Source organism: Vanacampus margaritifer, chromosome 3 (genome assembly GCF_051991255.1).
Source record: "Vanacampus margaritifer isolate UIUO_Vmar chromosome 3, RoL_Vmar_1.0, whole genome shotgun sequence".
Lineage (NCBI taxonomy): Eukaryota > Metazoa > Chordata > Actinopteri > Syngnathiformes > Syngnathidae > Vanacampus > Vanacampus margaritifer.
Window position 1 is genome coordinate 15,382,450 of NC_135434.1, and position 144,179 is coordinate 15,526,628.

Genomic DNA, 144,179 nt, shown 5'->3' on the forward strand with positions numbered 1-144,179 from the left:
TATGTACTCACTAGTGCTGTTGATACTTGGAGCGGTATCAACGACTTCTCAAGAGTTGAGTACTCGTGCTGGTACTGGCCTAATAAAAGGTTGTATCGAAAGTATTTAGCCTATTATTACTTTGATTTGTCAAAGTCACATGACTACGTTTAACTAATTAGTCACAGACTCATTTACATGAAACATGGCAGATTTACTTTACAATTACGTATAGGCACGCAACCCAGGTGTGGATGAGTGGTATAAAATTGATAGATGGACTATGAAATTAAACAAAAGCTATATGTATGCTGTCATCCGTGTCTGCCTAAAAAAGTTGGCATTTCAGCCTACAAGAATTCCACTTGAAACAAAGTAGAGGCTGTCTTGTTCTGTTTGCAAACTACAGAACTCTGTGAAATCAAAGCAGTCAGACCCGTTTGAGCTCAGTTTAGAAAGGATTATTCCCATACGATAACGATGCATGTTGGCAGAGCACTCACATTGTTTTTGAGTTATGTAACAGGTGTTAGAGTTGCTGATGAATGTGGGCGAATCCACCTGCCAAAGTTCAATATAATCAGAATATTGTATGTATAATTACATAATTAATCATCGCTGCCTGGCCAACCTACCGTATATGCTGGGATATGTGTGTAAACAAAGAAATAAATAATTTTTTTTATTATTTTCCCTCGATTATTGCTTCACTGTAGAGTGATATTGTTGGGCGATATTTGAATTAGCATATTCCTGTTCCTATATTTTTGTCTACTGACATACATGCACTATTTTAAATGATACATTTATCAGTCACTTATCAGTTTTTCACTCTTATTTTAATGGAATACTTACCCTTACGCAATTGGAGGACTACTTACTTTTACTTTACATATCTAATGTATCAGTAACCTGGCTTGAGTACAATTTAATTTGGCTGCTCTACCTCTGCTTAAAATACACACAACATTATATCCATTTTTATTAAAATAGCTGGAAATGAAATTTAAGACTTTGTACCATATTTTATGACTTGTTTATTTGAGCATATTTTCAAAGCCTATATAACAATCATGTATCAGTCATTCATCCATTTATAGAAAGAAACAAATGCCTCTAATGCACAATAAGACTTCAAAACAACTTTCAGCAAAGTTGGCCCAAGGCATAAGTAAACTATGTGTGAGGATTTTTGAAACACATTAAACATATAAAGTTGTAGGAAGAAGGGCCCCGGCTCAAATTCTGCTTAGGGCCCTAAGGCTTGGGCCGAGAGCAGTATGAAATACAGTTTTACACCACAGCAATCACAATAATGAACATTGTTTAATGAATATCAATGTAACAGTGCTGATTAATACGGAACGCTTGTTGTAAATGTGCAACTCTTGTATTGGATCTTATTTAATGTGATTGTTTATAAAGACATGATGTTCTAATGTTCTGTGTGCAAAGAGAGAGAGTGAGTTTTAAATAAGCTAATTTCACGTCTTACTGCATTGATTTTTATGATTGTGGCTGCATAGCAGTGCTTTATTTCTCAGTACTGGGTCAGACTTGAGTTCTCCCCAATAAGGAATGTCACAGTTAACCTTTAAGGATGCTGCGGAAAGATGGATGAAGTGCTGTGGAGGATAAAAGGGTGATTAAAGATCTCAATCTGCATTCTGCCACGGTAATTAATATTGGACGTACTTTTTTTTCTTCTTCTTTTGCTTTTTTACGCCAATAAACAACGTGGTTTCAGACGCTCGGACGCCATGCATTTCTATGGTAACAGCCGTCAATTATCGTTGATTGGCCGAGCCGTGGGAATGTTTGTGTTGGCCGACCTCGCTGATTGGTCGGTGGGCGGTCTGTACAGCCTGACGGGCTGCAGCGTTCCGGGTTATTGTCAGTCTCAGCAGCTCGGCACCAGGGCAGGACCGCCGCATCCCGGAGCTGCCAGCTCTTTCATCCAAATTCATCCTTTTTTTTCGCTCCCCCCTCCCCTTTTATTGATTTCTGCACCAAAGAGAGCAGCAAGGGGTGAGGTCAGTGCATACGAAAAGCCGGAGATCCACGCGGTGTATTTGGAGGCAAAAACATATTCGAGGGGAGAAAGTGAAGGACCGAGCGGTGCCGAATCACCGGGATTTCTTTTTTCCTTTCCACGCCAGCCTTTGAAGAGTCCCCTTTCTCGGTCTCAGTTTTGATTTGTGTCACTGCGCCATTCGCACAGGATTGCCTCGATTGTATCCTCACATTTGAATGATGATTTTTAGACCACTTTAAACCGACGCGTAACAGCTGGGATCTTTTCTCTTCCTCTCTTGGATTTGTGGAATACTGCGTAGCGCATAAATCAAGCACCCAGTCGCTGCACTAACTGCCTCATCGTTCGGAGATAACAGCGAGTGAAATTAAAAGCAACCCAGGACCTTTCAACTCGCTCCGCAGGCGAAAGGTCGACTGCTTGAAGCGCACTTTGCGGTGCGCATTTGTTCCTTCTGTTTCTGCACCGTTTGCCCTTCGCTTAAAATTTGGCAGTCGATCCGAGAAAATTTCAAAAAGCTTGTCAAGTGTGGGATTTAAATCGCTACGGGTGTAGGACGAAGAAGAGGATAAACTTCAACTCCGTTTGACATCAGCACTGCTGGATTGGAGCAAAATGAAGAATTTCTAATTGGGAGCACAAATGCTTGCTCGGCCGATGGTATAAATCTGCATGGAGCTCTAGTCTGCACTACGGAACAATTTATGGTAAATATATTTATATATTATTCTAAAGTCATGTCTTAAGTGTAATACCCCCCCCCCCCCCCCCGCACTGTCTGTCTGAACCTGTTGTCTGTCTTTGGGATGCTAACGAGATAGAAGGTTAGTAAAAGCTGTTGGCTCGCTTAATGATGTCCCGCATTGTTGGCGTGTGTGTGAACCATAATAAAAAAAAGAAGTGTCGTAAAACGGACACGTTCGAATGGCTCCGGGAGCCACTTTGAAGTGTGATTGAACGGCTCCGAGGCCGGTACCGCTCCTGCTGCGGGCTCTGATCCAAACGTGCGAACCTCTCAACTGCAAATGTCTGCTGCAATTAGTGCTTCTTCACCCCGGAGTGTTAATGACATCCACTGTGCTTTTATAGTCTTCCTGCATATTATTGGAAGGATTTTTTACTACAGAGCTCGTAAAATTCAGCCGAGATGTGAGCGTCCAACTGTAAAACTTTTCACTCCCAAGGATGATGTGAAGCTTCTGTGTGTGTGTGTGTGTGTGTGTGTGTGTGTGTGTGTGTGTGTGTGTCTTTTGACAAACACACGCGCGCACACGCAGCCTTTCGCGCAAACACTGGCTGATGATCTCCAATTGTGTTTATTTATCATTTGAATGCGAAGGCTCTTTCGGCTCCTGTGAACTTTAAGCTTCACACACACTTTAGGTACACCATATATAGCGAGTGTACCTAATAAAGTGTCCAGTAAATACATGAGCATGCGTGATATGATTTATGCTGACTGCAGGCGAAAAGGCTGCTCACATACTATGTTTTAACATTATCCTTGCAATATGGAGCCAGTCGGTCTCTCTCCCGTCGACAAGCAGCTTGCTGAATGTAATATGCCCAATCCCCCCCCCCCCCCCCCCCCCACCCTCCATCCCAGCTAGGGCACCTGCCACAGAGCCTTCCTGGCTGTATTGAATAAAACATCCAGTGATGTATGAGGCAGGGGGCTGCACCCGAGGGGGCACAACTGCCTCATTTACTTCCTCCACTCTGCGCCTCTGACCTGCTGAGCAAATTGTGCTCATATTAGCTCTGCGGCTGCTCCTCACCTAAACAAATAGTCTTGCCAGCATAATGCTTGTCTTAATTCAACGTGATGGTTGGACGAGGCACCGGGAAACAGCGTGACAGAGACGCTTTAATATCTAGGTCACTGAATTACCTTTCTGGAGTTTCTTAGGTTTTTTTTGTACCTTTTTATTTTCTGACTTGCTTTTGAAAGCGTTTGTTATTTTTCTCTCACTTTAGACCTTCAAATGTCCTACTGCAGGCTTTAGCTTTAACTTGTGCCAGTTTTTTTTTCTCATCTTGCTTCCTGTTGTTCAATCTTTAGAAATGCGGCGAAACCCCCGAGGTTAAACACAATTCCAGGAATGCTGGTCAACTTACGATTTGTTCCAATTGAAAATCAATTGCTTTCCATAGAAAATAATGGAAATGCAATTGATCTGTTCCAGGGTCAAACTGTTTCCATCAGAAAACCATCGTTAACTGTAAGGCAATGTAACAACAAGTAACATTGTTAATTTGTCATTCAAGTTTAAAAGAAATGAATGCAACATTTACAGTAGCGAAGGCATCGCCATTCTTAACAGTCACACAAGCGTGAAAAGCAGTTAACGAGATTCTGTTAATGCTTAGGAACAATAAATTGTGTCCTCGCCCTTAATCTAACCGTGATGGACATGCAGAGGAAGATGACTGCTTGCTTGAGGCAAGTTTGTTCACACACTCTAAAAACAGTTGGGTCAAAAGTAACCCAATTATGGATCAAAAATAGACCGATCCACTTTATGTGTCAAATTGATAGAACTTTCTGGATTGTTTTGTACAAATTGACCCAAGTAGAGGATCGATCCATTTTTTGACCCATAGTTGGGTTATTTTTGACCCAACAGTTTTTAGAGTGCAAGTTCCACTGTACTTGTATTGTTCCACACTTTGGAACCGTTTACATCGTACTGGACAGTTTTGATTAAAAGCTTGTTTAAAATGTTTTGGAGGCTAATAATGGCAAGTTGGCAACTTTGTAAAACCAATCACAAAGTGGAAGGTTTTTAGTATCACATTATCGTTTCTGTCTTAACACTGAGAAACTAATGTCCACATGAAAGTCACATTGAAAATGACCTAACATGTAAAGTAAACTAAACATGTCTAATTAGTCACACCACAGAGAAGAGTGTCGTTAACAAGCCCAGGAGATTTGAATGAGTAAAAAATATTTTCAAGTGTATGAAATCAGGCTTCAAAATGGTAAAAAAATTAGATGTTCTCTCAATTCTCAGATGCATTTGGCACGTATGCCAAATGCGCTGAAAAACGTGTCTCGCTATAAACAACTCACTTGTCAATCAAATGCATTTTCTCTCAGGGCCACATAAAGAAAAATCAAAGGATGAAAGGGCCACTGAATTTTCTTACTTTAATTTATCTAGCACACCAAAATCAGTCAATATAGCATATTGTTTATATATATATATATATATATATATATATATATACGAGTGTTTTTTGAAAAATGGCTACCTGAACAAATTTCTATAAGCCAAATTATTTTAGTATTTAAGATCTTGAAGTAGTTAGAGAACCTGAATAGCAGCTGAATCCCATCTCCAAAACAGGAGCAATCTGCCGTAAAATTATCTTTTTTTAAAAAAAAATTATGCTGCACAATAATCATTAATGTTATATGTTCACAATTTGGACCTTGACACACCCACAGCTAATAGTGGAGGAAACCATTTTTTTTGTGTGTGAACAATTATTGTTATTCACCACAGATAAATGTTACTAATTTAAGTTGTAATAGTTAATATGCATCATTGAAAAGGTCTACAGTATATAGAACAAATTTATTAGTAGCAAATGTCACTTTTTTGATAAGTCGCGGGCTGCTTAAAAATGGACAGCAGGCCACGAATGGCCCACGGGCCATAGTTTGGACACCACTGGACTGGCCTAGCATATATGCAGGAGATGAAGAATTTGAAAAGGCTAACTCGCGATGTCATGAGCTTCGATCGACACGTAATCGTACGACGGTTTCTCCCGTGACGTCACCCGAGCACGTCGAAAAACAGTAATGAGGAATACATTTATTAGGCTTTTTATTTCTTTTTGTGTACATGGTGATGGCTGGTTTGAGTGAGAGGATGCTAACAGTGAGTGGAAAGGAAATAGGTAAAGGATTATTAGGAGAAATCTTTTGGTGGAATAGACCTTAGCTGAAAATGCATATCGTTGACGCAATAGACGCAATGGTGAAGATAATTTATTTTCATTTTATACAGGCTGGCCTTGTAAATGCACACCGAAGTCTTTGCGATGGAAACGGGGCTATAGTGATCACGCATGAAACTCATTACACCACAACTGAAAACCGAACTCACATCTGTTACTCATTAAAGTTGTCCGTAGCCATTTGAGAACATTTGAGCACCACACCGACCAAATTAATACGCTAAAAAAAGGCCTTTTCTTAAATTACACATCAGTTTGATTGATTGATAGTTTGGGCGCCTTAACATATTCTGTGCTTATTAATGCAGCAGCCTGCAGTGAAAAGCGAGCAGCAGTCTTGAATATCGTTTAAGTTGCTGAAGTTTAATTTCCTGCTCTGTGTATTAATCTCTTCTTTAATCCTTGCATGGTTTGATTGTCTCAACACCTACCCGGAGGCAGCCAATCTCATTTTTAGCAATTAAGATGGCAAAAATAGTCGCAGCTTGTGTAAGAGTGTGTGTGCGCGCGCACTCTTTACGCTGATTAATAACATTTAGGGCAGATCTCAAGTCCATACATTCGCTAGATGTCAGACATCATGGAAAACATACGACGCATTTGAACCAGACAGGCAGAAATATATCTTTTAACTAGCAAACATCAGCTGACACTTGAAGCCACATTTCCTCTCTAAGCTGCTCATTAGACTCTTGATCAAAGTGTTTAATTTCCTGAAAAGTTTCACGCGCAGGCAAACAAATGAGACACGTCCTGTCTTTCTTGTGCTTTACACTGCTACATGATTTAATATCACCTCCACTGTCCTGATTATTGCTCTATCCACAATATATAGAGACATGAAAAGGCATACAACAAAAGCATTATACACTAATCATCACTGCGGCGGGACGAACACACCCTTCAAGCAGTCGTTGTAAATGAGGCGATGTGCAGAGAAAATGGGATGTGACATTACGTGGATGCTTGTGTGGGTGCGGGTGTGTGAAGGTCCTCTCTGCTCAGCTGCAGGGGCAGAGGCAGCCTGACATGACATCGTTGCCTTGTTGTATAGTTAGCAGCAATACCTCCACAACTCCATCTATTTTAGCACCGGATGCTTGACCCCGCGCTCTCGCTGCGGCTGCACCGAGCATGTCAGACGAGCGCCTCGTATTTTCTGCCCCATCTGCTGGTGTTTTCGCAATGTCAGGGTCAAATGGTGGTTCACGGCTGCTCCTAGTGAAGCATGTTTTTATCAAGAGTTGCGCGCTAATCAGACGGTTTGCTATTCCGCTTTGATGTATACTGTAGCTTTTGTGAGCAAATAGAAAAGCTGTATCAAAAGATGTATTTACATACAGTGGTGTAGAACTTTTGTTTTTGGTAATTTAGGTTCCTCAGCAATCTACATTAACAACTGAGACAAATTGTATTCAGCAATTTCCAACAGGTCCTTAGCAATTTACGTTTGCATGGCAACACACAAAAGCTGAAATCTGATTGGACCAAAAAAAAATCTACACTAAACTGCGTATAGCCAAGAAAAACGCTATGAAATGACTCTTGGAGAAAAACGCTATGAAATGAAGAGTCATTTCATAGCGTTTTTCTTGGCTATATGCAGTTTAATGTAGATTTTTTTTCACAATTCAGACTGATGGTGTTGAACATACTCACGCCAATGAAATAGCATTTTTTTTGTTCACCAATCAGATTTTAGATTCACCATTTTTTCTGTCCTCTGATTGGTTCGGCTAAATAGTCTGCAATGTTTACCCCTTTTGATTGGCTGAGCTAAATATCCGCACCAAAGATTGATTTACAGTGAACGATGACGTCTGACATGATTTTCAAGCCCCACTCTTCAAGATAAACAGGACTTTACGAGGCTAGGTCAGCCAACACTATTTCTGGCTTGCTTATTTCAACACGGAAAATGATTTTTTTGGCACTGTCAGAGCAGCGTGTATGAGCGCTAAAGCTAGCTTACACAGACAGGCAGGAGCAAGTAAAGAAGGTCTGCTTCAACATCTCTGGTGAGCAAGATAACTTTATTGAAAGTTTGTATGTTTTTGCCATGTTATTAGATAAAGAATGATTGTGAACTGCTATATAATAGTGAATGAGGTTTAGAGGTGAAGTACTGGAACTTTGGAAGATAAAGTTTTCTTTCGTAAAAATGGTATTCATCCTCAAATGGGTGAAATGCCTCTGTCTATTGTTTAAAGAGGAAGTCAAGTAAAAAATGTTCTTTACAATAGTATGATCTATGCGGGAATATCAATTAAGCAGAAAAATCTACCCGTCTTATTTGGGGCGGCCATTTTGCCACTTGTTGTCTACTAGAAAATGACATGACATTTGCTCAGGGTTCAGGTAACAACCAATCACCTGTTTTATGGGTTTGGTCATGTGACGTTTGGAAGCTGAGCCATGATTGGCAATTACCTCCCTGAGTCCTGAGCAACTGTGATGTCATTATCAGTCGGCAGAAAGTGGCAGTACAAGGCAAAATGGCCGCCACCTGAGATGTCTAAAAATGGATGGGTTTTGCTGCTTATTTTATGTTCTATAAATGCAATATCCATCAGAATACCATGTTTAGACTAATGAGGGCGCGAGAAAAACTTTGACTTGACTTCCCATTTAATGCCATGCATAGTTATATAGTGAGCTTGAACCTATCGCAGCTGAAAAAGCGGGTTTCCTCCCTGTTTTGAAGATGCTACTGTAACTTCTTTTCTTGTAGAATGCTAAGTTGTCACACGTGTCGCTCATGACATACAACACCTCCACCCTGACCTCTCATTCTGTCAGGCTGAATGGAAGTCACGTCCCATCAGACATCCAGGTTAATGTGTAGCCTTTAATATGGAAAGGTTAAGGTGAGCTGATGCATTTTTATTGTCTAAAAGAGCTCATGTGCTTTTCATATGCGGTTAATGAATACAACACAAGGCCATGTGTGTCCTTCATGGTACAATCTACCCCTTAGGGCTAATTATTAGACTCCAAAGTAAGTGCTTCTTTTTCATGCCCAAAAATCGGTAAAAGTCAAGTGTGAAGGGCTGTGAAAGCTGTACCTTTGAGAGTACCACCTCATCAACTCCTAAGGGAGCAATGATATACTTTCCTTTTTGCATCTTAGTCGGCTCTCCATCCCAGTGAGAGAGGCAAGGGCAGGCGTGCTCCTTCCAAAGTGTTCCTGGCTGAAGGATAAAAACAAATCTGACACGCTCCCCAACTGTGAATTTGCTCTCCTTAAAAACAATGCCTCTCCTGCCTTCCTCATGCTCACATTGATTTGTTCTGGGTGACAGTGCAGGCTGCTGTGAAATCACCCCGGCGTCATTGATCTCAGCGAGAGGAGGCGAGGCTCAAGGAGTCTGGCGACAGTGAGCAACATGGGAAAATCCTTCGCGTGCCCCCCCTCGACCCCAACCACTATACCGCAATGACGGTCTTGGCCGCTATCAGATGGGCCCCCGCTGTTGCTCCCCAGCTACTGTATCTCAGGCCTCGGCTACGCTTTGATGTGTTTTGTGGAGGCCCGTACACGCTGCTTGATTCACCATTGTGCCTCGCTGTGTTTCACATTATCTGGCAAACTCTTTATTGCCACTGTTTTCCATGCCAGAAGCAAGGCTGTTTTTTTTCTTCTTTTTATCTCATGCAGGACTCTGATTAATCTCCCCCCTCTATGCTGGTATACTTTAATCTTGAATGGGAGATATCTGATTCTCCTCGGCTATTGAGGAAGATCAAACTTTAATGGAACAAGGAACTGCACATCATCCTAATCTCCATCTCCCTGCATTTTGGCCAGCTGCCCCCCCCCCGGCTTTGTATCTTTCTGCAGAAGCAGGAAATACATCAGACAGATAAGATATTTTCTCCTCATGCTTTCGTAATTTATTCCCTGTTGACAAAAGCCACCAATTTACATCTATGCAGTTTGATTACCTGATTGGGGGAACAGCGCGAGAGAATGGCGAGTTTGTTGACATTAACAAATGGGCATCTTGTCCTGTATGTCATAAATAGGGATGTTCGATACCACTTTTTTTTTTCAGACCGTTACCAGTATTGGTCGACACAACTCTCGAATAGTCACCCAAACCGATACCAAGTACAGATACTACTTTTTGCTCCATAAAATTTCCCTAAAAACAATGAAAGATCATTTTAAAGAACAATCTAGGGCTGGGCTTTATGGTCATTCAGGACTGATTTTAATAGATTTTACATTTATGTAAAGGTTACGTTCATTCATTCAAAAATGATTCCTGTAAAAAAAATGTTCAGACAACAACAATGTATACTGATTCAAAATCTGTTTTAACATAAACTTAACATTCATAGTTTGTGCTTAAATGCCACAATTAAGTAGTTGGTAGCTATTAAAAACAACCTATCCAGCATTCTGCCAAAATTACAACTCACAATAACAATGCATGTAACAGAACATAAGAACAACAGCTTATAAACAGAAATTTTCTATTCTTCTAATTAAAAAAGAAAAAAAAGAAAGTGCTGATAGCTGATACCTTGAAATAAAATCGGATGATTCGATACCTGGTATCCCTATAAAATAAACAAATAAAAAACCTTTCCAGTTACTTTAAATGGGGTTTGTTCACTCTCTCTATTTATTGACATACAAAAAATTAGGTGATGTCTGACCCATGTCATCTGTCTATAACCGCCTGGAGGGAGATACATCAGCTGCATGGATGCATCAAGGTTCAATGCCTTTGATTATACTGCAGTCAGTCCAGGAATTAGCTATTGACTTGTATTTTCTCCTGTCACTTGCTCCGTATCACCGCATAACAGTGCAAATTATGCTGACCAGCGTCTGCACCGTTGCTGCTTGCATATTATATTGTTTCAAATGCGTAACACTTATTCGCTGTCACACCTCTTACAGGCCGTTTGTGCCCGTGACAAAAAGAGGCCATTACCCGATTGTAAGGCGCTCGCTGTAAAGTAATGAAATTTTCACCGACTGCAGAAAACAATGTTGTCTGGTCTGGAGTGTAATTGCACAAGCCACCTCACAATTTTCTCCCTAAAGTCGAGCGTGAATGCCGCACGATTTAATAAAACTCGGGAGATTTTTATCATTTATTGGCAGCGGAGACAGTAAGCCGAGGCTTGCGCAGATAAAACCCATATTCAGTCAACGTGGAGAATTCCAACCGAGCTGGATACGGTTGAAAAAACACAGCAGCTGACCCACAGGGGCGCATTTACGTATCTGAATAGGATTGGTGCAAGTCAGCTATATTGTTGGTATTAAGCTCCAGTTTCCTTAATCTAAATGATGGAGGAGCTCGGAATTCCCATCCTTTTCTCCCGCCATGTTATTTGTGTCAAGGAAAGGTTGGAAATCCAGACGATATTGGACCCTGAGGCCAAAGAGCTTGGGTGCCTGCTTCCACTCACATACAAAAACATAGGAACATTGACATGAGGACATGTATTGCACACACACACACACACACACACACACACGCACACACAAACACACACACTCCTAGCCCTGTTTTATTACCTCCTGCCTGCCGCTGGAATTGCTTTCCTCCCTCGAGTGAGCCAGGCAAAGCCGGCTTTATTGTGTTAACCTATTTGTGTGTCAAGAGCGATTGCGGCGTTCTTTATCTCTGTTTGTATTCGGACGGGGAGACAGCAGAGAGGGCGAGCGAGCGAGCGGGGAAGGCGGAGAGCGAGCAATGGGGATGTGGTTGCATGGAGTGAGTGGGGTAGTGGGCGGTGGGCGGTGGAGGTGCGGGGGGGGGGGGGTTGCACACAGGAGGTAGACGAGCCACCGGAGTTAGACGGATGGCCGGTCACCTCGCTCCACTCTGGAGGATAATGACTGGTTGCTTAGCAATGAACCACCTTATATCCACTTCCTGACTTGCAACCACAGTAATCACTTTTTTCCTGAAACAGCACATTGATATTTTATAATAATAAGGCAACTGACGTCCTTTAAAAACTGCCTAATAGCACTTAAATGTACCGCTTTTATGTGTGGTCTAATCTGGTCGGTTCACTTTCATCTCCAGTTTACATGATCTTTGCATGAATACATGTTTACATCCACATTAGCGAGCAGTTGGTGGAGTTTGACCAGGATTACTGCGGGTCATAGTAATATAGTATATCCCTCCAGATAGATCACGGCTCTTTTCCAACCTTTGATCTCTGCAAAACCTGACCGCTCACACATCCATGTTCACGCACCCGCAGTTTGATCGGCGACTACAGGCTACGAGGGCGTCCCTCTTGTGAGCTCTTAGTTTTATTAACATTTTTATTGACTCGAACAAATTGCTGACCTTTAGTGGCATAATGAACGGCCCAGGCTGCTCGGGAAAAGTGACTGCTCTGGCAGGACGAACTGGCGTCGTTCCAAAATGTTCAGTTCATGATCTTTAATGTTTGAGCAGCGGGTCACAACTTTTACTACTACGGAGGCAGAGTGTGGAGTAAACATTTTTTAACTTACTTCGTTGCAAATAAAGGTACTTATAAATACGTATATATTATAACGTAAAAAAAAAAAGTAATGCTATTTTATCTAAGGTTTTAGCATTTAGCCTACAAGTATATTCAAATGTACTTGCAAATACATTTGAACATACTTAAATATAGTTGAACAACATATTTGCCAGCATGTTGCAACAAATTTGCAAATATGTTTAAATGTATTTGCAAGTAGACTACATTCAAATGTATTTCGAAGTACGTTCGAATGTACTTTTAGGCTAAATGCTAAAAACGTAGCATTTTTCCCCTATAATGGCACAGGGGTATTGCACGACGGTGTATTAGGGCCACATAAATATGTATTTTTTAGAGGGTGGGGGCAATATTCAGAGAAAAAACTCACAAATTTAATATAAAATATAAAATTTAAATTAGAATATATTTAAATACTGTACGTTCAAACTGATTTATAAATAATGTTGAAGTATATTTGCGCCAGTTAAAATTGTTTACTCCACATTGGCAGTTCCATGCTTCCATATAATACCGCCGACTGTATTCAAACATTTGAATTTCGAGAACTGTATGGGGATAAAAGTTTATAGTTTCAAAAAAGCCTCAATTTAGGTTTACAGCTTGTTTCAGATCTGGCCAATTATCCTCTCTCCTTTTTACATTTTTTTCCGCTCTTCTTTCATGAAATTTTCTTTGAAGTTGGTATTAAAGTTGTTTATGGTGATAAACAGTCACAAGATTTCAATCAGACGTCATGGAGCGAATAAAATGTTTCAGCTGATGCCAAGTAGCTTCTTTGCTGTTTCTTTTTGGATTGACAAATGAAAAATCGCTTTCGAAATCTGTTCCATGGCTGGATCCTCTTTGAATAGTGTTAGTGCAGTCATACACCCATCACACTCATGCACCGTTGGCGAAAGTGACAGCTTTGCACGTCTTGGGAACTTCACACACAGAAACCAAATCTACACCATTATACCCCCTTCGTATTTCCACACCATGCTTCTGTGCCTACGTCTATAGGAACAGCTGTCCAGCTGTCACAGCAGCCAGCCAGGCAGGCAGGCTCTCTCCAAGGCAACATCTGTAGAGCGGGAATGCACAAGGGCAGCTTGTCGCTCTCAGCTTGTCCCCAAAGACCGTGGAAGTGTGTCATGCCTTTTGGCTGCACGTCGCCACTGGCCACATCAAGTGTGCCACTGCCATTATCAACTCATTTTTGCCACTTAAACAAGCTCTGTGAGATTTTTGCCACCATTTTACAGTCACAAGGAAGTCTTAAATGAGACATTCCAAGATGGCTTTAAAGCATGGCTCCATAAGGCGGAAAAAAAACCTAAAACATAACACATTATCTTAGACATTAATAGTCGTTTGCTTGTGCATGGATATGTGTGTGCGCACACCTGGCTGCGTCTCTTTACAAAATCCCAGCGAGCAAAGTGCAATGGCCTGGAACTGACGGGAACCCACTGGGAGAGTCTCTCCTTGATGTAGTTCCCCCCCTCCCCCTCCCTCTCCCCCTCCTCACCGCCGTTTCCTCCTGGCAGCGGAGCGCCGGCGAGGCAGGAGGCGGCGGTGCGGGGATAGAGTAGGAGGAGGGTTGCCATGCGAGATGAACAGAGCTCGGGTCCCCTCTGTCAGACACAAACTAGGATCAGGGAGCTCGCATGGGACTCTCTTGTGGGATGAGCAGAGGGAAAAAGGGAGACAGCAGCTGTTTTTCCTCTTATGCCTCCACCAGAACACTTTTTTTTTTAAATATATATATATATATATATATTCGGATTTATCTCTTGCGGGGCTGTCATTAGCGCCCGTCATGCTGTTTGGTGGTGATAAACATGAATGAGCTGAACATTTGCACTTTTGAGTGTCATAATCATCCTTGTGCCTCTTGGATTTTCATTTTTTTTGATGGTGCTAAGGGATGTGATTTCTTAATCAGACCTCTTCGTAACAAAGAGCCAATCAGGCAGTAGCAGATTCAAAAAGGTAAAATTAGTTGAACTCTTATAACCGCGCTAAGGGAAAGCGTGGGTATCTTAAATATATCATAGTGTCACTTGACAGTTTTTACCCTTATTATGCCATCTCCATACTGTTAGAAATAGTGGTACAGTGGGAGTCCATTTCTATCCTGTAGAATTTTCACTAATGTACCATAGGGCTAATTATTAGTGACTCAAGTTTACTGCCCAGGGGAGCATCTAACATTAAAGTGTACCTGTGGTCGTCAGAAGGAAAAGTATAGATAGTTGGTAGATGGTTTATGAAGAAAAACAGCATCCATACGCGTTTTGGTTACACTGGTTGTATTAATTAAAGCAAGCTTATAATAGCTCACGAGACCTTTTCAGTCCAAGACGTTATGGCAGATGAGCATTTGAAACCAAAACCCGGAATTGTGTTTGCGTGTGTCTGGGAATTAGCCGGCTATCAAGCATTAAATTCAACTGCTAAGCAGTCAATGAAGCCCAGTTCATACTTGCCACACTCAAAGAGACACAGATAAAGAGAATTTGAGGACACAAACATACACCAGTTAGCTTAGCCCAAGCTAGCAGCTTGTACGTCAAGCGCATGGATTTAAAAATTAGCCCAAAAGGATAAGTGCTTCAGAAAATGGATGAATGGATGGTTAGAAGATCACTCTGGGTACTGACGATCGCTAGTTAATGTCGGGGGTCCGGGTGGTTGAAAAAAGTAAGAGCTTTGATGCTTGTGTTTCCGTTAGCATGTCTAGTTAGCATGTCATATATACTCGATATATTTTCAAAAGACAGATATCACTGTCCCAGCCTCCCAAATTTTTGCCATGTGTATTGTTGGAATGGCGGATTCTTACCATTTGCGTGTTCATGCCGTTGGTTAATAAACATACATGAGATGAGTGAATTCAGGCATTTTCTTCACATTTATTCACAACATCGCCGACAGGAGACAGATAGTCGCTACCCGCGCCATCTTGTATCTCTCAACTGTCCAGTTCCTCCCCCCGCTTGCTGGCAATATCCCTTGTCCTCCAAAATGTTACCTCCCAAAGTCACATGACTACGCACCCACACCTCCCACCTCCCCCCCCCATTGGTCACTATGATGTCTCAATACATTTGCTAGTGGGAATTTAAAGTGAAAGAGAATTGTCATACAAAACTATACTGAGTAAATCAAAGCAATTTTGTCCAATTCTAAATAGTTATAACAAATCAAAACAGTTATAATTAAATTGAAAGAAATATTCTGTTTCAGTATCTCAATCACACAGTTGACGTAGCGAACTTGTAAGTAAGAACTTTTCTGTTGTGAACTTAGCCTAGCTTAGAGGAATCCATTTGTGACTACAGATTCAGTCATGATTGAAAGCCAAATAAAAAAATCCATATGGATGCAGTGAAGTCTCTCCGCCCATGGTGGGTCACAAGCAAACAGCTGATGACATGGAAATCGCCTGCTCATGACTTATGTTTTATCATTCAAATTCCCTCTTTTTGCTCGGGTCTGCCGTGATTGACAGCTCGGCATAAAAGCAGCGGCGGGGCCGACGGTAACTGTGACAATGGTCTCGCCTCTCTGCCTTGTTTTCACACTTTTTCTGCTGTCACAGACAACCTCACTGATTGCCTCTCTGCCAAGACCGCATACTATTAATCTTTTAAACAAGAGGCTGAGCGCAGCTGTATTATTTGTAGAAAACCAAGAGGACCTCATGAGGCTATGTCAAAAAGAAAAAAAGGGGCAACTGGGGCTAATAAATTGGTCTCATTGTGCCGTGCCTCCTTCAAGAAAGAACACTATTAGAACTTTTAATAGCTGCTGCTGGGATGGATGTGCTGAGGTCTGAATGCAGCCCCCACCTGGTAAGTCTGTGGGTTTTCTTGTGGCATCCAGGTGCAGTCTAGGTTTTTATCTGTGGCATAAAAAACTAGAAAAGCCTCTGGTTCTATGGACATGTTCCGTGACAGCATATCTAGAGATCTCTTTCAGGGTGCATGGAGATTTTTTTTTTTCTCTCTCTCTCTCTCTCTCTCTCTCTCTCTCTCTCTCTCTCTCTCTCTCTCTCTCTCTCTCTCTCGCAAATGGAAGCTTAAACAGCAGTTAGTTCCAAAATGGCAAAGCATTGATGTATTATGAAAGGGCTAGAAAAGGAAACAGCTCCATTTGGCCCTCTGTGCTTAACAGCAATTTGAAGTGTTTTAACAACTTGCAAAACCTTTCTAGACTTGAACTTTAATGGCTTTCTGTGCTCCAATTTAATGCATGGACTGGGCTTTTGTGTTTAATTAGGTGTGATTTGTGAACATTTCCCAAGTGGTTGGAAGTCTTTTTTTTGGGGCGGGGGGCGGAAGTTTCTGTACGTCCTTGACAATTCAGCGTTGCTGACACCTTGGGCTCTAATGGATGTCTTCCTGTGCAAAATAGCCTCATAAAGCAAACTTTAAAGGATGTGGATCACGTGGCAGCAGGATTGAGTCTCCCAGCCATGCGTTTCGGATGTTAGTGCCGTGTAAAGAACCTGAAATTGTGGCATCACTGTGCACCTTCTTTGTGTATTTGCTGTCCATGGAAACCCAGCGAGGCAGTGCAACCTAGATGACTATTTGACTCCCAGGTCAGAGCCACATGATAGCAACACTGCTGGTCAATGGAAAAGGATATACTTTCCTTTCCAGAGAGCTACGACCGCTTTTGTGATTGTGTGTGTTATCATGCGCATTATGTGCTATTCATAGTATCCTCTGTTGCACCCATTTCCATTTTGAAAACACAGGCAATTGGATGTTTAAGGATTCTGGGTTTAAATTTCCGCTCAGGTTTTGTCTGCGTCTCGTTTGCATGTTCTCCTCTAGCTTTTCGTATGAATTTTGTCTGTGTACTCTGGCTTCTCACATTCCAAAAACAGATTCTCTATTGTCAAGAGTAATAATGGCAAGAAAAGTGACGAGGATAAGAGCACATGACTGACAGGGGCCCCACCAAATAGTAGAACATTAGTCAATTGGCATTGAAGCGGTGGGGCCCAAAGTGACAGGCACTCCTGCTTGTGATTGACAGGCATCCAGGTCTGGTTGGAACATGCTTCAAAGTCAGCTGGGATATGCTCACGCTCACTCACGATAATTAAAATAACTTTATTGCAACCGACAGGACTGGAGTGGATTATTGTTTTTATTTAAATAAATAAATAAATGTACATTATTACACTAGTGATAAAGCTTAATAGATGCCTTGGTGGAGACCTGAGCTCTGTTGAGTCCCATCTTAATTTTAAATTGTGTGCCCCCCCCCCCCATTTTAAATAAATAAATAAATATATATATATATATATATATATATATATATATATAATTTTTGGGGGGGGTCTTTTTAGTGTAACGGTTCACTTAGGTAACTTTTGTGCAGTTGGCGTGGTAACAGTTCCAATTCAGTGAACATTCAAAATCATGAAAAGTGTTTGTGAATTTGACTCATGATTGATTGGCAACCAGTGCAGACTGCAGAGCCCGAGCCTTACTTATCGCGGTTAGGGAAAATAGGTAGTTATGAAAATAATGCTTACTTCTGTTGAAGTAGTTCATTATTATTAGAGATGCTCAATACCACTTTTTTTCAGACCTGATGCCAGGATGAGTATTAATTGTTTAAGTACTCACTGATATGGTACCTTTAGTACTTTTGATGTATATATTTTCACACAATGACAAACAATGAGAGCAAAGACCTTCCTTACTCTTTTTTACTTTTTCCTTATGTATCATTGCCTGCTATCGGCAGCATCCACGAGTACCCGATACCTTAAAATAAGCCTGATATCGGTGCTCACCCATCCCTAATTATTATCTTTATTTTCCTTGGCTAAATGACTGGAGGAAATTGCCTGGTTATACTTTCTCACAGAGAAGCCAGCAGTGTCCATTTTGAACACCCACTGCGTTGACCAAATATGGTTCCTTGCCCCTTAAAGGGCCTCGCTGTGCGTCTGTGTCTCTTCTGCACATGTATGTGTACAAGGGTGTCTGTTTGTAGGTTAAATACAGACATGGCTGTCCCACTTTGTCACACTAGCCCCCCATTGCCCCCCATTCTCCCCACTCCGCAGTATGATCAGCCAGAGAGCTGCGCATACTGCCACCAGCCTCTCCCTTGTGCCCGCCATCCAAGAAAGATCGTCTGTGGCCCCGCAGCCACGCCACACTCGCATAGCTCTGTGTGGAAGCATGACTGTGACCCCTGACCTCCTCCTCTCGGAGAAAGCACTCTTGACCTGCTGCCCCATTGTTTCCAGCGGGGATGGATGAGGAGGCGCCGCCTCTGCCGGCGCAATCCTTCACTCAATAGCCGCTCCATCTGTTGACTGCGTGACTCTGGGTTACAAGCAGGGATTTTGCGCCGTCTGTGCAAGGGTATGAAAGGGGCTATGTCAGGGGGCTTCCTGAAAGGGGGTTTAACACTGCATTTGCAGGGTGTCACCATGCGCTCTCTCCCTTAACCCCCTCCGCCCGCCCGCCATCACTCTGAACACAAGCGGCTGGGTGTGTGCGGGATGAGAGGCCTTCATTGTGCCTGTTCACAGGCCCCTCGGCAACAGGGTCACCTTGTCCCTAAACAAATGTTGCCCCCAGTGGGATTGTTGGCGATGTGTGTCGCTGTTTTTATATACGTGTATGTGGAAGGGGGTGGTCAGCATTTTGAGTATAAGAATGTGTCATCAGGAAGAGGGCAAAGGCCTTGACTGTGAAGACATTTATCTCAAATTTCTACCTTTCACATCAAGACCTTTTTCAGTGCTGTCCGTCTGCATCAGGCTTTCAAAGGGGATCTACAACCACAGGTCAAAGGGCTATTCAAGCTATGCCAAGCCATCCATTTTAAGCGGCCCGTGGTATAAAATGTATATGATTTTTTCTACTAATACATTTGTTTTATATACTGTGCTGCTATTCTGGATATACCAATTAACTATTTATAATTAATCAAACAATTAACAACATTTCTCTTCATAACACTGTGGCGAGTAAAGATAATTCAGTTTTACAAGCAAAAATGGTTTCCTCCACTTTCTGCTCTATGTCAAGTTCCAAATTATGAAAATATCACCTGAAGTAAGTAACTACTTTAAAAATGGTCATCTTACGATAGATTGCTCCTGTTTTGGTTCTGAATCTATCACAGCCAATTTTGCAAGTGTACCTCCGTTTCCATTTCGAGGTATTGATGGGGAACAGAGCAATATTGTAAAGTTTAGATAAATAGATGATGTTCCCATTTTTGTGTTGAGTCTTGTATTTGCCAAAATAATTTGTTCCGTTAATTTTAATACTCGTTGCCATGTTTGTGGATGTGGCATCACCTCATTGATCACTACCACTGAGTGAAATGCCAGATCGCATGCCTATGAATGTAAGTTTGTCATTCAGAATTATTTATTATTATTTATTTAAACTGAAAGGATATAACCTGATCTGGCTTCTGACTTCCATATGGTGGGAGAATACTTACATATGTCTCATCTCGTTGATCAGCAAACGGGCGTTGTCAGTCACGGACCTTCCGTGAGTAGTGACCGTGGAGAATTGCGAGAATGACTCAGATTAGTCAAAAAATGCCGCGTTTAATTAGGAGACTCGGTTGAGCTGAGACAGCTTTCAACGTTGTGACATCGCGACAGAGGTGCCAAATCCAGGTCCAGAAAGTAAAAATCCTGCCACAGTTTGGCTTTAGCCTCAGGTGCTAGTTAACTAGCTCTCTAGCTAGCTCCCATGGTGCTTGTTTACCTGCTAGGGAGCGAGCGATCAAGCTAGCTAGCACCCATGGTGCTCGTTTACCTGCTAGGGAGCTAGCTAGCTAGCACTAGGGGCTAACTGTGGCAGCGGGTTTTTACTTTCTGGACCTGGATTTGCCACCTCTGCATCACGGTTTTGCTCCTCGCCGGGGAATATGGCTGCGAGCAGTAGTTGTCATGGCCTCTCTTGACAAATACTAGCTATTATAAGCTTGGGCTAACAAAAAACGCATTTGGTAAACCATATATATTTCTCCTTCTGGCCACTGCAGGTACACTTTAAAGAGTAACATTTAACACTGTGTCCGGGTCTATTTGGTCCTTAGCATAATTGGTGCAAGTAACTCTTTCCACAGTGTTAAAATTTTAGTGTAAAATGACCTCAAAAGTGAGTAAAAAAAAAAAAAAGAAAGAACACTGGCTAACACTGCACAGTGTTACTAGAACTTAAGACTACATGTTAACTAACTTTGTAGAGAGTAAACATGACTCCCAGAAGTGATTATTTACTATACTCACTGTGTGCTAATATTTTCTGGTGGGTTACAGGGTCTCAACCACCCGAAAATCTTGTAAAATCCCCAAAATTTGCCTTATAGAAAAACACTAATATATACGTATACACTATGCAATTGCTTGATTGACTGATTTTGGTGAACTTGATACATTAAAGTAAAAAAATAATAATCAAAGTGGCCCTTGCGTCCTTCAATTTTTCTGTATGGCCTTTAGAGGAAAAAGTGTAGAAACCTTAAGCTACAAAACTGGTCATGTCGTAGCTGTCTTGTACTGTAGCTTTATGCTGCTTCTTAAACTAGTGGAGGAGGACTGCATCTGCCTGCCCGTTCCATGACACATCTACTGAATTTTGTTTGAATAAAAACAAAATATGTGGCTGCTGTGACAGCTGGTTCACCTTCAGTAATTAATGTTGAAGCCGCAGTCTGCCAGACAGTTGTGCTGAGGTCCACCGTCTGACTGCGTGTGGGAGTTTTTATTTGGCAGCATTGGGAAGCTTTACTTTGTGCTAAATCAAATTTCCAGCAACCAAAAGAACATCTCATGTGTGGGATGCATTTCTTACCACAATTTGATTCAATTATTCCAGCAAATTAATGCATGCTTGTCTTTTCAAGGCTTTCACAAGCTTTTTCCTTTGCTTTTGACAGTGCAAATACATCAACTAGTGTTTAGTTGGGTTCTTTGTTTAGTTTGCATCTAATGGGGTGGTCCTTCTGGCTTTTTTCCCCCCAGCACAAGCACAACTAAATACCCCCATCTTGTGTTTCCTGTTCTTTTATCGCGCAGCCGCAGTCATCCACCGTGTCGCCACAGGCTCGCCGAATCCCTCGGCTGTCACAGCATGTGCCCGCCACACCTTTCCTCCACTTAAGATGATTAAACTGCTCTGCTTATGTCTTTTTGCACATACGTTTCAGCTCCACCTTTCTTCCGCAGGCAGAAAAAAAAGACAAAGTGAGCTCTAGTATCAGGCGGAGATAAGTGGTTGGTTCAGGTGTGGAGCGCCTCACGAGACGAAGGAATGGAGTATGTACGGAGGGGGCGGGGGTGGGTGGGTGTTGTTTGAGGAGTGGAATGAGTGGAGGCAGAAAACTGCAGTGACAGCAGAATGAATAAATTGCAAACTTCTCTCATTGTAAATTGTCTATCGCTGGTGACAAACGATCTGATAGGCAAGCGGGCCCGCTTTCCGATGCATCCGTCCCAATAGAGCCGTGAATAACGGGTCTATCTCCACACTGCTTAGCACTGGCCCCGCACTTAATAATTCATGCAGTGTGAAATATTTTCCCCGCTACAGATATGCCAAAGCGCTGCCGCCAGCAGGCGGGGGCGGTGAGGAGGGCGTCCCTGCGGTGCTAATTTGGGGGATGGTGACGTGCGTGGATTTCTAAGGGCGCCGTAGTTTAGAGGCGATGCCACATTTGCCCTCATGTATGCGCTGTCTGTTACTGGAAAGCCCAATGAAAGATGACATTTAACTCACGGCTTATCTGCCTAGAGCTGCGAGGCAGAGAGGAGAAATATATTTCCATTTAGGTTGGATCAGTAAAGTGGCCTGCTAACTTGACATGTGGACTGCTTTCCGTCTCCTCTTTCTGGTGCAAGCAGTCCTCACCTTTATGTTGCTTTCATGCGCAGCGCCGAGCCCCTCATCAGTTTGTTCTCCAAGGAAGTCAACCTACTCCACCTTTCACTTTATGCGGCTACTTTCCTGTACAGTACAAACTGGCTATTTTCTGGCTCACATTTAGACCCTCATACCAATTATGCAAACTATTAAAACTTTAAACAGGACGGTCTTGTATAATTTAATCCTAAAGTAATAGATTCTATTAAAAATGCATGAGAAGAGCTTTATAGATGGAAAAGGAATTTGTGTCTATCAGAGATTCTCCAGTCAAGGATGCGGGCAGAATGAGCAAGTGATTGGTGGCATTTCCTCATTATTCTAATAGGATGTGATTAGCATAAAGCGGCTAACAGGCTGCTGTGATCATGAGCAGGAGAAGGCTCATGTATCAGAACTCTTCATGGGAAGCAAATGAAACCGGTTTCACTCTGTATTTCGTTCCACTTTTAACTTTCACAGATGGGATTCGTAGTGATGTCTGACTTGAGATCCCTTTTGTGTTTTCTGTTCTTTTGATTGGCTGCTTTTGTTGCTGTTCCAAAAAGCATGTAACGGTGTTGAAGCATGGAAAGTGGAAGTCATCAGTTTTGTGACTTAATTGCTCACAGGCAAAGAGTGCAACGGTGCTTTTTTACTCTTGTGCGTTAGCCCATAGTTCACTTCCTGGACACCTAGAAAGCAGAGTGCATGCATGCACCCTAACCACATAACCTCCATCAAGCCTGAATGTGCGAGGTATTATTTTAATCAGCATATGTTGCTTTGCTTCTTAGTAAGCAGGATGGTTAAAAAATATTTCCTTGAAATGTTATAGAGTTCTGAGCAACAATTTCAGCTGGCCCAAAATGCAATGCACAAAGTCCTGTCTGCCTTACCCTATCGTTGTATTTCATTCACCGTGAACAAATAAGAGAAATAATTCTAAATGGTATGTCATCTTGCAGATGAGACTAGTCTTGTAGTTCTCGAAAACGGTCTTGGTCTTGAGTAAAGATGACTTGACTTGAATTGAGACTGATCTCAAGACCACTTTTTAAGGGTCTTAGTCTCGCCTCGGAATCAAAGGCATTTTTACTCTTGTCTTGGTCTCGATAGGGCAGACTTGGGATTTTTGATCAAGACCGGTTGAGAGCAGGTTAGTACTACTGTGATTAGAAGTGAAACGACAAATTTGCTTAGATTTGAGATTTGTTTCATTGCACTTTCAGTTGTTTTCAAAAACAACATAGCGGAATTTGTTTTTGTTGCTAACAAAAATATATATTTTTTTACTGGTTCTTTTGTTCTTTTTTTGGGGGGGGGGGGTGATTTTATTTGATATACAATCTTGTAGTGATGGGAAAATGAAGCTTCATGAAGCTTCATGATGCACTTGCTATTTTTTTATTCCTCTAGATGGTGCTCTTGGTTTAAAGATAAAGACTAGTGCAATGGAAATTGATTACATTTCCACTATATCTTTAAACCAAGAGTAGCATCTATAGCAGTAAAAAAATATATATATCACAAATGCTTCATGAAGCTTCATTTGTCCATCACTACAGTCTTGGTCTTGTCTCAGTCTCAATACTCTCTAGTCTCGATGTCTAGGTCTCAGTTGGTGTGGTCTTGATAAAAACACTAGATGAGACTGAATCCGTACTTTTAATGCTAGGAGATTTTATATTGCATTCCTGTTATTTGCAGTTCTGCCACTTCGACACTACCGCTTACAGAAACTGTCCTCAATTAGGTCAGACAAACAAATCCAAATGCTCTCTTCAGTTTATACTGTTAAACCTTGGCAGAGGTCTGCGCTATTGTCATTATCATTGTTTTGATTTCAAGTTTTCAGTCATTTTCTGGCAGGAATGCTTGCTAAACAGTTTTCCTCGCATCGCAGCTTCAAAGGACGACAGATTGCGAAAGAACGCCGCTCTGTTGCCGTTGTCATTTGCTTCAGTAATTAAAGAGCTGCAGTCATTCAGATAACAAACAGCCTCTGAAAAAAGTGCTTATTAATGCTCTGTGAGAAGTGGATTGCCAAAGCCAATAAAAAATGGAACCCTCGCGAAGCTTATATGGATTTTAGGTCTGCCTCTGAGGTAAATTCCTTGCCTTTTTGATGTGATGGCTGCCTGTTGACGGAATAAATCCAATGGGCTTAATCGATCATCTCCGTGGAAAGGTCAAGAGGAGAGAAGCTCTGGTGTTTGAAGCGCTTATCCTGTGGAAGAGTGCCAGAAATGTGACACCTCCTTATGAGCGGGTGGTGGCGGGCAGATTAGCGACGGACAGGGTGGCCCGGGGGAATGATTTAGGGAGATGCAGAGCTAAATGCTGCACTCTGCCTATATCAGAGCGACCGAGAGAGGAGGGGAACATTCTCAACTGATTTCCTCTTTTTAAGGAAAAAAGCAGTAGATTCCGAAAATTACATTTCAACCACCTTCCAAAATTTGAAAAACAGGTGCGCACATGCTGCTGCATAAATGTTTATTGGTTTTAAGCTCTTGTCCGCGCTTTATCTTTAATGTTGCTTGAAGGTACCGTTGGGTTTCATCCCACTGCAGTCTAATCTAATCTGGAGTGGGTGGCTGTGGGCAGCATCTGGGCTCTCAGTTGAAATCGGGCTTTCTCTCGCCTTAATCCTCTATCCAGGGATCACTCAGTAGGGTAAAGACAATTACCAGCCTGCTTTCTCATGCTAATGGCATCTTTAACTAGATCTTACAGAACGAAAGGGGAAGGACATGGATGGAGGAGCAGGGACAATAGTGGAAAAAGATGACCCAACTAAAATAGGTTTTTAGATTAACGGTTAATTATTGATAGGGACCAGGTTGAAAAGCCTAAGGTCAGGATTTGGAGAGCGTTTTCTGGAATAGTGTTATAGATGATCAAGTTACTTGGTGTGTGTGTGTGCGGGAAAGTGGTGTTTGGTCAGGAAGTTGCTGAGACAGAGCTCATGTCGTATCAGCGGCTGTGTGCCAAGTAGTCTACCGTCCCCCCCTTTTTTTTTTTTTTTTTTTTTATCACCTGCCTCCAGCAAGGTGTCTGAAGTGGTTTTAAATCGCATTAATATGCAGGAATTTATAGATTGCCTCCTTTGGCATTTTTGCAGGGAGGCGAAGCAAGTATTCTAGTCTCCATCTGCACTAATTACCGGGTCTTGGCAGTGTTACCTGTCTCTTGTGAAGGACAAACTCAGGCACTGATGCAGGAGCACGCAGCGCTGAAGGAGCTCATCTGCCTGCAAGTGTGAGAGAAGAGGGATGTCTCCGAGGCTTTTTTATTTTTATTCCTGATATGTTTGATGTGTTTGCAAGCTTGACTAGCATGAAACATCTCTGCTGGAAACATCAATAAACTAAATGACTTTGACCAAGTTCCTTCATGTGGAGCTCAGAGAAACGCTAACAGGCTTTACACCTGATCTCAGTGACAGTTGCACGCTCACTCCAACTAAAATATATCAGGGTTTATCTTCTGTGTATCCTGCTGGAAACTTCAAATGAGTGTCTCTGGCGACGTCTGATCATTTTAAGTCATGGCAGCATAAGAGTAATGCTCAATGCCAGCCGCTTTCTCCTTGATGTAGAATCCAAAGCAGAACGTGAGTCCAAATATATGACAGCAAATGGATCAAGAATCCTTGAGTGGGCGCATGTGCTGCTGTCTGAGTGATGACCTTTTCTTCTGCCTGTGGCTGGTCAAACCGTTTGATAACATGCAGCCCTTATCGGGTTGCCTTTGTCAAGTGAATCTGCCACTATTTGAGATCATTAGAACCTGACCACTTCAGTGGTATCAGGACCCTGCCAGGAAAAACTAGGGATCAATGCTTGAAGCCATCGCACTTAAGATGAGAGACTGCTTTCTATTGGATTTACCAAAGGTTATAGTTAAGTTTCATATTTCCCCGTTACCGTTCGGAATGGTACATTCTGATCTAGTTATTGTGTATTTCAGTGGTGTGTGATAGGCAGAATAACAATTGCTCTGTCAACAACATGAATTCCATAGTTTCCACTAGATTTGGGCTCATTTCATTTCAGTAGGGTGACCAAATGTACTCTTTTGCCTGGACATGTCCAGTTTTTTGCATCCTGTTTGAAAATAAAAAAAATGAAATTGTCCAGTTTAGATTGTGCAAGAAATGGGAGGCAAAGTACACTGTGTTATTACAACTGGCAGACCACGGACTGCTCGCAAGTCGATCGCGAGGACGTGGGGAAAAACACCCACTAAGTATGGCCAGCAGATGGCAGCATTGTATCTCTTTTCAACGGGCTCCCGGGTATCAAATTACGTGAAAACATGGTGGATCTTAGGAAATAGAACGTTTTCAAGGATGATGTGAATGATCAAAGCGGTTGTCACAATAAATGGAATTCATTGAGCGTTACTAAACAAAAAATATTAATGTCAAATTCACTGTTTCACAAAAAGCTTGTTTTGTTCTTGTTTTGGTGATTTCTAAAGAACGGAATAAGGTAGACACATACTTTTTTCTAATGAAAAAATGGAATCCAATCGTTCATATTGTATCCACCATGTTTATGTAATCAAAGCACACAATCTTCTGTTTGCCTTGAAAGTTGAGTTAAAATACTCGAAATCGGCTGGCACTGTAGGGGTTGTTTTTTGGATAACTTTTGGCAGTAAAAGAGTTTAAAAAAAACTATTTGATGCGGCGGCAACATTATGTCATTATTTATTTATTTGCCAAGTAAAACTTCAAAAGAGAGTTATAGTTTTTGTTTTATTTTATGTTAAAATAGTTATAATGTATGGCATCTTTGAATAAACTGAGGCCGAGCCGAGTTATCTTCCTTTTTTGGAAATAAAAATATGGTCACCCTAATTAACAGAGCTTGTGTTGCTTGTTTCTGTATATAGTTGAAACATATAGCGCAGCACACCATGTCATTTTTCAAGACATGTTAAATTCATTGTCAAGTTTTGTGCAGTCTCTTTGATGTCACATTATTCTCAAAGATTTTGGTAACTAGCAATGCACATAAAACGATGGAATCCTAAGCCTGATCACAATTTTACCAATCTATAATGCACTGTGGTGACCCAAAGTGAAGGATAATGCTTTGTGGAAATTAAAGTATTTATAAGATATAGTTATGCAACGGATCACAAAAGTCACGGTTTGGATTGGATCACGGATTTGAGTCACGGACCGGATCGTTTTTCGGATCAGCAAAAAATATATATAAATAGCGCTTTGTCTTTATTTTTATGTAAAGTGCTTTTTCCATTAAATAAAAAAATAATCTATTCAAAATTTCTAATATAGTCGTGTAGGGTTTAATGTCTTCATTTATTTGGTAAAACTCATTTTCCCATAAAAAAAAAAATCAATTCAAAATGTCTAATATAACCGTTTAGGATTTAGGAACACAACTTGCAAGTGCAATATGAGGCAGAAACATTCTTATTTTTAAGTGGTTCCTGTGTAAAATAAGGTATAAATGGCTTAAAGTTGTGTTCCTATCATCTAAACAGCTAAGTTTGACATTTTGAGTTGAATGTTTTTTCTTTTTTAATGGGCAAAAGTGTTTTATAAAATAATGAAAAGACCTCAACGTACAATTTAAGGAACACTCCCTTCCTTTAAACATGGAGAGTGAATTACAAAGTAGCCTTGGTCCAGAATATTGAAAAATAATTCAAGTAAGCCAGGTACCAACTTACTTACCAACACCAGCAGCCAGACACTCGTTGGTCATGCTAACAGCTAGCCGCTAGCCACTTACGTCTGAGACTTCTGCCGTATCATACAATGATGGCGTAATTAATTAGTGGTTTCTCAGTATCCTAAATTAGCAATTGAACATGAGTTCATGATAGCGTTGTGTTGATGTTGGCCACAACTACAATGTCAATCAACTACGATAAAAAAACATCTAAAAGGGAAGTCATCTAGCCATCACGCCACGACGTGGGCGAACTTCAAAGTAAAAGTGTATTAAGGCTATTTGCATTGCCATCAATTTATTACTGTATTTGGTCAACTTTATTTTGAAGTTAGGCTTAGCGTGTTACGTTGAGTGATGATCCGTTGCACCACTAATAAGATACCAATGCAGATGTAGGAAAAACTGGAGGGCATCCAAGCTTTTCATGTCCTTGACATGTAGCATGGGTTGTTTTTCTCATTCCTTTTTCAATTGTCACACAAAATTTTGGGTTGATTTTGGACCAATCATTGGACTTCTGAGTGTCAAAATCAAACTACAAACTGGAAAACGGTTCAGAAAAGTGGGCTGATTGACATGTCACATTATTGGTGGAGACAAGTCTGAGCTTTAGACTTCTTGAATGACTTCTTCATGGAAATCATGGTCATGATTGTGCCATCTGCGCTTTGATTCAGCAGGTGATTACCAGCCGCATCCTCTCACTCCATCCAAGTAGATCCTGTCTTGTCTTGGTCTGCTCCATCTTGGACAGGGAGGAGGGGAAGGGACGACAACAGCTGGACGGCCCCCGCTATTAAGGGAAAGGCTGCTGAAGTGAATCCTCGCTTCCGTCCTCACATTCACTTGTGAGCAGTCGTGTCATCCTGGCTTGTGTACTCTTTTAATATCCAGCCGAGCAAAAACGCCTTTGTCACACTTCAAATATATCAAGTGGGATCAGTGTCAACATTTTGCCGGTGTCCTATTTGATTGCCTCGTAGGCTTGGCGGCGCACTAATGTTATGCATGACTGAGTATTGGATCTGTGACACCCTCCAGTGAAAGGACCACGGGAATTGGGGTCACCTTAGGCACGGCAGAGAGCAATGTGTGGAGTCAGCCTGCTAGCAGCCCAGGGAAGGAATCACACTGTTTGAATTTAATTATATGTCATTGATTTATTGAAGAGCCATTAATAAGCATGCGTTCTGAGGCAGGGCCATTCTGATGGAAGCTTTTCCTTTTCTTTTTATTCATTCCTCGCGCCCGCTCCCTCCATTTCATCATAAACTGACATAAGCCTTTCTTTGAAGTTCAGGAGCCAAACAGTGAAATGACAGCACAACAAACAATGAACAAAACACAGAAAGACAATGGAAAGTGTTTGAATATTCAAGCGAGCCGTAGGATGATGGGTGAAGGGGGAAGAAAAAAAGATCCCTTGTTTTATTGTTGCCGTGTTAAGCTGTGAATGGGCCTGTCTGGGACTATAAAAGATTGTGCCACATTGGAATAAGACATTTTTGCTCTATCAACAATGCTTTACAAATGGTGTGTAATTCTGCTTGTGGGGAAAATATAAATCCCAACGCGAGAGCCAATAAAGTGCAGCTCATTTTTCACATTTTGGCGGAGTATTACGTGCATGCAGATATTTAACATCCAGAATGCCAGCACGGCTCTTCTGACGCACCTCGCACCTGTGATCAACAGTTTAGCGTGAGCGGCTCCTCTGCTCGACTTTCACAAGATGTGTGTGTGCAAGTGTGGTTAGATGACAGGCAACTTTGCTGCAAAACAATACGACCAACTCAACGCCGGCAGAAGAAGACTTTCCCCTGCGGTTTTCTTTGACAACTGTAAGCCACATTCGTGTTGCTCAAAGTCTCCGGCTGGTATCAGCAGGAGCGCAAGAGGCTCTGTCATGTTCGGAGAGTACTTTTGGTTCCTCTATGCAGAGGCAGGGACTCTCCCAGCAGGGGTCCACGAGGACGTGCAGTCATTACTGCACACGATACATCTCTTAGGTACACATTATATTTTTTCTTTGTTTTACATCTGTCTTTAACATTCACTGTAAAAAAAACCACACCAAAAAAACGAGTGGATTTTTTTTCACTCTGAAATTCTAAGTACATTTTACAAGGAGAGTTTTGAGTACATTTAACCAGTTGATTTATTTATTTACTTTTTAAATTACTCAAGCGTTGAGGAACAAGCTCATGACCTTCAGTTTAGGAGACGGCCACTCTACCACCTGAGCCATGCCACTCTTCCTGTTTGCCACTACACTGCATTATTGAAATATAAGGATTCCACATGCTAGCACACAGATTGAGCGGCATGGCTCAGGTGGTAGAGTGGCTGTCTCCCAACATGAAGGTTGTAGGTTCCTTCCTCAACCCTTGAGTACTTTTTATTTTGTCTAAATAAACGAGTAAAATTTATTCAAATCTAACCTTGTAAAATGTACTTAGCATTTCTGAGTGAAAACACTTTACTTGTTTTTTTTCAAGTAAAAATTACAAATTTTTATAATGTTGTTTACAACAACTAATTATCTGTTAGTGTTATTTGTCATTCTTATTACCAGAGTGTGTAGAGATTATTAGTTATACTCCCTCAAGATTGCACTGATAATTTGGTTTTAAATTCTTCAACAAAGCCCCCCCCCTTTTTTTTTAAGAATTTATTAGCATCCATCCATCCCTCCATTTTCCGAACTGCTTATCCTCACTTAGCTGTATTGCACCCATTTTTGGTTTGTTTTTATATTTGTTGTCTGGATTTTTACAAATCAGATTACCAAATTTTAAAGAATAACAAATTATTATGTTCGATACTACTTTTTAGACCAATACCAGCATTTTTTTTTAGACGTGGCCCTTGTATGCCGTCATAGTTAGAGGAAAAGGATCGTCACTATGTTTTATTTATTGAAATCCATCAAGACATAACACACGCTTAGAATGTAGAGTTTATTTTCATAGGGTTTTCTCTGTGTTCCTCATGGACAGTCATCTGCGGACCTTGCGTCTCTACTTGGCGTCTGCATTGTGAATGTGCTCGCCACATGGGAAGCCTTTTGCGTCTCCCATTTAGCATGAATGAAATCAAAGATGCAGCAGTCGGCTGTGCAGTCAATTAGTCTTCATTGCGATTACAGGCTTGACATTAGTCTAGACAGGCGTATTTTGATCAGAGATGACAGGCGGCCCGCTGCTATTGGACTGCCAGACATTCCTCACCCTTCATCCCGTGGATGAAGCTATCGAAGCTGACTGCTATATGGAGCCCTTGCAGCTGAGCGTCTGTGCCAAGATGCCCTTCATCCGCTCTTATAAATATGTCGGCGCGAAATACAAGGCGCTATAAGCCTCAATAACAGCAACACATGGCCTCGCATGCGTAAGACTCGGCTGTCAGTATGTTATTCCTACACTGTATATCACGGCAATGATGCCTAAACTGTGGGCTTTTACACACAATGGCCTTTTGTTGTGCGGGTTATTTATTGTGAAGCTGTGCAGAGAGCTGGTGGGTGAGTGCATCCAGGGGCTTGTATTGTTAGGGAATCAGTGGCTTGTGTTTGTGGAGCTGGGAGGGTTTGCTAACAATGCCCTTTTTTATGTCCCACGGTGCGTGCCTGTCGGCAAATGTCCCCTCGCAAATTTCGTTTGTTGTTTGTGTGCGTGGAACGGGGTCAGCAAGCACAACCCCCGCTCATTGAATGCCAAGTCCAAATGGACGGGCTCTCGCACGGGCACATGTGAGCACGTCTGTGTGCATTTTCAATATACTGCGTATTATTTTGTGCGGATGGGTGGAAAGTGGCGAGCTGAGGGTTTTACTGCCTCTCTCTGCTAATGGAACCTTTCTCTCCCTCTGTATTCGTGTGACAGCGCGGTGACGGACAAGGGGGGTAGGTGAGGGATTACGGGGTAGTGCAGTGCCTTGTTAAAGAAAAGGAAAGGGTTAGAGTGTGTCGATTGGATTAACTTGTTTGGGCTTATTAGGAGAAGAGACACAGCAGCTTGTTAAAAGCACTGCATGGGGTGTCCCACAGTGAGACGGCAGGGTCACCATTCAATTAGGTTAACGCCGCACCCACCCCAAATCAGGGTGGAGGGGCTCTGGCAGGATCCCGGTCCACATGTGGTCCCGCGCTGGAAAACGTGGAGTTAGCTAGGAAAGATTTGGACCAGGAGCACCAAGGGGGTGACACTTGGAAACAAATGTTCAGTATAGGTGCTATGTAATGTTTTTAAAAAGCCAGACTAAAATGTTTCCATAAAATTAAATAGGAACGTGTTGTTTATATCTATGTATTAAAAATGATAATAATAGGACAAAGCAATTCAGCTTTACTCTCTAATGTAGGCCTAGATAAGTTTAGTAATACAAAATAAATAAATAAATATTTCAAACAATAATTATTATTTTATTTAGTTTTCAACATTTATATTTCCCATTGTCAATTTTGTGAAAAATCCATCTGTCGTTTGAAACTACTTCAGTTTTGATCCCCTGCACCCCCACCTACTCTTCATCCTTAATGTCATTCAAAATACGCTGCCGTGCCACACTCTAAAAACAGTTGGGTCAAAAGTAACCCAATTATGGATCAAAAATGGACCAATCCACTTTATGGGTCAATTTGACCCAACTTTCTCGTTTGTTTTATACAAAATGACCCAATTTTTGGACCCAAGTAAAGGATCTGACCAATATTTATGAGTTGTTTTACACTAAAAGAACCATTTCTTGACTCAAAGTTGGGTCACATTGACCCATAAAGTGGATTGGTCCATTTTTGATCCATAATTGGGTTACTATTGACCCAATTGTTTTTAGAGTGCAAAATCACCCCCCACCCCCAAAGAGGAAAAAAGGTGATTACATTTGATTTTAATCACTGCCATTGACGGCTATAGATGTAAAAACAAAAACAAACAAAAAATCGTTTAAACTAGTTCTATTAGTTTAACTTTTCTTTTTTATTTACTTTTGTTAACAAGAGTATGAAAACCTAGAAAAACAAATATTGTACATTATGACTCACAGCATGAGTTAACTAGTGAAGTCATGCAATTGATTACAATTATTAATATTAATTGCCTGACGTCCTGAGGTCAATTTTAAGGTCAAATTATAGGTCAAAAGGTCAAGTTACTAAAATATGCACCAATCTTCGTAATGATTACAGATTTGGAATCCTTGTTGAATTCCCTTTTCAACAATACCTGTTTTATATTTTCTGACTCAGTAGTCCCTTCCGTATAAGTGTTCAAAGGAAGGCCACACACCCTTTTTTTTTTTTTACCAGAAATATCCAAATTCAGCGGGCCATAGCTCTCGAACCCCTGCTTCAATTGACCTAAAATTTGAGCTTTAGTGTTGTGTCCTCACTTTCAATGAGCACACTGAATTTCATTCAAATCTGCTTGTGACATGACGACCCCTGACAGCATTAGTGGAACCTGATTGAATCTATAAACCAAACTCTCAAAATATGTTAGTCTCTAGTCTTGATTTTATTTACTATTATTATTTGTGTGTGTGTGTTATATTTTAAACGTTCCTTGTGTGCTCTGTAAGGCACCTTAAAAATATTTTTCTTGTGGACTATTTTGTGGTCACCACTGCTCATGCATTTCTTGTCTGTAGCACATTGACGGATTCCTTGTCAGCACCCATTTCTGGTCTATAATTAGCAACAGTTACCGGTACATTTGCCCGAACAGATTTTCCTAAGAAATAAGGTGGAAATGCAGTACATTAAACTCATCGTACCTTACGATCGCCCTTTTACCAGCTTTTCCCTTGAGCAAGTCTTAAAACGTGCACACACACACCAAACTAAACACTCAGTTGTTTCAGCTTGTTCCATCCTCCACTTTGCAGGATGCTTATCTGGAAAGACAGCTTTGGGTGCGTGGAGACATCTCCTCTGATCTCCTCTGCCGTTTAAGAACCTTTTAACGAAGAAATAGCCCTTCGCCGAGCCCACTGGCTCCTGATTCCGGCTTATTCCCTCATCTCGTGGGACTGATCCTTCCCGCCCCCGCTGCAAACCCAGCAGCAGCGTTTATCACAACGATAGACATCCTGGCTTGGGAGATACGGCCGCGCTGGTGTAATAGGAGAGTTGTGAGTGGATTTGATGAGCAAGTGAAGTGCAGGTGGTTTTGAATGCGCCCACTCGCTCGCATTCTTCAGCATATTCAAGGGGGTTGATCCGAGCGTGACGGGCTATTTGGGAGCAGCTGTTATGATGGGTCGGGGTGTTTCGCTTGGAACATCGTTTCCTGCCGCTGATCGACATCTGCTAAGCAGCGCCATACCTGAAAGGAGGAGATGAGGAAAAGAGACGGAGGGGGGGGGGGCCTTGGGGAGTGGGGGGAGGTTGGCATGACAAACAAGCCAACGACTTGCTTCTTCTGCTCCGCTCTTAAAGGCAATAATGGGAGAAAATTGCCTTCTTGAAATTGAATTGAAAAACTGGGTCTTTTTCAGCAAAGCATAATGCCTCCAAATACATTTGGTGAGCGGCAAATGGAGAAAAATGGAGCGCAGTTATGCGATTGTCTTTCATTTCCGACGGGGGAAAAATGTGGAAGTACCCCATCCCCCCCGCAGCACTACCACCACCAGCTAGCTTTTAGTCTCAATCTACCCTTCCTCTCCGGCCTTTTAACAAATGGTGTGTGAGGATGGGCTGCTGGTGACATTAGCGAGCACGTCGAGAGGGCCCGCAGAAAAGGATTACGTGAACAGCCAGTAATGAACTCAAAGTGTGTTTGGGCCAGCCCGCCCGTGTGCCAGAGGAAATGACACCGTGAACGACCTTTTTTTTTTTTTTTTTACACAAGCACCTGGTGAGCAATAGAGTGGCCCCTCTCTGCCATCAGCAATGTGTGTGTGTGAGTGGAAACAGACTCTGTAGTCATTGTGTATGATTTTACACATTGTGTTTTACAATCAAACATTATTAAAGGTGAAGTCAACCTTAAACATTTCTTGACAATAATATGTTATATGTGACCTCACTAGCCTAAACACGACATTCTGATTAATATTACATTTGTGGAATATGAGTTATGAAGCAAAATCCAAGGGGCGGCCATTTTGTCACTTGTTGTCGACTGAAGATGACATCATAGTTGCTCAGGGCAACGACCAATCACAGTTCACCTTTTTCCTGAAGCTGAGCGGTGATTGGTTGTTACCTGAGACCTGAGCAACTGTGATGTCATTTTCGCTCGACAGCAAGTAGCAAAATGGCCGCCTTCTGGGGTGGATTTTGCTGGTCAATTTATATTGGGGCTGCATAGCACATATTATTGTCAATAATCTTTGGGGGTGTTGACTTCTCCTTTAAATTTTTTCCGTCTTCAATTCCGCTTATCCGGGGTCGGGTCGCGACCGTCGTGAGACAGGTTAGTTTTACCCTACTGATGATGTGTTGCCTTTAAATTATAAATAGAAAATTATAAAACTAAGTTGCATTAATTCGGTGTGGGCGAGTACCAATACAAGATATCAGTATCGGGCCGGAAAATTGCCAATAATTTCTTGCAATTTCAAGACAAAATGCTATATTGGAATTTATAGTCTTTCTTTAAATTAATCGGTCATTGTTTATTGTCTATCAAAAATACTAGGGTTATCATGGTATCAATTTCGGTGACTAATCATAAGTTGAGTACTTGTCTGAAAAATGTGGTATTAAATATCTCTATTATTAATTTTGCTCTATGTTCATCAAAATGCAAAATTATTTTCGAGCATGCTATTTTTATTTATCAACGGCTTTTGTGGATTATTTTTAATTTAATAGATAATCATTGTAATTGCTTGCTTTCTTTGTAAAATGCTCATCTATAAAACTCAAGTAATGGGCCGATGGCAATAAATAACAGTACACAAGCTTGTGAGAGGTGCATGAGAAATCATTTTTCAATAATATGCCTGACGCTGCCACTGACAGCCCAGATGAAATATTTGCTCCTGTTCTTTGTTTTAATATGAAAGGAGGTTGGGAAGATAGTGATTCATGGCGATGCGTTTTGGACACGAGACTCTGGCAGAGTTAATATGAAGGCCACAATTCTTTTTAGCGGCGCAGCGTGCATGCGAGCTGTGAGTGGACTTTGCCAGTTTTCTACCGTGTGACTGCCTGTTCCCTGGAAACCAAAAAAATGTGCTGAGTGAGGGAGTATCAATCTTATCATAAAAGAACACTTCGTCGACTTTGGTGGTTTTACTTTAACTGTCCTCGTCTGGTATATAATCCAACTAGACAACTTGTAATCAGTCACTATTGTGAAACTGTTAATGATGACTGTTAACCTTTTAGTTCTCGCTGAATCTTAATTTTCCTTCTTACCAAGACATTTTGGATAATTATTTGCTTCTGACTTTAGGAACTGTTTGGATGCAGAGAAAGCAAGGCCCATAAAGACATGCTTGGATGATTTTAGTGCAGAAAAACTTGACCTCAAACATTTTTGGGATCAGCTAGATTGGGAACGAGGCCTCGCAAATGGATAAAAAAAAAAATCCCCCAAAGACACACTCCATAATTTTGTGCACTTTTTGCAGTGAAAATTACAAAGGCGGTGGTTGTTCAACTTTCAATTTCACTTCCTGTGGAAAGGAAAGGATGCAAGCTATAATTTTGGTATTTGAATATACTGCTGAAATTCTATTAAATAATCATATATTCTGGTCAAATAAAATAAAAATGCTTGGTCAAAGAACAATTATGAATACACAAGAGAAAAAAAATGATTTCACTTAACCCTTTAAAGTAATAGTAGTACAGTAGCAAAATTGCAACAATCATATAGAGCTGTCAAAATTAATCGATTAATCGACAAGTAATCAATTAACAAATTGGCAAAATCACAATTGTGGTTCTGACGTCACTCTTTGTCTCACAGACCAAAAACTACTCAACTCGGAATTTCATTTCATACGAAGTACATGGAGTAAAAATCAGTCATGGAATAAAGACAGGTAAAACAAAAATAACACCAAATAAATTAATACTTATCTTAAGTGGGTCAATGAATAAGTCAATAAAATAACACAAGTAGATAAGTTAATAAAATAAATAAATTAATAACAAAATACAGCAGGCACCATGAAACATTGAAACAATGAAGAGTTTCATGCCGAGTCAAACAAAGAACAAAGATGTGTTTTAAGAGTGGGTAGAGAAGGAGGTCGCCTAATATTTAACGGGACGACATTCCAAAATCCATGGGGAGAGATTTGTCTAAAATCTCCTTAACTTCCTGGGAACATTTTTTAATTTCAGTAAAAAAAAAAAAAATTGAAAAAAAAGTAAATTATCTAGAAATTAAAGTTGGTCGATCATTAGTAAGTGGAAATATATTTTTTATGTCTTCTGTATTCATAATTTTTCTTTCACCTTGCGAAAATATTATTTTTATCCAAATACCTGATTGTTCAATAGAATTTTCCGTAGGATATTTGAATACCAAAACATTCGATAGCTGCAGCACGAGAGGGAACTACAACCCGCAGTGCTATACTGTACTATGCAAAATATAAATGGATAATGAAAATGCCCAGTCCATCCATAGCGACCAATCGAATAGTAATTAATGGGGGTGTGCCCAAAAATGTATTCTCATAAGAATCACGATTCTCATTTGGTACAATTCAGAATCGATTTTAAATATCCCAAAATTGATTTCATTTAAATTATTTTATACTGTCTTGCCTTTTTCTGTGTGTGCCTTTATTTGGAGCGCTGTTCATGTTTTTGGCCACTTAGGGGTAGTGTGGTCCCACGCGGTCTTATACACTGTTAAGTTGTAGCCACATTAGAGAGTAGAAGGAGAAAGTAGAAGGAAAAAGTCACAATGAAGTTATTCCAATAAAAGGTTTTTTTTTTGCAGTGTGGAGCTGTTCTTTTGAGTGATAAAAGTGCTGCGAGTAGCGCGCTAATTAGCATTAGCGGGTCAGACTGGAGTAGATCATTACAATTCCTTGCACATCTATAGATTGAAGCAAAAATCATTGTCAATCAAATTATTTTGAATCGCAAATCGATTCTGAATCGAATCGCACACCCCAAAATCGGAATCGAATCGAATCGAGAGACATTCAAAGATTCCCACCCCTAGTAATCAAGGGCTTGATGTTGGTCGAACAACGAATTGGCACGTTGGACACTGCACCACTGCTCCCCTGAAAAAGTTCATGCTCAGGATTTTTTTTAACTTTAAGCCCTATAATCAACATTAGCATTAGTAAGTGACAGTCACAGAAACACTAGTAAGTGAAATGTGGCGCTGAGAGAGTGACGTCAGAACCACAGTAGGGATCTTGCCGGCTAAACTGCACATTTGCGTAAGCCTGGTTTGTCAAAAATGGACCAATAGGAACTGCAACTGTGTCAGGCGGTCAGTATCATCATTTTTGACTATTAAAGTGCCTTTGAAAAGTAGTATGACGACTCCTGCCAGTCTACTCGCGTAACGGCTAGCTAGCTACTAGTTGCTAACGCCAGGAACAAGCGTCACGTTCTACAATGTCAGCGTATTTATTTTGTTTTTGTTTTTTGTGTGTGCGTCCTTAATTAGCGAATTAACATGTGTATTACTATGTTAGGGAAGATTTCATTTTGAAGTCTCACCACGTTGGCAGCTCGTTAGCGTCATGGTTAGCATTTGCTAAGTCTGACTTGACTGTCTTGTCAACCATGCGCACCAAATAAACGGGTAGACTCAAGCTACTCGATTAAGTGTAGGTATCCCGATCCATTTGTCCATATAGTGAATATGTGTCCTGATATGGGCCTTTCCAGTGGAAACTAGCAGCCGTTGCCTCACTTTTCCTGAGTGAAGGTGGTTGTAGGGGAAAAGAGAGAGCTACAGATTTATGGCCTAGAGGGAGATTGATTAGCGCCGTCACCGGCTGTGATGTACGGTTGGCAGTCTCCCCCACCCTCGCCATCGCATTTGCTCATAGACACACACGACTGCACGGTACAGAACCCGGCTCCACATACACGCAGACACCAGTCAGTCCCCCAAGGCCCTCCGTGACAGCCCCCCAGGGCTGCTGCATGCTAAGCTTAGCAGTCAGACTGCTGTTTTCTTTCTTTTTTTCCCCCCTTCGCCTGTCCATAGATAACGCCATCAATCACCACATTCACACTGCACTGAGAGGAATGTGCTAAAGTGCTGCTACTTGTGTGTTTGTTGTGAGCAGGGTTTCATAGGCAGGAGATATGCTTGACTAGCTGTGTGGAGCAACGTTGCGCACTGAGCCAGGGTCGCCCCCCCCCAAGCGCAGGCGTATGTTTATCAGTCAACACATGCGGCGCAGAACCCTCTAAATGTAGGCGAGCTTTCCCAAATGCATCCTGGGTGAGCGTCATTTAGCCACTTAGCCACGTCCCAGCAGGATAGCGGATGTAAGCTTTGACCTCAAATCCTGTTGCTGATTTCACTTCAACTTTGTATTTGTATGCTTCAGGTTGGCCGCAGAACTCCCCCGGCTGTCATACCGTGCCCACCTCGCCATGCTGGCCTGTCTGCAGAGGAGGCAAAACCCTCCACCCCAGCACCCGGCGTGTGCCAGCAAGAGTCTGGAACCACCGCAAGCCCTGGGACGCAAATGTGAGTCCACAAAAAGTTGAATTGAGCTTGTTGAATTTGCAGGATGGAGTCGGAATGCGTACACCGTGTCCACATAACCCTCCGTTAATCAGTCCTTGACAATGGAAACAGACCGCTAACCCTGACTGTAAATAAGTGACCGTAAAAAAAGACTTTCCAGTTTGTGCTGCTTGTGTCACCGCGATCCCTCGCTTCTCGGAGGAATTCCAAACTTTACAGGCCAGATTGTGGTGTTGTTTGGCCCATCATTGTGAGTGGGGCTGTTTAAGCCGTGCTGATTGTGCGGTGGTGTCAACACTGTTTTAACGTGCCTCATGGCCCTGCGTGACCCTGAGGGGGTCTGTAAACATTTACAGTGTCTGGTCGGGGGGGGGGGGGCGCCTGTAAAGCATGACAGCTGCTGCGTTGGCTCTCCCAGCACCACCCCTGTGTCCACTCACAAAATGGTGCAAAGATGAGTTGCTGAACTAGTTGCAACCAGTTTGCAGCTGTAGCAATCAGACACGTGGAGGATTGATTGGATCTTGATTTGAGTTGAAGCTTTTGGGATCGGTTTTAACTGCGGCAATTTGTGACGCGTTTGCCTCCGTAATGACCACTTTGAAGTTGTTTTGTTTCTGATTAATAGAGAAGCAACTGAGGAATAACAGCTTGCGTGTCTCTTCAACGGTGGGACAATACGCAACACTTTAAAAAAAGCATCTGACTTAAATGATGTGTTTCTTTTGTAATCTTCCTTCGTGGCGATTCTGCTACTTAGGTCATTACGCTGATTGCAAATTATTGGATAAGGTGCTTTAATGCAGTGGACCCCAACCTTTTTTTCACCACGGACCGGTTCATACGTGTCCACAACTTTGGCGGACCGGCAACCCAGTGGGTTGGGGTTGGGGGGTTTGCTTGGCTGTTCGTCGGCTGATTAATAAAAGGCTACGACAACAAACGCAAGTCCACTACCATAACAAGGGTAACAAAACGCGACTGAGATAATTAGCATCTTGACATGTGTCAAGAGTCCGTCGTAAACAGAGAGAATCTGGTCACTTTTCAAAATAAAATATTTTTAAGCCTCGGCTAATCAATTAACCGGAAGTACAGTACGTTTTTTTTTATTCTTTCAACTGTGCGGCCCGAAGCGGCCCGGTCCAAAGGTGTCCACGGCCCGGTACAGGGCCGCAGCCCGGTGGTTGGGGACCGCTGCTTTAATGTACTTGAATAGCTTTTTTTCACTAAAGGCTTTTTTTCACTAAAGGTGTGTTCAAATCAGAGAAACAAAATACATTCATCATCAGGTGCGGTTGCCCAAGAATTCGTCTGCGTTGCTTGATGCTGTTGTACAAACTATATAATAATAACCAGATACTGTATGTCTCGATCTCATATTTTTTATGCCCTGTGATTGGCTGGTAACCAGCCCAAGGTGTATCCCACTTTTCACCCAAAGTGAACTGGGCAAAGCTCCAGCTCACCCATGACCCCAATGAGGATGAGCGGTATAGAAATGAGCAGAGGTGGGCGTCAGTACATTTTGCCAGTTAGTCATTATTTTATTTTATCGTCAGTCCATCACCGCGCTTCGGTCATCTGCAGGTTAGAGTTCATCACCACTATTAAGATCGTCAAGCTCAGCTTCTTCGTCTTCTTTGTTTTCTTCTTGATTGGCAGCACAGAGAATGTATTTATTGCGTCACACAGAGGCACACGGCCAAATAAAGTAAAAAAACAAAACAGTCAGCTTCCTTTACTGGCTGGGACTGAGATAAAAAAGGAATATGAGAAAGGGAAGAGAGGAAGTTGACATATGAAACTGATGAGTGGAATATCTTGTTTACAGCTCTTGAACTGTCAATCAAGGTAGCATATAGCAACCATCGGGTACCAGATTGACTAGTGATGTTCAAAGCTGTTTGAAGCAACCCCCGATGCAGTCACCCCAGTGATCAAACACATGCGTCGCAATATTTCATGTTCAGTGACGGACGAAATCCCGATTCTCTCGGTGCTTAGTCCGTCAGTTTTTCGAAGTTTCCCGTCATTCATCAGCAAAATGGCAAAATTGTTAGTGATGGACCGGCCGACATTGGAATGCCCACCTCTGGAAATGTGATGGATGAACATTTACATAAGTCAGGTGTCTGCAACTTTCAGCTCTGGATCCACCCTCTCTCGTGGCTCCCTGTGGATATCAAAAATAAGTAGAAATTAATAACTTTTTGTTACATATTTTTATTTTAGAGATAAAATATTCTTTAATGAATTAATGATTTAGATAATTAGATTTAGATAAATGAATAATAAAATATTTTTTTAAATGTCAGTCAAAATGTTTAAATTGTCAGAAAAGGAGAGATGAAAGGTAGATGAAAAAGTGTTCAAAATGATCTTAAAATGTCTAAAAAGTCACCATGCAATTTGATTTAAAATGTCCATGAAATTGCAAAAAATGTCAGAAAATGTAATAAAAAGGGCAGAAAAGAAAAGGTTTAAAAAGTAACCATAAAATGTCCGAAAAACAAAAGAAGGCAGAAAATTACCATAAAATGTTTCTGGAATTTTTTTTTTAAAGACAGAAAAGAAAACATTTAAAAAGTATACTATAACATGTCCAGTAACAAATGAAGAAATTCAGAAACTTAGCATTAAATTAATAGCAAAAAAAGAAAGAGAAAATGTCAAAAATAGCCATAAAATGCCCAAAAAGAAAGAATAAATGACCATATGTCCATAAAATTGCAAAAAATACCAGAAATTTGACAGAAAGGCAGAAAAGTACAAAATAGTGTGGAAAAAACAAAGAAGGAAAAAAAAAAGGAAGACAAAAGGTAGAAGAAAATGAGTCTCAAAAGTATTGGATCTTGCTATCACATTTTTATGTGTCTAACTTGTGGTGCAGCTCAAATTAACTGTTGGGCCCTCACGACATTAGACTTACAGTAACACACTGTTTCCTTCATCACAATCTTCAAAAACTTCAAATGATTTGCGGCTCCAGACAGATTTTGTTGTTATTTCTTTGGCCTAAAATGGCTCTTTTGACAGTAAATGTTGCTGACCCTTGACATAAAGTAGTACAGATATTTGATATAATCTTGATCTTAAAAGAAAATGCTTCTTCTTTAGCCATAGAAACGATGTATGAACCCTGTGGACCAAAGTTTGACAATCTGCACAAATTCAAATTACAAAATGGGATGATGGAATGAAAGTGAGAAAAGATAAAGCAGGCCCTCAACATCTTGATCCATTCCTTCCCAATTTTGCAGGATTAGCCTATTTTCACACATGGGAGTCAAGACTCAAATCAAGAAAGTAATAGAAAAACCTTCAGTTTTCCCTTTTCCCTTTTCGACCTCCCTCCCGCTTGAAGCCTGAAATTCAAATAGCATCTCACAAACTGACTTAATGTTCATAATGAGGATGGTTAAACGTATTGCCAAGAGGTTTAGATCGCAGACATGGGCCACACTGAGCAGGATCATGTTTTTTTTTTTTTGTCTTAGTCTCATTTAGTCAAGCAGCAGGTGTTGGTAAGGTGACCCAGCCTCACAATGGGAGGCACCCATACCAGAGTTCACCCCTCACAAAGACACAGTAAGTAGGTGAGCGTCCAGGAGGTTGATTACCTGGCAATGAAGCAGAGGTGAAATGTGTCATTTGCTTCTTCTGTCCTGTGACTAAAGTGTGTATGTTGGTGGGAGAGAGGCCCGGAATGGGAGAATGAGGAGGCTTTTACAAAAAAGACCCTGCATGCAGATGCCGAGTGACTGCACAGTTCATTGATGCGACTCCCATTAAAAATCCCTCATACCCTCAATAAAAAAGGACTTAACTGGCTCTGCCATCAGCTGGAAGCATTCAGATCAGCTCGCCAGACAATCAATTTCCCCCAAGCGCGCGGAGCTTAGCAGGAGAAACGGGAGGCGGAGAGTAGGATGTTTCCATTATCACAGCCCGGGCTCGAGAGGGGCTGGGGGTTTAGGCGCGCTCGAGCGGCGTGCAGGGCGGAGACGGCAGGCGGCGGCCTCAGTGAGGGAGATGGCGAGAGAGCTATGAGAAGCCCGCTTTTCACAAAGCCATTGACCGCCTGCCCTTAAAAATATCATATTGGATTAGCTTCATAGGGGCGGCCTTTTGATATTTTTTCTTCCTTTGGCCATAGAATTAAAAGGCAGTGCAGAGCATTACTTGAATTATAAATCATAGCCACTTGCTTTCACTGCGTCCAAATTCCACGCATATGTGGCTGCACTCTCCTGCGCCAGCCGCTGTCATTTTTAATTAAATCCTCCTTATGGGTGACATTTGTAGCCCTCGTCCTCGCCTCCGCGTCTCTCCACCGCTGGCCTAGATGGAGACATGAAAGGCAGAGACGGCCGTGGAGCCAGTGCCTCTCATCATGTTGTGCCCCAGAGGGAGGGTGCCCAGACGAAAGAGAGTGAGAGAGAGAGAGAGAGAGAGAGAGAGGGAGGGGCCATGCAGGGGGAGAGAGGTGAATGGAAGCAACTGACCCCACACACTCACCACCAGAGGCAACCCTCCCTACCGTTACTTCCCCTTTATCACAACCCGCCACTGTGGCTCTGCCGATCCGAGAGGAGTGGAGGGTGAGCGGGAAGGGAAGGCCTCCACTCCAGTGATGAGTAACACTGACAGAGCCGCACCCCCCCGCAACCACCACCTGCCCCCTCTCTGGCCCAGACAGCAATTACTCTGCCACATGTCAGCTCCAGAAAAAAGAACTGCTTCACAATCTTACATGACAGTTAGATGGCGATCTGGCTGTTTCCTCAAAGATTATTTTGTCAGGTTTTCCATTTGCTTGTTTAATTATGTGGTGATTTGTGGTCAAACCCGGGTGTCCCTCCAGGTTTGGGGGGTTGGGCTATTATTTGTAATATCTTGAAAATTAGTGCCTCAGCCAGTTATCTAACCTTTATTTGGATAACGGCTATTTCAGCTTTGTGTGTGTCTGGTGAAATCAAATTGGAAAGAACAGTTTAATCCTAGTTAAATCCATTTAATCGACTGCTAAAAAAGTCCAGATTTGTTTTTCCAAATGTGTCCTTACACTTATCCGCACACGCATAGAAGAGGGGAACTGGAGCGCACATCCAGCAGTAACCTCCTGCGACACCAGCCGCGAGGCTTGGCGTGCCAATCAGCCAGGTGTAGATGAGACGTTCCCAGAAGGCCTGATATCCGCGGTTCATGCCATGTCAAGCCAGGTTCAAACCTCCTCCAGATTGATGGACAGAGACAATCACACGGCCTCGGGACACAGCATGGAGGTTCACCTGGGGATCTTCCTAATAGCCCCGCTCCTCTGCAGGCAGGGAAGACAGAGACGGTAGACGCTTGCTTTGCTTTTAGGTAAGTGGGAAGAATTAATGGGCCCGGTGACCTCCTGTGACCTGTGCGTATCTAATTTGGTGTAAGAGACACTACAGAGAAGTTGGAAAGCTTATAAAAGTGCAGTGTGTTGTGTGGGTGCGATGATGTCAATCTTTCCAGTTGAATATTAATAGGTGGTTACAATAGCTGCAGAAATAACAACTCAACACGACTCTATTCGCTATTCACACTTTTCCATTGGCAAAAGCAGATGTTAAATAATTCTCACCATAAGCCTGACATCTCGGTCGAGCAAATACAAGGCTGAAAATATTTTTTTTCTTTGCAGAGCAGTTTTGCGAATCAATTAAACAAACTTTTTGGTTGAGTTATTACATAAGCTAATGCTATCAAGTCAACGCACTCACTATTATCTAACCTTTTTTGTTCGGTCCTGGTAGCTATTGGAAGCTGGCTGTGATGTTTACCTTGCACCGGTCCCACATTGTAACATTGGAAATATGTCGCCAGAAAAGCTCGGCTTGCATTGGGTCTGACCGGCAACCGCTGTATTTAGGCTAGTCGGACTATATTTGCCATGATACTTAGACACGGAAGCAGGAAGTAGTTCTATAGTTCCAGTATGACAAAAACAGGGCTGCTAGCGATTAGATGTGGATAAGAATGAGAACACAAACATGAATGTGAACGTAAATAGGAAGGACTTTAACAGTTAAATTCCCTTTTAATTGGTTTGTCGTATGAATCACTGTGACAGGTGTGTAATTGACATATCAAGGGCAAAAAGGTGAAGGTGAAATCTAATGGAACTCGGGACACAAGGCACAAATTCGAGACTGTCCCGGTCAAAGCGGAATGTCTGGTCGCCCTAGTTTAACGTGTGGGATTTTTACTCCAGAGTCCATACACTTATTAAAAACAGTAGCCGTGTCAGTCTTAGGTTAGCTTAGTATTTAGCATGGCTTCTCCGTCTTTTCTCATCATCCCTTCGTGAGTATGACACTTGTCATAAATGTAGTTTCTTTGCCGCCACATAGGCGATGACGACTGACTTAGAAGCGACTCTGCAACATGTTTAGGCGCACTAGTAGCCAGCCAAAGCTGTTGCTAGCAAGCTACTTCTGCGCAAGTAGCACAGAGCTTCCCTCGACCTCTGACTAGCCACGGTAGGTGACACGAGTCCAGTGACACTTTTTGGGACCGTGTCTGTGATTCTTTTCCTTTAACTACTTTATTTTGTCAGTTGTCTTGACATTTGCTTCTCAGTTTTGAATGAGGCACAAAATACACATTTTGACGTGCAAACTGCAATGGAAAATCGCTTATTTTGATCCTTGAAATATGTCCTTGTTTAGCTATTGTAACAATTAATGGTTGGAAATGACAAAAATAAACATGCATAGCATAGCATAATTGTTAGGTCTGCGCATTGCAGTATTATACGTTATACACGATGCATCGGCCCATTTTCATGCTCCCTCCTGTCTCCTATGCAGAACTGAAGGGAGGGGGGAGGGGGGGGGGGTCTGCATGTACTTGACCTTTTCCCACTGACTGAACTGTCCTCTTTCCACGTCCCATTTGGAATTCTACAGAGTGTCCACATTGGCATTCTGATTATTCCAGCAGGTCAGTAAGTATTCTTCCTAGTGAAAGGTGATTGACAGCTATCCATGGACGCCCTCTTTTCTGGATGCCTACTTATGCAATCTCATTGTGGGCAATCTCTGCGTTTGCTCTAGCATTTGATATGCGTCCACACATATTGAAAAATGGTGAGAATTCAAAGGAGGAGCCACAGCCTTCCCTCATGCTTAGTAGCCTCTTGCCATCTCCGTGCTGGCACACACAGGATTATTTCCGGCTGGTAGTGACCCGCCGAGCTTTGCCTTCACTCTGCCCTCTTACCTTCTGCTGCGAGCACAGGGGGTGAAGCAATCTGACTGTCATGGGAGGTGAGCTTGAGGAAGAGGGGCTCTGCTGTAGCTGCGGTCACAGCAGGAATTGGATTGAAAAAGAGCTTCCTAGTTCCAAAGCGAGCTGGCATTTGGGCGTCTCTGCAGGTGCAGGAATCAACACCCTCTGTCTTTGCTTGCCAGAGAGTGGGGGTTGGCCGGTGGGGATTCAGGGGACAGAGTGTCCCCAGTCCTTTGCTTTCGCACAGGAAACGATACACTAAGGGCCTGATTTACCAAGGATTTGCACGCACAAAAACTGGCTCAAACTTGATTTCTCGCGCAAGCATAGTTAACATTGTATACATACTATATGACAAAACTTTTTTTAAATCTGCATTTCATTGCATCTGATATAAATCCTTCGAACGACCTGTTCACCGATCTCCAGTCTGTATTCAGAAAATCAACATCACGAACACGCGGAAAACTTAAGGATCGTTTTCTAACAATATTTAGACTGTAACTTAGTAATACATTTGTTTGTCTCCCGCTGACACTTCCATTTCCATCACTTTAAACTTCATTTTGTGCTTGTGGTGCCCATGGTGAAAACCATCACCAAAACCCTCGCTCCTAGAATGAGCGAACGTGGAATTTAGTTCCCGCTATCTTATATCAGGCCCACAGACTGGAGGAGACACTGAAGAGGTTCTGCACACGCCCGGTAGGATACTTTTAGGTCTAGTTTACAACTGGTAGGAGATGAACAGCTTTGATGCATGTTCACACCTGCCATTCAATTATAGAATGTAGACCCAAACACATGTGCTGTCCACTTAAAACTTAAACATGGTTGCTTATAAGTAGGATATATGCTTTCTGCTACAAGTATCTTTTTAATTAAAGTACACAGCAGCAGGTCTGTTTCGATGTTGAAGCTGCCCGTCTTTATTTCCACTTCAGTAAATAACTCCATGCGTTTAACCTCCCAGCCTTGATTGAAACGCACAGATGGTAAATATTGATCGATATGTTGTTGCAAGAGGTCCCGCTGTAAAGAGAGCCATTATGTGGGTAGAGCAGCGCAGACGTGACTGTATGTGTGATCAAGATAGGAGGGCCATTTTGTATCTCTTTCTACACTTGTATTTTGTATTGTTTGACGTCACGGGCGGGAATGGAAACTCATATGGCCCCAGCGCAATGTGACAATCGAATCTCATATTTCATATTTGACTGTTTACATGTGTTCTGAAGACCACAGTTTGGGGTATTGTAGAGTTTAGATACACATAAAATACCTTGATTAAATCTTAGTGTCATTAGATGCACATTTTTAGGTATATGGTACACCTCAATAACATAGTTGTAATTATGTATAAAAATATATATATAATAAAGGTGACCAATTTGAACTTAGATCCAAAATAGAAGCAGTAAAGTGTCTGTTAAAGGTCAAAACCTGGCTCTTCTGCCGCTCCTCCTCCTCCTGGTATGTGTACTGCAGTGAAGTGCCTTGTTGTCTGTGCAGCGTTAAATATTAATTGGGAATCAGTGAACGACTTGTCTCTTAAATGATAGAACAGAAGGGCCCGGGTTTGCCTCAGGCAGCCTGCAGGCGCCTTTCTTCTTCCATTTACCTGCAGGCCTGTGCAGTAGCACTTTCTGGGCTTTGACAGGCCGGCCCAGCCGCCTCCAGCCTCCCCCCTTTTATTCCCCCCGCCATACTCTCGGCCCTTTTGCTTTTTTTTTTTTCCTCAGCTCTGCTTCCTTTCGTATTTTTGTATGTGCTTACAATAGCTATCTCTTGGGTCTTTTATTCCAGACCTGTGTGTGTGTGTTTGTTGTGGGTGCTACCGCTCTTGGCAGTACATGGAAATCTTTGCGAGAACAGTGTCAGATGCTAGTATCTAAAGAAAGGACAGAAATAAGCTAACAGAAACTCTTCTGTGCTCATAATATTTAATATCACCTCCTTCTTTCCTGATAAGTGGCCTCACAGTTTTTCTTAGCCTCCCTTTTGTTCCTCACCTTCCACTCATGTCATCTGCAGAGGTGACAAATTAACCCTCAGAGGCTCGCTTCGACTTTGCCTGACCCTTTTGGATGAAAATCCCCAAAGAATTATTGTTTAAAATCACATCACTCCGACCTGTTGCAGACTTTTTATCAGTTCAGTGCAGATCCTCGCAGGGTTTAGAAAGGTTCTATCAAGAAGTGGCAGGGCTCAATGTTAAATGGAAAAGCATAGAGGAGGAGCTGCGGAGCAGCAGATAGAAATAAGGGGGCGGGCTGGACTCCGATGCCACAGGAATGAGTTCACAGGCTCATGAGCACAGGCCTAATCGCACATGACAATATCGGCTGGTGCGCCAGTCGCAACGCATAACCGCCCTGCTGCTGGTGCTGACTCGGGGTATTTGCTGATAAAGCCTCTTCTTTCTAGACCATGCAGTGTGCACAATGAGGGTGGCCCAGGCAGGCCGGAGGGCAAACCGCATCGAAAGCCAGACCTAATTATTAAACAGAGCACTTTTTAGTGGATAACATTTTTTCTCATTCATTAACTTTTCTGTTATGTATTCAGGTCCATGAACCGTAGGAAATGCAAAGAGGTTCTTTCCACTTGTGCTTATTCATTCATGCATTTTATATAGGCTATTATTGCCATGAAGGTCAGGAATCAAGTATCTTCTCTTTAGATTTCACAATTAGTTAGACAAATAATGTGATCTTTAGCTTATACAGGCAAAAATTCACATGTTTCATGAAAGTAAAGTCGAGCTTACAAACATGGGCAAGATACAAGACGATCTGATGAAGGACAGACTCGTTACACTATTTATAGTATAGCCATGGATTGAGTCACAGTTGGAGACAATAACCAAATCAAGGAAACATGAGGGCAGGAAGTAAAGCTCCCGAAACATGAGGAAACAATTACTACAAAATAAAATGGCAACATGAAAGCAATGACGAGACATGACTGACACTCAACAGCCACATCATTTGGTGTACTTTATAGCACAATGTAATGAGTTTCAATTCAATATCTGAAGGGATAACTTGAACCTATCCCAGCTGAGTTTTAGCAAGACATGGGGTTAACCCTGGACAGGTCTCCAGCCAATATATAAACAAGCAACCATTCACAGTCATATTTGCACATTCGGATACTTTAGTCTTCACTTAATCTCACATGTTTGTTTAAACTCCAACATAGATTTGAACCCAGATCTCATGACTGTGAGGCAGAAGGGCTAGCCACTAGTCCATTGCTCCGCCCCCTTTGAAGATCATTACAATGACTCTTTTAATATACTGTAAGTTGTAGTTTACCACAAACACAATTTTAGTATAACTAATACATATAAACTTGTGCAACAAATATTCAATAGACTTTTTAATTTCAATCATTAACTGTTACATGATGCACTCATAACACATGGTGTCCAACCCTGGTCTTTGAGGGACGGAATCCTGCATGTTTAGAGGTGTTTCCCTCCTCGAACCTGCCTGATTCAAATGATAACTCATCAGCAAGCTCTTAAGAAGTCTGAGGATCATGATCATTTTAATCAGGTGTGTTAGAGGAGGGGAAACATCTCAAACATACAGGATAGGGGCCACTCGAGGACCACAGTTGGCGATCCCTCTTTTTGATGTTGCCCTCCTCCAACACACCCGATTCAAATGATAACTCATCAGTATGATCCTGATCATTTGAATCAGGTGTGTTGGAGGAGGGAGCCCTCTAAAACATGCACATTATTGGCCCTTGAGGACTGGAGTCGGTGACACGCTTTATTCAAATGATCAACTCATCAGTAAGCTGTTAAGAAGCCTGGTAATGATCCTGATCATTTGAACCAGGTGTGTTGGATGAGGGGACCCTCTAAAACATGCACATTATTGGCCCTTGAGGACTGGAGTTGGTGACACGCCTGATTCAAATGATCAACTCATCAGTAAGCTGTTAAGAAGCCTGGTAATGATCCTGATCATTTGAACCAGGTGTGTTGGAGGAGGGAAACATCTAAAACATGCAGGATAGGGTCCCCTCGAAAACCACAGTTGGTTTTCGATGTTTCCCTCCTTCAACACGCCTGATTAAAATGATAACTCATCAGCAAGCTCTTAAGATGCCTGATAACTGTCCTGATCATTTGAATCAGGTGTGTTGAAGGAGGAAACCCTCTAAAACATGCAGGATAGAGGCCCTTGAAAACTGTAGTTGGTGACACGCCTGATTCAAATGATCATCTCATCAGCAAACTCTGAAGAAGCCTGATAACAATCCTGATCATTTGATTCAGGAGTGTTGGAGGAAGGAAACATCTAAAACATATAAGGTTGTGGCCCTCGAGGGCTGGAGTTGCCCATCCCTGTTCCAGTTTTTTGTTTATTTGGTCCACGAGTGTCCCACAAAAGGCGCGGCATGGGTGCTGCATTCCACAATGGCACAAACAACTGATGTTTTTAGTGGACACTTGGCTTGATCATCACTAATTAACCCTTGCAGCTTGAACCCGAAAGCCTCCTTTGTTTAGTCCCCTTTCACGCCTGCTGTGAGCTCATGAATTATAACAAAGATCACAAGATGGCAAAATATCCTCCTCTCGTTGTCATTTCACAAGCTATCTTGCTCATTGTCAGCTTGGTGCTGATTTTCTGTTATTGTTTTTTTAATTCCCAAGAGAGAGGCAGCAGGTCGGCCGCGCCGGTGTCAATGGGGCAGGAATGCAGGACGAGCGCTTTCCCACGCTGTTAGCTTTCTTCTGCCGGAGACACAAGGCCCTGGGCCGCCCCGGCTTCGCTAATGCAGCCAGAGTGTGGACAAATGGAAAGTGACACTTGTGTGTGTAGAATGGTATTTGTGGTGACGCTTTGACTACAGATAATAAAGTGTTCACCCTGGGGTGATTTCGCCCGGCAAGCACCCCAGATGAAACTCACTTACTCAGAGAGCGAGATGGAAAAGACAGAGGAGAGGGGAGGAAGCCTGGAGAGACAAGGAGGGGGGGGGGGGGGGGAGCAGAGACGAGATAGATCGAGGGATGCAAGAAGACTGAAAACAGAAAGAGAGACGATCAAGAGGCAGGAAGGAAGAATTTCCACTGTTTGTAATTACAAAGCTTTCGGGGTCAGAGAGGGCAACTGCACCATGAGGTCAGCTGAGATTTGTCCCTCTTTGGATCCACCTGTTTTTCTCCTCTAATCCACTGGACTTTTAGCTTGAGAGAATGTGTTCTGTATTTAGCTTTTGAAGGTTATCAGTAATTCTCCAAACAGGGGGTTGTTGGAGCCAGAGGAGTCATTTGCCAGTAATTTCCCTGACAGCCCATAAAAGGCAGGTCAGTCAGGAAGGTGCATGAGGTTGCCGCATCAACCCAACTAATTAATTTCCATGGCTCATCCAGTCACATCTGGCTTCAGCGATAAATTCTGTAAACATGGCAGCGTCCCATTGATTTTGCTTGTCCTCAAAGGGAACCTGTAGGAGTAAATGATCTGCTCTGATGTGTTGGGCCAGATAAATAGGGAAGACTGTCAACAAGACGTTGGAGTGTTTTGGGGGAATTTTTGCAGGATTGAGTTCAGGGCTGAGTCAAGTGCTTCCACACTAAATTCACACAATCATGAACAGGGCATAGGAACAGAAAGGGCCTTCCCTAAATCTTCCTCTCAAAGTTGGAAGCATATGCTTTTTTTTCTTTTTCAGATTTAAATTTTGTCTTCAAAGGTGTCCCTAAAGCAGGGGTCACCAATGTCACCCCAAGAGTCACATGAGAAGCCTGTGGGCCTCTTCTAAAAAATAACTCACCAGTGATGGGACAATTGTGATTTTCCAGGAATGTTGAAGTAGTGATTTGAAAATGTGATTTATAGAAATAAAAAGTTGCATGTAGATTTTGTTTCAAAATTATTACTGATAGACAAATAAAGATCCATGAAGCATTTGCGATATTTTTTTACTCCTAGAGTCTAAATGGCACTCTTGATTAAAAATGCAGTTAATTCCCATTGCACTAGCCTTTATCTTTAAACCAAGAGCACCGTTGAGAAAAGTCAAAAATTATTACAAGTGCGTCATGAAGCTTCATGAAGCTTCATTTTCCCATCACTACTAAATACTATGAGAAATCAATAACATGATCAGTGTTTTCACCATTAATTGCTAATTATAGCATAAATAACGACAGCTTAACCTTATATTTATGTATATTATTTATTTATTCATTTTTGCCTAATGCTAATTCCAATATTTGGCCAAATAAAATTCTGACAGACAATTAATCAGCTGATTAATAATAAAACAAATAAAGCAGACCATTTGACTGTTTTACAATACTTTGTTCTTTATTATTTATTTAAACTTACAACTGAGAGAAAAATGGGCAAAAATTGACTGAATTTCTCGGATATTTCGTGGAGCGGGGGGTTTGAACATCATTATATGTGTGTTCAAAAAAAAAGGAATAACAATGATCCACTTTTTTTTCCTGATTTTTGACTATTTTAAAAAGAGCTAATATCAAATCATTAAATAGGTCAGACCCTAATAATACTATTATTAAAGGTCATTTGAACACATTTCAGAAATGAGTCTCAAACTGGTAGCCCTTCACATTAATGAGTCCCCAAGAAGTGGCTATATGTTACATTGGAGCATCTGTTAGAACTTATTATTGCACTGCAAAAGCTCACTTGTTGGTGTACCTGCAGACCACCTCTCAATGGGTGCAGTATTTATATGGACCAGTTCTTTGCGGGCCAACTGAATGACCTCATGTCGGAGTCTGTTTAAAGGACAGCCATAATTAGGCCCCCAGTTGGTTTTGTTTTTCTCTTCTCTCTGCCTGCGCAGGAAATAGATTACATCTGAGATGAGAGTGGCTTCAATGAAATGAAAGATTAGATTTGGATGTTTTGCCCAAGACTGAAACAAACAAAAAAGTATTTTAATGATTAAATCCATTTTTGACATTGGGATCAGTGTGCAAGTCATTTCAATTTTGTCACGATCCTATTTGCACTTTGTAACATGTTGGCATGCTTGGAAATAATGCATGTGGCTACAGTGTGAAAAATAAACTCCCATTTCATCCACAAGGAGATGCATTCACATTACATGCTTTATCATCCTCTTATTACGTGTGCCTGAAACATTCCATCGATAATTTAGCCTCCTCAATAATAAATATTCCCGACTGAGCGCAGGCAGAGTGGAGTTAGGTGCAGACAATGCATTAGTTTGAAGATTATGATGACACAAGCAGCTGTGAATTCCGACAGCTCTATCCACAGAGAAATCATTGCAGTTTGATTTTTATCTTTGCAATTATAGATAACAGAAGCCTGACAAATAATTGCCTTGATTCTTTTCTTCCTACGTTGCCCAGAAAAATCAACCTTGAGATGAACAGAGGGGGAGACGAGCGCTCCCAAAAATGGCTTTTCTGATATGTAGCGAGCAGCAGGGTTTCCTCACATGCACTTGAATTGATTAGTACTTTGACTGAAGGCATATTCTACTTGCCCCCCCCCCCCCCTTTCTACCTCCACCCCCCCTCCAAGGAGAGCGCTCTAGCACGGCCTCATACATGTGCTTCCCCTGCTCTCTCACTCATCAGGAAGCTCCTGTGGGGCACCGAGGCTTTGATTGACTGGCGGCCGAGTCCACGGGACGCCTCTATTATTATCATCTCCTTCGTGGCAAAGGGGTGGGGGGCTGGGGGGTGGGGGGGGTGGAGTGGTGGTGGCTGTGTCCAGGGGGTCTGGCCCCTCAGCCTTCGCTTTGTATGCGCAATAGTCAATTAGAGGCAGCGCACTGCCGGAGACGAGTGGGATGTGGGGTTAATTGCAGAGGACCAAACAGCTGGCTCTATCAAGGCCTATTGTGTTTGCGGCAGTTGTCACGGCAATTGAGGCCTCGCTGTAATCGCTGACTAATCAGGCCTGCGCCAGATGACACCTCCATTAGCACAAGGCAGGTATTGTTCTGGATGCCACGCTGCCTCTGCGCCCATAGCAGCAAATGAGGTGGGGCTAAACCGTTGTACAGACCTTGATCCTGTCGGACAAATGTGTAACAATAACGTCAGGTGTAGGGAAACACTTCATTGGTTGAAATTAAGCTTTTTTCTTAAGTTTGAGACATCTTGTATTAAGGATGTAGCGATATCGTGATATTGCGATGTTAAAGCTGCCAAAATATCGTCGCCGTCATGTCACAATATTAAAAGCAGCCTATCTATTAAAAATAGGTACGGGCGAGTACCGATACCAGATATCAGTATTGGGCCGATACCAGACATATTTCATGGTATCGGTACTCGCGATGGATATCAATACTAGTATCGGTCCTGCTCTTGTGGCTTTTTTTCGGTTAGGAACTAACGGCTTAAATGGTTATTTTGCATTTATTGACTGCCACAGGTACCTCGAGTACGAAAAATTTGAGGGGTTTTTCCTGCCTAGAGTACTCGTTTATTTAAGCGGGCACTCACGGGCTACTTTTGATTTAGCCACTTATATCACCAACGCAAGGGAAGGAAGAAGAAGCGGATGTTATTTATTTGATTCAAGCAGCGGAAACGAAGGAATTAAAGACAAATCGAAGGGGAAATGCGAAAATGGCGGCGACGACGGACAAGAGATCCAGAGAGAGAGAGCGAGAGATGGTCGGATGCTGGCGGGCAGCAGGAGCGCCGAGGTCGTGTATGACAACCAGAAAAAAGAATCCCCCGCATACTGACAGAACTTCACTCAATGAGTTTATTTGAAGGAAACTACAAAAATTTGAGGTGAACCTGATGACGCTCAACGCGAAACGCGTTGTTTCCCTCAAATAAACTCATTGAGTGAAGTTCTGTCAGTGTGCGGGGGATTCTTTTTTCTGGTTGTCATGTGTATATGTTATTTTAGCGTGATGTGAAGGCTGCCAAGTTACGTTTCAACTGGCACCTGATTTAAGATGTGGCCTGCAGATTCATCACAAGCTTCTTCTTCTTCTTTTTTTATATATTTTTTATTTTTACCTCTAACGCAAAAGAAAAATGCCTTTAAGATACCTTATTGAATTTGCCTACTGGTAAACTGCTCCAAATTCATAAATGCACAATCACTACCCTGGCATATAATGTAAGTGTACAATTTTATTTTATTTTAAGTACTTTAATTACTCTTTATCCAAGCAAAAATATATTTAATCTGAGTACTTCATTACTCAATAGAATTTTCAGTTGAGTATTCAAATACTAAAATACTATAGCTGCAAGCCTACTGTATTCCTTAAAAGGAAGTTGTACAACCACATGTTTTGATTGGGACTTTTTTTCCCGGCCACTTGATTATTTGTTTCAATTTATTTATCTATTTTGTGAAATTCATCTTATTATGTGCTCTAGGCAAAATTAATTTTATGAGCAAATTGAAAGTATATAATTGCCATTGTGAAGCAATTTTAAGGAAATTTGCTCTAATTGGGATATATAGGTCTTTAAAAAAATATATTTGTTTTTTTGTATGAAAATGTTATGTATCAAAAGTACTTATGGTATCGGAACTTGGTATTGGTATTGGTAAGTACTGAAGTTTTGAGTATCAGTATCGGTCTAAAAAAAAGTGGTATCGGACATCTCTAGTTAAAAAAGTCAGGTTGATTTCCATTTGTGCAGTTCTATCACCCTCTGGTGGCTATTTTTTTAGAGCAGTTTCATTTTCACAAGGCATGTTTTGGCCATTCTATGTTTAAAATCCACGCTAATGGTCAGATGAAAGGGAACGTAATATGCTTGGGAACAGAGTCAATATGTGGAGGATCTCGATGTGTGCGTGCATTTTTAGTATGAGCTCATTTTTTTACAATATTGTCACCTTTTTTTCATATCTCCAACCTCCCCACAATATCGTGATAATATTGTATCGTGATGTTTGGATATTGTTATATTCCTATCTTGTTTGGAGGACCAAAAATGCCCAAATAAAAGATAAATACATTAATAAATAAAAGTGAAAATAAAAACGGATATAATAAGAAATGATTCAAAAATTAAATACATTATTTTTCCATTTATTTATTTATTTTGTTGTTTTCAATTCCATTTACATGTATTTTTTTGTATTTATTTTTTAAATTATACTTTTATATCTGTTTTAATTTTCACTTTTATTTATTTCAAAAAATCTGATGCACCCCATCAATAAAATTCCCAATTAATCGATTATTACTAGCGGTAGTGGTAAGTTGAGCTAGTAAACTGCTGTTAGCCATTGCCTCATCTTTTCTGTGTCTTAATTGCAAGTCAACCAAACATTCGCCTCCCTTCATCTAAGCAAGCAATTTTTTCCCTCCCCGCTGACCTGACTACATGCTCCTCTGGGATCAAAGTGTGTGGAGATATCGGCTTTGCAGAAGTGAGGAAGGAAATGCTGAGAGCTTTTTGATGTAGTGCTATTTTTTTCCCCCTCACTAATAAGAAGAAACTTTTCTATAATTGTATAACACTCAGAACTTCAATCATTTGGAGCGAGGGCATTTTAGGTAGTTCTCAAAGACTTTTTGCTTTGCTTGTTCATTTAAACCTCTTAATTAAAATGCAAAGCATTCTGGTGGTCGTTTGGATGTGATGCTGCGCTCTTACACATCTCCCCTACCTGCCTCCCCCTCTCTCACACACTTCCCATCTGCTTTTGCTTTGGTGTGATCAACACAATTTGACCCCTCACTGGAAAGAAGTGCTCAGAATTTAATGGATTTTTTTTTTTTTTTTTTTTACAGTCTAATCTAAGCAGTTCCCTCTTTATTGCTGTTTTGTACCCAACGGACCTCGTCTTTAGCAGGCCTCCCTTTGCACACACACACCGAGAAAATTAGTTCATCAGAATTCAAAATGTACTGCTGGCTAATTAAAGGAGTGTTAATTGAGTGTTAAGAATCGAGCACCCCCTTCTCCAAACGCGCACACAAGCAATGAATGAGAGTGACAGCACCGGCTACACCGAGGACGTTGCGCTTGGGGAGCTTCATGCCAATCAAAAATGGAGAGAAATGAGAGTGACCGTCCTCCCAGTGGAATTGGAGTTCCAGATCATATCACCGCCCCGCGCTGCTGCCATGTTATCCCACGCCTGCTCTCGGCGCCTGCCTGACCACTGCAGAGTTAGGTACGCAGATAGCCTCGCTCAGCGCCTGCCTGGTGCTAATGAGGGGTGGCATTTAGAGATGTGCTGCCCTGACACACGGGCATTGTGTGCCAGGCACCGGATTATTAAGGACGAAGGTCAGCCCATTAATTGCCTCGCTACTATCTCGGCTCCCTGGCACGTGATTGCTCCTAATAAATGCATGTCTGCCTGCGTTTTTTAGTTCATCTAATTTGCAAGTCAATCATATTATTTTGTTTGTTTACATTTATTTTAACTCTCCTGTTAGGTTGCTTTGTCAGCAACAGCAGTAATGTTCTCGGGTCAATTTAACCCAGGCTATATAGATGTTGAAAACGCATCCCAATAGATATTATTAACCACTTTTTTAAACCGGTTTCATCATGAAATACTGATATTTGTACTAGTTCTTTAATTTTGAAATGGGTCGATTTGACCCGCGCTATTTTTTGTGTTCTAAAAGCATTTTAATAAACATTTAACATTTTAATTGAACAAATGTCCAAGAGAACCACTTTAATTGCACAGGTGGCAAATCCAGGTCCAAAAAGTAAAAACCCTACCACAGTTTGACTTTAGCCATTGATGCTAGCTAGCTAGTTCCCTTGCAGGTAAAAGAGCACCATAGGAGCTAGCTAGGAAGCTAGCTAGCAACTGGAGCTAAAGCCAAACTGTGGCAGGGTTTTTACTTTCTGGACCTGGATTTGCCACCTCTGTTTAATTGTCTCCTGAGAGGTTCCATAACAAAAAACTAAATTTGTACTTTATCACCCTTGACCCAGACTTTTAAATATTCCAAAACAACCCCAACATTGTTTATACCTTATTATTACCCATTTTCATTGCACATATGTGGAAATTAACAATTTTTATATAGTCTGTTGATGTGAAGTTTCATAGCAAATAAACAATATTTGTTGGGTCAATTTGACCCACGATATTGTCAATGTTCCAAAAGCAATCAGAGAAACATTGTTATAGCTCATTATTAACTGTTTATCAAAATTAATACTTTGTTACTGTCTGTTGGTGCCAAGTTTCATAACACACACAAAAATATATTGTAATTTAACTTCACTGTAAATTGTGTAGAGTAAATTTTGGCTCTATTTAGAGTGAGACCAAATAGACTCAGTTTTAGAGTAATATATACACTTGAAAGAGAGTAATAAATAAATAAAAATAATAAAGTCACTCAAGGGTTGAAGAACAAACTCAGTTTGGGAGTATTTACTCCCTGAGCCGCAGCTCCTGCGGTGTGTTAGTATATCGCTTGTGTCAGCTGGAGTCTTTCTAACTCCAAGACCACAAATATCGATTTTGGCCTCTTGGAGTTTGTGTCTTGGAGATAAGCAAAAAGTAGAAGGGGGATAGCTCAGGTGGTAGTGTGGCAGTCTCCCAAGCTGAAGGTCGTGAGTTCGTTCCTCAAACCTTAATTGAATGTCTTTTATTTTATTTTATTTTTCAATTCTTTATTTTACTCTCTTCCAAGTGTAAATATTAGCCAACTCTAAAGTCTATTTGGTCCCACTCTAAATTTACTCTAAAAAGAATCAAATTGACTCTACAGAATGAACTGTTGTAAGTGGGTCATTTTGACCCGCAGCATAACAAGTTTAAAGTTTCTCACTCTTTCCTCAGGTTTGCCCTGTTTGTTTACTGTACGCCATTTCATGTGCTTGTGAACACGCATCGTCTCAGGAAGGGGAAAAGCATATTCTTGCATCCTCAGGGGAAATAATTAATCCTTACAAGGCTGTCGCATGTCGAAATGAAGCGAGTGTGAAGCATTTAGCCCAGGAGGCATCGCAGGCTGTCGCCGGCGAAGGCACCTGTTGTTGTCCCTGCCCTACATTTCATGAGAGAGCGCCAAGCAGAGGATAACAACATGCTTCACTGATGTCAAACGAGACACACAAGTGCAGATGCAGCTTTGTATGTGTGTGCGTGCGTGTTGTTAGCGTGCCTTGTTTTTCGCCTTTCACGCGTGGTATTTGCATGCACAGGTGCAGGGAAGAGGTGAGGGTGCACACAAAGGAGGTGCAAGCTGCCTCGGAGGGTTTTATCAGCAAGCGCCATCTGTACTGTATGCTGCTGCTCTTAGCTCGGATCTGCTGAAAACTAAACCAATAAGTCGCCCAGTGCCGACATAAGATCGGACTTCCTGCTTCTGGAGTAAAGAGATATCAAGTAACGACTAATCTAACACGTTACAATTGCCAATCAAGTTATCTGACTATATTTACTCTTTTAATATCATTATAAGTTACTTTGAGAAACATAATTGCTTCTACATGAAAGTAAAGTTGGTACCTTTTACCAACACAACAGGAAAGAGACGCCAATGGGAAATAGTTGACATGAACAGCACACTCTTCTCACCCATGGTGCCTCCCTAATTGTGCACGTATTTTAATATCAAAACTAATTAAAAAAAATAACAGAAAAACACCTGATTTCTAAACACTATATTACTAATACATAAGAAAGGGAAACTCTGGTATTTACAGCTTGAATGTGGTGAAAGGCATTGTGGAAGTTTTCAAATTCACATTCTCTGAGGGAGTGACATCATCGTTTTTACTCACGTGTCCATAAGCAACAATTGAAGAAGGGGTTCGAGAAATTCGCGTTTTCAACATGGAAGTACAGTCACGATTTTGACTCAGTCAGCTCAAAGCAAAAACATTAAGGTTTGTTGCACATTCTGTGCTGTCGACACTGTTATCTAGCTCCAATAACACTACGTCAAAAAAATAAAAATAAAAAATAAAACATGGATCGCAACTCAGTAAGCATTCAAGCTCTAAGTGAAAGTCACACCAGAGTGAATGCAGGAGATCCCCAAATTGAATTGTTTATATATATATACAATGTACATTGTATAAATTGTTCAGTTTTGCCATTACAACATTAATAGTTAAATAGGTCAAGTAAAAAATTATTTTATTTGAAAACTATATTTTTGTTAAGTGAAGTAAAGTCTAGAAAGAGTTTATGTTATGTGATAGCCATAAAAGAAAATCTTTTTTAATGTATATATTTTTTAGCTTTTTTAATTAAAATAATTAAAAGTAATAATGTTAATTCAAAAAGGTTGTCTTTTTATTTTTGTAATAAAAACATAATTATTCTTAAATATCACAATTAGAAATGCACTTCCAATTAAGTGGAAAAGAACAGGTGTCATGTATGTTAAGCAGGGTTGTCGGTACCTGCCGAATGTAACTATTAAAGTAACTTGTATTCTAAATGAGTTAGTTTTAAAATCAAGTAATCAGGAAAGTAACTAAGTTATTTTTTTAAAGCAAGTAATCAGTGAAGTAACTAAGTTACTTTTTTAGGCAACAGTGGCCAACAAATCAAACTGTGTAGGTGAGCAAAATGACGGCCCATGTGAATTGTTATCAAGTTTGATGTCAAATTTGGACGCTGGAATCAGAAGCATCCAGATGCTCATTTGCCGCCTCCCACTCGTCTTCCTTTATGCCTGTGATTTCTAATAACCGGAAGCCTTTGTGGAGCCGAGATGGGTTTTGTTGGCCTGAAAGGCCTCTAATCCCTGTGGCCCGTCAAGTGTGAAGCCCTTTGATGCCAGGTTGCCGTGCCAAAGTCTCTGCCTATTGACAAACAAGGGCTAGGCTGGGAAAAGACGAAGGGAGAGGGCTTTATGCTCACTTTTTGAAGAAAGCTCGGCCATGGAAAATATGGACTCAGTCTGTGAGAAGGAAAAGAATTAGCCTCCCTTTAATGAATTTTGGGCTTCTTTTTTTTAAAGGTAGTTTTTTCCTCTCATGTGGCAGTAATTAGGTGGAATGATGGGCATAATGCAGCTGGGGGCTTGTCAGGGCGGCAGGACACAAGGCCCTTGATATGCCTGAAAGCAAAGAATCTTTCCTCATTTGGACCATGTGGTGATCAAAGATGTTTTTTTGCTCATGTAAAGAAGATCAGAAAAAATGCTGCCTTTCCCATTTGCATGTGGACCAGCGATGGGCTTTGAAATGAGCGTGTTTTTCCTCTTCACAGCAAAGCAAACAAGTCTTGTCAGTTTTCCACTGTGAGTGAGAGCATCAAAGCGTCTGGCAGCGACGTCGCCAGGGAAGCCGAGCGGGTGCCTCATCAAGGTTGGCGAGGTCGAAGCTGGCGCGTTGCACTCCGCCCCTTCGGATGGCATTGTCTTTCGGTCTCATGCTCGCTTTTAGATGATAATCTCGGCGGTTAAAAATGAGATTTCAATCTAAATCTGGGAATTCTGAATTAGAGGGAGGAATGGAGGACCAAAAATGCCCAAATAAAAAAAAAAACAACATAAAAATGGATATCAAAAATATAATTGAAAAATTAAATACAAAAAATATAAATGGGAAAGAAAGAAAAAAAACGAGATTCAAAAATTTTAAATCTAGGTAAAAAAAAAATATTTTTGTTGTTTTTATTTCCTTTTATATTGATTTTTTGTATTTAATTTTTAAATTATATTTTTATATCTGTTTTTATTTTTACTTTAAGTCCTCCATAGGCAAGAGGATAAGTCATGCACTAAATTCAGCTCATTCCCCTCTGTCATTAAATTCCAAATTTATTTCTTTTATGATATGGATCTTGTAGATTTAATCATGTTCACAGTTGGAGACGCATTGGGTTGTTGAAATTAACTCCCCGTGCTATCTGTAATGGAAGCCCAGAAATGAGGATTGGGGCTATTTGGCTGTGGAGTCTTTTTTTAAATGATTTTGCAATTGGAAGGGAAATGGAGTGAGTCGTAGTCACAGTCTGCAACCTGCACACACCCTTTAGCTTGCTGTCAGCACAGTCATGGCACTTGATGTGTACGTGCGTTTGGTTGGCTTTTGCATAAAAAATATATTTATGAAGGGGTCGCAAGTCATTTGAGGCAGCTGATGTATCGCTTATAAATTGAGTTCTCCTCCCAACACCCCCCACACACACTTTTTGTTGCATTGAGCTAAGTAGCCATGAAATTGCCTGAATAATGTTGTTTAAATCCAATCTCAACGTGGCCCCTCACCTCCATGACCAGCCCCCAAACAATGACACATGAGTTTTGTTTTGTTTTTCCTTCAGAATTGCCATTTTCCTGTTTGCCACCTTGAGCTTTGCCTCATTGAACGAGGGCATTGCTATTCACAGTCGCCGCCTTCGCTGCGGAATTGAATTTCTGGGATTGGAGAGTTTCATATTGCAAACACCACATAGCATTTACTGTAGATGCTTTTGCATACTTTTTTTTCTTTTTGAGGCTGTACATATTACATTCATTGTTTTATTTGCATTTGTTTGTATGTAATTGTGACCATTTTCTTCAAGCCTTGTTAATCAGTGGATATTACAAATAATTATTGACATTTTTTTTTATACAGCTATTGTATTGGATTTTATTAGATTATACACTTGTACCTAAAGTTGTGGCCATCTGGTGTCATTAACCTGAATGACGCGCCAGATGTTCAAACTGGGCCTGTTCATATACTGGACTGAACCACTTACAATTCTCAAACGTGCCATTCCAATTAAACAAGATTTGATCCCCTCCCTCCTTAGTATGCAAGGCTAACCTAATTCATTGCTAAAGAGAGTTTGAATTAATTTCACAATGCACAGATTTAACACCGCCTAAGGTTCCGGGCTTTTGACAGAATGAGCCACTCAGCTAGGGAGTTAAAATAAGATGGAAAGAAAGAAATGGCTAATAGTGGAGCATTTGTGATGGAACATGTACAACAATCCTGATTAGAATACGCAAATGATGGGTTTTATTTTAGGCTGGAAGACATCTCTGGTTATCCTCCAAGATAGTTACAGTAAATGTCAGTGCATTATTGTTTACCATTTAATCTATTTTTCAAATGGGTCCGTAATTGTACTTTTGTCTCAAAACACGTCACATAATCCACAAAAAGAAAAATCCAGTTTAATCATTCATAATAGTTCATTGTAAATGGAGTGGACCAATATAGCACTTTATCTACAGGGCCATTCTCCCGTCACATGTGTGACATTCCCACAACATTTCTGTTGCTATTCCAGGCTTCAAGCTTAGGCATAATTGAGACTTTATAAATTACAGGATATTTATTGTGCCTTAGGCCTCAGAGATGCAGAGGCAAATGTGCTGTGTCACGTGTGTGACTCACTATAAGACACGTGACGCAGCACATTTGAAGTAGAAGGGAAGTGAAAAAGCTAAACTACTATCCTAACAGAGCTAACCCAAGACACAACAAATATCCTATAATTTAGCCTATAAGGTCTTCATTATTGCCTAAGATTGAAGCACAAAGAACAGAAGTGTTGTGAGAAAGTCACACTTGATGGAAGATTGGCTTGACACCATTGAAAACATAATGGAGTATACATATGCTGCTAGCGTGCTAACACAGCCGCATCAAGCTACAGAATGGTCATTATTAGTTTGAAATAACTTACTTACCTCCAGAATCCCTTGCTGTACTCTGGCTAATAGCAGGACCCAGCGTGGGATTTTACTTTTTTTTTGTCAAGTTTTAAATCCATCCATTTTGTGTCCTGTCGTAGCAGCTAGCTTGCGCTAGGCTAACCTGAGAGGGTTCGTTTCTCTGGTTCAGCGTCTAAATTTGCGAAGTTCCTTCATTCTCGGACAGCATCAGAGGACAACCGTGAAATAACAACAAAGGCATAATTTGATACCTAGGTGGCCATATGGGCTTTATTGACTGATTGCTTAACAGTTTAATATGATTATGATTAGCCAGCTAAACATTGATGTACACATGCAGTACATACGACAATACAGTATACAGCCCTATTACTTATGATGCGAAAGTGGTCCACACGGAGTTGAATCTCACTCATTCTTTCCCCTCTGTTTGACCCGCAGGTGACCTGGCGGTGCCTATACATTCCCCTCGCTACCCCACTGCGGCAGAACTTGATGCGTACGCTCAGAAGACGGCCAACAGCCCTCTGTCCATCAAGATCTTCCCGACCAACATCAGGGTTCCCCAGCACAAGCACCTTAACCGGACTGTGAATGGATACGACACCACTGGCCAGCGCTACAGCCCCTATCCACACTTCCACACTGGGGGCTACCATGGCCTACTTGCCATTGTCAAGTCCTCTTCCTCCCCATCATCATCATCATCATCCACGTTCGTTTCATCAAAAGGTGTTCTCAAGAACTCCGAAGGCAGACGGACTAAGCTCTCTCCAGCCCACATTGCCGTTGCCCCATACCCACCTAGCAGTAGCACTTTAGTCACTGGCCCCGGCCAGATGGGATATCAAACGGGACCCACCAAGCCTCCAGAAGGCCCCGGGTTGTCGGTACCACCCAATGTCACTGTAGCTGGCTCGGTGATTCCCGTAACAGGGGGGCGTGGCCTCGCTCTCCCCGCACAGTCCAACCTCCCTTCCATCCAGAGCATCATTTACCAGATCAACCAGCATTGCCAAGCGCAGGCTCTGCAGCAGGTGTGTCAGGGGGCCCCACCCTCCAATTCCAGTCCCTCCAAACAGGGCACCACCATCATGGGGGTCTCCTCTAGCTCCTCAGGTGGCGGTTACGTGGTGGGACTCGGCCCACAGGCCAATATGGTGTACACGGGTCCAGGGCTGCCGGCTCAAAACACCGAGCCGGTCAAGAGCGGGGTTTACGCCGACGGTATGGACTACATCTTGTGGCAGAAGCAGCAGCAGCAACAGCAGCAGCAGCAACAGGCGGTGCTACGAATGTACAGCGGGGGCAGCGGAGGGGGAGGAGCCGTCAGCAAGTCCCCCGAAAGCTGCATCCCCGGGATCATGGCGGGGCAAGTATCCTCGTCCTCGTCAAGACCTTACCACATGACGGCCAGCGCGAGCGGCGGGGGCGGGATGGACAAAGTCAGCTCCTCCCCTTTGAACTGCATGGGCATGCATGGGAATTTCTCAGTGGGTCAGTACTTTGCCCCCCCGTGGAACAGTGTCCTGGTGACACCCGATAGTGACTGCTACAACCCGCAGGAGCTTCTGGTCTCCTCCACCGGCGGTTCGGCCACGGGTCACAGAGAAGTGGGCTACCCGCACCATCCCTATCACCACCACCATCACCACCACCACCACCATCACCCCGCCATCGACAGCGGAGGCCGCCTGTGCTGCAGCCTGCCCAGCAAAAGTTTGTGCAACACGTCCGTGTTGAGCAGCAGCTTGCAGTCTCTGGAATACCTGATCAACGACATCCACCCGCCGTGCATCAAGGAGCAGATGCTGGGCAAAGGCTACGAGACTGTGTCGGTGCCACGTCTGTTGGACCACCAGCACGCGCACATCCGCCTCCCCGTTTACAGATAGAGGCGGCCGCAGAATCACAAGAATCGAGTTGTGAATTTGTAAAGAAAATCTCAAGTCAAAGGACAGATCCAGTTTTGCTTTAACGGGTGCGGCAGTTTAGCGAGAGGAGCTGTTGTCGTGTCGTGCGAGCGCTCGGAAAGCCAGGCTAGGAGAATTCCAAATAAGAAAAGGGCAGTAGTGATTGCGAGTGGGGGAGAAAAGGGATTCGAAGATTCTCCTGATGATCCATTGTGCGCTTTGCCAATAGGAATTTGGCGTCGATTCATTTGTCTTTCTGTTTCCGTTTATGTTGCCGATCTTTTACTTGCCTGAACTTTGAACTTTTCTCTGGTTTTTGTTTTCTGATGGAATCATAGCTTGACATGAAGTGCATACGCCACCTGTACCCCCCCTCCCCCCACTTCAAATACTAAGACTGAAGCTACTGTGTAGGTTGTCACTGAAATAAATGGTCGTCACAGGACCAAAGTTTAGGGCTGCTCTCAACATCCAGAACCACATGCAGACGGATGAAGACAGACTCAGTGAAATTATAGCCAGGACTTGAGTGTTCTGCTCAAAAATCATCAAGTCTGATTTGGGACAGGATAGTACATTATTAATGATTATTGCTGTTATAATTGATACATAAATTGCACTGCTTGAATCTTGTTAACTTTGAAGTTTGGAATTGGGTAGTTTGGATATGATATATTTAAGAAACTTGAAAAACTTGAACCTATTTTATGTTGTTTTATATATTTGTAGGTATATTATATGCATTGGCTGCTATGGGGAAAAGCGTCTCTGATGCTTTGTTCTTTCCACTTGGTTTTTATGGTTTAAATATATCCTTTTCAAGCAAATGTGCAGTTTCTATGTCCTGTTTTGAGGCATCGTCACTGCTTTGGTTCTGTAAGAACCTGCTTTGTGAGAGCTTGTTTTCCTAACCAACACTGGAATCTGCAGGGTGGCTGAAAAGTATAATTTAGCATTTTAAATTACTGGTACACTTTTCTTTTCACTTTTCTTTTTTTTTAAATCAAACGATGCATGTTCTGGATTACATGGGGAAATGAAAGTAAATGTTCCTCTTTCAACATACAGTAAGCACAGATGGCGTCAGTCAAAAACAATAAACCAAAAGACAGCCAAGTAACTGGCCATCTGGAAAATCAATGAAGACCACCATGGGGAAATAAAACAATACGAAACCCCTATTAGTGTTGTCTGTTTAAACTAACAGCGATACTAAAAAATTTTAAAGCTATTTATGATGCCTACTTACTTTTCACCCACCTTGTACAATTATGAGGGAGTATTAGGCCCGCACAGAAAACAGTTATACAATGAGAATAAAGTAATGTTATGGAAACAGTCATTATTATTAACAATAATAATAATAACTGTCACCAAGTTAACAATATTTATGATATTACCTAAATAATATGTTGGGTCTTCATTGTGAGGCGGTGACATCAAAAACATTTATTTTTAAAAAATTTATTTAATTTTAAATTTTAATTACAGTTTTTTTTTTTATAATAAAATGTATTCATCTTCATAACATAACTTTATTCTCAGAATTTTCCTTTCAATGTCTCCCTAATACTCCTTCATAACAATCAATCTTGAAACATTTATTTTAAAAGAACATAAGAAATGTTACAGTAAAAAAATGTGAATTGCGAGGTTATCGCCATAACAATACATGTACGTGTGCTTAACACGAGTATGTGTGCGCGTGTGTGTGAGCGCACGCATACGCATTTTAGCTCTTCAAAAAGCCTCAGACGTTTTATTTTCCCGGGTGTCATCTGAAGATTTCGACCGCAGTCCCCATAAAAATCAAATCGGAGTAATGTACAGGAATTATTTTTGCTTCCTTTTGAATGGAGGACTTTAGTGTCTCCTTTCTTTGTGTATCTGTCACATCTGCCTTCTCTGTCAGGTGTCGTCATAGCGATAGAGGAAGCCGGGGTAGAAGGGAGTCCTATTTTGAGAGATTTGATTCACTCCTCTTGCAAATAAAAAATGAAAACAATCGTTTGCTCTCTTCTGGCAACAGATGAAAAGAGACAAGGGTCATTGCTTTCCCTTTGTTCATTTTAGCCCCTGGTTGGGATGCATTTATCCCGGGCCAGTCTTAACTAGATGATTCAGAGCGGTGAAATATTTATTATGACTGTGAGATTCCCTTGAATGTACTGCACTTAAATTACTGCGATGTGTTATTGCCTTGTGGGATTCAAGCGAAAGAGAGAAATTGGATCAGTGCAGCAGACCTGTGGTCTTGATTAGCATTTCTTTTGTCAGTGGAATTTCAATGCTAAATTCAATTTATTAAATAAAGCGGAGAGCCGGAGCTTTGTTGTGGGGAAATACTGGCATCAGTCTAGATTTATGAAGTGCAATTATTATGACTGTATGAACATTTTTTTTTCTCTGAGCTTACACCAAAAAAAATGTAAACTACAGTTGTCAATACATTCCCAATGTACCACATCCCTAATCCCTATCCTTTTTTTTTGTTTTGTTTTGAGGTGTAAAATAAATTTCTTTAAGAATATATCCAGAGGCCACATCTTGGCTTTGACGTCTGTCATTATTTTCTAAAGCTTTAGAAGTCGGACCCTGTGGGACCTGGAGCAGAGGCTTGACGAGTGATGTTGAACCTTTTGCTGTCAATGACAAAAAAAAAAACTTTGAAGTTGCCGTCTTTAATCTAGGGATGTCCTTATTTGAACTTCGACAGCCGACCTAAATCTTGACTATGAGCCTTAAAATGTGAGTTAATGGTGTTTGTAGACTCTCCACTGTCATTGAGGTCTAAAGAAGACCAAACCCATCGGCTTTTGCGCAGTAAGCCTCCTTAACATTCCAATAAAAAATAAAAAAAATCATGTTGTTTCAACAGCTTAATGCCCCAGCCGCGGTCTGATCCTGCCGTCTTGTAGAAATATTTTGACAGATTTACAGATACATCCCGTCCCTAAATCCCCTCCGTTTGGCTTCTGCATCCGAGCATTAAAAACCCCTGTCACATGACGTTGAAGTCAAGAGCCAATACTTGAGGCAGTGGAGATCCTGCTGTCTGGCCTTTCCCACCAGTGGAGGTCCGGGGCAGCCGTCCTCTCAGCTAATGGGAGTATTGGGTGACAGCTCCAGTGGAGAGTATTCAGTCGCACAGAGGGTTGAAATCAAACCCTTTTCAAATAGGAATGGATTTCCTGTAAGGTACGGGAAAGACTGATAATTAGAGAGGAAAGTGTCAATTCACATGCATTTCTATTCAAATCAAGTCTGTATTTTTGCTTTACTTTGTGGCTATTTGTTCCAGGCGCCATTAACAAGGTCCTTTTGGTGAGATGTGTCGCACTAGGGGTTGGATGAAGACACTTGAGAGAGTTAAATGTTGTTGTCTTTTTGCTGTCACATTCACTGCAACACATATAAACACAACATGCCCACGACATTTCCACTGAGGTCATTTTCTGTTTACTAGTTTTAACAGAGGGAGGGCAACCAAGTACAAAAATACATTTAGGCTACCACAAGCACTTTTGTAAATAATTATCGCTCACCTCCAACCAAGGTTATTTTAGTTAACTGAAACTAACGAAAAAACAAAAATTCCCCAAAACAATTTCGTTAACTAAAAAAATAAAAATGCTTTAAAAAATAAAAATAAAAATAACTAAAACGACATTTTATGTTTACAAAGCTAACTATAATTATAGCAAAAATGTCCTTCGTTTTAGTCTTTGGTAATTAATTTAATGCATTGCATGCATAATGCTTTGGGGATGATTTTAAATGTGATTTTAAGTAGATTTATTTTGATATTAACCGGAATAAGGACGTTTGAAAATGTGTCACACAAAAGTGACGTCATCTAGCAACAGCCAATAGAAAAGCACCTTCAGACGACGTTGCTCCCATGGTGTTTTTTTAAATATTGTGCACAAGTAATACTTTTTTTTTTAAACTAATACTGAAACTAAACTAAAACAACAAAAACTAATAAAAAAAAGTAACAGAAGCACCTTGAAAACGAATTAAAACTAACTAAATTTAAAAACTAAACAAAACTAAAATAAAAAAATCCAAAACTATAATAACCCTGCCTACAACACACAACAACATGACCATTCCATCTGCACAGAAGGCATTTTCTTACTAGGACCCCTGAACTGCCTTCATCTGCCTGACTAAAACTTTTTACATGACTTCTTATTTAGGGACAATTCCAAGCTTACATCACAAATCAAAATGGCGGTCTCACTCAGCTCTCCGCTCATTGAAAAACATTACACATTGGATCGTTGTAATTCGATTTGTGAGTATTTTGATTTCAAAATGAGATGAAATGCCGTTGGACTACGACCAGATATACCAATATGACCAGAAATTGGACGTAATTCGTCTAACGTTAGAAAAAAATGTCCTTAACAGCCAAGAGGCACTTGCATATTGTTACATTATTAAAAATGAAAGAATAAAAACTGCATTTGAATACAATTTAGTTCTTAGGTCATCTGAATAGTGTACGTTATGCTAATCATGTAAAAATTGTTCCATATATAATATTCAAATGTGTGATGTGTGAACTAAAACGTGTCAAATGACTAGCATATAGCACATTAGCTAGCATGGTAGTTTGATTTTGGCTAGCCAGTCTACACTCTTTTAATGTTCCATACAAAGAGTAGTATCAATAATTTCAGCGATATGGACAATTAGAGTGATGTTTCACCTGTTTTAATTTAGTTAGCCTTTGTGTTTACCCTCCTGTTGCTAAGAAAAACGAGTAAAGTAAACGTAAAGGAAAGCGGAGGGGGCTTTACTCGATTTATGTACATAATGATGCAGGCTTAACGCCTGAAATATGTAGAAATCAAAATAATACGCACTCAAAAAACATTCTTACCACTTAGGAAGTGCTCACTACCAAGCGCTGTGGTCTTGGTTAGCCTCCATTTCAAACCATCTTTCACTGCTTTTCCACATTTTCTCTGACCTTCAGAGGTCCATGGGAAAAACATGGAATGCTAATTTATTTTCCATCATGACACGGTTGGAACATCCAACCAAACAACAACTTTTAGGTCTGTTTTTCTGAGAGTTTGTATGCTAGCCGAGGGTAAACGCAAAACAATACGCCGTTTGTTTTCACCGAGTAAGGGGTGTTGCATTCAGGAAGTATCAGAAATGCCAGAATGTTCGAAATTGATGCTGTCACCTCGGACTTATATATGAATGACTAACAATGCAGTCGGGAGAAGTGAAGCCATCGGCAGCCATCTTAGGTTGCCCACGTCTGCGGCGTTTTCACATTATTTTCTGTCTCTACGGTGAAATTTCATCTCTTAAGTCCGTAGCTGTAACCCGGCTTCCCAATTTGGACAACGCACACTTTGGCAATATTATGATAATACATTTAAACGTCCAATTGATTTGTGCCTGAGCTGATCCACGTATGGCTCACTCAGCTGCAGAGGCAGAATGGCATATGGCATGTCATTATCCCCCCCGCCCGTCCAAGGCCAACAGGGTTCAGCAGTACTTAAAACAAACTGAAGGTTACGGCTGCCCGGCATTGAAGGGGAGGACGGCGGGGGCGGGTGGCGGCTAAAGCCCCGTCTCCGCTGCGTCTCGGAGGGCCTCATCGGCGCACCGTGGCGCCCCAGCTCATCGGCCCGCTTTGAAAGCCGTCTGTGTTTGATCGGGGCGGGGGGGATTTGTTTTCTGTTGGATTATACATGCTTGCTCCCCGCTTGGCTGAGGGGGCCCTGTGCATATGTGACAGATCTCAGAGCGGCGCGAGATACAGGGAGGGATTTTTGGGGTCAGAAAAGCCCCGAAGCATCAGTAATCAGGATAATTGCCATGTTCCCGCACGGTGCCGCTATCAGATGCCCCTCTTTGGCTCGGCTCAGCGGCCTCATATTCAAATTCCAGCTCTATTGAAATCCTCCTGAAAGACACATTGTGCCTCGATGTATCACATTTTTGTAAATCAATTCAGTTTTAAATGCTGCGAGCTAATTACGCCGCCCAGGAAAGGACAGATGTGAGCGCCATGTGAACGAGGACATTTCGATCCATAAAACTTATCGACTTGCTAACCTGTTTTCAAGGGCAGCGAGACGCTCACGATGGCCCGAGGGCAGCGTGGAGGGAAATTGACTCGCGCTGCTTGTAAAGATCCGTTTGTAAATCCCATGAAGACCTTTTCGATGGTGCAAAGGTCCTGCTGCATTTTATGCACGGGGCCAGTTAAAAACAAGGCCATAAGGGACGCCGCAATGAAGAAAACAATGGCAGATGCTCGCTCGCTAGAGTCTTGGCGCTGCTTCCCCGGCCTACACATGGTTAAGTGTGTGTTTGTGTGTGTGTGGAAGTCATCGGGGGTAGAACTTGGGCCTCCGGGGCGCCTTCTTAACATCCCCCTCAATGTCTATTACTGGCAGAAACAGATCATGTCATACAGCTGCTCTCTGGCTCCCGCCATGCAAGAAAATACATAATCAATAATTCACAAAATATGTGCAAACTAGTTTCATTTTTTTTTGCTAGATGAGCGCATAAATCACAAATTTGCCTGAAAAGCCCATCCAGCAGGAGCTTAGGACGTTCTATATCTTAAGCGTCATAACTATATAGGTTCAGCTGAAGAAGCTTATTGCCGTCAAATATTTTCATGCAGATGTCTAGATCCAATCCAAATATCCAAATCTGTGGATTTTGCTTTATTGTTTGTGCGGAATGTTCCTATGGGCAAACAGGGCTGTTTTCTTTCCTGGATCATCTCGGCTGCGCCAACAATGTCCAAGTCTGAGGGTTACGGCAACCTTGAGAAAATAATATATATGGAAATGGGGAATATATAACACATCTCTCTTATTGTTCTCCCTGCAGTGATGTATTTATGTTGGTGTCTCCTCAGGATGAAAGCATGTAAAGAATACCCCTCCTTTTTGGGGGAAATGATATATCGTAGATAAAATATGAGGTGTTAATATGAAACAAAGCTATAAAAAAATAAAATAAAATTGTCGCAGGGGCGTTTCAACTTTTCTTTTACTTTTTTCGTCCCAGCAATTGCTTACCGTTTTTTTTTTTTTGCAGTTGTGCAATTTCCCCCTAATCTTTCCACAAAAGCATCACCTTGGATTTGCTCAAACTGCCACACGGCGTCCAGACGTGCTTTTTTTTTTGTCAATCTCAGGACTGAAATGTACACGTTTGCTATTCATTGGACCCCGTATGATTGTTTGATATATGAATAAAGCAAATGACTTGTACGTGGGCCGCTTCTGTCGCTCTGCTTAGTCGACCCTCACTCTTTCTTTGGCTGTGTACCTTAATGAGAGTAAGCATATTAGTCTTAGGACGCACATCTCCACCATATGTTGGCCTCCACAATCCTGCTCCTTGCGTGACCTTTTTCACCTTTTAGGTGATGGTAATGGTATCCTGAAAGGTTTAACACCGTTTTTATATAGCCCATCTTAAATGGGACAGAAGGTATACTCATACTCTTTGAATGAGCTTGTATGAGGATTTGGTGACTGAGGCCAAGAAAAGCTAAATAAGTCAGTCTCTTTGCATGCAACTGGCTAAAGTGATCAAGATCAAGCGCATGCGACTCTCTTCAAATGGTTTTACAGGAAAAGTCGATCGCAAAATTTTATTGATAATAATTCTGATTAACCCTGGAGAACCCAAGAACCCTTTTCTTCTTTGGAAAATTATGAATTATACATTAAATGACTGCTATAAGTTCACTGAACACCAAAATACATGTTTTTTCAATGTTTTTTTTTTCCAATTTATTCCCTAATTTAGGATTAGGGCGAAATTTGACCCTTTGGGATTTAGGGGTATCATTTCGAAAAATCAGAATAACAAAAACTGTCAGTAAACTATTTAGAATTTAAGAAAATAATCAATCAAATACACAGCTACATTGAACAATATAATTTTTTTAATTTTATTTGTTGCATTTTAGCCATCTTGTCACCACCACTCTGGCTCATGTAAGTGCAATATTCATCCACTAGATGGCCCCATGCAGGGGTCAGAAGTGGCACTCTGGACTTTTGAAGTTAAATTTGTAAAAAAAAAAGAAAGAAAGAAAAGGTCTTTGTTATTTGAGTAGCAGAATTTATAGGGGCCAAATTTGACCCCGTGGGTTCTCCAGGGATAAGATTGTGTTTGTGGAATATGAGGTAAGCAAAAAAAAAAAATCCACTTGTTTTTATCCATCTCAGGCACGGACTAATATATGAATGGACTATCACTAGGCTGAAGCCAGACGGAAGCCATCTTACATTGCCGCTTTCACTGACAACTTCAGTTTTTTTCTGCCTAAAAACACATTATCAGTTCAAGTTTTACGTATGGAGTAATGAGAGCCTCTCAAAGAACAATTTTATTGTTTGCATCCACTATTCTTCAGACTATGTCATCTCATTATTGTAAATCGTGACTCAGAGAGGTAAGGTTTACATTTCACAGCAATTTTTTCCCCTCACTTTTACTTTCATTTGATTTTTGACGGTTCCGACAACATGATGTAGACGAATCTTTGAGTAGCACTCGGAGTTACACCATATTGGAGAAAATTCAATATCATATTTTTAGCGATGAAATGTGCATTTCCGCCGTAGAGACAGAAAATAATGTGACAATGCCATGGAGAAATTAATATAAAGTATTCAAGTTAGGCAGGCTTACCAAGTGGCAACGTAAGATGGCCACCGATGGCTTCACTTCTCCCGACGAGTAAGTGGGATTGTCATGCTGCATTCCAGGATGATCAGAAGTCTGATTTTTCCGACTTCAAACCAGGAAGTGTCTACGGGAACTTGGAAATCCCACTTGCAAAGTCGGAAAAAAAAAAAGTACCCCGACTTCACCGACGGACTGCAATGTGACGTCACTCTACAATGGCGACCCCTTTGGAAACACAGATTGTGAATGGTAAAACGCAATTGAATCGAGTATAAAACTTGATACAGTGGTACCGTGGCTCACGAACTTAATTGGTTCCCACAGAGAGTATGTGAGCCGAAAAGTTCATCTTCCAAACAAGTATTTCCCATAGGAAACCATTGAAATGAGAATAATCCGTTCCCAGGTCCCCATAAAACACAATTTTCTACTAAAAAGCCTTAAAACTACACAAAATATACCTTATTTTATGTATAATAAATGTGCTATTGTATTGTAATTAAAGAAATACACTGTACTGTATAATAAAGTGTTTTTATTTGCAAAACTTGCAACTTGCCTTTGTGATGGTACAGTAGTTGAAGGCTTGATGGAATGGAGTGGGAGGAGGAGGGAGGGAGGGAGTTACTGTTTGGAAGGAGAGTGCTCCGGTGTGGCTTCTCTTCTTTGCTTCTTAGGAGACTCTTTATCCTTGTTGCTGACTAAAAACCTCTTAATTGACACCTGTTGCTTTCTGAGTTGTAAGGTCTTACGAAACTGAGGCATCACATTATCATTCATCATGTTGATGATTCTCATAGCCGCAGTCTTTTCTGAATGGTACTGTTCGACAAAATCCTGCACATCACTCCACTTTGCTAACATGGTCTTGATGCTCTCACTTGATGCTGACAAACGCGCACCTCGTTCGTGTTTGTCGATGATCTCCTTCTTCTGCTCGACCGTAATTTTCTTCAATGTCTTCTTAGGCTTAACACTAGCCTTTTGTGGGGTCTTTTTCGGTCCCATGGTAGCAAAAGTACACTCCAAAAGTACTCCAAAATGATCCAAAATGTCTACCGAACACAAACCATGTCCGCACTCAAACAAAGGGGGCGACGAACTGGGACGCCGTGAGCGTGCGTCAGCTTCTCGTGATTTCTCGTGTCGCGAGATCTGGTTCGTCCGCCGAAAACTAGTTCATCAGCCGAGACAAAATGCTCGCGAATTTAATGTTCGTGAGGCGAAAAGTTCGTGAGCTGAAGCGTTCGTCAGCCGATAAATATTTGACATAACTCCACGTAACACAACGTACGTGACAGTATGCCGCTATCTCCCTGCATGAAATGATCCGGCCAACTACTGAACTGGATGAAATGCTTATGAAATAAAATAAAAACAATAAATGAAGCAAAATTGTGAGAAGGCAAGTTTGCTGGAGGTCAAAAATGAGTTTTGAGGACCAAAATTAAAAAACAATGTATCACTATCTGCCATTTTGGTTGTTTACTTTCGCTGCGTACGCTTTCAGGAAAAAACAACTCTGATCAATCTGACTTCCGATCGAATGCAGCATTCATATATAACATATAGTCTGATCTCTGGGGGTCGCTGTCTGTTGTCGACTGAAAATGACATCCAATAACGGCTCAGCTTCAGAAAACAGGTGAAGCATGATTTATCGTTACCTGAAGTTTGAACTATGAGGTAATTTGTGGCAAAATGTCCACCCACTCAGATGGATAATTGTGGGTGGATTTTGCTGCATAACTCATTTTCCACAAACAATATTAATCCTAATAACGTGTTTAGACTAATGAGGCTGCATATAACATATTGCAAAGAAGATTATTGGATTGACTTCCCCTTTTTTATTTGTCACAACTCATAGAAGGATTTTCCATCTGTATGAAAAAGAACAAAATTGTGTAGCTTTATCGTAATAATACAAGTGTTTATTTATTTATTTATTCATGTTAAAGATGAAAAGTATGTTCAGGTGCACATAACCCATTTATCATTGGGTTAAACTTGATGACACAAGACACAATTTAGACTGAATGAGCACGATTTAAATTTCTGATCGGCATATGACCACAAAATGACAACAACATAGCACAACCTAAAGAGCCAACTGTACTATAGAGCACCAAAACTGACAAAATTCTAAATAAATAAATGACTAAATAAATAAATGGCTAAAAGTGAAAATAGAAACGGATATAACAAAATATAATAAAAAACTAAACAAATTAATATATAAATGAAAAAAAAATTATAATGATTATATATATATATATATATATATATATATATATATATATATATATATATATATATATATATATATATTTATTTATTTGTTTGTTTGTTTTTATTTCCATTTCTATAAAAAAGAATTATTTAATTATCGATTTATATTTTTTACATCCATTTTTATTTTCACTTTTAATCATTTAGGCCTATTTATTTATTTGGTCATTTATTTATTTTTAATTTTGGCAGTTTTGGTGCTCCATACTGAACAACATAAACTGTAACAAAAAGGATGGCCTTACAAAGATGATCTGCAATGAGGTGAAATATTAGAAAGATCTCTCTGTGCCATGCAGCACATTTTTACACTCCTCTAAACTATAACAACAATTCATTTCTGACATTGTCAACCTGATGACGAGTACAGTATTAGGTACTTTTGATATAGCTCTTACTATATTCTTGTTCTATTAAAGGACACAAAACAGAAACAAAATTAAAGATTTACAGTAATTAAGCACAAAAAAACATTTCCAATGTTTTGTTGTAACACTTCCTGTTTAAACAATGCAAGTAACTTGAAGAACTATTAATATTAATGTTTTATCCCCTCTTTTGTCTCCTCACTCACAAGCTCTCCACCCACCTAAAAACATCAGATAAGCCGGAGACTGATGAGGCCGCCTCCTCCAGCAGAGCGTGCGTTACTGGGAGACTGCACACTGATTTCATGCACGCTCACTCGAACAGAAAAAGAGCTCCGTGGAGCAGAAATGCTTCTCTTATTAGCAAAACTCATTCACCTGCACGCCACATTGACTCGCTGGCAATTTAACAATAAATCATGAGAAATGCCGATGGAGGCCCGGCGGCAGGCTGACGCCGCGACGCCACCGCCGCCCTCGCCTGTCACTTTAGACACCCTGAATCATTTAGGGTTCAGTGACCTCGTTTCATCCGCCATGAACTGAAAGGTCATCTCGCAGGCTACACGCAAGCAATATGTCTGCGACTCATCGTCTCCCAGTGCTCCCAGTGATTGCTCGTTCAATTTAGAAATACCGCACCTCGGTGTCATATTTCACCGGGGATCACGGGAAGTATTTCACGCAATTATTCCAGCAAAGAGAAAATTAAACCAAGAGCTGCTCTGGGAGTTGTCTCCTCCGTGAGTTTAGTGCACGATTCCGCTGCTCAGACGGTGAAAACTGCTCCAGACGAGCTGGGCGGTCAGCAACATCGTGCCGTGCATAAATGAGTTGGCTAAATCCCAGCAAAGAATCTGCGCGCTACTTATCAGCCTAAACACCTTCGAGCTTAACGAGCTGGACAATGGCTGAACATTTTGTGCTGCCAGTTGCTGAGCTTACAACAGCTTTCCCTCGTTTGCAGTTTGAGAGTGAACATGATAATCTAACCTATTGCTTGAGACACATTTGTAGCAGCAAGCGCACGTATTTTTGTTAAGTGCACGCATTTCCTGTGCATCTCCAGAGTTGCTGACAGCGATACTTGCAGGACCGAGGCCTGGCCTACTTAAGGGGGCTGCGGAAAGAGGAGGGCAGGCCAACTTGTCAGCAGCACTAGGTGCTTGCTGCTTAGATAAACCTGCAGGATTAGTGGCCCAGTTAAAGTTGGGGCAAAGAGGATTAGCCTCTTCTCTTCTGAGGTGGCAAGAGATTCCCTGCATGTCCTTCAGCACTGCTGGCCTTAGAGAGAGAGATGAGAGTAAGAGGAAGAGGAAGGGGGGCTTGGGGGCTCCAGGGTTGTGCCCCGAGTTATCTAAGTGAGAATCACCTTTGTAGCATGTTAAAAAAAAAAAGAAGAAGAAGAGGAAAGGTGAGGAGTAATAATTAAAGGTGAAAGGCACTGAAGCACTGCATAAATGCGTTCCAGCGTGTGCTTTCATTAAGAAGGCAAAAGCCGGTAATTACCGGCCAGGTGTCACAGTGAGGTCAGCCATAGTTTGCCAGAAAAGTATTTAGAAGGTGTCCGTCCTTTTATGAATTATTTGTCATTATGCTAATGAGAGGGTTCACTGAAATATCATATTTAAATATGAGATTTAAAACAAGCGCTTTCCTCCTCGTTTTACTGTAATTTCATCGAGTAAGGCCGCGTACTAAGTGCTACATTACAGATCTCTACTGCCACCAGCAGGCAATAGCGAGAACAGCAAAAAAAAAACACTTAAGGAAGCTATATTAATAAAATAGCTTAACAGGAATTTTGGTTTGGAGGGGAAAATATGATGTCCTAATTTAAAAACAAAACAAAAAAAAAAAACATTATTTAACCATTATCATTATACAGCCATCTATTTTGTACTGTATAGTGGTTGTCCTCATTAGGTCATATTTATGAGAATCATTTCTCAATTGTTTTACCTGGATGAATAAAGTTGGCTAGAAAACCCCGATTCACACTCACAATCACATCTATTCACAATTGTGTTTTCAATTAACCTAATCTACTCTGCCACAGTACTTAGAAGCTGTTTGAAATTAGAGAGAGCCCTTATAACATAAGGGATACAAGTGTCTACAAAAAAAATTAAAAACAACAAGAAATATTAGGCAAATGTGTGTTTCTGTAAGAGGTGTTAATTTGTGGGGGGGAAATGGTACTGACCTGAAAAGATGCAAGTCACTTGTTGAGTTTAAAAAAATGTTTAAAAGCAAAGTTCAAGAATATTATTTAAATCAGACTTGAGCTTCCAAAACAGCAGAAATGGTGTCATTTCTTTCGATGTATCAGTATGAGTAGAATAAAAATTGTATATGTGAGTATGAGGATGAATTATTATGGTGTATGCCTATTAATTGCATGTACTTATGCTACTGGCAAATGTACATACGTGTCAAAGTGCAGTTGTATACACGAACAGGTTTATACATTTTCTTTCATTGAAATATATTTACCTATTATTGTATCTATTGAAACAAGTTAAAACATTATGGGTAGGACTCGACAAGTTTTGAACTTCTTCCTACTCCCTTTTAAACATGTAGACTGCAAAATTACTGATGATTTTTTGTTCTTTCTTCCTATTCTTGTTTTTCTTTTTTTCACTTCAACTTATATTTTATACTTGTAATGCGTTCACGTTTATATGTTTAATAAAACCAATCGATAAATATGATCAAATAGGAGTATCTCGACAAACTAAGAGTGCCTAAATACAGGACCGTAGCAAGGGCATAGCAACTGACAACATCAGCACATTATCATCACGTGGTACATAGTAACTGCATAAGCAATTGACAACATACCTGATCCAATGACCCAACCCAAAGCAGTCACAGAAATGATTCTGCTGCTTTTTGCTATACTCTACATACTGTATTCAGTGTGTTTGTGACACGTAGGACAAATAATACAAATGCGCATTTGACAACAAACTTCTGTTTATTGTTCTCTGGGGACCAATTATTACAACTGTATAAAAAAAATATTTAAACATTGCATTATATAATATACAGTAAGCTGCCTGCCTACGCTGACAGCCCAGGTTTGACACATGTGACCTCTTTAACTGTTACATACATGCAGCATGTACATAAGTAAAGAAGCACAAGAACAAGATGCGGCAAGGGCAAGGAGCCAAATGCAGTGAAAATTCTCAAACAAATAGACGGCGCGAGGCCTCCGCGTTGATTATGCAAATATCCCCACAGCTGCGGGGAACATAATAACTCGGGATATTCAAAGACAAACCACAACACGGAAAGCTATTGTCTACTACTTGCTTGACAACTGTAACCTTGCTCATCAGGCCCGTTTTTGCAGAACAATGTCTGTGTTTTGCAACAATAAGACATATATCGGGAATGAGCACAGGGAGTGCATTGTATAATATACAGTAAAAGCTGCCTGCCTACGCTGACAGCCCGGGTTTGACACAAGTTATACAACAATTTAGTTACAGAAACATACTAGGATAGACAGTGGGATCACACACACATCATGTAGAAGTCACTAAGCTATAATACAAATAATACTAAGCTAAATGTCCATAAATATTTATTGCTGTATGTGTTTTATGACATATTACACTGCTTTATTAGTATTTTTGATTGCAGTGTTTTCTCTAGAGTATAAATACATTATTTGACATGGCTTTCAAGAAATAATATTTACAACTCGGTTCCATGAATAAAAGATAAATAAAAGAGTGCATTTTAATGGTTGCCGGCAGATTGTTGTTGTTCTTCATGCGCACAAGCATCCGCTGTCTTTGGTTGGTCCTGTGTGGCCTTCAATGCCTGGACGTTAGGGGCTCCATCTCTACCACGAGATCGCGAGGCCTCGGACCCCGACTTAACTCCACCGCTCGTGGGACCACGGTGGACCAGCGGTCTGACGGGGGGCACACAGAGAAGGGACTTGCTTTACTTTAATGAATCGCAGTGTGATGTGGAGTATGTACTGTATGTGGGACAATCTGCCAAACGGGTGCCTTTAAAAAAAAAAAAGAATAATCAATATGGAATTGATTTTCCTTTTCGAGCCTGATATTGATTCATAAAACCATGAATTATTTTAATACCTCCTTTTCCCGTAAATTCATTTAAAAATACACTTTTAAAGGACTTTTTTATATTAGGTCTACTGTTTTCTTGAAATTTACTGTTCACATGAATTAAAAAGTATTTTATTATATTTATGAAAGATGTGACGCATTGCACTTTAAGACAATTCAAAATCTTTTTAATTTATAGTTGCAATTATTGAATTAGAATTATGAAAATATTTTCATTTCATCCTTGCTATTGTCAATATGTAACACATAAGTGATTATAACACGTGTTAATTTCATTAATAAACTAACTCATCTAACTTAAATTTCATTTGGAATTTAATGTTTCTGGATTTTTTCATGTCCTTGATATTGTGTGTGTGTGTGTGTGGGGGGGGCAGATTCTTCACTTAACTTTCATGTGTGCACGTTTTGACAGTTGTCAGCTAGGTAACATTTCTTTTGATGTGTTCAACTGTACGTGTTTGCATTTGATTGAAGTTTGCAGCTAGAATCTAAATTAACATGGGATCTAAATTTAATCTGATCATTCTTCATTCATTCATTCTTCATCTGATCATTCATTCTTTAATGACTGTTTCAACGAGGTTCGTATCTGTTATCCTGGTAAAACTATCAAAAACAGATGTGGTGCTCCGAGGTTCTGATTCAAAATTAATTTAAATAATAAATTTGATTCTCCTTCAATTAATGAGTCAATTGATTATCAGTTTAATAATTAATTGGACCGATTTCCCTTACATAATGGTGCCCCGTGTGAGGCTCGATTTAAGTTACATATTTTGTGCAACACACACATGTAACAATCTAGAAAAATTGCTTAGTGCAGCTCAATTTTTACATAGCAACTTAACTCAAATTTAACGCCAGAGCCAATCTGCTGTATAAAAGCAGTGTATTTGAAGTGATAAATAATAGTGTAACGACTCGTTATTGAAAAGGGAATACATTCGTCGACTACGAGAATGTTACAATATTTAAATAGAATTGATGTTCCACAAGTAATATTGGATTGAATTAAAGTGAATCAAATCAGAAAAAAAATCCAAATCGAATCGAACCCTTGTGAATCGAAATCGAATCGATTGAGGAAATTAAAATCAATACCCATCCCTAAATAATAATAATGACATTCGTAAACGTTATTTGTCCATTTTTAACAAGTTTAACAGTTAAACATTTTTTTGTTGAATAACGAATGTGCTGATTATCAACATGCTATTAGCATAAATGCTAAGTGGCTGTATTTCATGTATTAGCTAATTCTACGCGTTAAACTGAATAATGAGTTTCATTGCAGTAAAACAGTGACGTAAAAGAATAATTGTGATCAGATCTTGAGAAGAGTTATAACATGTAAAAGGCACCAATCCTGTGGAAAGGCACTTGTGCATTTATATTCATGAAGTGCGGCGAGAATCTCACCCCTCCTCAAGCCTCTGACACTCTGTTGAAGGCCGTTAGCCTGACAGGTCTCATTCTTGCCGGGGTCCTCATTGATTATTGCCAGGTTTTGATTCCAGTGGCACCAGTTCACCTCATCCACCCTGTCGAAGTATGTAGATTGACGTAAATAAACCCTACCACTTTAATTACTTCTGATTGTGTAGACGTGGCTCATGACTCAATAGAACAAACATTATTAATGCAGAAATGACTGCAAAAAGAAAAGTACCTGAAGCACCAGCGTCGGTCAGGCGTTCCATCCCAGTTCTTGCCGACAGTAACCATCTCACCGACTCGAAATGACTTGCGAATGCAAACTGGGAATGAGCGTTCGATGTCCAAGATGGTCGTTGCCCACTGCAAACAGACATTAGTTTACTTAAAGAAGTCAACCTTAAAACATTTCTTGACATTAATATGTTATATGTGACCTCACTAGTCTAAACATGACATTCTGATAAATATTGATAGGAGTATACGTTTTTATCCATCTCAGTGGGCGGCCATTTTGCCACTTGCTGTCGACTGAAGATGACATCACAGTTGCTCAGGGCTCAGGCAACGACCAAACACAGCTGACCTGTTTTCTGAAGCCGAGCTGTGATTGGTTGTTAGCTGAGACCTGAGCAACTTTTATGTCATTTTCACTCATCAGGAAGTGGCAAAATGGCCACCTTCTGATACTGATAAAAACTGCTGGATTTTGCTGCTTAACTCATATGCCACTAATACAATATTAACCAGAATACCGTATTTAGACTAGTGGGGCTGCATAGAACATATTATTGTCAAGAATTCTTTTGGGGTGGTTGACTTCCCCTTTAAGACAATAACATTGTTAAGCATTTTACAACCATTTGTTTTGTTTATAAACCATTTCAACATTTATGTTTATTACCACTATATTTTTGAAGTTGATATAATGTTACAATATGTTCAAATTACTATCTTTCACCATTATCATTACCTTTAGATCCTGGGGCAAAACATAACAAAAACACGAACAATAAATAAAATGCAAGTATAATTGATAAACTTACAGTATGTGTGACTGCAACTAACAGATGCCATAATGTGGACTACTACTTTCAGAGATTTTCCTTGATTTGACATTTTGACTTTTGGAAGAACCAACTCACCTGCAGCTTCCAGATCTTTTTACTCTCCTTCGACACCTGCCCCACCGTCTCCCCCATCAAGGCGATCAACATGTTGAGCAGCAGCACAAAGGTGAGGATGATGTAAGTCACTAATAGAATGAGGAAAACTGCAGGGTACTGAGCGCTGTGGATCATGTCCAGCTCTCCCATCCCGATGGTCAGCTTAAAGAGGTCCAGTAAGAAGATACTGAAGGTGTCGGGGTCCCTGCATTTGGGGTACGTCGGGCAGCCTCCGGCACAGTCCGTGCCCGGGGGAGGGCACACAGTGAGGAGGGATACCAGGGCTATGCAAGGGTGAGAATATGGTATATGTTTTTCACTTGTTTACACATTGTTTTCATTTTTTAATAGAAGTACTGCATTCATTTAACATGGTAAAAAAAAAAATGGTTAGCCAGAATATGAAAGTTGTTCTATTACAGAGGCTGAAAGGGGAAGTCAACCCTCAAAATAAGCAGCCCCACTAGTCTAAATACGGGATTCTGGTTAATATTGTGTTACTGGAATTTGAGTTAAGCAGCAAAATCCAGCAGCATTTATCAATATCAGAAGGCGGCCATTTTGCCACTTGCTGTCAACTGAAGATGACAACCAATAACAACCAATCACAGCTAAGCTTCAGACAACAGGTGAGCTGTGATTGGTCGTTGCCTTAGCCCTGAGCATGCGATATCACTTTCAGTCGACAGCCAGTGGCAAAATGGCCGCCCCCTGAGATGGATAAAAACGGCTGGATTTTGCTTCATAACTCATATTCCACAAATGTAATATTAAGCAGAATGTCATGTTTAGAGTAGTGTGGTCACATATAACATATTATTGTCAATAAATGTTTAACATTGACTTCCTCTTTAAGCAGCAAAATCCAGCAGCATTTATCGATATCAGAAGGCGGCCATTTTGCCACTTGCTGTCAACTGAAGATGACAACCATAAACAACCAATCACAGCTAAGCTTCAGACAACAGGTGAGTTGTGATTGGTCGTTGCCTTAGCCCTGAGCATGCGATATCACTTTCAGTCGACAGCCAGTGGCAAAATGGCCGCCCCCTGAGATGGATAAAAACGGCTGGATTTTGCTTCATAACTCATATTCCAACTCATATTCCACAAATGTAATATTAAGCAGAATGTCATGTTTAGAGTAGTGAGGTCACATATAACATATTATTGTCAATAAATGTTTAACATTGACTTCCTCTTTAAGCAGCAAAATCCAGCAGCATTTATCGATATCAGAAGGCGGCCATTTTGCCACTTGCTGTCAACTGAAGATGACAACCATTAACAACCAATCACAGCTAAGCTTCAGACAACAGGTGAAGCTGTGATTGGTCGTTGCCTTAGCCCTGAGCATGCGATATCACTTTCAGTCGACAGCCAGTGGCAAAATGGCCGCCCCCTGAGATGGATAAAAACGGCTGGATTTTGCTTCATAACTCATATTCCAACTCATATTCCACAAATGTAATATTAAGCAGAATGTCATGTTTAGAGTAGTGAGGTCACATATAACATATTATTGTCAATAAATGTTTAACATTGACTTCCTCTTTAAGCAGCAAAATCCAGCAGCATTTATCGATATCAGAAGGCGGCCATTTTGCCACTTGCTGTCAACTGAAGATGACAACCATTAACAACCAATCACAGCTAAGCTTCAGACAACAGGTGAAGCTGTGATTGGTCGTTGCCTTAGCCCTGAGCATGCGATATCACTTTCAGTCGACAGCCAGTGGCAAAATGGCCGCCCCCTGAGATGGATAAAAACGGCTGGATTTTGCTTCATAACTCATATTCCACAAATATAATATTAAGCAGAATGTCATGTTTAGAGTAGTGAGGTCACATATAACATATTATTGTCAATAAATGTTTAACATTGACTTCCTCTTTAAGCAGCAAAATCCAGCAGCATTTATCGATATCAGAAGGCGGCCATTTTGCCACTTGCTGTCAACTGAAGATGACAACCATTAACAACCAATCACAGCTAAGCTTCAGACAACAGGTGAAGCTGTGATTGGTCGTTGCCTTAGCCCTGAGCATGCGATATCACTTTCAGTCGACAGCCAGTGGCAAAATGGCCGCCCCCTGAGATGGATAAAAACGGCTGGATTTTGCTTCATAACTCATATTCCACAAATATAATATTAAGCAGAATGTCATGTTTAGAGTAGTGAGGTCACATATAACATATTATTGTCAATAAATGTTTAACATTGACTTCCTCTTTAAGCAGCAAAATCCAGCAGCATTTATCGATATCAGAAGGCGGCCATTTTGCCACTTGCTGTCAACTGAAGATGACAACCAATAACAACCAATCACAGCTAAGCTTCAGACAGCAGGTGAGCTGTGATTGGCCGTTGCCTGAGCCTTGAGCAACACTGATGTAATCTCCAGTCGACCGCAAGTGGCAAAATGGCCGCCCCCTGATATGGATAAAAATGGCTGGATTTTACTGCATAACTCATATTCCACAAATGTAATATTAATCAGAATGTCATGTTTAGACGAGTTAGGTCACATATGACATATAAGAATAAAAAGACCATAAAATAGATAACTTTATTGCTTTCAGGTTTATATGGTCGTCTTACCTGACGCATAACCAATCATGAAGAGTACGTACACCAGTAGGAACCTGAACAGGTCTTTGAAAAGAATCTAGGGATCAAAGACAAACACGTCTTAGTTGCTCTTGAGGTTTGATGATGACTTTATTTTCTTTGCATTGTGTCCACCTTCTGTATCATGATGCTGTAGGTACCAGTGAGCTTGAGGCCTCTGGTGAAGTAAAGTGTGTTCATCCAGCCCAGGACAAGAGCAAAGACCATCACCGACACGTAAGCCTCAATGCCAGACAAGTAGAGAGCGGCCGTGACTATGATCAGTATCGAGTAGATGAAACTGAAAGGACACCGGGGGGGTGGGGGTTGTCAAGGATAGCGCTTGCAGCACATAAGTCGCGCAGAGACACATGACTGCCATATCAACAAATGTACAAAGGTGTTCAACATTTTCGCCCTTTGTTTTAATCATGGCTTTAATTAAAGATGTAAACTTGAAAACATGGCAGGGAGGAGATAAACTAGACGATTCAATTAAGAGGAAACAGAATTTGCCGCGGGTAAAAATGCGCGAGATGTGAGGAAGAGTCGTGTGTGGGAGGCAGCGTGAGACTTACTACAGCAGTTGAAAGGATCCATCAATAAATAACGACTTCACCCCAGGGCACTTCTTCAAGAAGAGGTCCTTAATCTGCAATGAGTTGAAGATGCATTTCCATAAACGCAACAACAAACACTCATTAAAGACGCCATGTGAGCAAGCAGCCATTAAATATTTGATTTGAGCTCACGTTGGTTAGAAGGAAGAAGATTCCGGATGCTAATGTGATGACCTCTCCTGCCATCCGCAAGTAGTCACTTGATGTTGTGTAAGGGTACGGGGGCTACAAGACAAACGGGGTGATTAGAAACTTCATCAGAAGTAATCAAGAAGAGTACAGTTATAATATATCATGCAGAAATATACACATTTTAGATACACATTTTTAATCTAATGAGATCTACTAAAATAACGACAATTTTTTTTATTGTAATTAAACAAAATAACAATAATAATAATAATCTGAGTGGCTGATTAATTTGCCTACCAATTTTATTTTCTCAAGTATTTCCTCAAATACAACCTAGAACTTGTTTCCTCTACTACAGTGAACTACTCACAGCTCAGCAGTTGCAGATTCACTGATTTGCAGATGGTTTTCTATATTTTCAATATACTGTTTTGTTTTGTCATTAGGGAGCAAACCACGTTCTTCATGAAAAATTTATTTGGGAGGTTTTTAGAAATTTTTGGGGGGTTTACAATAAAAAAAATAATAATTAAATGCATTTTAATGGGAGGTAATTAGACTTGGATTTTTAGTATTTGTGGGCTGACCCTGTCGTTATTCTCCGCTAATAATGTAGTTCCGCTGTTTAGTTTTAAGTTGTTATAACACCATTCACCACTAGATGGCAGACATATATTAGTTGTGTTTGCACCGGATCATATTCTGCACTGTACTACAATGAGAGAAGGTAGGCCTAAAAAAACAAAAATGTTTTGGGTTTTTTTGTTTGTTTATTCACATTTTGAATATGCACAACAGTAGTACTGTACCTGAAAAATATTACTTAAATATACTTTGAGTAAGTTGATTTTTGTGGGGGAGGAAAAATGCACAAAATGAGTTCATGTACTTTAAAAAAATATATATATATATATATATAAAATATATATATATATATATATATATATATGTTTTAAAATAATTTTAGTTATTTTAGAAACAAACTCTTATTTCTTTATTTTTAGATGTTTTTAGAGGTTTTTTTTGTTAATTTGTTCCCCGGAGACGGAAGTAACACTGTACACAAACGCCTGTACAAGATAGACCGCTCAGCTCCTCGCAGAGGATAAAGAATATACAACTGTGAATACTGTTATATTAAATGTCTAAATGTTTTACAATGAAACAATTTACTATTTAGTTTTGATGTTAACTATTTCATTGCCAGACATAAAAAGAGAACATTTTGAATGCCAATTTAGATTATTCTGACTGATCTTTCAAGGCTCATATATGATCATTAGTATGTACATGTGTTGGTTTCACCCAAATCATTTCTTCGTATAAAAAAAATGCAGAGAAACATTTTGTGAAAAACTTATATAATATATATATAATATATAATATAATATTTTCTGCACAACAGTGAATATACACCAATCAAAGTGTGCTTTTAATAGCAAAATAATGTATTTACAGATAATCACCAGTGTAACTATTTGTGCACTATTAATGTGTTCAAATGTTGTCAGTGTATGTTCTTTTAGGAATTTTTGGTACCTGCTTTAATTTTCTTTGATTTGCTTATTTTCTTGCTTTGTTAACTGTTGTACTTGTTGACGCTTGTAGGTGTTGGCCCTTTGCGAGAACCCTTTGATCTTATTTTTGTTTTTTGATTGTTCAAACCCTTTGTTGTTAAAGACTCGATGTCTTATACATGCATTAAGGAAATTTATTATGAAAATTGAAATGAAAAATTAAAGATACTATGATGTATGTACATTGTGTCAATAACAAAGACACACATTTTGTCCACATTTAAAATTATTTCCCCCCCAGACATCTGCTTAGGTAGTGCACGTTCCTATGTGGCCTCCCAGGAGCACTGCAGAAACATTGTGGCCCATCATTTAAGTAGCCCATCCCTTGTATAGTGTATGAGTGCATCTGCTATTGACTCACTGGCTTTCTTCTACCCACCTTTCCCTGCGTTGGGTGGTAATAAGCCACCAGAGTGAAGACGATCATGGTGAAGAGGTAGGAAACTACATTGATGTAAAAGGTCACAGCTGCAAACTTCTGCCACTTAGCCCTCAGCAGTTCATTGATGGGCTCCACTGCCAACATCTCATGACGGATCTGACAAAAAGGACATTGTCATCTGACTTTTTAATACCCTGGACTTGAAGGAAACAATATTTCTTATAGATAGATGTAGGCTTGTAGTGTTTTTGTTTTTTACCTCACTATGACTGTTGTAAACGAGGATCTCCAGCACAGATGGTTCACCTCCACAGGTGTCCAGTGAAGAAAGATCATAGAGGGAGGAGTACACTGGTCCATAAGCCCAGTCCTTAAACTTGCGGGACAGATGACGGACGTCCTCATCTTTGATCTCACGTCGGATGATGTGTTGAAAAACCTGTCAAATGAAGTTACATATGACTGATTACATGCAGGACTGAAGCAGAGGATACATTGTGGTTTTGTCATTGAATGTTGCTTTGTCTAGTTTTCACAAAAACACTTCATATTCATTAGGGGTGTGAATTGCCTAGTACCTGGCGATTCGATTCGTATCACGATTCATAGGTCACGATTCGATTCGATACGATTAATCCCGATACGACTCTATAAATTGATTGTTGCGATTTTTTTTTTACTCAAATTTAGAAAATACAAATCAGTAAACTTGTACATGAACACTGTAAGATTTGTATGAAAATGTATTTATTTATCTGAAATTCAGGCTTATAACTGAGCCACTGCATTTAACAAACAGGTTGCAGTCTGTTTCATGTTTGAACAGCACTGAAATAAAATATTAAGGCTTAATGTTCCATTGATATAACATTCTTCCATGCTTAATGAATGAATCTTATCCCTAAGTAAGACGTTTTGTTGAATATTTCCATAAAAAATTGATTTTTAAAAATCAATTCGGCTGCATATTGAATTGATTCGAGAATTGCGTGCTGTAATATCGCGATATATTGCCGAATCGATTTTTTCTAAATCCCCTAATATTCATATTATAGGCCTACAATTTTTGGCCATCCTAGTATTTTGTGGCTTATAACTGTGAAAATTAAGGTGCCAAATGTAAAAAAAATAAAATAAAATAAATAATCTGATTTTGGTGGAATTGGTCCAACAATAATTTGCTACAATTTGAGTTTCAGTGATGATTGCCACTGACCTTCACAAGCAACAGTTAAAATAATAATAAAAAATAAAAAGGAGGGAAAAGTGACTATTATGAATGGAATTAGCCATGACACCCTAAACCACAGGTGTAAAATTATTTGGCATGAGAAAGCAAATTTCCTTGAGTTTTGTTCCAGGCAAGCTTTCCAACATAGAAATTATAATTAGGGTAAACGCATGAGAAAATATAAATTATGATGGGGGAAACTGCTACTGCCTCATAGTCACGCCAGATGCATAATGTGTAAACAAAGAGTTTACACATAGACATTGCGGCTACCTGAACGTTTTTGGCATAACATCTAACATGTCACAGTCATTTGAAATAGCATGAGAAAAACAACTACAACAAACGAAGGCAACATCAAGTGACATTTAAATAGCCTCACCTTGGCTCCTCAGATGGCACCAAAGCAATAACAAATACAATAGTTCATGTTTTAATAGCATATCGTAATCATTCTCACTATTCAAACTATACTGTTGCTCATCTGCATTATTCATTTAAAAAAAAAAAACATTGAACTTTTTGTCATAAAAGGACTACATGCACTGGACTTTACGACAGTAGTCCGACATGCCGTAAAGCGCTGCTACTGGGTTACTATGGCAACTCCTGCACGCATGCTTCTGTGCAGTTAATGACGTTACCGCTCGTGCTGGATTGTACTGTGTTCTGAGCGACAATTAAAGTGTCTCCTGGTAACTACTAACACTTGTGCGGACATTGGATCACTTTACACTTTCATTGAAAGAAAGATTAAATGTTATTAATAATGATAACGTTTCTCAAAGCATTAAAGCTGCTGGACTTGAATTTTGAATCGCCACTGCCACCTGTGGCCGAAAAATAAAACTACCCCCCACTCTTTTTTTTTTTCGTTTTCTCCTGAATACGTTTATAAAAAAAAATGTTTTTATTAACAAAATTCAACACAACTTTACATTCTTGAACATACTATCATATCCTGCAAAGATAACTACACACCCCCTTCCTCACATACACAATGCGCACATGACGTCACATCCGCAGACAGAGAGCGGGATATTTGAAGCCGAAACCATAACTAAGACATGGCCCGTATAATAACAAGATTGACAACCCTGCCCTAACCCTAATTCAACTGGAACCTGAAAGGGCGTAACTTGAAATTGTTGTACTTGGGTCCTATTTCTATCATTCTTACCCCAATCTTGCCCAGTTTGGCCGCCATCATAAGAGGAGACATGCCATCATTATTGAGCACCCTCTCCAGGCTGCAGTCTGGGTACAATTTGGCGCTCTTGATCAGAAGCAGGTCATACATCTTTGTGAGGAATCGTGTGTTGTCCTTAGTGTTGTCTGCAATGTGCACCAGGGCGTGCAGGACCGTGTTGCCACGGGAATCTTGTCGCCGCAGGTCGGCCTTCTTGTGGGGATTCTCCGTCAGGTAGTGCACGATGTTGGGCTGGTTGGTGCACGCGGCCAGTGAGAGAGGAAGCTCACCTGTGGGAGGCAGAGAGAAGAATTGTGAATTCTCAGGGGAGGACAGCAATTTGGATGAAAAACCAGCTCATGAATACGAGGGTTAATTAAGAACTGTTGCTGGCTTCTGTTTGTTTTCGCAAAGCATACTAAATTTGGATCAAATATTGGACTTTAATCCCTGCTATGAAAACAGCACAATTAGCAGTTGTTGGAAGGAAAGGTTGCAATGGGGCCCAGAGTGCCAAAAGCAGCTGCAGAAAATGAGCCGTTGCCATGGATGACAGATTACTTTGTCACCTCAGATAGAAACGCTCCTCTTCATGGATTTGCACGGGTGCACGCTGAGTGTTAGCGTGAGTCGAAATCCCATTAGCCATCAGCCCTGCCAGGTTCCTGTTCACCTCGCCGCAAAGCTCCGCAGCAAATTACTCACACTGTGCACGGACACGCTGGGATTTGGGAATGACAACCGTGCTACGTGCAAATAGAAATCATCTCCTCTGTGTTGGGTGAGGGGTAAAGTGTGCGTTTACAATCAAATATGAACAAGCATTATATTGGCAAGACGAGACAAAAATGAAAGCAGGCACAATCAGTTGCAATATTAAATAGAAATATTCCATCAGTCATGTACCAGTATTTTTTGGCGCCTCATTATTTCCATAGGTGCTTATAATTTTTTCATTAACAAATAAACTGTATAGATAATGCTCAAATTTTATTCCATCATTCATTGTAGTTTACATTGGGCCAGCATGGTGGCCGAGTGGTTAGTACATCTGCCTCAGTGTTCTGAGGTTTGTGGTTTGGATCTCGACCGTCTGTGTGGACCTAATATAGGGCTTGTGCTTGAGTGGGTTTCTTCCAGGTAATCTGTCTTTGTCTACTTGTACAGTAAAAAGGTATAAACACCTTCTGAATGTTGTCAAGATTTTTCAGCTATCTCTGTACTTGTAGTATTTATTTTTTAGACTACTTTTTACTTTTACTCCCTTTATTTCAAGATAGCCTACTTCAAATCATTTATCAACCATCTTGGGGTCTTTTAAAAGCAGGAACCGCACCAGCACAGAGGTGAACCTGAGAGCATTTAACAACTATGTTGCAACAAATTCAAACAAGCGAAATATTCCCTATCGGCTATCACTGGCTTTATTTAATTTCAATATCCATCTAAACTGAAAAAAAAGTATTGTAAACAAGTAAGTTTTATTTTAATTTAATTGCTATGATTAGCTAGTCTAATATTTTGTTATGGTACTCCGTCACAATGTCAGCAAAGAGTGACACGATTTTCTTCTCAGTGTGTGCTCTATTGATGTGACGGTTACCAAAAAAGTTATAATTAACAATATATATATAATTTTTTTACTTTTTTTTTTTTTTGCTTTCGTTATTAATTCAAACTCCAACATCCAATTCAAACTGAGCACACAAACCAGAACGGTGCTGTCAAACAAGACACAAGAAAAAGAAAACACACAAAACAAAAAACAAAACAAAAAACATAAAAAGAAGGTCTAATCAGACAGTACTTTTTAAAAAAAGTTATTAAATACCGACAAGGCTTGCTTCGTCGTTAGTTTAACTTTTCCTCTTGTTCTTGTTCTTTGTCTTCTTCTTCTTCTTCTTTTTCTTCTGAGTCTTCCGCGTCTCTCTTTTTACTTTAATTAATACAGGAGTTGAGTCAATACTTTTACTGGCATATTTTTTTCTGTACAAGTATCTGTACTTTTACTCAGGTATTAAGTGTGAGTACTTTCCCCACCTCTGCTTGCAACAAAACTCTAAGAATTGTACAAGTCTTCTCATGCTTCACGGTAGGTTTAATATAAGTTAGCTACATCTACCAACAGAGGGCAGTGTTGGGTTTTCCTCAGAGTGAGATCCTGCCTTCCAACACAGGATGTTTGTTTTCCACTACAGAACACAGACACCTTTCTTCTTACGCAACCTGAACACGCGGAATGCTATGCAGATGTGTTTGTAGAGCATTGCAAGGCTGCTTTCAAGAAACCCTTGCCCAAGGTGGAGTCATGGTCGAAGACACTGCCAGTGTCTGAATTTGCCCGTTTAAAAAAGTAGCGGTGAAAAGGTGGCGCTTACATTTCCCTGCCAAGTAGGCACTATTTTATATTGGCAACTGCTTTAAATGCAGTCACAGTGGAAAAGAGTGTCTGGTAAAGGCATAGCACATCATTACCACTGCGTCATTTCCTGGACGCTGCTACTTGTCTATAGTCTTTCATCACTTAAAGAAGAGGTTTGAGATTTAATAAAGTGCTTCGTTAAAGACAAAGAGGCACAGTTTAAAGTAGACAGAGACGATTACCAAAGTAGAAGTAGCCGCCCTCGTCCCTGGGCTGGAAGAAGCGCCCTCTGGCCTGTGCGTGGACATCAGCACCTTTCTCCACTAGTAGTTCCACATACTGTTTACAACGGCGCTCGATGGCAATGTGGAGCGCCGTCTGGCCTGATGAAACAAACAATATTCAACCGATGCGCACATTTGCAATGAAAAACTATTTCATACTTATTAGTTATTCCAAAAGTGTGCGCAATCTGAAATATGAGAAGGGAGTGCGGGAAAGGGGAGACCTTTAGGGCAAATGTCAAACAAAGCTGAGCGAGAGCTGCAAAGTGTTTCTATGGAAACGGGTGCCCTTAACTCTTTGGATGTTGTTAAATGAACCCAACAGTTTCACACAGCTTGAAAAGTTTCATGAATCGATGCAGAGGATGAAAACAGTGAGCACTTTTACACAAGAATAACAAAGACAATAGGCACACTCAAAGTCTGGCACACAAAATCAATGAAAGCTCATTTCTACAGCTGTATAGTCACTGAGCACATTTATCACAGTAAACACTTTACATTCCGTTTTCTCACAATAAGACCCCGCCCACCACTCTAAGCATTTGTAGCTCAGTAGTGGAAGGACTCAAAATTCATCCATACCTCTGTAGTAGACATCCCTGAAAGGCGTGTTCATAAACTCTCTCAGGCTTCCTGTCTTCTCTGCTATGTCCACTAGCAGCGGGATGGTGTCGTTTTGCCCGCTGTAGAGGTTCAACAGGGCTTTAGGAAGACACGTCTTACCAGTCGACGGCTCTAAGGGAATAAAACAAAGAATGTCTAATGTTTTTTTTTTATAGTTATTATTATTTATTTTGTTGTATTTCAGTTTATTTCAGTTCACACCAACATATGCTCTCCTATAAAAACCTTGCTTTTCTGTTATTATTTTTATTTTATATAGAATTTCTGAATAGTATTATCTGCATTTAGAATGGCTGTCTCACAGTTGAGAGGTTCTGGGTTTGAATCCATCCATCCATCCACCCATCCTCTTTACCACTTATTCCTCACAAGGGTCGCGGGGGTGCTGGAGCCTATCCCAGCTGGCTTCGGGCAGTTGGAGGGGTACACGATGAACTGGTTGCCAGCCAATCCAGGGCGGGTTTGAATCTCTTTTTTTATATGTATTTTATATATATATATATATATATATATATATATGTGTGTGTGTGTAAAATAAAAAATAAAAAATGAACACCCCATATTATAATACTCTACCTGCACCTTGATTTCATTCTTTCAACAGCGATTTAATTCATTAATTTTAATAATAATAATTCTAATAATATTTTATTTATTTATTTATTTATGTCTTATCTCTATTTCTTGCAAGTTAGCAATAAGGTCATTTTTTTATGTGGCTCTTCTTTTAAATCTTTGAGCCGGTGTACCTAATGTGTAAAACTGTAATCAGTGGCGTAGCAACATTCCCCAGGAGCCCCAAGCAAGAAAGAATCGGGTGCCCCGGCGCCCGTAGTATACATATTGTTTCATTTTAAAATTGCACGCCTGCACCTTCGATAAACAACCACCATTAGTTGTGATTCATTCAAGTCACTGTTTTAGTTTGTTGAACTTTAGTAAGAAACTTTCTAAATGGGCCAGAACACACGAAAATAAAAATACTAAAAAATCCAGTCTTTCTGCTCTATTTTTAGCCGCTTTCTAAATACAGAGTCTTTGAGACTGTTTAGCACCACCAATGGTCCACAGTTTGCTGTGATTTTTCTCTGCTCCCCGTTATAAGCCGAGAGCATACACAGGAAGCGTTCCTTGGGACTTCCCGGGGCAAGACGAAATCTATGACATCAGCGCCCTTTCCCGGTCAAATCTATCTGGGTCAAAGAACAGCAAAGAGTCCAGAGGATCAGCGGAAAACAGAAAGTCAACAAGTTGGAGATTACAATGGGCTCTGCTTTGCCACTAAAGGCCCAGACTCTGCCAGAACTGTTTAAACACATCGTGAGAATACAGACACTCCCCGCCCTACCTTTGAACTCTTCATCCGTCAGTCTCTTGTCGTGACTTTGCAAGTACTCCAACAGGCCCTCCAAGGCCTCGGGATCCCCACGTGACACACACTCAAACAGCACAGAGCGGTTGAATACTTTCAGAACCTTTGGCGGGTCTTCGCTTGGACTGTCCACAGTGGATGTCTCTGTTTTACTATGAAGGCACACAAACCATAGGCGTCAACTATAAGATGAAAGTGGATGAATGTACAGTATCTCACAAACGTGAGTACACCCCTCACATGTTCTTCCACTTTCACTTCAGGTGTCGAGGTCTTGTTAGGAACTGTCCTAATACTTATGACCATATAGTGTGAATGAGCAAGGAGAGTGCTGGGTGGAGGCAGTTGTCTAAATATTACCTCAACAGCCACGGAAGGCAACAACAACATGCTCTCTGTTAGATTACTGAAAGAGGCCCACAGTGAATGTGTGCACGTGTGTGTGCTCACACTTCCACATGTGGCACACCTCTGTCTACAGTACTTGAAGGGTTATTTTCGGACAACATTTTTCCAACTCTCGTCCCAATGAAAGGAAATTCTTTGAGTTCAGGTCTGCAACCTGCGGCTCTGGAGCTGCATGTGGTTCCTTAGTTCCTTTCCTGTGTTGTAGAAATTATTAAATTAACATTATTTTATTTATATTAAAATTTACATATACATAAAAAAATATTTAAATTAATTCCTAATTTCGATTTTTTTATTTAAATGAATACTTAAAAAATATCAGACTCCAAATTTGTAAGTTGGCCCCAAAAAATTTAAATGAACGGTAAATGAAAAAGTTTTTAAAAAAAATCACTTAAAAATGTCCAAAAGGTGGCCTTAAAATGTTGAAAAAAAGGAGAGGAAAAACTGAAAATTACTATAAAATGTCAATGAAATTGACAAAAATGTGAGATAATTGAATTTTTAAAAAAGGCAGAAAAGAAAAATGATCAAAAAACCAAAGCAAAATAGCCTTATAATTGCCAAAAAATAAAGGCAAAAAAAAGGAGAGAAAATGGTCAAAAAGCAACTATAAAATGTCCAAACACAAAAGAAGAAATCTCGAAATTCAACATAAAATATCCACAAAGTTGCCAAAAATGTGAGAAAAGTTATATAAGAAGACAGGGATAAAAAGTAAAAAAAAAAATATATTTTTTTTTTTAAAAGCCATAAAATGTCCCAAAAATGACCATAATATGTCCATAAAATTGCAAAAAAAAAAGTCAGAAATTTGACAGAAATGCCAAAAAGTCTAAGAATGTATGAAAAATGAAGTCTGAAAATACTACCAAAAAATAAAAATAAAAAATGAACCCGAAAAAGATAGAAGAAAATGAATCTGCAAGTATTGGATGCTGTATATTTTTGTGTTCTGGTGCAGCTCTAATTAGCTCCGACACATTGTTTCCGTCATCGCAATGTTCAAACGTGGTCGGCTCCAAACTGATTTTTTGTTTATTATTTGAACTAAAATGGCTCCCTAGACAGGAAAGGTTGCTGACCCCTGAGGTGTAGATGTGAGACTGAGTGTCATTTAGTGTCAGCAAAGTGCCTTCTCACCCCCTCGGCAGCTTTTTTCGTCGTCGTTTCTGGTTACTCGTGTTCCTGTAAGTGCCATAGTCAAAGAGGGAGTCCATGGGGGCTTTCTTTGGACCTGGAATCACATTTGACTCATATATGGTGGATTCCAGTAGATCCATGGGGTTGGAAATGCCCTTCTTGAAAGCACCTTGGAACTTCATTCGCAGGTTTTGTCTCCCATCCACTGGTTGCTCAGGCTGAACCAGTTCCTGCGCTGAATCCAGAGTAGATGGGGAGCCATCCGCACTCTCAAACAATTCTGAGAACTCGGACAAGAACTGCCCTTCGCTGTCAGCCTGAGGGACATAGCCACCGGGATCGCCATTGAGCTCGACAGAGCTGACGGTGTCGGCCTTGGACAGGGCGAGGTGGCACCTTCGCAGGAGGGTCGTAGCAGAGCGACCCTATAATAAAAAAAAGTTACACCTCAGAATATTTAGAGGTTTTTAACTGTTGGGCAAAAACAAAACAAAACAAAAAAACAGGGAAACATATACAGTACTTTTAAAGATGCGCTACCAATTTTTGGGGAACACTGAGCTCAAATTCAGAACTATTTTAGACAAAATGGAAAGAAAGTAGACAATTAACCACTGAGGTAGTAGTTTGATTTGAAGTTACCTGTGAAAAGTGTTTGCTTAATCCATAACACCGTTTGAGATTTGGCAGTGCACTTTCATATATCTTTTTTAATGTATTTACTTAATAACACTTCATCATAGAATTTACAGTAGGTATACAGTACTGCACTAAATTCAAACTTTGCAATACTACTTAGTATATTAGACTCATAAAGTAATACGAACAAAGAGATTGCACTTGGGATTTTAAAGGAAAAGTCAACCCCAAATTTTCTTTGCAATAATATTTTTTATGCAGCCTAACGCGATATTTCGATTAATATTGCTTCTCTGTAATAAGAATTAAGCAACAATTTTTTTTCATCTCAGGCGGTGGCCCTTTCGCCACTTGTTGTCCACTTAAAATGACATCACAGTTGGTCAGAACTCAGGTAACAACCAATCATGGCTCACCTATTTTTTTATGTGCAATCGTGGTTGGCGGTGTCCGTCAGGGAGAGGAAGGGAGGGGACGGGAAAATCCAAATAACAAAGAAAAAAAAAATCTGACAATGTGCAAATCCGTGCGTGCTGAACTGCGAATATTAAGAAGTCGACTTTTAAGTTGCAATGTTACCAACCATCAGTAGATGGCAGACATGTCTTAGTTGCGCTTACAGTGTGTCTTACTAGAACATGAGAAGGCCTATAATTTATTTATGTTACTTATTGCCAGATTTAGAACGATAAGCTGTACAAACATTGTATTAACATTTTGAGTGAATTGATTTTTTTGCAAAAAAAAATGCACAAAATGAGTTCTTGTGAGTTATGAGTTTGAGTTATGTGCTGCCCTTGAATGGTAATTTTTATGCAAGAGAGCCCTTTTGCACTGGGTGGGGACAACAAATAAATGATGTGGTTTGCAATACAGACACACAATTCCTCTCAAAGAAAGAAAGGTCAAAGAAAGACTGCTTTTGTACCTCATTCATCCCTTTTATCACAACAGCGTGGCAAATTCCTCTTCAAGTGGAGTGGAAATTTTGCTGAAGCATGTGTTCAACCTAAAAAAAAAAAAAAAATACCAAAGAAGAGTTACTGCATGACCAGTTATTAAAGTTTACACGTGCTTAAAAAAAAAGAAAAGACAGAAAAAGACAGAAATCTGACAAACATAAAAAGCGGTTGGTGTCTGGCATTTGGAAATTTGTAAAACAGATGCCAGAAGCAATAAGGTGACTGTCATGTCTGCTCTGCCATTGGTCAGCGGGCCCATCGGGCAGAATCACACCACCTGCACTTTCAAATGCATGACAGGTTTACTCGAAACAGCTAGTAATCTTCCACTTCTGCGTCACTGTGGGAACATAAACATAAATGTCGCTGATATGGACCCTACGAGCGTTTATACAACATGTCATCCCTTAAAGCATCCTCTCAAATCCTGCGTTGGCTCATGTCAATGCAATCTTATCTAAGCCCTGAAAGGCAACAAGATAAACACAAGTTGGGCGTTTTGGTGGGGGGGCCGGCTATGAGGGACCGCCATGACTCACACACGGATTATCATGCCGTTACACTTCACTTCACATTTGACAGTGAACACACTCACAAAAAGATGATGACCTTGATATACTTTCACAAAAAGTTTAAATTGGGAGACCGGTTGTCTGATTTGTTGGATCAAATGCCCTAGAACAATTAGTCACACTCAAAAATGGGGCTCATGAGTGACAGTGCTCCTAAAAACAGTATTTTTAATCTGTAGCATTCAAGTGTTGGCACATTGTTGTTTTGTTTGTTTTTTCTCCCCCCAATAATCCCCAAATATCTTTTTCAAATTAAAAGCACATTGTTTCTTAATAAACATTCATACAAACTGAAAACTTTAGGGAAAATTGCAAACTGGATGCTAACAGGAAAAATAATAACTGCATGTATTTCCTGTACTAATCTACATACATTTCTTATTTGAAAAAAGATGTTCATACATACAGTATAATAATAGCACCCGGTGCTAAAAAGCCGCAAGTCAGCAAAATGTGTAATTTACCTTTATTTGCAAGGCTGGTTTTATTTCTTTGGCTTCTCAATTCTTCTTCACCATTTCCAGTTTTCCACGCACCCAAAAGTTGAATTTTAGTCTCTCTTCAGCTTCTGACTTTCAGATGCCATTAAACGCTTCAAATGAGGCGGCCAAGGTGAGGAGAAATGCAGTAGAACACGGCACGCTTCTTGCCGTGATTTAGGGTGGAGTAAAGTTGTCATTTACTAACTTGGCTCCAAAGTTGGAAATGACGCTGCTGGAAACATGCAGTACCACAAATTACCGCAAGATGGTAATCGTGAACAAGAACAATGAAAAATACGACAATAGAAGTAAAGTATTGAGTCAAGTCTTTTACCAAAAGTAGTAAAGTAGAAAGTCAAAAATTAACTTTAAGTAAAAAAATTGTTTTATATACACTGTCAGTTATTTAGGCATGCAATACATGTTTTGATAACTTGTTACAATAAAGAAAGAAAAAAACTCAAACCAGCTATTGCATAACAGGAGGGGGGGAGAAACACAGCTTTGCTGAAATCTTTATTATGACAGATAATCAAGATTGAGCTGACTGTATCCATCTTGAGCCAAACAAAACAATACAACAAAAACTGCTAAATTAGCTCATGATAACAAGTGGAAAATATGTGATTATACTGTAGGCTTTTGCAGATTACACTAGTGATGAGACAATGTGATTTCCTAGGACTGTTGTAGAAGTGATAGTTGATGATAATATAAGGCTTTCTATCTTGTTAAATTATTGCTAAATATTGTGAAAAATCAGTAACATGATTAGTGGTCACATAGATTAATATCATTAAATAATAATAACATGCAAATTTGTTATTTCAGAAGTGCAATTCCTTCCTTCATTATTATCATTATTATTATTATTATTATTATTTACCTAGTGATATGGACAAAGAAAAACAAATAAAATGTTGTATATTTGTTTATTGTACCTAGTATTATGCATGTTATGCAAATCTATAACATGCTTCTGCACACTTTGCATGCCAAAACCAAGTTTCAATTCACATACAGTAAGATACTCGAGGCTTTCATCATTTGCTAAAACGCGTCGAGGTGTTTTGAAAGAGTGCAAAATGTCCATTTGCAGGTGTGGTTAGCACTCAAGTACACAGATGAATACTTTAGAATCTACGTTGAGTATGTTTGATATAGACATTTGATATTATTCTGTATACTGAGTGAACATGCATTTTCACTCAACAAGCAACAATCAACAATCTCATTAAAACATCGATATAAAGTCAGGCATTGCGAGTCATGTGAATAACGATCGTAAAAATAATAGCTTGATAGCACACACACTACACAAAAGTGCACAGATGGTACATTTGTATTATTTGAAGTTGTTTAAGACCATGTATTGTAGAGTGTAAACAAAGCACATCCGAGAAGGACAATGGCTTCTTTTTCACTTAAACTCTGTAGTCAAGATCAGCATTCGATTTATTGTACAACTCATAAATTGAATCGACTGTGGCAGAGAAGTTGATCAGGAATTTTTTAACTTTCTCCAGACATTCCTCTTCCTTGACTTGGCGGCCTTTGGAGAGCGCCTTCAGGAATTCCGACCTGTATGGGGCAGCAAAGAGAGCTGCCTAGAAGCAAACACAAATGTCAGTTCTATAACAACACATCACTCAATATGCAGTAGTATGCAGTATCTTGAGACTTACATTTTAAAAAACAAAAAAACAATTGTAGTAGCAGTTTTGACAAATTTGGTTATTTTTATTTTTGTTATTCGCAGTGGTCTTGAAATGGGTAGTAATAAAAATTTGAGCATTATTATCATTGTAAAGGCATTTTTTTTTGATCAAACACTTTATACAACGTATTGTACTTCATTCGACTGTTGAGAGCCCCCGGGTTTGAATTTCAACTCTGTGTGGAGTTTGAATCTTCTTTAGAAAATGGATGCATGGATGTGCATATAAATCCTGTTCCTGCTTTTATGACCGTCTACGAGTTTATATCTCATAAAACAAATGAGAACTCACCCTGAAAAGCTGCTGAAGCCACCAACTATGGTATCGCTTCAACGTCAATTCATATGCTTTGGTCACATTGACTCGAATGAGGTTTGGGTTGTTTTCATCCTTCTCACCATCAAGCAGACTTTGAAGGAACACTTGGATAAAGCGTAGACCCCTTCAGATATGTAAAGAGATTATGAGAACAGGATTACAGTGTGTGTTCCACACATGTGCTTTTCGCATACAAACCTTTTTAGCCACATGAGGGCCACCGTGGCTCCAACTTTGGGCCACTGTGAGCCATACATTTCCTTTTCCACCTCCAAAATTTGTTGGAGGGTCCTGAAGCGGCCTGGGTTGGTGTCATAGACTGCCTTGATTTTCTAAAGATTTAACCACAAAATAAAATATTTCTTATTTCGTTATGATGTGACAAACCTATTGTTGCCGTTGAGTGAAATCCTCACATCTCCAAAACCATCCTTTGTCAGGGTAGAAGAGAAAAAAAAAAGTTGAGCCAGAGATTAAGCCTTTTTCAATACTTTGAATGGCTCTGTAATTTGTATAAAAAAATAAAATAAAAAGACCCAATGATTAACTGTAGCGATTTGTGAAAAAATTAAATTGACCATATTTGGACAGATGAGGTTTCCGCCCAACAGTAACGATATTCTGTAGGTATGACAAACAATTCTACACATTTACAGAGGTGGCCAATATTCACATTAATTCTCTATTGTATAAATGAAAAGTTAAAATTGATTTTAAAACTCCAGAAAACTTTGGTAACCTATATGTCTGAGTGAAGTACAGAAGCAAGTCTCCGTGTAAACACTAGGGGCACTATATAAACGGAGTCCATACAGTAGATGAGAGATGAAAGAAATTAAGTCTAATGGAATGTTATGTGAACTCAATGTCAGGCTTGAAAGTGAGTGTGTGGAGCGCTTGGGTGTATAGCCGATAGCAGCTATTGCATGAATGTGCTTTCTGTTACTGCTCGTGATAATAAAGTGAAGTGCATTTGCAACTGCGCCATACTTGACCACATATGAGGTCATCATAGTATGTCTATTGTTAACTCATTCACTGCCATTGACGACTATAAACGTAAAAAAAATCATGTAAACTATTTCTATTAGTTTAACATTTTTTCATTTTTTCATTAATTTTTTTATGAAAACCTAGAAAAATGTATTATACATTTTTAACATAAAATTTGTGATTAATCGTGATTGAACTATTGATGCGATTAAATACGATAAAAAAAATTAATTGTCTGACGCCCCTTATTTTTATTAATTTTTTTATTAGGGGCGTCAGGCGATACAATTTTTTAAAATTGTAATTAATCACTTCACTAGTTAACTAACGATTAATCAAACATTTTATATCTGTTCTAAATTTACAATATAAAAAATCTAGATTTTCATACTCTTGTTAGCAAAAGCCCCCCAAAAAATGTTAACTAAAAATAAATTAATATAAATAGTAAAAATGACTTTTTGACGTCTATAGCCGTCAATAGCCGTGAATGAGGTCATCTGAAGCAGTAAAATAAGCTAAATTAAATTTGATTCAGTTGAATAGATTTCTTTGCTTGCATTTATTTATACTTACTGTAATATTCGCTAATATGTCAGACTTGATGGGTGCGAAGATAGTCGGGCCAAGGCAGTCTGGGGACACATTGTTTTAAGAGAACTGCAATTTGTATTAATTTCAAAAGTATGACAAAGAAAATATCATATTCAATATAATTGTGGTATTTCTGCAAGCTTCATCAAACAATCGTCAACCAGGTAAAAAATATATATATTTGTCAGGCATCAAATATTGAAAAATTTTATGGAGCCACAAACATTTAACTCATTCACTGCCCTTGACGGCTATAGACGTCAAAGATGAATTTGAACTATTAGTTTCACTTTTTTCCCCCACTTTTGTTAACAAGAGTATTAAAACCTAAAAAAAATTTTTTATTGTACATTTAGAACAGATATAAAAATTTTGATTAATCTTGAGTTAACTAGTGGAGTCATGTGATAAATTACAAATTAAAATTAAAATTGTAATCGCCTGATGAAGAAAGAAGAAAAGATTATAAAAGATTTGGGGCATCAGACAATTAAATTTTTTAAATTGTAATTAACCGATTAATCCCAAATTTTATATCTGTTATAAATGCACAATAAAAAAAATTCTAGGTTTTCATACTCTTGTTAACAAAAGAGGGGGGAAAATGTGAAACTAATATAGTTCAAATGAATTTTTGACGTCTGTAGCCATCAATGGCAGTGAATGAGTTAAAAACATAATGTTACAAATAGTTATCTACACTGTTTAGATCAAAACTCTACTGTATCACTGGCTTGTACATTTCGAAAAAATGTCTTGTAAGGGTTTCAAGCGAGCATTTTGAAACAGTAGAATGATTTACTCCAGGTGATTAACCTTGTAATGACCTCTTTTGGAGCCACTATAGTGTCTCTTTTCAAAGACCCATTAGCACTGTATTGTCATTAGTTGTTCTTTAATTAGGCTACTAGACAGGTGGAGTATTTGGTGTCAGGAAAATGAACAATGAGACGCTGTATGTGGACCCACGTGGCGCTTGCTCCACTCACAGGCAACTTTCAGGCAAGCTTGAGCAGGAACTCAAAAACAAATGAGAAAGTAGCAGACAGTGCCAGTCACATCCTCATTTCATGGGCCTGTAATGGGTCACGGCCAAAAGATTTCTGGATCACAAAAAAAAACAATGAGAGACAAGAAAAAAAGTGTTTGATATTGACATCAGATTTGGTTCCTCCAAAAGGTTTCACGTGGCAATTTCCATAGAGAACCTTTGGCATATTAATACAGAATGAAGTGGCACAAAGGTGCCCTGCGCCGATGAATGGGCGAGCGGAACTCAACACCATACTAATCATTTTCACAACTTCAAATCCAGGGCAAGTAATTAAATTATGCATGATAAAACAATCGGGGGCCGCTTGATGAAGAGAAATGTGATCCAAAAAGTCCATTACAGTATTTGATTTAAAAAAAAAAATGTTTTTATTGTAACCACTTGACAAAGCAAACAATTAGATTAGTTTATGAATTTCAAACAGTCAGAAGAACTTTTATGCAAAACCCGTTTTTTGTTTTGTTTCTGTTTTTAACATTTTTTTAACTAGCTACCCTGTATTTCAAAATCATAAACATAATAAATTAATTTTCCAATTTTAGGTGGAACTGCATACTTACCAAAGAATGGTGGAAGGTAAGACGCAGCCTCTAGAAAAGGTCTGGTTTCCACTTGTCGGTCAGCTGGCAGTGGTCGGAACTGGTGCTCCAGTAGCAGAGCCATGACTTCTTGTCTGCAGTCTCGTGTCCACTCCGAGGTGAATGCAACAGACTGATAGACTTACAGTGACCTCCACGAGACTGTCTGACACACACACACACACACACACACACACACACACACACACACGCACACACACACACACACTGCTAATACAAACAATAGACAAATTCAATTGCTGTGTTGAACAATTGCACTGACTAAAAAAAAAGGCGAAAGCCAAGATTAAGTTTTGCTGATATCACTTGACAATTCAGAATTACGAATTGATTGTAAAATTGCCTCTTGACACTAGATGATTCCATGATGAAATTATAGCTGCATTTCATTGTTACTACTGTTTTTTTTTTAAAACAAAAATCTAGTTTGAAATGATAAATTAGGTTGAAATACTGTCCTATGGAATGAGGTGCGATGGCTCAATTTATGTTTAGGGATGTAGTGAAAAAATTTGTGCAATGTCTACTATAAAGTGACGAGAATTTGCAATCCCCACACATATTTTCTGCCTAAAATTAAAAGAACAAATCCCTTTAACAAGAAACATGAAGTGATACACTTGACTGGCTTTAGTGGACCACAAAAAAATGACGTGGCGGGTTGTATCTGTATCAGTTATTTAGCATACAGTTAACCTAACTAACATGCATTGATGTTATCTTAAGGTTAAGGTTAAACACTGAGATAAAAACAATTTGACTGTTTGTCCTGTCATTACATGAGAAGTTGCAGACTACGTCACTTGTGGATCATGACGTAGTCGCCCCCCCGCCTCCCACCGGCTCAGTCTCGTACACACCTCCTTAAACGCCTTCATAGCGAGTTGCTGCTGTCAATCACAGCCAGACTACGCCCAACCCTGTCCCCATTGGCAACCCAACGGCCCTCCAGGCAACACCCCCTTTGATTTCAAATCTTAGTGAGGGGGTGGAGCAAGAATCTGATTTCCATTGATGGGATAACTGCCAAGTTCTATCTTTTCTTTTGGAGTGATAGCAGAGAAATGCTTTATAATGCGCTTGTGGAATGCATTGCAACAGGACACTTTGTTACGTAATGACTACAAATTGTTGGCACATGTTTATTCGAGTAGATTAGATATGGAGCTAACAAATGTAATTGATGAGTGTCAATCAGCCTTTGTTAAGGGGAAAAAGTATACATAACCACACCAGGCTGATTATTGATATGTTAGACTACAGTGAATATATTCAAAGTGACAGTTATGAGTTGTTTTCTAGGCTGTTGATACCATTGAACATTCATTTCTGATAGAAGCGCTTCTGTTTTTGTTTTTTTTTATGTATACGCTCTTCTTTTATTCTAAATGACGTGATGAGCAAGAATCCCCCGTTTTTGTTTATTCTCATAATCTTTTGTTGTTATTTATATTGTTGCCATGTTCAGGCGTTGCATCCTCTACAAAGTGTATGTTTATAGACATTTTAAATAAAGTGAGAGAAAAATAAGATTCTGATTTCCTGTTGAGATACCTTAAAGTTGTAAACAATAAGAAAGGCCAAAATATTTTGGACATATATTCTAAATTGTTAAGTTGACATCTGTCAATTTTTTTATTTTATTTACTTAGCATTGCCATATTATCATAATATGATTATGTAGTTTTGGTTTATGATGATGTAACATACATTGAAATGGAATGTCTCAGTGTTTGTATATACTGTACTTTTGTTGATGGTTGTTTTATTGGCAAGATTTGTTACTGAATTGCCAATTTACATTTTGTCAATAATAATAATAATACAAAAGTATGGAAATCACCTTATGAACAGTCGTTTATTTATGTTATTTAGGTTACTTTGGTTATTTTATTCGCTTCACTAAAAGAGCTTCCTTTTTATTTTATTTTAAACATTTTTAATTATGTACTTGGTCTCTGTGACTTTCCGTAGTAGCGTGATGGGACGTAACCAGGAAGTGGAAAGACAATCAAACGGCGGTAACAACGGATGACTCTGGTAAATACTCTTTTAAAAAGTCCTTCATTTTAATATAAACTCTCGTTAAAGATTAATTATGAGCGAATACGTACCACCCGACATCTTTGGAGCCAAATGTTTGTAAAAATACATTTTTAATGTGCTTTCGTAGCGATGTGATAAGCTAACGGTTGTCTGTTGGATGCGTTTGTAAGCAAACCAGAAGCTACGTCACGTAGATGGAGCGAGGAAAGCATTAGGATGTAGCATTTGTCGTACTGATCAGTTTGTCTTTCGCAGGTTCATGGCTCTGCCGTCATTTTCCACATATGCGCCGCCGTTTCGGCAACGGGTGCTTGGGATCCAGATGGCTCGCAAGAGGGAGCAACAATGTCGGCGGCGGGAGCAGTGTGCCGTCAATGCTAAGTACTTCAGGGACCAGGTTGTCCGCAATCATTTCCACTCCGAGTGGACCTCCAGGCACTCCTTCGAGCAGAGGTGGACAGGCTAGCACACAACCAATGTTATTACTTCCATTGATTGTTTGAAATGCATATGAAGGATCCATATACGCATTATTATTATGGCTCTTAGGTGCTGATGAGCGGTATAGAAAATGGATAGATTGATGATGTATCCTCAGAGTATTTCCGTATAGTGTTCCTTACATGAATACACATTTTACAAGCATGGGAGCCTGAGGCAAACAAATTATGTCTATGCTTTGCCAGCATGGCCGCATTTTGTAATCGGAAGACGGAGAATGACAGAATGAGCACTCTGGATCAGCGCAGGATACGACTCAAGTACATGCTTGAAGAGGAGCAAAAGCAACTGGACGCAGAAATGCAGCTTGTGGTACCTCAGCGAGGTGCATCGGTGAACAAAGCAGATGTGCAGCCCTCGTTAGGAGAGGAAAGGAGAAAAAAGGTAGATTAAGTGAATTATTATAAGCCTGGTAGATTTCAGTCTGTGTGCTATGCTTATCATTGTTACTGTCTTGTGCTGTACTTTTCCCAGCTAGCACAGGAGCTTCTGAAGGAGCACCGTAAGAGAAACAACCCTGAATTGTACCAGGTAGCCAACTAAATATATTAAACAGGGAAAAAAGCCCTATAGACTGTGGGAGCATCACAAATTGGACAATGCTTGTGCCTCTGGCTATGACAAACAACGCTATATCTGTTTTGTAAATAGCGAACACATTAAAAATATGTTAGTTAAAATATGTTTTCTGTCCAAGGTCTTAAGTTCCTCCCTGCATTTAATTTGTTCACAGGTTGACACGGCCTCACAACAACATCAGGTTGACAATCCGTTGCAAGTACAAATTTCTGAAAAGAAACAGGTAGGAAAGCCAGCCTAGTCATATCAAATTTCTTGTTGTCTTTTGTAAGCTTAGTTTCAAATCTAAAATATTCTCAAATCCATGCTCTTAGTTTTTTGTTGACAACGTTTTAATTTCTTCAACCATGCAGCAAGAAGTGGAGGCGGAGAAGATGTGTCACTTTCAACATGAATGTGAGAGGACTCAAAGAGAAGACCTCGAGAAGATCCAACAAGCAGAGGAATATAGGAATTTTGAAGAGTGTCAAAGAGCAAAAGAACTTCACAAAAAAATGGAAGAACTGTATTTGATGGAAGAAGAGGTACTCAAAAATGTACAAAAGCAGATGTTGAGGGCGGGAAATGTTTTTTATATATATATATATATATATTGTATTTTTTTCTCTGGCCAAGGCAACTCATCTAAAGAAGGAAGAAGAAGCTTTGCAGGTGAAGCTGTGGGAGCTGGACAAGATGGATGCTGAGAGAAGAAAATTTGAGGAAAGGCGCAAGAAGGCTCAAATGCGGTAAAGAAAAGTCATAAGGTGCAAACACATTCAAGCTGTTGGCAGACTAATCTTTGAATACTTCAATTAGGAACTTCCTGATCCGACAATATAGAGCTCAGTTAAGGAGGCGGGCCCAGCAGGTGCAGGAAGAGTTGGTGAGTCTTTAAATTGTCGCTAAGAATGTTGTATTCATGAAGTTTTATCAAACCAAATAATTTGCACTTTAATCCATTTAAATTGGTGACCTGCTCCCAATGAGAAGAGATAAAGATTCTGTCCTATAGATTTTGATCGGGTTGTAGGGTCTTGGGCACATTGGTTGACAGCTAAGACAAAAAGAGATCTCTGGCTATTCACGAAGAATAGGGACTGAGACCAAGTAACAAATTATGTGAATAGTTGATGCTCCCTTAAAAGTGATTGTAATTGCCTATATAATGGTTTAAACCAGGGTTCTGCAACCTGCGGTTCTTGAGCCACGTGTGGCAGTCTCTCTCCTGTGGCTCTCTGTGGATCTCTTAAAAAAAAAAGAAGTAGAAATTAGTATTATTTTTACATATTTATTTTAAATTTTTAAATAAAATATTCTATAAATAAGTTAATGATTTTAATATAAATAAATATTCCAAAAATGTCAAAAGTCCAAATTTGTAAGTTGTCAACTAAACGATAGATAATAAAGTTAAATGGGAAAAAACAGCACGGTACATGACTGGTTAGCACGTCCGCCTCCCAGTGCAGAGGACGTGAGATCGAGTCCGGGCTTCGGCCTTCCTGGGTGGAGTTTACATGTTCTCCCCGTGCTTGCGTGGGTTTTCTCCGGGTACTCCGGTTTCCTCCCACATTCCAAAGACATGCATGGCAGGTTAATTGAACTCTCCAAGTTGTCCATAGGTGTGATCGTGAGTGTGGATGGTTGTTCGTCTCTGTGCCCTACGATTGGCTGGCAACCAGTTCAGGGTGTACACCGTCTACTGCCCGAAGCCAGCTGGCTCCAGCGCCCCCCGCGACCCTTGTGAGGACAAGCCGTTAAGAAAATGGATGGATGAAAAATTATTATAAAAAGGCAGAAAAGAAAACATTTAAAAAAGTAACTCTAAACAAAATAACCAAAAACAAAAGAAGAAATCCCCAAAAATGTCAGAAAATTTATAGAAAAAAAGGCAGAAAAAAATTCAAAAAATAGCCATACAATGTCCCAAAAAAGAAGAGGCAGAAAATTACAATAATATGTTCAGAAAATTGTCAAAAATTGACAGAAAGGCAGAAAAGTAAAAAAAAAAAAAACTAAGTCTAAAAAATTACACCAAAAAATCCAAATACGAAAGGTAGATGCAATCTCTACGTATTGGATGCTTTATATTTGCTGTTATAACTCTAATGAGCTCTTGGACCCTCAGTACATTAGATTAACAATTTACACACTGTTTCTTTCATCATAATGTTCAAATGTTTTGTGGCTCCAGACAGATTTTTCTTGTTATTCATTTGGCCTAAAATGGCTTTTTTGACAGTAAATATTGCTGGGCCCCTGGGTTTAAACCATGAATATACCACAATGATCCAAATAGCATTTCAAACACAAATATCCTCAAACATACACAGTACAGTGTAGAAAAAACAGCTACCGCTAATCTCTCGATTTTAAAGCAAAGTAAACCGTTTACATCGTGGGGATTATTTGACACCGCATCTGGCAACCCTGGCCTGCTTGCACGGCAAGCGGCCGATTTCGAGACTCCCGCCGGAGACAGTGATAGTCAAGAAGCTTTGATTCTATCAGGAATGAGGGAATCCAGCGTTAGACCAGATGGATAGTGATAGTGACACCATCGGGAATTTCGTGAATGGCCATTTCGGACCTTGTCGATAAATACTGTATTAATCGCCGCATGTGGACAGCCGGTGTGCACAGTTCCAAAAGTGGTTTTTGCTTAACTAAAATAGAACATGAGCGAAAGCAGCAATCAACGGTCATGAAGAACTAGGAATGATTCAACAATTGTATTGTCTCCCCCAGGAGTCTGATCACAAGATCCTGGCAGCCTTGCTGAAAGGAGAGCAAGAGATGTTGAGGATGGAGGGGACACGAAGAGAAAGGGTCTTCGCTGATGCTGCCTGGATGAATCGTGTGATTGAAGAGCAGCTTCAGCTGGAGAGAGAGCGGGAGGCCGAGTTGGACCTCCTACACAGGTGAGCGCCAGCTTTCGGCCTGCTCTAAAAGTGACTTTGCTTGTTGTATATAGCGAGTTGGCCATTTTGGATAGTGCTTTTTGAATGTGCGGTGAGTATTTTGTCCAGTGTATAGTAATTAGGGAGCAGGGAATGAGTGAACGATTCCAAACTCAGCCTTCTTAACGGACATGATCTAAATCCACCTTCCATTTAAGAGAGGAAGCTCAACGTGTGTGGGAGAAACGAGAAGCAACCTGGGAACAGGAGAGAAAAGCCCGAGAACTACTCATGCATGAGGTGCACTTGTTTCTTAATCGGAACATTCGTAACACCTCTCAGCCATTCCTACCCAAGTCATAAAAGACGAAATGAGCATTCTTATATTTGCCCTGTTAAAGGTGCTTGTGGGAAGACGGCAGCAGCTGGAGCTGAAAATGCGTAAAAATCGCGAGGCTCAATTAGAGTCCCTGAGGAGCCGAGAGGAACTGATCCAGGAGCTGGAGTTGGAGAGGGAGCTCAGACGCCAAGAGAGGGAACAAGAAGAGGAATGCCGTAGAAAAGAACAGGTGCAAAAGATTTGGTGTTGCCCACACATGACTGATGATGAGGCAATTGAAGGAAAAGACTATGTACCGTTTCCATTTTTGTGCTGTATAATGTAGTTTGCTTGTGCGTCCTGCAGGAGGAGCAGCAGCTCCAAGATCAGTGGGAGGAGCAGTGCAGGATAGAGGAACTACAGGAGGAAGTGAGAAAGCAGAGGATAATCAATGGCACAAACCAGCTGAATGTAAGATCACAATTCACTGATCCTGAAACTTAACTCTTAAATGTAAAGACCGACTAAACTTTTTTTTTTTTCTTTTCCCCAAATCATTTCAGAGACACAACAAGCCTCGAGTAGTGTGGACATGAGCAACTGGGACGGTGTGGCTCAGTGGTAGAGTGGTTGTCTCCCAACCGTGAGGTTGTGGGTTCAACCCTCACCTCCTGGTGACCATGTCGAAGTGTCCTTGAGCAAGACACTAAACCCCGATCTGCTCCCAGTGGACCTGGCGGCGCCCTGCGTGGCAGCAGCCGACCACCGGTGTGTGTGAACGTGAGGCTGTGTAAAGCGCTTTGGGCACTATAGCTAAAGAAGCGCTATGTAAATGGCATTCCATTCCAATCATGTTCTTTATTTGAATCACAGTCATTGCCTTATGAAAAGGCTTGTGTGCCATTTTTGTGACCGAAAAGTGGTTTTTGAGTATACAGGGCTTTTTCCTGGCTCAAATTGAGGCAGAGGTGGTATCAACCTGACTATGATGGGTGACTACCGATACCAGTCTTATTTTAAGGTATCAGTACTCACGGTGGTTATTTTACGATCAGTGACTAGAAATGAGAAATTATATGAACACAAAGTTGCCATTAATTTTTGCCATTTTTAAACTACAATCATTAAAAATGTATCCACTAGTACATATTAAATTGTAAATATAATTCAGCGTTGTTGTAAAACACCATTATGTTTATTGTATATACTGTGTTTTTATGACTTTGGCGATGGCTGGAGCGCGCCACCTCTGCCTCACAACCAGGAAATGGGCGTGTGCAACGGTTGCTCCATGATCTGTTTCTTCTTCGGTTCATTAAAAGTGCATTGTGCCATTTAAAAAGGTAATATTAAAGCTTTTTCTACATCATGCATGCGCCACCAATGCCCAGATGAGTATGAAGAGCCCTGTTTTACTCTGACTGCACCCATCAGCTTTTATCTTCCCTTTATAGTAGAGTGTGCGGACCCTCACACGCCACAGTTTCTTTGGGAAGGGGCGGAGTTTTTCTTACCTCATTTGAAGTCATGTCTTCGTTTGTCCACTGTGGCTGTCGCTTTAAGATGGCGCACGTACTCACACGCGCGCCATGAACGAGTCTGACACTGATGCTGCAGTTACGCCTTGGGCCAGAGGTGGCAGTCGTGAGTAAAAATGTGACAAAATGCATAAAGATCCTTTAAAGTTCAAAGAAAAAAAGAAAGCTGTTTCTTCTTCGGTTATCGCTTCAGGTTTTACTGGTGAACTGCTGTTGATATAGCGCCTCCATAATGGCGCAACACTGCAACTGCAGTTAAAATGCGTTGCTGCCGAGCTCAATCAACACAGCTGGAGCGCTGTGTTGAGCGATATCAGTGGTTCAGGCTGGAAGTGGCCACCTCTGAATTTTGTACACAGGAAAAGCCCTGGTATATTTTGTACCTTCAGTTTGTAGAACAAATTTTTCTATAAAACAGAAACACATTCTTTATGATGTACATTTTAAATAAATTAAGTTTATTTAGAAAATATTTGTTTTCCAAATTGCAACTCAAACAGCTGCATCATACACAGTACAGTACATCCCTGCACTCCAGTCACTAACATTAACTTGTGCTGAACAACCAGGAAACGAGACATGGACAGCTCTATCTGAGAATGTTGCACAACACAAAACAGATCAGAGCACAAAGCACGTGGACGTACACATGGCTTTTAAGCTCTATTTGTAAGAATGCCAACATTGTACTGGCACACAGAATGCATCATAGTGCAGAGTAGAAAACATCTTTAGCTTGAATGCAACGTCATCTTGTTAATGGCGGACCGCACAAGCGAGCGTCGGCTGCGTTCCCCGACTTGGCGAAGGAGCTGCGGCGAGTGAACTGCTGACTGGCTACACGGGAGGGCAAATCATGGAAGCGAGCTCTTCCTTTCCACAAACGTGTAAATTAGAAATGAAAGGAAGAAACAAAAAGGGATTCATCTTTACAGCACGATCGCTACAATTAATGAGGGGAAGCTTACAGTATATAAATGGATTTCCTAGTAGTGTGCTTTGTCCTATTGGCTTTTTGAGGAGTTGTGGAACTTTTTAAGATCGAGTAAAATTGTGCTATTACAGATACAATATGGGTTGGTAATGACTGCTTTCTATCGGTACCAAATTGTCAAACGTAATCAAAAAATTAAGGCATGCATATACCACAAATGCGGAAAAAAAAAATGCATTTGGTGTTCAGTTGGTGTTCTCCTTAGTAGTGATGGTGACAAGCTGCTTGGCCGCCTTGGCAATATCATAAGCACATTGGATGACCTGCTGGGTGACAAGCTGCATGTCCGGTCCCGGGCAGCCTTCCGGAGGCACCGCCTTCCTGCACTCGCTCTGAAGCCTGCATGCGCTTGACGTCAACAAACGCAGAGAGCTTCGCACCGTGTCCGAGCGAGGCCTCTGCAGAGAAAAAGGGGAATATGATGTCATTGTTTTTGTGCCTTTTCACGTTCATCGTTAAGACGCGCATTTCCGCTCTTGTATTGACAAACTGACGCCGGTTTGTCCCCAGTCTTACCTTGGGAAAGAGAGCAGCCATTTCTGTTACAGCCACATGTATTCTTTCTGAGCAGGGTACGAAGCTGTGTGAGATCAAAATGATGAATTAAGATGGTTGATTCATTTAAACAACATTAGTATAAATACACAACACACGGTGCAGTTGAAAATCCAATTACTGTAAACCCATGCTCTAGGTTCAAGCAATGTAGCACACATTTTAGAGTTATGTAAAAGCCTGTTTCCAACACATTCTGATACAATAAAAACAAAATGCTGCATAACGTTTGTCAATAGAGTTTCACTGCCATAACTAGAGTTGTTAACAATTAACGATATCCAAGACTTAAAGTGAAAGTCAAGTCAAACATTTTCTTTACAATAAATATATATGCCCACTACTAATCTAAACACAGTATTCTGGTTATTATTGTGTTTCTGAAACATGAATTAAGCAGCAAAATCCACTTGTTTTCATCCATGTCAGGAGCAGCCATTTTGTCACTTGCTGTCAAATGAAAAAATACATCACAGTTGTTCAGGTTCAGGTAACGACCAATCAAAGCTCAGCTTGCGAATGCCACATGACCAAACCCAGAAAACAGGTGAGCTGCGTATGGTCGTTACCTAAGCCCAGAGCAACTGTGATGCCAATTTCAGTCGCCAGCAAGTGGCAAAATGGCCGCCCTCTGAGATGGATAAAAACAGGTGGATTTTGCTGCTTAATTCATTATCCACATACACAATATTAATCAGAATGCCATGTTTATACTCGTGGGGATGCTTAGAACATATTATTGTAAAGAAATCTATGATTTGACTTCCCCTTCAAGTAAATGTGACTGAGCTTTGATTGACAGGTGCATCTCAATAAATTAGAATATCGTGGAAAATGTGTTAATTAAAAGAAGTAAAGTGCATATGCTGTATTGTAGAGATTCATGCCATACAGAATGAAAAAAATTGTCAATTTATGTAGAGCAATCATGATTTTATAGCACTTTTTATGAATATTTTAAGTACGGTATCGGTCATTTTGGACAGTCACGTGATCATAGTTTTGATACTTAATCGGTTTAAAGGAAAATTCAAGGCTCAAGATGCCTAATCCAATACTGGAAAATTAGTTATAAGTCTTATATTGCTTTAATTTAGACATTAGTTAAGAAATGGCCTTCTGCATAATATTTTCCTCTGTGTTTAAATCTGCATGAGTTTCCTTTTTTGAACCAACTTTTCTTTGATATTTTTATTGAGATACATCGGCATAAGCATCTGAACATGTAAACTAGGTTTTCCATGTTACACACTTTGCTGCAAATGGGTAAATTGGCTTTGGAACCAGAGCATCACGGTTAAAATCACACTACACAAACTGGAACCAGTTGCTGCCAGGACGCCACCCTGCAGCCTCACTACGATCGAGCTGACCTTTAATTCCGCTTCAGGAACTGAGAAAAGTATCAGATCTACATAAAACTCAATTCAATATAGGCCTGTATTTTAGATTTGGCATAAATTTGACCTGTATAGTTGAATGGGTTTTTGATGTTAGGGACACAAACACATAAATGGACAAACCGACAAACTCATGCTAATGAAAACCTAACTATGAATAAATCAGACCCATTGAAATGGTAAGAAATATTGTTTGTGGCTAATGATTCATTAGTGGGTAAGAGAGTGGAGAAAGGTCAGAGGCAGAGGAAGCTCAAACTGTGCCTGGGAGGCAGGGACAGAGGCCAGAGTACCAGGAAGAGGGGTCGGGGGATCGCAGGCTGAGTGGATGGAGAGGGGTGGGGGGCTTCTCAGCCCAGGGCACCAGAGTGCTGAAACATCCCAGACTGTGTCTGAGGCGGCGCACGCCTTCGCGCTCGCATGGTCTGCTGACGGGCATGAGGCCCGAGGACACGGGAGTGGGAGGAGAGGAGTGAAGATGCCACACGAGTCAACGGAACAGGATAAGCAGAGATGCAAGAAGTTTGAAATGAAACAGGAGTGGAAATTTTATAAACCTGTCGGATCTTTCTGACCTTTCGTGTTTGTTATCCTGAGCAGCTCGCAGGAGCTCCTGGATATTCTTGGTGATCTGCTCGGTTTTGCGGATGACGTCCTCGGTGCTGGGAAGTGCCGGGTCCGGCTCCAACTCCGCGTCATCCAGCTCGGGGATGGAGCTGCCCTCCCTCAGCCGGCCGCTGCTCCTCAGCCTCCCTCTCCTGCACAAACTGCACAGCACAACTTAACTACTTGCACAAAACATTTTTATTAACAAAGACCAAGAAGTGATGACCTCACAGTTCTTACCCTGAATCATCCACCTCAGAGTCATTGAATGTGTTGTCATAGTCGCTTTCAGGCATGCTGCTCTGCTTCTCGAACTTGGAGGCCTGCGGAGGAAGCGATTGATGGCGCACGTCATTGGGAATATAAATCAGAAACATGTGTTGAGTGCTGCAACACACTCATCCCGCTAAGGGATAAAAAAAAATAAAAATGACTATATTGTTGCTAGCAGGAGTGTGCTCAAGTCGCAATTAACTATCATAAAAACATACGTCTGAAACGGGCTAATAAAGCTGTGAAGCACGAGTGCAAAATGTTAAAGCCACTTCAGTGATTATCGTTAGTACAGTTAGATTGTTTAGTCTGCGTAAAGTAATTACAATCGCTGACACCGATGGAAAAAACGATTTTGGAAAAAAAAAAACATTATTGGGGGAAAGTGCCACGGCATTGCTGCATCTTTAACCAATTAGGCGCGCACTTTGCCAGAATAAATAAGACCGAAACCTTCGTCTAGAGACAGCAATGATCGCATGAGATGACATTAGCGTTGTGAAACAAAAGCTGGTTCTTGTAGCGAAGCGTGGACTGTGAGGAGAGCTCGTGACGAGGGTGAGAAAGTCCAGATGGCTTCATTAAATAACCATGAAGAAAGAAAAAAAAAAACAAGACAATTAACAGACAATCAAACCCCATAGACAACATTAGGTAAATTTTCACTGATGTTATTATGAAGACAAGTGCAGCACAAACACTGCGCATGTCCGAAGATTAAATTATACCAGATAAAGTATGTTTAGATTTAGACATAAATCACAAACTACCGGATCATCAGTCCATTACCAGAAAGACCATGCTGGTGACATGTGATACTTGTACTGTGTCCCGTATGTATTAATGTTGTTGCTTGCAGTGATGTAGAATTACAATATTTTTATTATTATTATTATGTGGGTTAAAACTAGGGATTAAACATTTTAATTGTAATTAATCGCATGACTTCAGTAGTTAACTCACAATTAATCCCAAATAATAATAATAAATAAGAAATTTATATCTGTCCTAAATGTACAATGAAATATTTTTCGTTCTTGTTAACATAAATATGGAAGAAAATGTTAAACTATTAGAAACATGGCTGCATCTTTTAGTCCTTGTTACAGTAATTTCATAATAATTCATAAAATTGAATTAGAATTAAAAAGATGTACTGTAGCCTACTGTAAAAAACGAGTGTTATATTGGTTTGGGTTGAGGTCATTTTTCTGCCACTAGATGGCATAGTTTCATTTGTAAGACATTGGTGACAGCTCAGTGCATTTTTCTTTTCATATTAAGAGCTATCTAATCTTTAACATGAAGTAAATTGTGAAATTCTGCACATTTTTAAAATGGTAAAATACAACTTGACCCCAGTCAAATATTTGCCTTATCATTCAATTTATTACTGCTAAATTTTGACGTGGATGTGTCTGCTGCGTTGCGACTGGAATTTCCCCAGTACAGGCTTTCCAAGTAAGGGGATGGTCATTAATCCCGCGTTAAAACAGTTAGTGGCGTTAAAGGAACTTATATATAGCTAATATGGAAGATCCTATTTGTGAGTGTAGCCTACACATTTTCAACAAATTAAACAGAGCATTGTCATTGGTGGCATTGTTTTCTGTATTCAACTCTACTCAAAAGGAAAATTGTCCTTTTTCTTTAATTTTTTTATTTTATTTCCTTGACTGTTTGTTGAGCCAGCCAGTGAGAGTGACGCTGATGAAGGCAGGCGTTTGACGTTGAGGTGGTTCATGCAGATTGGCAGGCAGGGAGCAGAGACGGATAAAGAGTGAGGCAGGAAGAAGGTGATGAAAGCACCCAGTGGACTTGCTGCGTCCCGCAAGGTGAGGCCCACATGAGGAAATACTTAACCTTTCGATTACTTTCATCCATGGACCAGGACAGGGTGGACGGAAATGAGGGGAGGGATGAAGAGGTGGTCACAAAAGCGCCCTTTTCCTTCTAAAGACGTGGTCCAAATCACATTTTAGGGAGACAAAGATCTGGTTAAATTGTAAAAACTAGAAATCTGTTCATTTCTAACTGAACCACTCAAAAGTACTTGACTTGTTCAGTTTCAAGAAATGTATTTAAAGGGGAAGTCAAGTTAAAAGTCTTTAAAATAATATGTTGTATATGCATTTCCATTCTGATTAATATTGTCTTTAATTTGAAATAAGCAGCAAAATCCACCAGTTTCGATCCATCTCAGGGGGCGGCCATTTTGCCACTTACTGTCAACTGAAAATGGCAATGTCGAGTGACTTCAGATTGAAATCGCTCAGTGAAGTCAGGGTCCTTTTTTATTCCCACTTTAAAAATAAGATCTCGGAGTTCAAAGTGGTGTTCCAGTACACACTTCCTGGTATGAAGTTGGAAAAGTCTGACTTCTCACCTTCCTCGAATGCAGCATAACTGTGTCATTTTCAGTTGACAGCAAGAGGCAAAATGGCCGCCAACAGATGCATAAAAACTAGTGAACTTTGCAGAATTCACAATAGTAATCAGAATACCGTGTTTAGACTAGTAGGGGTGCATAGAACATATTATTGTTTTGACTTGACTTCCTATTTAAGTCAATCTAAGTAAAAGATTAACCTATAAAACCCTGCCGTTGTTTTAATAATAATAGAAAAATGCTGAGCTTTTCCTTGTTATTGAGCAGTGAGCACACATTAACCTAAAGAGGAAGTCAACCCCCCCTAAAAAAATTATTGACACTTATATGTTCTGTGCATCCCCACTTGTCTAAATAAAGTATTCTGGTTAATATTGCGTTAGTTAAGCAGCAAAATCCAGCTGTTTTTTTATCAATATCAGAAGGCGGCCATTTTGGCACTTGCTGTCGAGTGAAAATCACAACACAATTGCTCAGTTCTCAGGTAACAACCAATCACAGCTGAGCTTCAGAAAACAGGTGATCTGTGATTGGTCGCTGTCTGAGCCCTGAGCAACTGTGATGTCATCTTCAGTTGACAGCAAGAGGCAAAATGGCCGCCCCGCACATGTATAAAAATGTGTGGATTTTGTTGCATAACTCATATTCCACAAATGTAATATTAATCAGAATGTCATGTTTGGACTAGTGAGGTCTCACACAACATTTTGTCAAGAAATGTTTAAGGTTGACTTCCACTTTAAGTTAGTTTTGAGATCTACTAAGAAAGGGAAAGCCAGTTTAAATAGAATATAACAGCATTTTGTTTTGTACCGAAAGGGAAGAAAAGCAGATGAGTTGATGAGATGTCATGCAGTACAAAAACACAATCTTTGTATGGTTGTTTTAATGCTTCATCAACATAAAAGACAGTACAAAACTGAAAATTAAATCACGAATAACAGCATCTGCAAGCAAGTACAACTAAGTGATGTCTTTACCAAAACAAAACAAAAAAGACAAAAAGGCACACCAGTCAACAACAGATGTATGTAGATAATGGTCTTGCAGCCTTATCAGAACTGGACAAGATGAGGTGTGAGTGAATGTGATTGTGATTTTAGAGATGCTCACGTTAAAAAGAAAGGAAACAGGAATGGAAAACACTGAGAGGCGAAATGGGGCCAGTGGGGAGGAAAAGGCGAAGGAATGCAGGGAACAGGTCTTACTTACATGAGGTGAGAAGGGATGCAGGGTGGGAATAGCCTCCTCTGGGTAAGGACTTTCCCCTTTAGGGAGATAAGTCTTCAGGCCCGAGCCAGTCTCGTACATAGACATGGGCCGACTGGCCCGAGCGGATTGCCGGCGTTTCAGGGCCGAAGGACTTGAGGGGTCGGGATAGTCTGACGTGCTGGGGGTCTGATAGATATTGGCTGTGACCTGCCGCCTAAGGGAGGTGTTCTCACTTTGCAGAGATTGCAGCTGGAAGAGACGGTCAGCAACACACTAAGAGGGGCTCTCAGCAAAGCAAGCCTTCATCCATTTAAAAGTCACAGGAGGATTTGCCTTTCTTTTTGAAGATTACATGGAAAAAAAGCCAGCGTGATAAGCAAGCAAAGGACCGATTGCGCGGCTAGGTCACACACAAGGTGGGAATGCAATCAGAGGTGCCGATACAGGACAAGAGTTAACAGCAATGGAGATTTAGGAATTGACTTGAGAGAGGTTTTGTTGTCATTGATGTTCCGGATTGTATACTAACATTCACACTGGATTGCATATTATGGGTTGATCATAAACATTGAGAAGAAAAATCGACTCATCTTAAATGTGAATACCACATCACTATCATGTGTTTGGGATTTCTACAACACTGTCCAGTGAGGAGACTGAAATGATAATACTAATACTATATGGTATATTTAGTGTACAAATCAGAATGACCTTTAAGTAAATAATATGCCATTTCTGTCCAAACAGTTAGGTAATCAAAGTAATCAAATATTCTGTAAAAAAAAAAAAAAAAAGTTGGACTAAGTCAAATCTAGGGCCCAAATTGATCATTACCAAAACACTTGCAAAAAAACAAGTCAAGAGAAGTCAACCAAAAAATTGTCTTTACAACAAAATGTTCTATCTTGCAGCCCCACTAGTCTGAACACAGTATTCTGATTAATATGCATCTGTGGAATACGAGTTAAGCAGCAAAATCTTCTGTTTTTTAAATCCATCTCAGGGGGCGGCCATTTTGCCACTTGCTGTCGACTGAAACTGACCTCACAGTTGCTCATTGCTCAGGTAACGACCAATCACGGCTCACCTGTTTTCTAAAGCTGAGCCGTGATTTGTCATTACCTAAACCCTGAGAATTTGTGTTGTATTTATTTTGTTATTATTTTTCTTGATGACCACAGTGATGTCATTTTCTGTCGACAGCATGTGGCAAAATGGCCGCCCTCTGAGGTGTATACAAAAGGGTGGATTTTGCTGCTTAACTCATATTCCACAAACGCAAGATTAATCAGAATGCCGAGTTTAGGCTAGTGGGGGCAGATACAACATATTGAAAAGAACAATTTTGTGTTGACTTCCCCTTTAAATAACAATTATGATACAGCGTCTATATTTCCCATGAAGCATTTGGAAATCAACTCAACAATATATCCACACGTGCTAAATGTTCAAAAACATTACGGAGAGCACACAATAATGTGATGAAGCAAAAAAATCGAGTTAGTCATTGTCAACTATGTCATGGATTAAAACAAACATACAACATGCATTTCAAAACATTCTTGTTAGTAAGGTGACATCGTTCTTAAATAATAAAAACTTGCCAATTATGAAATGAACTGGAGTGATTTCCTCTTCAGACGACTACGAGCGAGCATGCTGGCCGACGACAGAGGGAGGGTGGAGCAGAAGGGTGTCACAGCAGCCTCCCTGTTCACGTCGTCACGCACGCACCGCCTAATTACAAGGCACAGGCTGGGCCGCTGTGGCCCCCCCTACACCGATCCCCACCCTGACTCAGTCCTGGCCCTGGGTGATGTTAGTGATCTTATTGCTGGAGCCCGGCGGATACCTTTTTCTGCATCAGTCGCAGCTCGTCGCTCAGGTTGCTGTTGGCTTTCAGGAGATGCTGGATTTTGGCCTCGGAGGCCGAGAGAGCGTTTTTCACCTCCAGGTACTCCTGCATGGTGATGGGGCCATCGGAGAGGTCGGAGTCCAGACTCTGTTGGGAACGGGGAATGCATTATTGGGATGGTGCACAAAAATGATCTGATGGTGACGTTCATGGTTTTGCTGTGAGAAAGTTGAAGCGTGTCACCTTTGTCCGATCTCCTTTACTTGAAGGGAGCTCTTGGTCTGTATCCTCATCGGACGCTACGCTGTCATAGTCGGGCTGGTCATTATCTTGACTGTCACTGCATGGCCTGGCAGACATGTTCTTCAGGATGAGTTCCACGTGGTCTGCAGTTAAAAAGACACCATTTGGAATCAGTTTTCTGTGCTAAAAGTTTGGTGTAAGGGAAGGTTACACAGTAAATAACAATGTAGTACATTTTTTGTAGCACAATGAAAGCATTTTGTATACTTTCTTCTTGTGTGCCTTTTAATTACAAGACAACGAGACTTGTTTTGAGAACATTTTTGTGTTCCTCATCCGGACAAGGAAGTGATGATTTTTTGTCAACAAATCAAATGGAATTCAGCTCTGTGGCTGTACAGATACAAGGTTCGACCACCCAAAATAATCCACTATGGCGCTAATTACTCTACTCGCCTTTGGGGCTTGCTGCTGAATTTCCTTGTTGTCTCCGCTTTGCATCACTTAGTATATCAATCACGAGAGTTGCAAATTCATGTGCATTGAATCTGGCAAGTTTTTGGCGTCCCTAAAAGAAAAACAACAAGTCATCATTATGTGGTCAGTATGGGAAGCGGGAAAGAAAGCATTTTTGGGGCGCTAACTCGCCTGGTTTCTTGTGGACGAATACTCTGGATTGACGGGAAGGAAAGGCACCACAGTCGTCTCTGTCACGAGGGCGCTGTGATTCTGTGTCGCTAACCACACTTAGATATTGGTGTGCATAGAAACATTTCAGAATTAGAAGTCCATTCCATGTTCATTTAGTATGGCATAATAATGAATTCATTATACATGACAGGGCTTTTATCTATATTTTGCCATCACTTCAAAGCAATTTGGTCCAATTAAAGTATTTGCTTCTTAGTAGTAGACCAAGTATATACCGTCGCTGCTATGTGAAAAACACTTAGGTCCATTTTTGTCATTTTTTTTATATTTTTAGGATGAAACTGAATGCAGACATCCCAAAAACGTAAAAAATTAGGAGTGTCGGGCGATTACATTTTTTTAAAAATCATTTATTAATTGCATGACTTCAATAGTTAACTCACGATTAATTGCAATTTTTTTATGTTATAAATGTACAATAAAATAAACAATATTTTTTTATATGTTTTTATACTTTTGTTAACATAAAGTTGGGGGAAAAAAGTTAAACTAATAGAAATATGTCTGCATCTTTTAGTCATTGATACACTAATTTCATAATAATTCATAGAATTTAGTTCAAATTAAAAAGATGTCCTGTACTGTAAAAAAAAGAAGTGTGATATTGATTTGTGTTGAGGTAATTTTTCTGCCACTAGATGGCATAATTGCATTTGTAAGACGTTGACAGCTTAGTGCCTTTTTCTTTTCATATTAAGAGCTATTTAATCTTTTACAAGTAACTTGTAACAAATGTTATATCTGTTATAAATGTACAATAAAATAAACAATATTTTTTTCTGTTTTTATACTTTTGTTAACATAAAAAAAGTTGGGAAAAAAAGTTAAACTAATAGAAATATGTCTGCATCTTTTAGTCATTGATACACTAATTTCATAATAATTCATAAAATTGAGTTCAAATGAAGAAGATGTCCTGTACTGTAAAAAAGAAAAGAAAAAAAAGTGTGATATTGATTTGTGTTGAGGTAATTTTTCTGCCACTAGATGGCATAATTGCATTTGTAAGACGTTGACAGCTTAGTGCCTTTTTCTTTTCATATTAAGAGCTATTTAATCTTTTACAAGTAACTTGTAACAAATGTTATATCTGTTATAAATGTACAATAAAATAAACAATATTTTTTTCTGTTTTTATACTTTTGTTAACATAAAAAAAGTTGGGAAAAAAAGTTAAACTAATAGAAATATGTCTGCATCTTTTAGTCATTGATACACTAATTTCATAATAATTCATAAAATTGAGTTCAAATGAAGAAGATGTCCTGTACTGTAAAAAAGAAAAGAAAAAAAAGTGTGATATTGATTTGTGTTGAGGAAATTTTTCTGCCACTAGATGGCATAATTGCATTTGTAAGACGTTGACAGCTTAGTGCCTTTTTCTTTTCATATTAAGAGCTATTTAATCTTTTACAAGTAACTTGTGAAATTCTGCACATATTTAAAATACAACTTGACCCCAGTCTCTACAAATATGTGCAGTATCATTAAATTTATTACTGCTAAATTTTGACGTGGATGTGTCTGGCGGGTTGCGAATGGAATTCCTCCAGTACACAGGCTTTCTAAGTCATTGTGCGTTTAAAAAAATGTGTGGCATTAAAGGAACTTTATATTAACAAAAAAGGACATCGCTGTTTTTCATAGCAGCGACGATATGTTACTTTTATACATAATACATTTGCAATACATTTAGCACAAAATGCTACTACATTGCTTGTGAAATCTTTACCTGCATCCGTCTCTCGCCTGTCAACCTCATCATACACATCCATGGCCAGCTCCTCAAATAAATGATTACTCAGCTGAAAATGAGTAACAAAGTTGGACTCTTAAATGAGGAAAAGAGACAAAGTGGCGATAAAATATTGTCAAGTGCACCATCACTTACCGACTGCAGCTTCTTCTTGGCTGCCTTGGCCAGTTCAGATAGATCTAAACTGCTACAGTGAAATCATATTTCAGATCAACATGCTGCGGAAAGCTCACGTCAAACATTCATCTGCAAGCCATTTGAGCATACTTACATGTTCCTAATCCACCAAACAGAATGCGTAACAAAAGACCAAACAATTACATTTAAATGAGGAAATATTCATGCTAGTCCTGTGACAAGAAAGGCTAAAAGTGTGACATATTTGTAGGTACTTCGGCTGACACTGACAGGAGATGTTTCAGCGAGTTCCAACAAGCCACTTCAAAGCAACGACAACTACTGGCAACTGCCTCACTTTACAATTTCAAGTCAAGTAAAAACCACTGAGTATATTTTTTTTGCTTACCTGTCAGCCATTTGAGGAACGATGAAGTGCTGCCCATTTTTGTGATCTTAAGGGAACAACAACAATGTTGTGTACTTACATCACACACACACACACATTGCTGTACGTGCATCATTTGAACCACTTTTACTTCCAACAATTCACAGAAATGGCAGCACACCTGGTTTTCTCCCACACAGGTAGAACGCCAACCGATCTGTCAGCTCATACTGAATCTCCACCAGTCGATCTGCCAGGTCGTGGTGGCCCGCCTCCCTAAGGTGACGCTCATTAAAACCCTATTGGAACCAAACATGACTTGTGCGGGCGTGATAATGACATCACTAACCTTGCGTAATCGATGGGAGTTTTGCCATTGCTATCGGGGGCTCCGGGATCTGCGCCGTAAACCGTTAACAGTTCAGCCTGAGAGACTTGCCCTGCCTTTGCTGCTACATGCAAGGGAGAGTTTCCCTTTTCCTTGAACAGAGAAAAGGTGTGAGACCAAATCACAGCTCGAATAGGTGTAGGAGTCTAAATTGATTTTAAATGGGATTCATATTTGGATCAAAGATGACCTATGGTGGGCTTTTTACATATTTTTCCTCTATAAAGTGGCGGGTAGCCTTACTGGGTGAAAAAAGTTTGCCTGAGCTCCCAGAGAGAGCAACCTCAAACAGGTCTCAAGATTTCCAGTGCGAACACTTGAATGAAGTTGCTAGAATAAAGAAGAAAATAACTTAGATTTACAATGAACTGATGCTTTATATTTTCCAGCAGTATTTCTCCTCACCTTACTCAGATCTTTGGCTGTTGAACTGTCATCTTCCCGACAAGGCATGCGGTGGACAAACGCCAACATTTGATATTTGGCTTTGATGAATTCGGACTTGTTCGGGCTATGAGGAACCCGTGAAATTGAACAGAAATAAGTACGAAAGAGTGAACGTCATCCAAGGAAAATGTAATTGTTTTAAAATAAGAACAACTCACTGTAATTTGTCCTGGGGGTTGGCCTTGCGTTTTCCACTCATCACAGATGCTGGGTCCAGAAGTGAGTGCTCCCAAATTGAATTAGCGCCATTGCTGTACAACATCTGAACCATCTAGTTGAAAATAAAAACAAAGATGGAAAACTTTGCGCCATTGATTCGGAAAAATGCAGTAACGCTTGATAATTTAAGCCAAAATCGATAGAACTGTAGGAACACTGTTAGTCAAAAATTTGGTTATTAGGGGTGGGAATCTTTGAATGTCTTACAATTCGATTCCGATTTTTGGGTCTGCGATTCGATTCAGAATCGATTTTTGATTAGGAATATTTTTTTATTCAAAATGATTTGATTGACAATGATTTTTGCTTCAAATTATAGATGTTCAAGGAATCGTAATGATCTACTACAGTCTGACTCGCTAATGCTAATTAATGCGCTACTCGCGGCACTTTTATCACTCAAAAGAATGTCTCCACGCTGCAAAAAAACTACTTTCATTGGAATAACTTGATTGTGACTTTTTCCTTCTACTCTCTAATGTGGCTACAACTTAACAGTGTATCAGACCGCGTGGAACCACACTACCTCTAAGTGGCCAAATCGGGTACAGCATGAACAGCGCTCCCAATAAAGACACACAAACCCAAAGGGAAGACAGTATGAAATAATTGAAATAAAATCGATTTTGGGACATTTAAAATCGATTCTGAATCGTACTAAATGAGAATCGTGATTCTTATGAGAATCGATTTTTTGGGCACACCCCTATTGGTTACACTTTCTCATGCTATTGAATGAGAAACTCCCCAACATTTGACAGGTTATGTATAAATTGTACAGTATCGGATTTATATTAGTTTAGTGTTTATATCTGTGCTTTCAGATTACATGTGGCTCAAAAGATACAACACAAGAGGATACAAAGTTAAAAGTAAGAGTTACTTGTAGCTGTGTAGGAGGCCATGGTGTGTGCGTCAGATGACGGACTTGTGAGCTGTGTCTGCCCAGACTTCGATGAACACTGCAGCACTCATCACAAATCAACACCCCCCTGTTCACTGAGGCCCAGCGGGGTTCTGTGAGGAAGGGAACAGAACACTTACTGGCTGTTAAAATTAAGATATCCATTACAGACAAGTACAAAGGGCTGCATAGAACATATTATTGTCAAGAAACTGACTTCATCTTCTTTTTTTTTTATAGATAATATTGACAGTGGGATTTTAGTGGGATATTTTGTGTCACTACCCAAACAAACGACCACTCAGACCTGCACACCACACCTTCCTCTAATTCTGTTGTGTGCGTGTCTGATAATAAATACTTTAAATTCATACTGCCCTCCGCTACAGCCAATAAATCATAAGCAATGTGATTGGCTGATGGTGAGATAAGACAGCAGCTGACATGTAGTGGGAACAGCTGCAGGGGTTAATAGTCACAGTGATGGCGCCTGGTTGTAGTTTGAAGAGTCTCACCCAAACTACTGTCCTTTGAGCACTCTCCGCTGGTGGGCTTCCGTAACGCTTTCCTCAAACAAGTGCTGCTAAATTTAATAGCAGATCTTGAAATTCTAAAAATATTCACAGCCAACAACAACTGGTCACAGTTGCAAGGGAGGGGCAAGTGAGGCCAGCTGCTTTGGAGACTTTAACACGTTAGAATGACAGAAAGGGCAGCAAAGCCTGAGGAATCCAATATGTTTTCTCTCTTAATCAATTATGCTCCTCTCTGTGTTAACTCTTGTTAGCGTATACTTTTTACAGGACATCCCCATCAGAAAAATACTTCTGAATTGAAAACTCTCAGTCAATTCAGTCAGCATCCTGTTTGGCTTCCTGTGCTTGCTGAAAAACATCACGTCACAACTAGAAAGGGGATTTCACACACAAAAATACAGAGTACTTATAGTCAGGATTTCAAATACAGTAGTAGACCTTTGATTGTAAATGCTTTACAACATTTGTTTTCACAATGAATTAAGGAAAATGCTAGGATCTGATGGTGTTCAGATTAAATGTAATCATCCAATTGATCTGCATCCAAACAAGTTAAACTGGGATCATGCTCTCTAGCATGCAGGATGGGGAGATGACAATATGATTTCATTCCATTTGAATTCACAAAAATATGTCCTAATGTTCTATTGTAATATTCTGTTCAAACATTGGGTCGTTTAAAATGTCAACACTGCCACAGATAGATTAAGACTGAACGAGAAGTGACCGGAAGCGGTCGCTTGAGGTCAAATAGCATCCTCCCCTGAGAGCCCGGTTAGATGTCACAACACTAAACTTGTCGCACATCGCATTTAAATACAAATTAGCGTGGGTGGGCTGAGCACTAATAATCCGATTAGAATCAGAAGCACGGGGTGTGATACTAGTGGACCGAGTGTGAAGAAACCACACGACACTCAATGTGTCGGAAAACGGATACGAGCTAATGCTGACCGTTCGACTTCACTTACCTGGGACGCAACAGTCTGCACACACCTCCGTGTTCCTCATGCGTTTGGACATTCTAAACAGTTGAAATGTTTGCAGAAATTAGCTCAGGATCTTGGCAGTATGCACGCTGATCATTGATGACTCCCTGGAGATGCCTTCCGCGTTAGCTAAATGCTAGCCAATTAAAGGCAATCCCAAACATCGAGACGCTACGTCCGATTGAGGCTGTTTTGAAAATCATTATAAGGCCATTCCCCTACAGCGCTCAATACCGATTCCCTTCAAGTTAGCTGACTTAGCACCTGGCTAGTAGACAACACTACGCCCGCTTAATGGGACGCGCTGTGGTCTGTAGACAGACAGCGGCAACACTACAGCGAGCGTCAGTGTCTGCTCACTGTTTTTACCGAATCCCCCAGCTACATCTTACAGGAAAACTTTCTACTCATATAAACATCCATATCATGAATATAGTTCTCACTTTATACTCTGTCATGGCTAACTACTATTTTTTTTAAATTATAACCCAAAATATTTATTCATCAATGGTGGGTTGTTGTACAGCACACAGCCTGACATACAATGATGAGGGAAATCTGCGTTCACAATGTTGATCGCTTCTCTGCGGGTGTAAATGGAAATTTTTTAGAGGCGATGCAACATTTACAGGAGTCGCATGATGATGGTTTTATTAGCATCACGTCCATGTACTGGTTAATGAGGTCAGACATGAGAGAGATTCGTGTGTCAGTGTTTCGTTTACATTTTGTTCGTAAAAATGACAAGCAGTCTGAAATGAATTACATCACGTGGTAACCGACGTGCGTATTACAGGTGGAAGTTATAAAAGGCGTGATAGTTTTTGATTAACGGTGAAATATCCAATTTTGATCATATCACTAAATGCAGCCTGCAATCATATTTTAGGGAAATTCAACCTGCGCTTTTTTCCTATTTATTTTCTTTTTTATATATATCAGACACGCACAATTATGATAAATACACTTTTTTTTATCCGAATGTATAACTGTATATACATATATATAAATATAAATATATAACTGTAATGACGTTTTATCGGTACGTACGTACATTTATAAAGTATTTTGACTCCCCCGTGTTATTTCGTTGAATGGACGTGCCCATGCTGGAACTGACTATTTGATTTTTTTTGTGGGTAAAACCTTTAACGCTATTTAATCTTCATTGCATTGCAAATCCGACGTTATGATACAAAAACAGATTTCGAATCTTGAATATAATCGCACAGGTTTAAATTGCATACATTTTGTTGCGATCCGACTTAGTTTCTAGGTGGGCTACCCCTGCCATTGTTATGGACTCTTCCTGCCACTTCCTTGTTCGAACTTTTGTTTTGGTGAAGGCTTAGGCATAAGTTTAGTGAGACTGCCACTACTCTGATTTAGTTTTCGGGAAATGTTGAAGCCATGACCAACAATAAACGTAGAAGTTGGCTGGGAGAAGGCATAGCTATCACCGTGGGCGCGTCGAGAAAAAGCTTGCTAACGTTGCTTTAAGGCTCCACAAAGAAAGAGATGATGTCCTCGGCTAATATTAGCGAAGACACTCAAATGGAGTTCCCACTGCACTTTTCAGTTTGGGAGAATAATTACAGGAAGCTGGAGCAGCAAATCACACGATCGCAGGTTAGTAAAGCAGCTGTTTTGCCGGAAATGTAACGCATTAATAATTGTTAGCTCAACGATGCTAGGAGTTGCTACGAGGAAATAGTAGGCCGCCTTGTTTGACACATCCGGCTCACTGCCACACGTGCGACGATAAATATATAAATAATTTCACTTTCTGTTTACTGGTTTCCATTTTTTCACTGGTACTATATTAAATTAGTCATCTACATATTAAATACGTGCATTCAAGGGTAACATTGTTAGGTACACCTGCTCAATCAATAATGTCTTTAAAACATGTGAAAGCCCTGCATGTATTAGAAGTTCCCCTCCTACAACACACCTTAATCAAATGATCAGCTCATCAATTGGCTCATATTTTTTTCAATCCACTTATTTAGTGTTTGCACAATTTAACATTTTATATAAAACTTTTCCACATTCATTTTCAATGGGATAGACATTAAACTTTCAGTAAGCATTTCACCCCATTACATACCACTCATCATCATTACCATGGGTTTGTTTTTGCCGTGGTGGAGCAGTTGGGAAAAGTGCATTGTCCAGTGACCAAGGGGTTGTGGGTTTGAATCCCAACTCCCACTGTACGTTGTAAATGCGTCCATTTACACAAGACACAAAATAATATGCATATAAAATGCATTACTTAGTCACATGAATGTGGATTAAACATAAAATCAGCGTTCATCTTCAATGACGGCTTGCAATATTATGCCACATTATTCAATACAATTAAACACCATGTCGGTGATTTTTACAAGTCAGCAATAGTCCTGTGTTTAAAGCAAATGCTCCCTTTCCGCAACATTTCTTAAAACATTTTTCTTTTGGATTTCCTCAGAATGACATTGAGACTGTGGACCCGAGAGGTCGGACCCCTTTGCACCTGGCGGTGTCACTCGGACACATGGAGTCGGTGAGAGTCCTCCTGAGACATGGAGCTCAAGTTACTAAAGAAAATGCCAATAATTGGACAGGTTAGTATTTAACCGCTGCTTCCTGGATGTGCCTCATTGCTGATTTGGCACGTTGTAACTCTTTTTATCTAAATCTGTGTCTTTGTTCCGTGGATCTAGTGCTGCAGGAAGCCGTCAGCACGGGAGATCCAGAGATGGTTCAGTTAGTTCTTCAACGGAGAGACTACCTCAAAGCATCCAGTGCTTTGGAAGGAGTACCCGAGCTTTTGTCAAAGATCCGAGAGGTTTAACTTACTTCTTTTCTTTTTTTTTGCGTTATTTTCAGAAACTAATTATTTGCGTTATTTGTGTCTCTTTCATCCAAAGTCACCAGACTTCTATATGGAAATGAAGTGGGAATTCACCAGCTGGAGTAAGTTCTGTGCGGAAATAGAGCGCGTCTTTTATTTTTCTTTGCGCGTTCAATGTCAGGACTGTAAAAACATTGTTGGGCTGCATTTAAAAATATACACATCGACACAAGCAAAAACGTATCCTGTCATACTGGACCAACTACATTATTTACCTGCTATCTTAAAATGACTCGTAATGTTTTTACTTGCATTTTTTAAATGAATTTATTTGTTTTTTAAACATGTTTCCCTGTTGTGACTGTCGTTTCACAGTCCCTCTCGTGTCCCGGGTTTGCCCAAGCGATGTGTGTCGCATTTGGAAAAGCGGCGCCAGCCTTCGCGTGGATGCCACTCTTCTCGGCTTCGAGAACATGACTTGGATCAGAGGGCGGAGAAGCTACCTTTTCAGAGGAGATGGTGTGTGTCTATAGCAAAATGAAGAGGATGAAATGTAACTAAACAAGACCCTTGGCAGATTTGTGCGCCGAGTTGATGGAGGTGAACCATGATGATCAGGTGGTGGACACGGAGTCTTTCATCATATCGCAAGAGATGGAGGATGTCACACTCGAGTCAATGCAGCCAGCAGAACAGGAAGTGGCCAAAAGGTTGACCACACCAATTGTCAACACCTACTTGGACACCAAGGACATTGCTTTTGAGAGGCAAGGGTCTCATTCTGACAAATTATTTGAGCGGGAGCGTAGTTAAAATGAATCCAACCAGTGTGAAAGTCATGACGTGATTGGCAGCTTTAAAATATGAAGTTTGAGCTTGAAGATTTTGCTTCTCACTAATAATCTTATCAGGTTGTATACGGTGCACTTTTCCCCTTTTATGACAATATTTTTCTTCATTGCTGTCTTTTGATAGGAACAAGTCTGGAATTTGGGGCTGGAGGACAGAAAGAACCGAAGTAGTCAATGGATTTGAAACAAAGGTTCAAATAAATGGCCTTCTATCAATGAAAAACAACTCAAATGTGTGTTATTTCAAAGGATATAATTTCTGTTAATTACACCGTTGTCTTTTGCTTTCTTAGGTTTTCAGTGTGAACAATGTGAATGTAGTCATCAGGACAAGGACGGAACATCTTACAGATGAGGAGAAAGCCAGGATAAAAAGTAGGTGGACGGAAATTTTATTTCTGACTTAACATAAAGGGAATATATTTACTTTTTTATCTAATTGTATGCAATAGAAGTATAAAATTACACAACTACTGTTACTGTAACATCTTGTGAATAACAATGATCCCAACTCGAGGGGGCTTAATAAATGAAAATATCTCACATTGTTGAGACATTGAGCAGGACCTCGGCAGTACTTAGGGGTTGTTAAAAAAAGAAAAAAAGAACAGCATACATTGCAAGAGCAAGATTTTCAAAAACATAATTTTAAAAATACTTTGAAATGCCCTAATCATAGATATGGGAAAACAGCATAGTTTTAAACCTGGATTTAAAAACATTTACCTGTACACATTATTGGCATGTTTTGAATATTTAGTCACATTCATATCATAAAAGATACCATATTATACACAACTGCAGAGGGGGGGCACACGCATACACAAGTGTGTGTTATTCACAAGATTTTACAGTATGTCTTTTTCAGGACTTGTATACATATGGTGAATGTGGATTTCTCTTAAAAGGTGAAAGGAACATCCTGGAGTCTCTGCTTGGCACCGTTGAACAGCACATAAGTGCACAAGGGGTAATGCGTGCATCCTGTGATCAAACACATTCAATACATAACACTCCACAACCAGAACAGGCTAACCCAGGCACATTCCAATGACATCACATCTAAGAGCTTCATCATCATTTAGCAAAAGAAAATGAGAATGGCACTCAGAGAGGAGACTTCTGACAAGGACCAAAAGTGGGAAATAAATGTTTCTCCATTTGTTGGTTAGCAAGCTACTTCCTGCTTCAACGAGTATGACATAAAACAGTACAAAAGGACTGGAAGTGGCATTTAGATGTAGTTTAGTGGCTGAACCAGCAAAAAGTGAAGGGAATGGAGCTTTTTTTTTGTATTTATTTTTTTACCTTTTTCCAGATCAGAATTTAGCACCTTTTTCCTTGGTCCTGGCACCACTTTCATCAAAGTTTCATGTGAGTCTGTTAATTACGTTCATATAATAACGCCAAACTAACTTAGAGATTTATTGCTTTAACAAAGTGTCAATTTTTATAGTTTACAGTAGACCTCTCAGTATGAAGCCTCTCTGAGTGTCTGAGATCATCTTGGCAAAGACTGAATTAGAATACAGTTCGTTGGATCGCAATAGATTCTGCCAGTGAGGTTTTTGTTCCCACAAGCTGATGACATGCGTGCTTGCTGTTCCAGGACCTGACACTTGAATATGCAACTGCCACAAATCCCACAGCCATCACACCAGAGGAGTATTTCAATCCCAATTTCAATTTGGGGAACCGAGACATCGGCCGACCGATTGAGCTGAGCGTGCGAACACAGAAGTTAGCCAACAATCCTCAAGATAGTTCAAAACCTTCTTTTCAACCGTATTCAGCATTCAAGCAGTGTTTTACCTTCTCACACAGGTTTAAAGGTACATTGTGGATGAGCGAAGATCATCCTCTGTCCCTGGTGGAGCAGGTGACCCCCATCATCGACCTCATGGCTCGGACCAGCTCGCATTTTGCACGGCTGCGGGACTTTGTCACGCTGAAATTCCCTCCAGGATTTCCTATCAAAATTGGTGATTGTCTTTGCTTAAAGGATCAGGAAACACACTTTTATGAAACATAAATGATGTCGTGATTTCTTCTGTTTCGCAGAGATTCCTCTATTTCATGTGCTGAACGCCAGGATTACTTTTGGTAACGTGAATAAATGCAGCACTGAAGAGGAAGCCAGCGAAACGCCAGCAGCCACGACGCCATCCTCAGGAGACGACCAAGAGGCCACAGGTAGAAACATCCTCCACTATCCAAATTGTCTTTGCTCCTCAACGGGGGCTTTCGTGTGTATCCAGTACCTCCGGCGTTCCAGGTGTGTCCATCCGTGTTTGCCATACCCGACAACTACCACCGGCGAGGGGGCAGCCGTCACGCTCCTGCGTCCACTAATGACGAGGACTTTTTGCAGTACGCAATCCATCAAAGTCTCCTGGATTCCCACAATCGCCCCGACCAGGTGAGGCCTCACCGCTCATCCCTCGTTTGCTTCCATTTTTTCCTACTCTCTTATCTATTGTATTGGGAATGGTTTGTCACTGCAGGAGGGGACGGGGGATGACACGCACAGCCAATACAATGACGTCATGGTCAACAGCCAGAGTGACAGGTAGCTTTTCACATTCTAGTGTGATCAAGAGAACTTGAACCTATTCAAGATTTCATTGTAGACATTGACTGTAAATTGCTCAATTTTACACTTTGGTGAAGCAAATACAGACGCTCCCCACCTTAGGAACGAGTTACGTTCCGGACGATCGTTCGTAAGGTGAATTTGTTCGTAAGTTGCTTCAGTGCTATATTTTGTATTATAATTTATGTTTAAAGCCTATATAAGTATATTGAAGGTTTATATAAGTATATTTAAGGCTTGTACAAGTAACCTGCATTGGTTTGTACTGAAAAAAACTTAATAAAATGGAGAGAATACGTACAGTACTGTACTGTACTACGTATGTTAGAGAGAGAGAGCGAGACACACACACACAATATGTACATGCACGTAATAAGATAAATAAAATGAAGTTTAACTTACTTTTGGAAGATGTACTCGATGCTTAAGGAGATGATGGAGGAGGAAGAGGAGGATTTTATATCATGAGAGATTCTTCGTCGTCGCTGGAATCGGCTTCAAAAGTTATTTCCTCCTTCATGGGGACCGGCGTTTCTTCCTCCTCCTCCTCGACACGTTGCTCAGCCTCCAATGAGCTCTCACAGCGCCAATCGTCGGTATTAGCGGCGGAAAGAAGCACTACGCGCAATACAAAATCTAACTTACAGCATTTCTTTCCAAACATTTTTCGACATACTGTATGCGCAGAAATGTTCGTATGTACCGTTGTTCGCAACTCGAATGTTCGTAAGTAGGGGAGCGTCTGTACATTTCATCGGTTACATATTGTTAGCCTAATAGAAAAACGGCCTGTGTCATTTTTAACGTTTTCGGAAAACAAGAAAAACACAACCAATTCAACCAACAAGAAGAAAACATACTTGCAAGTACGTTCGAAGAAGTTTGTCAATCAAAAATGTTAATTCCACTTTGGCAGTTCCACACTTCTGTACTAATGCTAACACTGGTCTAGAATGGTCATTCATTTCTGATTTGGATGCAGACTGCTCATCTCACTACTCACAAAAATATTTCAAGCCAGCTGAAAATGTATGTAATTTTTTTACATGACAAATTTCCATTTATTTATTTATTTTTTAAAAACAAATCTACAAAATAAACCTTATGATACAGGTTAATTAGTCTAATAAAGCCTATTTATTTGAAATGCATAACCTATTCTAAAAGTATTCTAAAAGTTAATAGTGTTCTAAAAGTATTCTAAAAGGGAATACAAGTATTCTAAAAGTAATTTAGAATAATTTTAGAATACTTGTATTCCTTTTTTTTTTTAGAATACGTTTAGAGTACTTTTTGAATAACCCTCAGGTTTATGTATTTAGTATTAATAAGGTTTGTGTATTTAGTAATGTATAATTACCCTAAATTGAGAATAACGAGAGTATTTATTTAAAATACATAAAGTATATTGTTTGAATTGCATAATAATCAGGTTACCTCCTATACACGATAAATATACTGTTATGTGAAAAACACTTATGTTTTCCCCCCCATCCCAAACATGTTCATGTTTTTGGGATGAAACTGAATACAGATGTCCCAAAAACGGGAAGAAAAAAAAAATCATAATTAGACTTTATTAATACTAATTACTGAGGATTATGCATTTCGAATAAATAGGCTTTATTAGACTAACAAATATATATCATATATGGTTTATTTGGTAGGATTGTGTTAAAATTATCTATAAGGAAACCAAAAAAATAGTAAATGGAAACTTGTCATGTAAAAGAATTACATCAACCTTAAAGTTAGGCTTGAAATATTTTTCAGTGCGACTCTCTCCATGGCCTCTGTGATTCTAGGAGCATCCCAGAGGGGGTGCTAGTGGACTTTGGCGACACCTCCAGCCCCACGAGCACCTTCTCCACCTCAAGCCACGACTCAGAGCTCCACTTGGCCATGGAGCTTTCTGTGCGTGCGCAAGAGCGAGAGGAGCGGCTGAGGAAGCAGGAGGAAGAGCAACTGGAGCAGATTTTGCAGCTGTCACTCACCGAGAAGTAGAAGGGTGAAGAGGGAATCGGAATCGATCCGAAAGCGGCCGCCTCACCTTATTTTACACTTCCTGTCTTCTATGCAACAGCAGATTTTCCCTTTAATGGCCTGCTCTTGCACAGGCAGAACTTTCCTTATCTTAACTTTTTAAATGGGTGTTTTTTTGCTAAGAGGTTACACGTTATTCTGTGTCTACATGCGGAGTCGCCGTCTTCCAACTTGATCAATGGGCTCTGAGGTGTTGTGGGCTTTTAAGTACTTTTAACAGCAGCCCCATCATATCTTAGTCTTAAGGCAGCTCCCACGAATGTTATCAAAAATGACTACTTCAGGTGACTCCTCATAAGTTGGCACTCCCGCTTATCTCTCTAGCGCCAGAGCACTGTTTATATTCTTGGCATGGCTCTGATTTTAATCCCTGATATAATAGTTTGGGGAATAAAAATATTCCTGCAGGATTAATTTTCCAAGGACCATGAAGGGTTTAACGCTACAAGCCATTTCCATTGAATAACGGAAATCTCAGGGTCAAGTTTTAACAACCCTCTCTTTGTAATTAAGTTTTAAGCTACTGGTAATTCCACATATCTCGCTGCTGTACTGTTCATTTAAAGTACATGCAGGTTCCTTGTACTTTTCAGAAGGCCAAGAAGAAAACGCTGCAAGAGATTACAAATTTCTGCAGCAATTGTTCAATATTCTATTTTGTTTTAAGTGGAATCGAATTTGTATGTTTTTTTTTTTTTGTGTGTGCTGCCTGAGCAAATACCAGCATTAATGCCTTTAATGCAACAGCGGTGTTTGCAGGAGTGCAGTCCCGTGCAAGCACTCTTCATATTCCTAAAGGCAGTCGGCCTTGATTGTTTTTCCTGTAGCCACAAACAACTGCAAACCTCTTGAGTGTGTGCAGGCTCGTTGGCCACATTAGGATTCATTGATTTGTTGTGTTTCAGCATGTGCCAACAGACACTTCGTCTGTTACTTGATGGAAAGTTCAGCTTGTGCCACTCCAAAATTTCCAAGTCCCCCCCCCCCCCCCTATCTGATAGAATGCAAGTTGTACCCACTGTGATGTTGAATAGCCACTGTACTGTAGTTATTTTACATATGACCAACCACTAATTTGAGCGCTCTCTGCAGATTTTACCCTCCGTTGTACATGATGAAAAACGGCTGTTATAACGCTATATTTTGCCAACCTTTAAAAAAAAAAAAAAAAAGGCCAACTTTTGGTTCAGTCAAACGAGATATTTGTAACACCATTTTGAGCTGCAGTTGTTCCTAAAATAAAAGCACTTTATTTCCATAAATATTATGATAGTGACTTCATGCACTTTATAAGAATGCAGACACATTCAATACGCCTTTAGTACACTTAGTTTGTATTGCCTTATTAAAGGGGGTTAAAGTGTTGAAGTAAAATCTTTTTTTAAGTGGAAGTCAATCCAGAAATTTTCTTAATATGTTTAATGTGCCCCCACTAGTCTAAACATGACATTCTGATTAATATTGCATTTGTGAATTTAAGCAGCAAAATCCACCCATTTTTATCCATCTAGGGGCGGCCATTTTGCCCCTTGCTATCGACAAAATAAATAAATGACATCACAGTTGCTCAGTTTCAGAAACCATCTTTGTCACACACTCGCGGGAACAAACAAGCTTTGCGCTGACTACCCCATTATAGCCTTACAATGGTGTGTTACTATAACACTAAATCCCTTTTCACACTGCCTAGCAGCGTGTAGTGTGCCGTCAACAAACCCATTTTGTATGTGGTGAGGAACAGGCACCACAGAATGGAGTGTACTACTATCAAGTCATAATGACTGTTCTAAACAAAAATAATTAATTTTTACAAACTCCCCCTTCAAAACTTTGTGTTTAGAGTTGTACAGTATAGAGCTGCATCGCATACTATTGTATTGGCTATCATTCAATTTTATACATTCTATGAGCAATACTTGACTCGTGTAGCATTGTAAACACCCAAACAAAACATTTATTTACATTGTGAGATCAATAAGGTACACTATACTTCTATCATATAGTCTTCACTCAAAATAAATAACAGATAAACTCAACTCAAGAATGGATTGCACTTCATGTCTACATGCATAATTTGGAAACTGTAAATTGCATGAGGTAGGGATCAAGGTGCCCCTGATAAATAAGCAAGTGGAAGAGCCACTCCAGCCATTGTGAGGCCCAACTCTATCTGGCGGGTGGATTTGATGACCGTTGAGTGGCTCCTTAGGTTGTGTTTGATTGGGAGTCTTTTTGTCTCCGTGACTGGAGTGATGACACGCTCAGCGCCTGGGTAGAGGCTTGTAGACGCACACGGCCATGATGATCATCATCAGCAGCAGGACACCGAGGACGCTCCCCAGCGTGACTACACACAATTAAGAAAATAAGGTTTTCTGATTGTCGCTACGACTAGGCAGCAAAAGGGGCGAAACAAGAAGAGGCGTGGTCAAACCTAGGGAACACTTGGATCTTACTTCTTACCCAAATTTTGCTTCTGTAAAACCACGTAAGGTCTCTCGGCTATTGTAGACTCTTCGTCTTGGCCACCCACCAATACCATTAGTGACATAAATAAAGCCTGGGTGGCAGCTAGCATCACAGCAGTAGAAGAAACGATGGTGATGAGAATGATGTTGATGATGAGGAAGATGACTGAGAGAGAGCGCTTCCGCTATGGGGTCATCATCAGGGTCCTAAAACCGTCGAATTTTTTTTGACTGAATTCAAATAAACTCACTGGATTGGAAGATTAAAATGGTGGAACTATAATGAGATGAGTATTAATTATGCCTACATAAAGATACAGTAGTACACGATATTTTTATGATTTGCAGGTTGCAGCTGTGACGATTTACATTTTTAGAGGACATTTTGCTATATGAATGCAACAAAACAGCCAACATGTGAAGATAGTCTATGACAATTGGTAGTCAAAGTTCCTCCCAAACATCTGCATCAAGGTGGGCATGTGATTTAAAATTTTCTTTACAATACTGTATTATGTTGTATACGTCCCCAAACACGGCATTGTGGTTAATATTGTGTTTGTGGAATATAAATTAAACAGCAAAAGCCACCCCTTTTTATTTATCTCAGGGACGGGGGCCATTTTGACACTTGCTGTCAACTGAAAATTACATCAGTTGCTCAGAGCTCAGGAATCACAGCTCATATTTTTTTCTGAATTTTGTCATGTGACATTCGCAAGCACAATGACTTGCAATCGTAAATATGAACAGGTTTAAAATGTACGATCGTCAGCCTTGACTGTTTTCCAAAAAGATTAGTAAGGAAAACCTCTTTGTCAACTGCGGGCATGTGAAGCCCTTTGGGACTCTTGTGTAATTAATGGCTTTATAAATAAACTTGACTTGACTGAAAAAAATCACTCTTAACACACCCCAACCTACAGGAGTTGTGCAGGATAACCTGTTAGAGACATTTGATAATTGGACCTTTGCTGACTTTGATCAGTAGACTGGGGGATGAATTGTTGCTATGCAGTTTTAAGATATAATCAACCACAAAATCCGATCATTAGTTACTTTTGAAGGATGATGATCAACAAGTCATTGCGATGAATCAAAGAAAAGTTGCCGCAGATCCATATACAAATGCGCAATTGTAGTCAAGGCTGTTTGTTAAAAACATAGAATCAACGTTGGTTCATCATGCAGCTAGCATGTTCACATTTCTTGGAAGATATTAAATCTCACATCTTACTGGAAACCATCATGCAAGTGTGAGGCTTCCATCACGTTTCTCATCTCTGAAATGTCAAAGAGCAATCAAGGATTGATGTAAAGGTCAAGCTCCTTGAGGTTATATCTTTACACAATTACTTTGCATGAATGATGTATACGGCCTTTACCTTCAGAACATGTTTGTGTGCACCATTTCTTAACACACACTGCTCCTAATTTGCAGCATAGATTCGCAAAGAAATGGGAATCAACAGTCACACTGATACCTTTGATGCAATACATGTAGGTAATTATTATATAGGATTGAAGATTCTGAGGTTTTTTAATTATTTCATTTGATTCTGGGTGCTGTAATGTTTTTTAATGATTTTTTTTCTCATTTGCTGTACTTCTGTGGATGCAAACATGCTATCACAGTGCTTACATAAATGACATTTGCTTTTGAGTGAGAGCTTTACTATACTATAATGTACTACAATCTACTACCCTATAATCCCAATAATTATTTATTTATTTATTTTATATAATTTGCAGTAAAGAAAACGTTCAAAAATTATACAATTTACAGTAAACGTTCAAAAAGTAACCATGGATTTATAATTATGGTATATACGGTATATATAACGGTTATAAGCACACGATTTACAGTACATATTCTTTGAGTTTGTGTTCATGGTACATTACAGCACACTACATACAGTATACAAAATAATCACACTACACATATTTATTACCATAGTATCTCCCGATTTCCGTACCTTGTGAAAATGGTGTCTTTGCATCGTCCCTTGAATTGAACAATATTTTGGCAATACCTTCCATTTTTTTCTTTGTCACCAAATCCATTTGATTTATTGCCGATTTGTTACATTTCTCTTCAACTTAGTGTCAAGCTGCAAATTTTTAGGTCGGTAGGGGAGCAGCAGCCTATTAAGAAACATCTCTCTTATGTGTTTCCTGCTTTCTACTTCAATAGTCATTGACACAAAGAAGCTTTGATCAACATCAGCTACGAGCTCAATGGTGGACGTTACAGACTACTTTATGCTCTTGTGTACGTTCCTACCTGTTGTCTTTGAAGTGATGGGCCATGGTTACTTCACCACGAAAAAATGATGTCTAAAAAGGCCTTTATTAGACCGTATTACGTATTTGCATGCGTGTGTGTTTGTTGTTTAGGCGTTAAGTCCTCGGTAGAAACACAGTACTGCGTATCCTGTCTGCCACTGGAGACAAAAAAACGAGTGTGCTTGTTGTTAGTTTTTAAGGTCGGAGGATGTTTTTGTGTATTGTAAATTTGCACGTTGTTTAAAATTGATCTAAAATGATTAGCGCTAGACCGATATATTTTTTTCCCAGGGCTGAATTCCCAATTATTATTAGTCAAGGAGACTAATAGCCGGTATTTTGAGCCGATATTCAATTTCAGTAAAAGGGAATAAATTACATATACAAATTAAAGTTCATAACTTTGTTGGAATGTCTTTAAGCATATGTTTATTAAACAACTTTTCAGATTTGCAAAATGTTTTTATTTTTTTTATTTTAAACTTAGACAATCGTCATCTATGTATTAAAATTCAAACAAAAATTTCAGGGAGCTCCCAGGTTCATTAGTAGCCTATGTCTTAAAAACTAAATGAATATGAATATCATTGCTCCCTATAGTTTTCTACAATAGTTAAATACATTTTTCCAAAATTTAAAAAGAACTGAACTTTCACGTATTTTTGTTTTACTTTAAAACAAAACAAAAATGCAGAGAGTTCTTCAGGTCAGCAGCATCTCTTATAAAGTTAACTGAAAGTCTAAATAAATAGTTTCCTGAGATCAACACATTT

General features: G+C 40.2%; 6 protein-coding genes and 1 long non-coding RNA gene across 14 annotated transcripts; 3 read left to right on the plus strand and 4 right to left on the minus strand.

Moving 5' to 3' along the window:
- The first annotated feature begins 1,887 nt into the window (after positions 1 to 1,887).
- Positions 1,888 to 69,055, plus strand: fam222aa (family with sequence similarity 222 member Aa). The gene is made up of 3 exons (XM_077562325.1): positions 1,888 to 2,721; positions 39,612 to 39,754; positions 65,054 to 69,055. Exons 2-3 carry the CDS (start codon positions 39,658 to 39,660, stop codon positions 66,505 to 66,507), a joined length of 1,551 nt encoding a protein of 516 aa, XP_077418451.1. The 5' UTR covers positions 1,888 to 2,721; positions 39,612 to 39,657; the 3' UTR covers positions 66,508 to 69,055.
- An 11,794-nt stretch (positions 69,056 to 80,849) lies between these two features.
- Positions 80,850 to 101,361, minus strand: trpv4 (transient receptor potential cation channel, subfamily V, member 4). The gene is made up of 17 exons (XM_077562425.1): positions 101,186 to 101,361; positions 100,116 to 100,196; positions 98,549 to 98,973; positions 96,974 to 97,149; positions 95,584 to 95,736; positions 94,957 to 95,097; positions 92,344 to 92,642; positions 90,192 to 90,371; positions 89,930 to 90,088; positions 87,971 to 88,063; positions 87,797 to 87,870; positions 87,354 to 87,519; positions 87,210 to 87,276; positions 84,586 to 84,890; positions 83,676 to 83,803; positions 83,426 to 83,547; positions 80,850 to 81,819 (listed from the first exon to the last, which is right to left on the minus strand). Exons 2-17 carry the CDS (start codon positions 100,122 to 100,124, stop codon positions 81,719 to 81,721), a joined length of 2,598 nt encoding a protein of 865 aa, XP_077418551.1. The 5' UTR covers positions 100,125 to 100,196; positions 101,186 to 101,361; the 3' UTR covers positions 80,850 to 81,718.
- Positions 101,362 to 102,627: 1,266 nt separating this feature from the next.
- On the minus strand, positions 102,628 to 106,543 carry gltpa (glycolipid transfer protein a). Its single transcript, XM_077562121.1, has 5 exons — positions 106,441 to 106,543; positions 104,809 to 104,867; positions 103,438 to 103,571; positions 103,213 to 103,363; positions 102,628 to 102,810 (listed from the first exon to the last, which is right to left on the minus strand). The coding sequence occupies exons 1-5, from the start codon at positions 106,541 to 106,543 to the stop codon at positions 102,628 to 102,630; spliced, it is 630 nt and encodes a 209-aa protein (XP_077418247.1).
- A 1,912-nt stretch (positions 106,544 to 108,455) lies between these two features.
- tchp (trichoplein, keratin filament binding) lies at positions 108,456 to 114,208 on the plus strand. Its single transcript, XM_077561100.1, has 13 exons — positions 108,456 to 108,519; positions 108,781 to 108,978; positions 109,212 to 109,410; positions 109,501 to 109,557; positions 109,760 to 109,828; positions 109,959 to 110,129; positions 110,221 to 110,333; positions 110,404 to 110,470; positions 112,336 to 112,508; positions 112,706 to 112,787; positions 112,889 to 113,056; positions 113,173 to 113,277; positions 113,370 to 114,208. Exons 2-13 carry the CDS (start codon positions 108,785 to 108,787, stop codon positions 113,400 to 113,402), a joined length of 1,431 nt encoding a protein of 476 aa, XP_077417226.1. The 5' UTR covers positions 108,456 to 108,519; positions 108,781 to 108,784; the 3' UTR covers positions 113,403 to 114,208.
- A 573-nt stretch (positions 114,209 to 114,781) lies between these two features.
- On the minus strand, positions 114,782 to 130,768 carry git2a (G protein-coupled receptor kinase interacting ArfGAP 2a). 7 transcript variants are annotated; one of them, XM_077561097.1, is made up of 21 exons: positions 130,309 to 130,768; positions 128,781 to 128,914; positions 127,837 to 127,949; positions 127,637 to 127,742; positions 127,475 to 127,561; positions 127,193 to 127,323; positions 127,025 to 127,119; positions 126,865 to 126,910; positions 126,474 to 126,525; positions 126,315 to 126,387; positions 124,520 to 124,617; positions 124,328 to 124,439; positions 123,872 to 124,014; positions 123,626 to 123,775; positions 121,774 to 122,022; positions 120,036 to 120,125; positions 118,140 to 118,222; positions 117,869 to 118,060; positions 117,587 to 117,718; positions 115,855 to 115,918; positions 114,782 to 115,736 (listed from the first exon to the last, which is right to left on the minus strand). In XM_077561097.1, the coding sequence occupies exons 1-21, from the start codon at positions 130,358 to 130,360 to the stop codon at positions 115,524 to 115,526; spliced, it is 2,415 nt and encodes an 804-aa protein (XP_077417223.1). In that variant the 5' UTR covers positions 130,361 to 130,768; the 3' UTR covers positions 114,782 to 115,523. The 7 variants fall into 7 exon arrangements, with proteins under 7 accessions (XP_077417223.1, XP_077417225.1, XP_077417219.1 ...); XM_077561099.1 differs by lacking the exon at positions 120,036 to 120,125 and having other exon boundaries at positions 117,587 to 117,721; positions 130,309 to 130,764; XM_077561093.1 differs by lacking the exon at positions 117,587 to 117,718 and having other exon boundaries at positions 126,474 to 126,522; positions 130,309 to 130,761.
- Positions 130,769 to 131,001: 233 nt separating this feature from the next.
- Positions 131,002 to 139,914, plus strand: ankrd13a (ankyrin repeat domain 13A). Of its 2 annotated transcripts, none has more exons than XM_077562065.1 (15): positions 131,002 to 131,955; positions 132,800 to 132,935; positions 133,035 to 133,159; positions 133,242 to 133,287; positions 133,541 to 133,684; positions 133,743 to 133,932; positions 134,141 to 134,207; positions 134,310 to 134,391; positions 134,925 to 134,986; positions 135,626 to 135,756; positions 135,841 to 135,998; positions 136,078 to 136,209; positions 136,275 to 136,435; positions 136,521 to 136,585; positions 138,383 to 138,593. In XM_077562065.1, the coding sequence occupies exons 1-15, from the start codon at positions 131,845 to 131,847 to the stop codon at positions 138,435 to 138,437; spliced, it is 1,665 nt and encodes a 554-aa protein (XP_077418191.1). In that variant the 5' UTR covers positions 131,002 to 131,844; the 3' UTR covers positions 138,438 to 138,593. The 2 variants fall into 2 exon arrangements, with proteins under 2 accessions (XP_077418191.1, XP_077418190.1); XM_077562064.1 differs by having other exon boundaries at positions 131,007 to 131,955; positions 138,415 to 139,914.
- A 305-nt stretch (positions 139,915 to 140,219) lies between these two features.
- Positions 140,220 to 143,120, minus strand: LOC144048721 (uncharacterized). Its single transcript, XR_013293409.1, has 3 exons — positions 143,097 to 143,120; positions 141,116 to 141,305; positions 140,220 to 140,999 (listed from the first exon to the last, which is right to left on the minus strand). It is a non-coding gene; the product is annotated as an uncharacterized LOC144048721 (long non-coding RNA).
- Between the last annotated feature and the right edge of the window lie 1,059 nt (positions 143,121 to 144,179).

Excerpts from the sequence above, each read along its gene's own strand:
- tchp (XM_077561100.1), top strand. The coding sequence starts at position 108,785 with ATGGCTCTGCCGTCATTTTCCACATATGCGCCGCCGTTTCGGCAACGG. Across the intron at positions 110,334-110,403 it reads CGCAAGAAGGCTCAAATGCG|GAACTTCCTGATCCGACAAT; the intron begins GTAAAGAAAAGT and ends TACTTCAATTAG. Across the intron at positions 112,788-112,888 it reads GAGAACTACTCATGCATGAG|GTGCTTGTGGGAAGACGGCA; the intron begins GTGCACTTGTTT and ends GCCCTGTTAAAG.
- trpv4 (XM_077562425.1), bottom strand. Across the intron at positions 84,891-87,209 it reads CATGATTGGTTATGCGTCAG|CCCTGGTATCCCTCCTCACT; the intron begins GTAAGACGACCA and ends ACCCTTGCATAG. Across the intron at positions 83,804-84,585 it reads AAAAGATCTGGAAGCTGCAG|TGGGCAACGACCATCTTGGA; the intron begins GTGAGTTGGTTC and ends GTCTGTTTGCAG.
- git2a (XM_077561097.1), bottom strand. The coding sequence starts at position 130,360 with ATGTCCAAACGCATGAGGAACACGGAGGTGTGTGCAGACTGTTGCGTC. Across the intron at positions 128,915-130,308 it reads TGCAGACTGTTGCGTCCCAG|AACCCCGCTGGGCCTCAGTG; the intron begins GTAAGTGAAGTC and ends CCTTCCTCACAG. Across the intron at positions 120,126-121,773 it reads TGCATCCCTTCTCACCTCAT|AAGGAAAAGGGCGCTTTTGT; the intron begins GTAAGTAAGACC and ends CCACGTCTTTAG.
- fam222aa (XM_077562325.1), top strand. The coding sequence starts at position 39,658 with ATGCTGGCCTGTCTGCAGAGGAGGCAAAACCCTCCACCCCAGCACCCG. Across the intron at positions 39,755-65,053 it reads GCAAGCCCTGGGACGCAAAT|GTGACCTGGCGGTGCCTATA; the intron begins GTGAGTCCACAA and ends TTTGACCCGCAG.
- gltpa (XM_077562121.1), bottom strand. The coding sequence starts at position 106,543 with ATGGCTCTGCTACTGGAGCACCAGTTCCGACCACTGCCAGCTGACCGA. Across the intron at positions 104,868-106,440 it reads TTACCTTCCACCATTCTTTG|ACTGCCTTGGCCCGACTATC; the intron begins GTAAGTATGCAG and ends ATGTGTCCCCAG. Across the intron at positions 103,572-104,808 it reads ACATATTAGCGAATATTACA|AAAATCAAGGCAGTCTATGA; the intron begins GTAAGTATAAAT and ends TTAAATCTTTAG.
- ankrd13a (XM_077562064.1), top strand. The coding sequence starts at position 131,845 with ATGATGTCCTCGGCTAATATTAGCGAAGACACTCAAATGGAGTTCCCA. Across the intron at positions 133,933-134,140 it reads AAGGACATTGCTTTTGAGAG|GAACAAGTCTGGAATTTGGG; the intron begins GCAAGGGTCTCA and ends GTCTTTTGATAG. Across the intron at positions 134,987-135,625 it reads AGCACATAAGTGCACAAGGG|GACCTGACACTTGAATATGC; the intron begins GTAATGCGTGCA and ends TTGCTGTTCCAG.